This window comes from Argiope bruennichi, chromosome X2 (genome assembly GCF_947563725.1).
Source record: "Argiope bruennichi chromosome X2, qqArgBrue1.1, whole genome shotgun sequence".
Lineage (NCBI taxonomy): Eukaryota > Metazoa > Arthropoda > Arachnida > Araneae > Araneidae > Argiope > Argiope bruennichi.
Genome location: NC_079163.1, coordinates 19,373,474 through 19,517,652, shown reverse-complemented (window position 1 = coordinate 19,517,652; position 144,179 = coordinate 19,373,474). Strand labels below are relative to the sequence as shown.

Sequence of the window (144,179 nt, the reverse complement as noted above, 5' to 3'; positions counted from 1 at the left end):
TTTGTCTTTACAGTATGAAACAAAATGCGAAATCACTGAATAGCATTTCATCTATAAGTTGCTATAAATTTTTAACATCGAAAGAATTATTTATTTATTACTCATAATACAATGAGAAGGAAAATATATAAAACTGAAGCATACAGAATCATACTGAACAGTTTAATATTCTCACTATATAGAGATTGTCCACATCTTTAATGGTGATTTAATACATTATGGTAAATAAATGCATCTCTAAAAGTTTTTAAATACATAGTCAAAATCTATTAATGGATAGAAAATAATGAAAAATCATGTGAATAACTAAATTTTTAACTATGATGGCAATCACTAGATGCCTTATCATACATCTGAATCCTGATTCGATGTTCGGAGAAATATTTGTCAGGAGTTGAGATACCCAAATAAACTCAGAACAAATCTTTAAGTTGGATTTATTCGTTCATACTCGAGCATTTATCACTATTTCCTTTATCAAAGTCACAATCTCTTTTATTCAATTGATATATTTAAATATTTAAATGGAACTCAAAACGAACAAACCTGTCTTTTATACTGAAATAATACATCGAAATAAAAGATTTTTTTTTAAAAAAACAATATAATGAAAAATTAACGTGCAGGATAATTTGCAATTTGAATCAAAATTTCGAATAATTCGGACAATTCGAGGTCTAAATAATTAATTTTTATAAATCTTTGTAGATAAAAATAAAATGATGAGAGCTGATACTATTTCATATTTCGATTTCACAATTTTGATAATTAAAATGAATATGCATTCTTTAAATTGTAGTACCAAACAGTTAACTCATTTTACATAATTCGGAATATATAAATATTTAATTAGAGCTCAAAATGAATAAGTCTTTCTTCTATATTAAAATAATACATCGAACAAAAACAATATTCTTAAAAAAAATACTCAATATAAGGAAAATTAATTTCAATGTAAACAAAATTTCAGATAATTCGGAAAAATAGTTCTGAATAATCAATTTTTATATAAGTATGATTAAATAGATAAAAGTAAAATGATGAAAGATGATCATATTTCAGTTTCACAATTTTGATTACTGAAATGAATATATAGTCTCTAAATTGTAATGTGAAATATTTAGCTCCTTTTACATAATTCCAGATATCTAAATATTGAATTAGATCCCAAAATGAATAAACCTCCCTTTTATACGAAAATAATATGTCTAGCAAAAACAATATTCTTAAAAAAATACTCAATACAATGAAAAATTAATGCCCATACTAATTTGCATTTTATATAGAAATTTCAAATAATCAGTTCTAAATAATTAATTTTTATATAAGTTTAGCTAAACAGACAAAAATAGAATGATAAGAGCTTATACTATTTCATATTTCAGTTTCGTAATTTTGATTACTGAAATGAATATATATATTTTTTAAATGTTATGCGAAACAGCTCACTTTACATAATTCGAGACATTTAAATAATTAATTAGAACTCAAAATGAATAAATCTATCTTTTATATTGAAATAATACATCGAATAAAAAAATATTCTTTAAAAAATACTCAATACAATGAAAAATTAATGTGTGTACTAATTTGCATTTTATATAAAAATTTCAAATAATTCAGACAATCAGCTCTAAATAATTAATTTTTATACAAGTTTAACTGAACAGATAAAAATAGAATGATAAGAGCTTATACTATTTCATGTTTCAGTTTCGTAATTTTGATTACTGAAATTAGTATATATATTCTTTAAATTATAATGCGAAACAGATCACTTTACATAATTCGAGATATTTAAATATTTAATTAGAACTCAAAATGAATAAATCTCTCTTTTATACTGAAATAATACATCGAATAAAAAATATTCTTAAAAAATACTCAATACCATGAAAAATTAATGTGTGTACTAATTTGCATTTTGTATAAAAATTTCAAATAATTCAGACAATTAATTCCAATTAAATAATTAACTAAGTATAACTGAGTAGATAAAAATAGAGAGTTGATACTGTTCCATGTTTCAGTTTCACAATTTTGATTACTGAAATAAAAATATATTCTCTAAATTATAATGTCAAACAGTTAGCTCACTTTATATAATTGCCTCTATACAATTGGGATAATTACTCTCGAAATGTAAAAAAAAGTGCAAATAGTTTGCTTGAGAGTACTCAGGTAATTGTGAAAAAAGCAAAGCACGTGAATAAAGCGCTTACCAAGCAACATCAAATGCATAATTACGTGATTAAAAAGTGATTAAATAGAAAGTAATTCTTCAACTTACTCGTAACACTCGTTACAAGAAGATAACTTGAGAAGAATAATGATGAGAAAGAGTACTAAATGAAGAGACGATCCTCGTTTTCTCCTGAAAGCCTCCATTCTTTTCCTCTCTTTGGGATCTGCAAGCGGAGTTGGGAGCAACACATTCGGCTCCAGCCAATTGCCTCTAGATGTCAGCAGTGTAGCCCCCTTCACAGCCAATCGGAAACGGAGCATACCTTAACTTCCAAAAGGGCGCTGCTTTGCAAATAATTTGTTTGCATACAAATGAAGTAATAGCGAGCAGGAGTGTAGCACTTTTTTTATAACCCTTCTTTTTTGAAAAGAAAAGAAAACGGTATTCTTTAACAAATAAGTATTTGCATCTCTTCCTTTCTAATTTTTGTTTCTATAGATAGAAGATGACGAATCGTTTTGCAGATTGCTAAGAAGAGAAATATAAATAGAGGTCCCGTTGCTTCCTTGAAAACTAATTTCTAACTATAAAATGAAATACTGTTACTTACGTTTGCTGTGAAAACATTGTTTTCCCAGAAGTCTGAAGAGTCAATAACCCAAGGTGAATAGTTCAGAGTCGTTTTGGTTTCGAATGCGTGTACTGATTTATTCTGTAATTGAATTATGGAAATATTATATTTTGAAATTTTACTAGTCAGAAAATTTTCTTGATATTGTAATAAATTGCTCACAAAATTTAATAGCATTAAATTTCCAAATGTGTCTTCATTCAACCGAGTCTCATTATAGAACCAGTTTCATCAAATAGTTTTAATCCTTGTATATGTGTCATACATGGAAAAGCTTAATCTCTGCTCTTTTTCAGCTACCGAGAGTTCCAAAACCCTTTTTTCCCCTTCAACCATAGGTTTGGCGCAGTTTTAACAAAAATGATGCTTATTTATTCTGTAACTGAATTACGGAAACATTATATTTTAAAATTTTATAGGTATAAAAATTTTCTTAATAATAAATTTCTCATAAAATTTAATAGTATTAAATTTGCAGATGTATCTCCAATAAATCACGTCTCATTATAAAACCAGTTTCATTCAAATAGTTTTAATCTTTGTATATATGTCGTACATGGAAATGTTTAATCTCTGCTTTTTTTTCAGCTACCGAGAGTTCCAAAGTATTTTTCTCCCTTCAACCATAGCTTGGCACAGTATTAACAAAAATGGTGCTTGCGTCATTAAACCACAACCGCACTGTTAAACCATACAACGAAGTGTAAAGATTCATTCGTAATGATATGAATGCCATAAATAATTATTTTTATGAAATAATTTTTATGATTCATACATTTTGGGCTTACGAAAAGATGGATAGTTCATCTTATGAATTAAAATTTTCTTAAATGTTTGAATGATTTCTACAGAGTCAACATAATTTACTGGTTTTATCTAAAAAGGAATCTTAAATCTTAAATGCAATAACTTTGTTAAGTCTCTTATCCATATTTAATAATAAAATATTGAAAAAATAAACTTTAAAGAATAATAAGAAGCAAGTTCCTCTTCATCACAATCTTTTAACCAAGAGCACGTGGTTTTTTTTTTTTTTTCTGGCTTTTTTTTCCGAACAGCATTCGCTCTTATCATTTGCTACAAAATATATTTAAACTTATTTATGTTTTTGTTTTCTATTTATGATTATTATAGATAATTTAAAATAAATTACGGCATTGAATCAATTGCAATTTTAGACCTACAGAGTCACTTGGCGTATAGTCATGTGACAAATTTCAACGAATGATATCTAGCATCACACTGAATCATATAATTATTAAAGTACAAAAGAATTGAATGTTCGCTTAGTAAACCGGTGTTAAATTTAAGTATTTTGATAATATTGTAAAAACGCGTGAAGTTAGGAAAGTAAAAATCAAGTAATAGCATACACATTAATGTTCGAAATTCTTTTGCATATATATTTATAATGAATTTCATATGTTAATACCATTAAAATATGAACATATATTAAAACTATGCAATGTAAAGAAATTGCAAAAGCATTTTATACCATTTAATTTTTATGAGATTTCAGTATTCAAAATATAATCGTTTTTTTAATTCGCGGATCTAAAATGAACATATCAAATATTTTTACGCTTTATAATAACTTAATTCTAGCAACTGAGACAGATTACTTCAAAGATCTTTTTACACATTTTATTATAATAAATAATTTTTGATGAGACAGATTGATCTAATTCCAAGAATACAAATTGATAAATGCATACTGAAACTGAAAATTTTTGGAGGTTATATATAACATTTCTTGACAAAGATCATATAAATAAAAATTTGAATAACAATAATAATGACATTCTTATAACATAATATACTTGTTTGGTTCTCTCTCTTTTTTTTGAAAAATTATATTTAATTCAATAGAATGAATTTCAGAATAAAACTGTCCGTAGTATTAAAACATTAGTTCGGGTTGATGGGGAAAATCAAATTAATTCCAAACAAGTACACGAAATATTTTTTTCTGTTATCAAGTTAATGCACAGGTGAAGTACAAACAGAATAAATTTTTTTTCTGAAACGTTTTAATATGTTTGAAATCTTAAAGAATCTCATTTCTTAGCGTATACTGATTTAAAGAAAATAATTTTTCAATAATAATTATTTATTCTTTAGAGAATTAGATTTCAGTAAATATGAAAATTTATTCCATTGAATCATTCATTATAAATTCTTATTTGACAATAAAGCTATCTAATATAATTTATTTCGAGGTAAAATCTGTTCATATCAATTTGTTAAGACTCTGTGGCTTTATAAACGTTTCCCTTCAATTTCATTCATAATCTAGTTTTCAATAGATTATAACTTTCTATAATATTACACCTTTAAGCCACATCATTCATCATTAAGTTATTAATGAAACGTTCACGGTATTCCTTTTGAAATGCGGTATAAAGATTCAACGATTCTGATGAATTAAATAATTTATTCGATAAACTGAAAATAAATCTGAAAAGCAAATATTGGTTCGGATCTCTTTTATGCTATTATCTCTTGAGAGAAATAATGCATTCTCTTCATTCGTAACTCTTTAAAGGGTTAAACCATTTTTGTTAACCACTGTTTAAACCATTTGATCCGAATCTGCCGAAGATCAGATTTTATACCTTTTTGGAAAAATAAATCCTACTTTTACAAGGGTTATCGTAGAAAGAACAATTTACATGGGATTTAAAATTATAAGGATGCAAAAGTCGGGTAGAAAGGGTTAAACGAATATAATATAATACTTTCAGGTTAAAAATTTCTTTCGTCTTATGTAATCTTGTATCACCATACCTTAAAGCTATTTTAAGCCCAAATTTGCATAAAATTGAAAAATAAATTTCATCACAAGTAGACATCAAATTAAGAACATATTTTTATTATTTGGTTTTACTTATTTATTCATTGAAAAACCTCACATAATTTTAGGTAAGATTTATGCTAGGCAAAATTCCTAATTTCCCTTTGATTCATTTGTAACAATGCAGCACATTATTGATAGAATAATTCAAGGTCTTTTATTAAAATGCATTTAAATAAAACGAATGTATAAATTTAAAGAATATTTAGATAAATACGTAATACATTTGTGAGTACATCGTGCAGTATACGGCACTGACTACTAAAATAACCGTGCTATAAATGAAACATTTCATAAACCACAAACTAGCATGCTATTTAAGCCATAAAAATGATAAATTCTCTGTTATCTCGTATTTTATTTAGCATGAAAGATTTAGAGAAATCATAAAGTCACGAGATAAAACTGAATCTTAAAACTGAAAATCTGAACTATATCGTACAGAATCGAATCGTATATGTAGATGATGATATTGCTAATTGAAATTTGAATATGACCATGCAAATTCTAATTTTTTCCATCCCAAATGCCTTGTTTTTAAACGTTTATTGAACTTGACTTTTTGTGAAGAAAAAATTATATAATTGATTTTTTCATCCATTTCTTGATAAGTTAGAGTTTAGATGTTGTGTATACTTATGTATTTTCAGTAAAAATATTTTGACATTTTCTGGTTTAATTATTACATAATCGGTTAATTTAATTAAACTTTGCTTCTATGCAAGTGATGTTACTTAATATTTAGCGAAAGAAATATTACATGTAATAAATAATTTATTACATGTAATTAATTACAATAAAATATTAATTGTAATAAATAATTTATTTATAACAGTGAATAATATATTGCAGCTCAAAAGCAGAGATAAAATGACAGCATTTCTATTTTTAACACATTATTTAAAAAGTGTTTATAAAACTATTTTATAGAAAGTTATCTATTAGTTCTTTAAAGTTACCAAACCTCGATTCACATGATTTGTGGATAGAATTTCAGCAACACATTTTTACAAATCTAATATATGTGGAAGAATGGAAACTTCATAAACCGCAGTATTCCTGATTTACATTCGGTTACTTTTTTAACTCGAATCGTGGAATCATCGATTATATCTGAAATAAGTGATAACTTAGCCTATTATTAAAATTTTATAAGCATTTATAATTTATTTAAATTTTTAAAATTATTATTTATTATTTATTTATTTAAATTTTATTGAATTATAATTTATTATAATTTTTTAATTTAAATTTTATTACTTTCTAATTTATTATTATTTATCTATTTGAATTTTATAAACATTTTTTGTAATGAAAAATGCGATTCTGTTTTACTTTGTTCTTCATGTTGCTGCAAAGACTCAAGTTTTAGTGAAGGAGAATTTTGAAAAATAGGATAATAGCTGAGATATAATTTTCGTCATCTTTTATTAGCTTTCGGTAATTTTACAGAAAAAAAATTTAACTTAACAAATCAGTACACAGGTCATTGTATTGTAGCTTTAATAGTTCACAATACATATCTCGTCATTTTTTTTTGAGGAATAAAAAGATACATATAAATGGACACTATGTAGTCATATTTTGATTATTGTACGATATTTCACAGACGCTCCAACTACGTTGGATGAAACATGATTTGTCTGTAAATATTCCATTCTTCTAATAAAATATGCTAGCAAAAATAATTCAACGAACGCATTTTGTCTTGGAAAAAAGAATACTAAACTTAATTGGTTGGTGAAATATAATATCATCAGATACATACTTGATGTTGCTGACCTAAGCATACTATGTAGCTGAGTATTAAGGAGACAAAGTTGTGTTTCAGTATTTAATATAAAAAGGAGAAAGAATATCCTGGAAATATCCGGGAAACTAAGATAGTTATTTATTGTATGAAGTTAAACAAAGGATTCCTGCATGCATTACAGTTTCCATATAAGGAATTATCCATCCGTGAAAGAACAACAAGAATAACAAGAATCATTTATACGGCATTCAAAAGAAAAATGAGAGGTAGGCTAAATTTTCTGCTAGATAAGTTAAAATGTCTCCAAAAGAATAATCTCTTTCCCAAGACAAATATGATTATATGCTTCTTGGTTTTTCGTAGATTTTGTTACATTTTATTTAATTAGAATTATTTTATTTCTTCCATTTTTAGTGGTATAGCCAAAGGGAAAAGCCCAAATAACTTTCAAACATCAGGCGAAAACCTGCAATTTCATTTACGTACATTTTGACCTTCAAATGTCTGTCAAAATCCAAAAAGAATCAAAACATAAAAATAAACCTTGAAGGAAAAAAATGTGAGAAAAAAACCTTCAATCAAATGATTATTGTTAAACTGGAAACTATTTCCAAAGCATAATAAATAATTCTCTCTAATTGTATCTTTGTATCGAAACACAAATGGGAAAAAAAAATCTATTTGATAACTATCCGTTGATTTTTTTATCCATTAACTTCCTATCTCACCTGTCAAAAGTCATCTTAAAATACCGAAATCAGTTTTAATTGAATTAACTTCAACATTTCAATAATAATTTCAATGTCATTACACAGAACAGATAAAAAAAATCTTGACAAGCAGCATTATGAAACACTGATATTTGAATGTTTAGGATTTGTGATTTTCTTCATGGTCAAAATATAGTGGTTTTTAAGGAGCATGAGGTGTTAAGTAATATTAAAGGAGACTAAAACTAAAGACATTCATATGAATAATTTTTTAAAAATCTAATTTCAAGAAGTTTTTGAGAATCAATTGGTTTTGGCTTTAAATAATTCATTTAAGTATTGAACAAATATATATGTCTGTATTTGAAAGATTTGAAAATAAACACTATTTAAGAAACTTGAAAATTGTCCAGTTAATATGATACTTTCAGGCCAACTTTATCAGTTTAAGCTCCATTTGTGTGATTTGCGGGTTCTTTATTTACGTGTTATGACTCTCAACTGCCTGACAGTCAGGTCTCCAATGTCAAAAAAAATTGCGAGTTCCAGATCCAATTTTATCAAAATTCCAAAATTTGGATGAACCTGGTGCATCCTGAAGGTGGTGTGCCGAGAATTTTTGCTGATAAAATGCCACCTTAATTGTTGCCACTGTTACCAAATTACTGACCAAAATAATGAGATATAATCCGTAATAGCCTTCAGATAGCTCAAATACAAGCCGTCGTTTCAAAATTGGTAATAAAAACAAAAAACTCTAGATTTTTTCATATTTTATACATAAACTGATATAATCACATACAGGATGATTCAAAAGCAGGAACTATGAGGCAAGAACGCATTCCTATTGCAAACTTTCTAAATTACCTTTTTTTAACAGTAATATTTATCCAAAATATCCCTCTTTCCGGAATATCCATCATTATGATAGCTCAAACATAAATTCATGATAAGTAAAAATATATTCAAAGGATATTTCGATTACATGGTTAAAGTATTTATATAAATATTAATTATTAAATAAATGAGGATTACCATATTTAGTATTAATTACCATAATTACTAAAAAATTTAGGCGGAGCGTTTTCATTGGCCACTACTGTATAATTAAACAAGCTATTTCATTTATTCAACTACTGCTTCATAAGCACTGCAACCGTAGCTTCAAGTAACTTTTCAGACCAAAGATGTTTTTGCTAAATTTTTCAAATTTATTTATTTTACTTTTAAGTTAACTAAACATTTTACATAGCGGTTAGTTTCCTCTTATTTTAATTGTTTGGCTTTTATTATTGAATTTATTTCATTAACACTTTAATCTACGTTTGGTTTGGTTTGGTTTGGTTATATTAACGTCCCGTTTGAAGCAACACTAGGGCTATTTTGGGACGGACCTCGTAATTTTGAACCGCGGTCAGATGACGAGGACGACACCTGAGCTGGCACCCCCCTCTCCACACCACGCCACACCAGCGGGAGGACATTTGGTCATGACGGATTTAACGTGCAACAGACCCCCTTACACGACGGTTCTTTGGTGGAATCGGGTCACGAACCTGAAACCCTCCGGTTCCGAAGCCGAGACCTTACCACCAGGCCACCGCGGCCCCTTTAATCTACGAATTTCTTAATTAGATGAACATTTCTGAATGGAGCATTTATTGTTTCTTGAAGTTGTAGTTAGAACGTAAAAGACATCTCAGATACTTAACCTTGTTCATATGGTTTTTGTCTTTTAAATTAATTGCTGCTTTTACTAATTGCATATTTAAATATCAAAATTCGGTCAATCGATGCGTTGATCATGGTATAGTAAGAGTTAAAACTTTTTAAAGCTTTCTACCACGTTATATACCGTGGATAATTAACAGGTTTTGTTTGTTTGTTTTTCCCCTCAAAAGATCTTAAAGAATGCCTGAGATACTTAAGTGTTCCTAAAGATCTGCATCTTTTAAATTTTGGTATTTTGTTGAAACTTAAACTTAGCTATCATATATTTTGTTATTCAATACACCAGTGAGATCCATCTTTATAAATCAAAGGTTGTTAGTCACTTTTTTTTTTTTTGCTTCCAAGAATGTAAAGGATACCTGACATATTAAGCGTGTAATCTTAGTAACTTTTGGCTTTTAAAGGGAACACTTCTACTTAATCACAGAATTGGATATCAAAATTTCTGGAAATCAACACACGAGTCAGATACGGCCATGCGTGCTAAGGGGTTAAAACTGTTTTAAAATTTCTGCCACGTTGGCTGTTTCATTAGTTACTAAATTTACAACTATTTTTTTCCTTACTAAAGATTTGGCAGTCAACATATGCTACAAACGTGTAAGTGCTATATTTTCTTGAAACTAATTAACAAGCAAAGGTTTTAGTGTAACGTAATCTGGATGTTAAGGGATTCAATTAAAAAAAGTAACAGCAGTAACAGCAAAAGTAATTAGAAAGAGTAATGCGCTAGTAACAAATGAAACCACGTAGTCTGGAGAGAACCAGCATCTTCACAACAGAATAGAAGAATTAAACCGCGAAGTACTTATTAAGAAGAGTAACGAATGAATGAAATATCACTGCAAGGCTTATCAATTAAATTGTTTGCCCGACAAGAGTTGAGTGATAAAATGCTCTCGCATTTTGCATCCCATCTTTCAATTTCTCAAAAGAAAGTGTCACTCTCTTCCAGCCAAGTTGGATGCTTTCCAGTATTAAAATAAAATTCAGAAAGCTGTCAGAGGTATACGCGTCTGGACATTTTTACCTTTATATAAAGTAAACATCATAAGTTTGCATTCTTTATCCATAGGACGCCATTCTTTACCAATAGGACGCTTTTTCATCTTTATATAAAATAAACATCATAAGTTTGCATTCTTTATCCATAGGACGCCATTCTTTACCAATAGGACGCTTTTTCATCTTTATATAAAATAAACATCATAAGTTTCCATTCTTTATCCATAGGACGCCATTCTTTACCAATAGGACGCTTTTTCATCTTTATATAAAATAAACAACATGGTTTCCCATTCTTTGTCCACATAGCACAATAATCATCTTTTTCATCTTAATGTGAAATAAGCAACGTTCATAAGCATGCCTTCTTTATCCATAGAGCCAAATAGGCATTTTTTCATTTTATGTAAAACTAGCCGTCTTTGGAGACCAGCTGGTTCGCCAATCTTAATGTTCGTTTAAATTTTAATAATTAAATATTTTACGCAATTCCTACTTTAATAGATTCTTCATCCAAATATTTTAAAACTTCAAATTTTGATAGTCATATAATTCACTCATAACATTATAAAGGCCTTCAGTCATAACGTAATATATATCTCTCTAATTTTCTGTTAGCTCCCGTAGAATTTATGCTTTAAATTAAAGTAGAAATGATTAATCTGCAATTAATATAATAATATTTTTTACTGAAACAAAGCATTTTTTTATAATATGATTACTGATAACAGAGTCACTGAACGTTTAAACTTTATGGGCACTAAAGAATATCTTTCTTAATTTATGTAATATTTCAAGAATTTGTCAACAAAATTTTCTCAGATTCATCATGACCAGATCGATTCATTAACAATGTTTAATTTTAAATGCATCAAACACTAAGAAAATAAAACGAATCGTTTAAAATAATCGGTAAAAAATCGTAAAAAAAAAAACCTACTTAAAAAACGATGTGCTTAAAACTATAAGCATATACAAAAAATATATAACTAACATAAATACAATTTAATTACAAAAGCATGCAACTAACCTAAAAATAATTTAAATCAAGAATCATCCGTTGATAATATTGTCAACAGTCAGAACACAATGCGCATGCGTGAATTTTCAACGCCAGTTACGGTAACGCAAATGCGTGAATTTTTCTACGCCAGTTGGGGTAACGCTATGCAGATTAGACATTTTTAATTTCCTTTATTCTGTGTTATTTTACTTCAAAAGTACTTCAGAATGAATCTGAAAGATCAATTAATTAACAATGTTCAATTTTAAATGCATAAAACATTAAGAAAATAAACAGAATCGTTTGAAATAATCGGCCGAAAAATGTTAACCCTAGCCTCATTACTGTTGGGGGAAAAAACTGAACTCTTACTCATTTGGCGGTGGGGAAAATGAATATTATTTTGTCGGGAAAGTTAGCTTTTAATTAATAATTAAAATTCTAATTAAAAAATTCAAAAAAACGGACCCCAGGTGCACATTCCCGACCTCTAAGGTATACATGTACCAAATTTGGTAGCTGTAGGTCAAATGGCCTGGCCTGTAGAGCGCCAACACACACACACACACACACACACACACATTGAGGTTTATATAAGTATAGATAAACAATAGACTCATAAGCATGCATTCTTTATTCAGGGCACAACAACCATCTTTTTCATCTTAGTATAAAATAAACAGCAGACACATAAACATGCATTCTTTATCCATAGGACACTTTTTCATCTTAATATAAAATAAACAGCAGATTTATGGTTTCACATTCTTTATCCACAGAACACAATAGTCATCTTTTTCATCTTATATGAAATAAGCAACTTTCATAGACATGCATTCTTTATCCATAGAGCGAAACAGGCATCTTTTTCATTTTATGTAAATTAAAAAACAGATTCTTAAGCATGTATTCTTTATGCAGGGTACAATAACCATCTTTTTTATCTTAATATAAAATAAACAGCAGATTTATAAACATGCATTCTTTATCCATATGGCACAATAGTCATCTTATTAATTAATAAAAAATTATACAGGCACAAACGCTTTATAAAGATTATGTAAATATTAATAGATATGCTCAGGGTTACTTTCTATTATTCGTTATACACTTTTAATTAACTTGGCTTGTTTAATGTTTATACAAATGGAAATTTGTAATCAATTTTCCACTCGCTTCCTATTGTGCTATGAGTTTGAAATTGCACACTTATGCATTCTCGATGACAATACTTTTATTGTTATGTTTTCAGAACTTAATTTGTATTAATCACTAATTTAATGAAAATTTAATTTTATGTATATGATGTCATATAATGTAGACTTCGAAAAACAATGAATTTCAAGATTTAAAATGTAGAAAATAAAAACTATTTTTAATTAAATTTTTATGTCAGATTCTTGCTTGTTTATATGCTAACATTAAAAAGTATATATATCTATCCCTTGAAAGTTTGGTTTTATTTCTTTGGTATGCAATACATTTAGTGAGAAATTAAAGAATTAATTAATAAAAAATATTAACTAATTGCCTATACAAAATAAATATTTATTCCTAAATTCACTCTTTTCGATAAAAAGAAAGGCTATTTAGACACATTTTCATATGCAACATATGTAAAATATGCATATAAATACGTAAAACATAACTAATATTAAAATTACCTCGTACCAAGTAGGCTTTTGACAGTTACCTAGTGTAAACATCATACTTGGGAAAGTTAAAATAGTTCAAATGCCTCCGCATAGGAAAATAAGCAATTTTGTGTGTGTGTGTGTGTGTGTGTGCGCGCGCGCGTGCGTGCATGCTTGTGTGTGTGTGTGCGCGCGCGCGTGCGTGCATGCTTGTGTGTGTGTGTGTGTGTGTGTGTGTGTGTGTGTGTGTGTGTGTGTGTGTGTGTGTGTGTGCGTGCGTGCGTGCGTGCGTGTCTGTGTGTGTGTAATATTTTTAATGCAAAATAGTTTTTTTGATAAAATATTATTCTTCTTTTTAAATATTATCAAGTCCTTATCTCCTGCAATTGTTTTTCAGTTAAAATGAGAATATGACTTGCACCAAACAATTTTTAGCCATAGCTTCTCAACAAATTAAAGATTATACAAAAGCACTTTGTATAAAGGAAGATAGGGAAGCTATTTTTTTCTCTAAGTTATTTATAATTTTTAAATAATGTTGCAGCATTAAATTAAACATTATGAATGGCTGCTCGGAGTCAAATAAGTAAAGGATTTAAAATTTCAGTATTTTCATTCAATAAGAAATGGACCTTCCTGAGATAAAAACATATATTTAATTGCTGCAGTACATAATTTTACGTGCTGCAATAAAATATTTTTAATTAATTAAAATTAGAAAATATTATACGGCAAAAAAATCTTGTATCATTGAAAAGATAAGTTTTTAAATTTTAGGATGATGTAAAAATATTTGTATGCTATAGCATTTTCGGAAATCATTGCGAAAAAACGCCAACATTTCGTTTAATTTTTAATTAAACAATTTTTTTAAAAAAATCCTTCACTGTGCATATTTTTACCTTTCAAAGAACATATGTGAAAAGTTGATAGGACAAACTAGCTCGGTCAAATATAATTATACATTCTTTATTTGTAATATATATTATAAAGCAGAAAATATACTTTTACTCGAGATCTTGAGATCAAAAGAAAAATTTTACATCACATACAATTCAGTAAAGAAATTAAGTCACAATAAATAGCATGAAAGAGAAAATTCTGAAACATTTAATAGAAATATATATCATAAGTGTGATTAAAATTCCATTCGTATTAAAATATTTCTGTCATCACCTCACGCTTTTACGATTTTTATTCTGATGCCCAAATTTTTAATAAACAATAATTTTCTAATTGTTTTGTACAGTGCTAAAAGCATGTTTAGGAAAGCTCATTTTTTTTAGTTATTATTATTTTTGCCAATTAGTCAAAGTGGAATGAAAGATGTAACGCTAAATTTTAAAAGCAAAAATTCCAAAAGAAAATAAGGCTCTATTTAAACACCAGTGCCCCTTTAGCTCCCCCCTCCTCGTCCCGTGAAATACGAGGGGTGCAAATGAGCATCAACATCTGGCTCTCCTCCAAGAGACAAAGAACTCTCAAGTTGCTTTGTCTGATTTATTTATTTCGTAACAGTGTAAAAATAAAAAATAAAAATAAACGCCTTCTAGCTATACGGCAATGTCGCATGGACTTCACAAACGAATCAACAAAAATCACAAGGAATCAGTTTTTAAGATTTTGCCTAACTTGGAACTTGGGTTAATCACCTCGATAGTGATCCGCCAAAAGAAACAATTGGTGCTCATGCAAATACACAAGGCACGTGCGAGATTTTGAAACTTCATTTTAAAATTGGCGTTCTCTAAACCAGAACTGGCCATTTTTTTTACCGATTAATATTATTAGGATATACTACTACATTGTTTCCAAACTTATATTATGAGGAAAATGAGGGAAAGTGAGTTTAAGGGAAAATGAATAGAAATAGAATCTCTTTATTTAGCGTTTCTTTTGAAGAAACTTATCTGTACAACTATACATTTTTGTCACCATTCATAATGCGGAATGCAAACTTCCTTTTGCCACATTCTCCACAACCATCCTCGTTTTTCGTTGCACTTCTTCAGAACTTAAGGATCGTTGCCCATTAAACAAACTATGTAAGTATTGGATGATATTATTTTGATAGGTAATTCTACACCAAGAGAGGTCGATTTAGAATATTTCTCATTATAATGATGGCACCTAAGACTTGTCTTTCCAGAAATCTGGTAGCTTATGTTTCTCTAAATAATGTAAATGCTTGAGAACTTTACTATATTACTATATACTTTTTTAATGCCTGTTCGACTATGTTCAAGAAATTCCTTTCATAAAAGTCCCTTGCAATCTTAAACTCATTTTTTTTCCCTTCGATGAAAAGTTTTGAATGCCCTTAACCACGAGATATGCGCATGCGCTATACGTATTTGAATTGTATGAAGCCGGTTCTAACTAGTGGTACTAACCCGTGATATTCAGTACTTACTCAAAGAGAAATGGCGTCATTTATTTTTATATTTCGAAAATATTTTATAATTTTCGAAATTATTTGAGCGCATTAGTGTTATAGAATATTACCAAATGTCCTTCATGAAAGATTAGACCTATTTCGTTTCATTGCAACTAAATGTCGTTGCTTTAAGAAAATTACATAAAGGGAGATTAAGTTTTTATAAAATCTTTAATTTAAGAAATTTCAGTATTGTCACAGAATTCATCTAAAGAATAAATTTAGTTCGTCAAAATTACAAGAACATCCATCACGTGGATTGTCAAACTCTTTGAACAAATCTAATAATCATGAATTGCTTATGAGTTTGTTGTATTGCTTGAGAAAATCAGCTTTGTTGCATTGAAAGAAATAGAGCTATATATTTTGAAATAGCCCCTCTACCACTGACTAACTGAGACAATGTTTTAGGAAAAAAAGCAATGCCGCCATCTCTTTACCATTATCATTTACCTTCCATGAACTGGATTATTTGGATGATTTTAGTTCGAGATACCTTCTTGATGACTACTATGAATTACGCCATCTTGTGTCAATTATCGTAAACTAAAGTACAGTCAGCTTACAATAAATAGTGTGGTGTAAAGAATTTCCGATCTCTCCGAATTTGTAGCTTTAATATTATTGTGAATGAAAATATTTCAAGTGAGAATGGGATTAAATAGACTATGATCATTTCTTTCAGACTGTGTGATTTCTCTTTGGCGACCTATAAATTCCCGTAATATTTTAGGCAAATTTTGTAGGCTATCTTCAGAAATTCCCTTTTAATTACAATCGCCTATTCTTCTATTTTCTAATCGCCTATTCTTACAAACTTTTCTTTAAATAAAAGCCGTATATTCACAATTAAAAGTGTATTAACTCTAAAAGATGTTATTGCAGTTTTTGTTAACTCATCACTCATTTTCGAAATGTTCAGTATGTATTATATTTTAATCCGCCCAATTATCAATGTCCAGCTAATAATATGTATACTACTCTCGGCTTAACATGAATTATTTGGAATAATAGAACTTTGACCAATCATGAATAATTATGGCAATGGGAATGATCGTTTCCTTTTTCATTATTATGTTTTAGTAGGATATTATTGACATTAATGTCCCGTTTTGAAACTATAAGAGTTTTTGCTTAATTGCATTGTCTGTCATTCCAGAATTTGTCGCAAATCTTTTGACCATTAACATATTTGCGCATCACGTATGTCGCTCCTGTCATTTGTGGACTATGTATTCTTTTGGTAATTTTGAAGAGCATTAGTTTATTATTAAATGCTGTTCATTGTAAAATGCTGAATCATGTCTCCTAAATTCTTAGTGCATTAATACTTCCCTTATTTACCAGCACTACATTTTTTTTTTCTGGAAGAGTTACTTGTAACTTTGTAGCCTCAGCATGTAACAGCCTGACACCTATGAGTGACACCCATCTGCTTCAGTGAAATGACATGTATGTAATTTGCCTTGGCTTACTATGTTAAAGATTGAGGAATTATACCCGTGTAAACTTGTAATGCGACCATAAGGGCGGTCCCATATGCTTCTGTGACAGAAGGGAGAAAGGCTGTTTGGATGAAATCCAATTTGTTGATGAGATCGGCAGAGAGTTCCCTGTTCCCTGCTGGGTTACCATGTGATAGGGTACTTACTCTCTGTAACAGTTTCAGAATCAGTATTTGAGTGAACCCCTGTTCACTTTTTGAGATATTATCAAGGATTTTTTTTTTTCATTATAGGATCTTTCCAGAATTAGGGGAAAGAGATATATTAGTTATATGGAATGACTATATTCTTTATCGCAAAAACAAATATAGTAGAACGGTTGAAATTTTTTATGTAGTTTCTGTAATACTGTAGAAACTGGGTTAGCACTTATTATGCTTTCTTGGATGTCTTTTTTTCTACTGAGAATTTTATAACCTTTCTGATACTTCATTGCTTTCATTCAAAAAGAACTTGAATTTGATGTCATTGATTCAAAAAGAACCCTATTAGTAGAAAATGTCAAACAATATTATTACGATATCTTCCCTACATAGGCCGGCATTCAGAACATCGAACAATATCGTGGATATATCGTATAATATCTGGTGCTAATAGGGAAGAGTAAAGAAGTACTTTCAGTCTAATGATTTTCTGCTGTCAAATATAAATGTACTAAAGTCAAACAGAAATTAATGTTTAGAGCGAGAGAATAGATACCTTCTATAAACTAGTTTTCGATCTAAGTTTATTATACTGAAATATTAGTCAATTTTTTTCAGTCTTTATTTCTTTGTCAGTCAAAAAAGTCAATTCAATAAAAATAACTGCAATATAAATTCTATTTCATGCTGAACATGAAGGCATAGGATGTTAGTAACATTTATATTATCAAGAATACAAAGATTCGTCAATAACTGAAATAAAATCAAATGTCATATCTTTGAAACAGAATTAAATTTGTAATGATAATAATATTTAATTTTTTTCACCAATTCAATTTGATTCACAATCTCACTAAACCTTAAATCAGTTTATGTGTCGTATTTATAAATCGGAAATTTTACTCAGTTTCTATAGATTCATTCTCATCCAACCTATATAGATATATCAATCTCAAGCAACTTATATAATCTACAATCATATATATTCATATATCCGACCTACTAGAATTTTAGTACCCAATCGAACCTCAAACAAAGCAACATTCGCAAACATCTACCCAAAATCTGAGCTTTTTCATTCCATATCTTCATTTATTTTTCACAGAAGTTAAAGACATGGGAATAAACTGCAATTTTTTATATTAAAGTTTTGCTATGAAGGATTTTAATCAGAGAAGTTTAATAAATGATGGTTACAATATTATCATGCCGTGCATTCATTTTTACATGACAAATTTTTGAATAATATACAAGGTTATTTAGAACAACAGTACCGATTACAAATGGCTAAAAATTCTTTATAAATAATAATAAAAAGAAAAAATTTGAACAAAATACAGAAGAAAGATTAAATTGTTTCTTGTGCGTTTTATGATCGTCCAGTGTGACTCTTCTTCAGAGCCGGCCTTCTCTATAAAGGGGCCTGGATGCAAGAAGCCATTTGGGGCTCTAATTTTTTGTGAAGTAAAAAATAAAAAAATTGAAGCATGAATATATATATTATAAATTCATGTTTATTTAAAACGTGATTTTATTCATCTTACTCTTATGAAGTAACTTTGTAATACATCAGAAAAATTACTATTTTTTGCAATTTCTTTTTCGATGCTTAATATAGCAAGTGCATTTATATGTTCTGAACGCATACTTGACCGAAGATAATTCTTTATTAATTTTAATTTCCTGAAAGAACGCCCAGAACTTGCTATAGTAACTGGCAACCGAAGATAATTCTTTATTAATTTTAATTTCCTGAAAGAACGCCCAGAACTTGCTATAGTAACTGGCAATGTAAGGAAAAGTTTTAACGCAGTTAATACATTTAGAAATAACTCATTATAATTATTATTTAGCTTGTATCGCAATATGTCTTGTGCGTTATTTACATCACTGTCATTCAAAATCAAATCCAGTAGCAAAAAAATTTTCTGGATTAGGTTTTCATTTACATTTTTGTGATAATACTTTACAAAGTTTTTGGAGCATTTCTCTAATTCATGTTTTTCTAAAGCTTTTATATCAGTTATTAATTTGAAATCAGAAATAATATTTGGTATACTTTTAAATCTATCTTCTATTTGTACAATAACAGTATCAATTACAGTGTTAAAGAAATAACACCTAAATTCCTCAGTCGGGTTTTTTATAACTTCGTCTTCTGCTGATTCGGAATATAATCTTTTCCTTTTTCGAATTTGTTTTGCAGGAAAATGTTCTGAAATGTTCAAATTACGTGCTAGCACTTTTGCTTCGTCTAAAAATGTGTTACAATTTGGATCTCAGTTTTAATTTTATTGACTAAATTGAAAGCCGAGTCAAAAACAATTTTTTGGTTTGAAATATTTTATTGATAGTGTTAATTTTGGACTATATTGCAAACCATACTATTAAACATAAAATGAATGGCATTTCTTGTATTGCATTCAATAGACTTTTAGCTTCGGATAACGCTGCATTATCGTTACTTACATCAATAAATTCTTCTAGGCATTACAAGTTTGCTCAAACTGTGTATACACTGCTTTAATCGAATCTATATTTTGTTCTTTTAAAGAGTATCGCATAATGGTTTAAGTGTAATGCTTAAATGCTTTTATAGAATTTCCCATCTTTTTGTAGATGTAGAAAATAAGCAATATAAAAGTTGCAATATCCCCAAGAAATTTTTACAATATATACTGCTGGAAGCGACATCACAAATAAATAAATTAAAAGAGTGTGATAGGCAAGACACATAAATTTCATGCAGGTTTAAAGGAAGTATTCTAGACTGTACACCTTTATATTTCCCTTTCATGTTGCTATAGTTGTCGTATGCTTGCCCTCTACAATTCATAATATCTAAATCAAGCTCAGTTAATCTTTCTAACAGAGTTTTTGATAGTCCTTCTTCAGTCACATCAGTTACTTCAATAAACCCTATAAATGACTCATTTATAGTAAACCTTTTCTCTTCAAAATTTACATACCTAATAATTATTGGAGTTTGTTTCTTATGGGAAATAACAGGAGTACAATCCATTGGGATGCTATAGTACAAGGCTGCTTTTATATCGAATTTAATTTTGTAAAGGACTTCATTTCCTAAAGCAGAAATAATTTGTTCTTGTGACCTATGTGCTAAATGATGCACAATTCTATTTTTAGAATTTATTATTTTGTTTATGTGATTCATTAGCACAGGGTCATATTTACTGAATAATTCGATTAAACTTCAAAAATTTCCATTATTAGACGTACCTATTATTTCATGGGTTCCTCGAAGTGGAAGGTCATTCAAAGCTAAAAATAGAATCACATCTACAATTATTTGAAATAGTAATCTGAGTCATGCTGTTTCCTTACCAATATTAACTTGATTTGTTTTATTAATAGTCGAACATAAATTTAGTCGTTTTAGTAATTCTTTCTAAGCAATAAACGAATTAAAATGACAATTAGAACGCTCATGATCTTGGATTAGAGTTGACAGCTTTCTCCAGTTGTTATAGCCACCTATAAATCGTGTAGTTTTGTCATTTCCTCTTCTTTTGGAAAACAGTATACAACAAAAACAAAATACGGAGGCTTGCTTTTTTGAATAAATTAACCAGCTGCGAAGTTTTATTTGGCATTTTTTTTAAGTAGTACGTAGTGGAAAATGATCTACCTTCAGCATTTTTAGCAAAAACCCCTTTGTGTTGTACAGATCCGATTTTTAACACAAAACATTCTAAATTTATCCGTTATAATACTTGGTCATAAACCAAAATCATTTATATTCTCATGATCATATTTTTTATTGTCCGTTCCGTCATTATTTTCTGATTCTGTCATATTTGTATAAACATACGCTTCTTCAACAAATTTCACTGTTTCAACATTTTCATTGCAAGACTATGTACTTTCAGCGGAACTTTCTTATCCAGTTGAAGTTTGAATTATAACTTCTGAAGTGAAGGCAATTTCTTTGCCAGAATTACTTCGTAACCAAGAAAACAGATCGACTTGTGACTTTTCGAAGTTTAGTTTTTCTTCTTTTTTCTTTTCTGATAATTTTCTTCTTTGACACCCAAAGGGATATTTCCTTGGCATGGACATAGTTATATCTAGCAGTATTAAGCAGTTTAAAGAAAGAATTATCACATTACTATGTGCTATGCGCTATTATCTAGTAGGTGAGGTAAGTGACTGGGAATCTACTTACCTTATATAAATAATATTTTGCACACTTTCACTAGACTATAATATATATTGTAAACTTCGTATATTTCCAAATCCGTCGACAGCTCCATTTAAACTTCTTCCTTAATTCTTTTCATTCCGGTCGTGGCCGGTGAAGCAGTAATGCAATGTGCATTGCCAGGAGTTGATCGTTTAACTTATCTTCGCTTTACTTTTTGTTTGAACAACTGAATATAAACAAACATAAAAATATTACATTAGATATAGAAAAAAGTAAATAGCTGATGATTTACAAGTCCAGTTGAACACAACCTCAACCTCGACTTCTGGCCTCCGCTTGGGTACAGAAGTCGCGCAACTCTGTCTTAACATATCTGAAGGGGATTTCCTTATTCATAAATGACCCCCCCCCCTTTTTATAGGTATCACTGCGATCATTGCCAAATAACGGCGTTAGTCGACTTTCAGCCAGCCAAGTGGAAACAAACTTGTATACTTTCAGTACGTGTAAACACCAATATTGTTCAGAACTCTATTTTAATTCTTAATCACTCCGGGACCCCCCTCAGTCGTGGGTTCCCGGTGCATAGCAGCCACCGCACTTCCCAGATGGCCGGCCCTGCTCTTCTTTTTTACGGTGTGTATTTCTCTAACATGTGAAACTTTCTCTATGCACTGCTTCAGCTCGTTCATTGTTGCATGAAAAGGTGGAGTTAAGACATCCCGACGAAAAGAAGACAGAATAAATAATTTCTGCGTATCTAGATATTCATCTACAGCACTTGCATGTGACTATCGAGCGCATATTACTGGCTGCGAACATGTTTAAATGTGTCTGGCGTGAAATGAACTACCGCATGGTTATTACCTGTGTAACCAAGAATAGTCACATAGGGCATTTTGCATAATTAAAAAAATGCCCGTCTTTATTTATAAGGAAGTTATCGCCGTTTCTAATCAGAGCAACTGTTTGAATAATGCATTTAATTACTGATCCTTTACCCTCTTTAGAGATGAAGTACTAAAACTTTTGGGGTCTGATCAAACAGAAATCTAGACAGTTTAATCATATGACCCTGGTCTAACCTCATATGATTTAATAAATATAGAGAGGTCATATGATTAAACTGCCAATTGTAATCAAATGCCTTTGAAACAAGAAAAGTTCAGCAACCATTTTGAATAGGATTTATTAATTTTATTATCGTCTTACTTAATGTCGTCATGGTATTTTTCTAAATATATATTATTTTTGAATTTGAAATTTACCAGTAATTGATGTAAATGGAATAATTTTGCAACTTTATACAAAAGCTCTATTTTTTTAAAGTTCAGCAAGATATTAAAATATGCACATGAAAGGCAATAAATTTGTTCATTTAATTATTATTGAATACATTGCATAATAATTAATGAAACTTTAGATAAAATATACGAAGTTTTTAAAAAGAACAAAAATATTCCTCCTACAAATCAATCATCTTAATTTAACTGTTTATAATGTAAATTTTTCTTAAATGTATTTTTTCTTAGAATCTAAATAGAGTTTTGGGATTTAATTTGATATTTCCTTTATTTACCGCATGTCATGTATACTGACTGAAAAATGCTGATTTTCTTAGATGAAAAATATCTATAATATGAATAAATTAACTACATTAACTGTTGACTTAATTGGTTTTGAAAACCATTTCCTCTGAAACCTTTTCAACCATACATATTTTGTAAAGATTGCAGATACGAAAAAAGAAATTGAGCTAGGAAGGTTTCCTCACTCAACCTTCTCAATATCTCATTTGAAACTTTTTCAAATGAGGTATTTTCATTTTTCAAGTCTTTTTTGACTAACACATTGTAAAAATAAGACACTCTAAAAACAACCTTTTAACTAAAAGAAAAAGAAAAAAAATTCAGAAAAATGTGGGTGTACAAGTATATTCATGTCAGAACTAAAGAAGAATACACATTAATTTCAGAATAAATAAATGGAAAAAAATGCATCGTATGGTATCAGAAAGAAGTAAAAGGAAGAAAGATCTGTCAGCCGAAAAATAAAGTAATCAGGCCTCGAACAGTTGAATAAAAAAATTTCATTAATGCATATATTAAAATAAAAATAAAATATTTGTATGTGATGAACAAAGATTCAAAAAACTAGACTGGAATGAATTATACTAAGAAACTCTTAGAATTTGCATTATGATTAATTTTTTTTTTTTTTTAATACTCTCATTCTTTTTCTTCAATCTTTACTCTCTATTCATCGATTTAAGTCGATTATTTGGGAAAATAAGCCAAACAGGATATCTTCATGTGGCTCCATCTAAAGTTTCTTATGCCAACTAGAAGCTATATGAAACTCTTATTGTATCAATTTATGTTCCAATAGTTGATTTTACTGAAATTTTTAAATTCTTATCTATCAAAAAAAAAAATTAGATTTTCTCAAATAATTTATTTATTTTTAATTCATTCAAGTAATCAAAGACTTTATTTTATTTCAGCGCAAAGCTGAAAGAGTGACAAAACTGATTCATGAATCCATTTATGATAGGTTGTGAGCAACTTTACTTAATCTAGATGCTAGTTTAATTTGTGGTATTATATTAAACATTTCAACGGAGCATCAATGTTTATATAAACAACCTCAAAGAGATATCTTATACTATTTGTATTATATGAACCTTGTTATACTCAATGAAGCATTAAGTATGATTGAAATTGGAAGCTGTAAACTTCTGCTTAAATTTCTAGAAATCTGCTTGAAGAAGGTAAACTGCTTGAATTGCTGGCCTTATGAGCACAAAATGTCCAACTATATTGTGACGATATCTACACGATGCTGGCCGGTACTCAGAATGTCGGATAACATCGTGGAGATATCGTTCAATATCTTGTGTTAATAGGAGGCATAAAAAAAACTTGTACAAAATGCTGAAACTGAACATGGTAAGGTTGGTAGTAGTTGCTTCAATTTTATACCCTCGTTTGCACTCTTATGTTGTTCTCAAAGGGTGTTTAAAACTTAGTTTCTTTCATTAGAGAAACGTTTCATAAATTTCTTATTCATTTTCACAAATGTCTGTAGTGGGATGCATGAATATGAATTAGTATATTTTTAGACAATCGTAGAACATACAGAATAGCTAAACTTTTCACACAACGTAGCCGACTTTGGTCATTGAAATGCAATTGATAAGATATATCGATAAATATTTCTTTGACAAACAGCGATATCAGAATGTCGAGTTGATTTTTGCGTGCATCTATATTGTGTCAATAACCCTACATTCCATTTTCGACATGTTCGGGCTTCTCATTTAAAATTTCTGAAGAAATTTTTAAAAGAATTCTGATCGAAATATTGTTGCAAAAGTTATTTTGATGATGTTATCAACATCAGTTTTTCTGATTCTTCAGTATTTTGCAACGTCTTTTCATTAATAATTCTTCAATTACACCGATCATTACGCATAGATCAACGCAGTATGTCAACCTGAGCCCTTGTGTTATAAAATAATTTTCAAAGATATTGAAACTCGTGCTATTAATTACTTTTAAAAGGTTTTTTGACACTTTTTCATGTCAAACTATTGTTTTACACAACTTTATCATCATTTCTTAGGTCATAATGTACGGAGGACTAAGTTGCTAAATTTCTAAAGGGTGTCCCAAATTTAACGCAAAATTTGAATTTGCCACCTTTCGTGCAGTAAAATGTTGGCAACCCTATTAAAAAATCATTTGGTAGCTGATCGCTTAGGGTTAGAAAAAATAGAGCGTTACTCGATAGAGCAACGTGTTAACGCAAGATTCGAATTAAAGAAAAAACAGTTTTTTCTTTAAATTGTTACAATTTTATTGAATTGTAAAGTACATAGGATAGAGTTATGTATGAAAAAACACACAGGGCAATTAGTCTCCATGGCTTTGCTGGCACTTACGCACTTTTTTGTCGATATTTTATATGGCCATTTTGCATTAATGTGGCTGAATTTCGTTGATGCAGTTTTGAATTTCCACCTTCAATCCACGCGTGTTTGTCAATTTCTTGGCATGGACCTTTGACTTCAAATAACCTCATAAAAAGAAATCTAATAGTGTTAAATCAAACGATCTAAGAGGCCAATTCTCAAATTTTCGAACTGTGGCCGACAGACTTTCATTATTTTTGAAATATTGTTCAACAATGAAAACATGTTGTTCTATCATGTAACACTCCATTTTTACTAATTCTAAACTATCAGCTGACAAATGGTTATTTTAATAGGGTTGCCAAAATTTTGGAGCACATATGGTGGCAAATTCAAATCTTGCGTTAATTTTGGGACACTCTTTAATAAGTGATTTAATTTTCACTGTGTTAATTTGTTGAATTTTACAGCTTTCATCTTTTAATCGTATCATGGTCAAATGAAGCCCAAATTTCATAAACCTCCAATCTCAATCCTTTTTCTCTCCCCATCAGAAGTTAATTCTCTTTTGACCTTTTTTTCTACGGTCCTGATTTGAAAATACTTGATAGGGCAGATTGTGTGAACTTTTAATGGTCCCGTTCTGACCAAGAATGACTCCTCTTCTTAACGGAAAATTTTACTTTAATCCTTCAAACAACAAGATATAATTATGAATCAGTTGGAAGTTTCTTAATTTCTTCCACATTGAAACTAACCTTTCGTCTTGGTCGAAATTTAACTTCCCTCTAAGTGCACAAATTTGCCAACACATATAAAATAGAATATTGGAACTAGGAGCGACGATGAATTCTTGTCTAAAAATGAAAACAGAAACGATAGAAAAAGTTTCTCAATGGTTTGGTGCATCACCCAGCTTAAGAAGTTTTACGTTTTTAATATCTGTACACATATTTTTACTTCTGCATTTATTCTAAAATATTTGTCATCCAATATAAGCAGGTCTTAACATGTAGCAAATAAACTTTATTCTTGAGTTTGATTTGTATTTCGTAGCTTATTTATTGTTTACCAAATTTTAGTTTTGTATACATAAACATGTTGATATCGATGTATTCTATCAGAGATGAACTAACTTTATATTTATTCTTGAGTCTGATTTCTACTTCGTCGCTTATTTATTATTCATCAAATTTTAGTTTTGTATGGATAAACATGACGACATCGATGTATTCTATCAGCGGTGACCTACTTTCGTGACAGTGTTAATTTGATTTGTACTTCGTAGCCAATTTATTATTCATCAAATTTTAATTTTGTATGCATAAACATGCTGACATCGAAGTATTCTATCAGCAATGACCTAGTTTCGTATCAATGTAAGCAGGTCTCAACCTGTTGCAAATAAATGTTAAATTTATTCTTGAGTTCGAATTGTGCTTCGTAGCTCATTTATTGCACATCAAATTTTAATTTTCTATGCATAAACATCTTGACATAGAAGTGTTCTATCAGCAGTGACCTAGTTTCATGTCAGTGTTATCCATATTTTAAAGATTAAAAATTTTAGAAAAAAAAGCTATGGCTTATCTTCTCAATTTGTACATCATTGAACAAGCTTTATCGATTTAATACTCAGAGAATAAATTTCGTATGTGTTTCTGAAATTGTGAATGTTTTTATGTATTTTGTACATACCTAATTATTTAAATGACTTTTCTTTGAATCTTGCTTTGTATTTTTGTAACTTTATTTTTTATCATAAATTATTTTAGAACGTTTTGTCGCTCATAGTAAAAATTTGCTCTGTTGAAAATAAATCATGCTATTTATTCAAATTTGATTCAGGCTGGAAAATTTTGTCCTTGTTAAAATTTTAAATAATATTTTTGTAAATTTTGTTTTAAGAATATTGATTGAAGCTCTTCATTTTTAAACTTGGAATAGAGACATCGTTTCGTAGTTGGCTAAGTTCATTTCTGTTTTTAAAATTAAGCTTCACTTTTGAACAGTTTTATTAGTAGTTATTATAAAAATGCTGATTTCCTGATTTTCATTCCATAATATAATAAGTGGCATTAGTTATGTCGTAATTTGAGTCTTGAAGAACAGAGTAGCGAAGGCTACACGGTCTTGATCATCCGTCCTCCTCGTCACTATGCCATTCGGTGTTGGAAAATATATTCAAGGTTTTTAAAAAATTAAGCTTCTGATTTGAAATTTCTGACTCTTTAGATTGTTTGAAATGGACTCCAGATTATATATATTTAAAAAATTTTCGTCTTGATATTTGGCCGCTACTTGCATCTTTACTTTATAGGCAACAACTCTGAGAATTGCTAAATCTATTTTCTTCATACTTTGGTTACTTATTTAAACATATATTGCCAGACACGGTCTTCAGACTCTCGCTGAAATAAAACGAAGTTTCTCCATTTAGTTGATTTGTAATAAATATGGTGTCTATATTAGAACCAAATGCCCAACAACAATGTTACGATATCTTCACGCTATTGGCCGGTATTTAGAACATCGAACAGCACTATGAAGATATCGTACAATATTTTGCGCTAACAAGGGTATAATTCTACAGCCTGAGTAAAAACTTTAAGGCCAGTAAAAATTTTTGAGAAAATGTAAAAGGAAATAAAAGGGATTCAAATAATATTAATTATTAAAGTTCATTGATAAGAAATAAATGCAATAAACATAATTTGTAAATACATAATTATGAGAAACATGTGGTTATTTAAAAAGCTAGTATTTCTGCCAGAGTAAAAACTTTAAGGCCACCAGTCATTTTTTTAAAAATAAATATAATATAATCGTGTAATTACCATTGCAACTACTAGCTTATGACAACGCTGCAATTTTCATATTTTTCATACGTTTCTTCGAAGTATTGGGGATCTTTGTGAAGATGGCGAAGAGTAAGAAGTTAACTGATCGTGAAAGAGGACAGATCGAAGCTTTGTCTTCAACAGGAATGAGTAGTCGTGCTATTGCGATAAAGATAGGAAGATCAAAGACTGTAGTCAACATTTTTTTTTTAATTGAAAGACAATTATGGTAAAAAGAATACTGGGGGAAGACCTAAAGCTTTGTCCTCGCGTGATGAAAGAAGAGTTTGCCAACTTGCATCTACTGAAAAGTACTCAACCAGGAAACTGATTCTGACGACAGGTTTAAAAGTTTGTCAAAAAACGATTTATAACACAATTAGAAGGTCTGGAAGGTTCACTTATACAGCAAAATTGATTAAGCCTCAGTTACTGCAGAGACACAAAATAGAGCGTTTGAACTTTGACCAGAAAGTCATGACCTGGGACAACCAATGGATAGAAATTATTTTTTCTGATGGAAAAAAATTGAATTTGGATGGACTAGGTGGCTCAAATTTCTACTGGCATGATATAAGAAATGAAAAAGAAATATTCTCCAAGCGCCAATTAGGTGGAGTGTCTGTCATGACTTGGGGCTGTTTTGCTTACAATGGTGTGGGCTCAATTGCATTCGTTTCAGGTAGAATGAATTCACAAGGATACCAAAATGTCCTAACAAATCATCTTTTGCCAAATGCTGAATGTCTTGCTGGAGAAAATTGGAAATATTAGCAAGACAATGCATCGATCCATTCGAGTAACAGCACAAAAAATTGGTTCCAAGTCAACAATGTTGAAAGTGTGAAATGGCCAGCTAGATAATCTGACCTCAAGCCAATCGAGAACCTTTGGGGCGACTTAGCAAGAAGAGTTTATGCAAATGGGAGACATTTTACATCAACAACAGAGCTGAAATCTACTATCGAAGATGAATGGTATAAAACCGATACCACCCTTTGTCAAAAACTCGTTTCATCCATGAAAACAAGAATATTTGAAGTAATTCGAAGAAATGGCTCCTACACAACCTTCTAAGAATTTGTAATTTTTTTCTTATATGTTATTTTCTATGTTGACCTTAAAGTTTTTACTCAGGCTCAAATATTCATCTGTGTGTTCTTTAATATTTTCTAATAATAAAATATTTGCAAATTAATTTTTCTATTTTTTTTACTTTTATTTAAGCTCAGCAATTATCAATCAAATGGTATTTTAATTCCTCAGTTTATATGCTTCCATTTTCTCAAAATTTTTTACTGGCCTTAAAGTTTTTACTCAGGCTGTACTAGAGTAAAGAAAAAGGCAGCATGGGGAAATGGCTAAGTTCTGCCTACTTCATTGAAATTTTGATCCTTTAAGCTATTACGATATATTCAAAATATCAAATGAATATTTTGAACGCTCATTTGATGCAGAATGGTTAGGTCTGACTCTTGCACCATAAAACTCCAATTAAGCAAATAGTCTCAGCAATTGTAGGATGTAGATGAAAGAATTGTAGAAAATAGATTAAAGAATTGTAGGATATAGATGAAAGAAAAGCCAATTTTAATCATTTTTCATAAGATTGAGAATTTGACTTTAGATCTCTATGAATTTATTCTTTAAATACAAAATACTTCAAGCGATTCTCTTTGCATTTTGTATTATCAGTATAGTTAAATAGTTACATAGATTGCATTAATAAATACAAAAACGAATACCTTAAAGTAACGGTCACCTTTTGGCAAGGTCTCAACTTCGGAACCGGAATGTTTCAAGTTCCAGGCCCGATTCTACGGAAGAACAGTCGTGTAAGCGGGTATGGAGCACGTTAAATCCCTCGGGGCCCTGGTAACGATATGTTTGACGAGCGCCTAGCACCGAGGGTTGGGGCTTAATCTCCGGTAAATGGAAAACTTTTATAAGACTTGGCTTTCAGTAGTTGACGTGATCATCTTCGCAAAAAAAGTCCGATGAACTGGGTTACAGGAACAGACAGGATATGAGGAGTGAGGTGCATGACGAAACGTTAAATCCCTCGGGGCCAAACGCCCTCTCTCTGATGTAGTGCGGATGTTTAGCTCAGGTATCGTCTTCGCCATCTGACCATGGTTAAAAATTTCGAGGTCCGTCCCAAACTGGCCCTAGTGCTGCTTTAAAAAAACTAAAATATAACTAAATTAAATAAAGCAAACTTAAGGTAGTGAAGTAATAAATTTGTTTCGTTTTAATTAGCATTGGATTTAGTTATTCGCTAATGATAAAAAACTTTTAATAAAAAGAAAATTAATAATAAATATAATATAGAATGGTGTTGAGACTTTTAAAATTGCTAGGCATTTTGTCCTATTCTCGAAGATGCGGCATACTACTCAAATATTCCCTTGCCTTATTTTGAAAAATTGTAATAAAATAAAAATTACTTCAAATATTTTTCTAACTTCAAGCTCGTATTACATGATACAGCCAACTTAGCAATTTGGTTCTCATATCAAAGTCCCTCAACTTCCTTTAGCATTGCATTGGACAGCTATATGAAAGAACTAGAAAAAATTTTCTGCGGGAATTTTTTAAAAATTGGACACGTTTTGAATTTCAGGCTCAAATTCTATCGGACATTTTAGGTATGTTACAACATGTTCAATATTTGATCGGTATATATGCTAATGAAGCTTAACTTAGTAAAGAAATAAAGCAATATTTAATATGCTACTGTATAGACTGGATGGTAAATGCTGGCTTAAAGTGAAACTTTTCTTATCGCAAACCATAAAAAAAGATGCATTTAGGATAAATACATGCAATTGAAATGCAAAAAAGGAATCAAGCATTCGCCTTATTATTGTAAAATAAACCAGAATTTCAACAAAATATAGGATAGGATATTCTAGTTTAGAAGAAAATAAGAATCAGTCTTTTAAAGTAAAAATTCTTGAAATGATTAGCTAATTTTTTTCATCTTCATAATACTTACTATGATATCAGAATAATTCTGCTTTGTAAAAAATTGAGTAAATTTGCCTTCCCCTCTACAAACTTGAAGATATTATCTGTTTTCACTTGCGGACACAATATTGAACAACAGGCAAAATTTAAATTCATTAAGAAAATTCTTTATTCACGAAAGTTGAACTAAATTGAAAATTGGAAACTTAATTTTTTTTTTCCATTTTTCTTTTATCCGAATGGAATAATCTCTTATCCTTTAAAAAGTTCCTTGTTAATAGTTCCTTATACTGCGAATTTTATTTGATTATAACATTTGCACTGAATTTGCTGTCGTCATCTGTCCACCAAAACTTATAATTTTTGTGTCTTATTTGTCCTTTTATTCCTTGTTAGAAAAATTTAAAATATTGGTCATCCAGTGAAAACAAGTCTAATCGTGTTAAAATGTTATATTTATTCTTTAAATTGACTTTTGCTGCCTTGATTTCCTTTCATAATAGACATTAATATTGTCCGAAATTGTTGATGCCGGAAAGTACCATCGCCAGTGCTTAACTTGTGTCTATCTATGCCTTGCATACTTCAACGATTTAAAAAAAAAAAATTTAATGTGAATTTATGTCTTTTTACTTTCTTGTATACATAATATAGAGAAAGTATAGTAATCGTCAAAAAATTCGAATTCGAATTCGAGATTTTGACGAATCTCCATGTTTTAGACCTGCCGGAATTCGAAAAATATATTTTTGGAAAAAATGTCCGTTTGCCTGTCTGTGGCAAAGATAACTCAAAAATATTTTCAGCTAGATAGTTGAAGTTTGGTATACGGTATTTACTCTAAATTTGCAGATTTTTGCAGCCAAAAGAAAGCCTCTATTTTGCCTCGAGTGGTATGTTCTGTTAAATGACGGCTTGCTTGAATATTATAAACATGATTCCAGTCAGCAAGTATAACGCCTTTTTTTCTCTTACATTTGCATTACTAATTTGATCTAAAGAATCCCAATTTTAATTATGTTGATAAAATGCAACATTTTATTCAATGTTACCATTTTTTAAATCGTAATTAAATAATTAATGATAATGAATAATTAATTTTTCATTATTAATTACATGGTTAATTATTAATTTCATTAATAATTATTTGTAATGAATTAATAAGGAAAAATCAAGATTTGGAAGTCCTTATCATAAAGTGAGGATTCACATCAATTTTATATGTTATATCGAAATTTTGAATTATTTATTCGTAAGTTTTTAAAAATTTATCTTTGGAAATTTATATTCATATGCCATTTTGTAAATTCCCTTGGAAGGTTTCATTTGTAATGTACTATGATTAATTGAATTAAAACCATGCTTCTATTTTAACGCTACTAAAAAAATGGTTTCAAAATCAAGATGTAAAAAATTTCTTGTCGATAAATAAAACATAACCTTATACTCCTTTAATTTTTAGTCTAATATAAGGTAATTGATGTTCGCCCTTTTCTCAAAATTTTTATTTGATTACAAATTTAAAGCATTAATGATGAACAACAATAAATAATCATGTGATAATTTCAATAAATTAGAAAGCCATCATCTCCTGAAAATACTACATGCTAGAAGAAATGAATTACTTAAAAGTGGCGTAGCATGGCAAATATGGCTCTGTGCTCCTAAAGCCCAACACAGTGAACCAATGATTTCAACTCCCGTCATTCGAGCTTCGAAATACGAGCTCTCCTCAAATTTTTTTGAGAAATATTTAAAAGTTAATATGGACCTAGACAGCATAGAATTGGCAAAAACCTATCAGGGAGAATCCTTTTCCTTATTAGCTCAATGCATTTCGGATTTAATCGATATGCTTTTAGAAATTAAGAATTTTCGCTAAAATGAGAAATATCTACCAAATTATTCGGCTAATTCAGACAAAAGAACTTCAAGAGACAGGTTCGCCTTATTTGAAACTCTGTTACATAACTTTAATAGCTCATATTGCGAACATGACTTTGCCGATAATTATCAGCACTCTTTATTTTTCTTTTATTATTTTTAATTGTTTGGAAAGAATATTTATACTTGTATACTATTCCTTTTTTTATTTTTTAAAGTTTTATTGAACTTCTACATTATATAAAACAACTTTTTATTCTGTTCTAATCATGAATCGTTGACATTTTGATTTAAAACATGTATTGAAAATTTGCAAATTAACTTAGTTTTTATAGAATTATGGAATAGAATTATTATGCTTCAAAGTGCTGTCATTTTTTTTTTTTTTCATTTGAGAATAAATTTGCGATCCCCCCCCCCCTCCGAGTTAAGAAACTATTTTAAGTGGAAATAATTTCAGAAACACTTATTTTGAAGCAATGGTAATGATAATCATTGGGAATTGTAATGAAATTAGTCAGTAGATGGCGCTACAGTCACCATTTTCCTTGCAAGCACACTGATTTCGGTTGGTTGAATAAGGATTTTGAATGAGAGTGAAGTATATAAATGGAATTAAGATTCTATATAAGCGCCATCCACTATTGACTTAACTATTGTAAAAGATTTTCTTTACCCATATAAAATAGCATCCCTAAATGAATTAAGCTCAGACCATAATCCAATTAAACTAGATTTCTTCTTATATAAGCTTCTATATAAGCGTCTTTAACTCAACTGCTAGTGCCATCTGTTATAGCATCGACGTTAAGAAAGATTTCTGTCTTGTTGAGCGTAATTTGTGGAAAAATGTGTTTTATATATTTATCTTATAAGTATTCTTGTGTTGTGATGTATCCGTCTGCTGTGAACCCAAAAATAAAAGGGTTTGAATTTACCTAGATGAGAGTATATTCATCCAAATGCTTAAAATGCATTTCACTCACGCATGGGACGTTACATATACTTTTTATGAAATAATAAATAATATATATCAAAATACAAGTAAGTACCAATTAATTTTTTGCTTGATATATATAATTTTTTAACAAGATATTTAAATCATTATTCATATTTTTTATTTGTATAACTCTTAAACGTGTAATTTTTTAAAGATGGCAAGGTATTATCTGAAGAGTTATTTTTTATTTTTAATATTTGGAATTAGATTATAGTTAAATTTTATGTAACTAATACTCTAATCATAGGTTTGAATTTATTTAAATGCATAACATTCACAAAAAAATCACAATCAAAAGCGAAAGACACCTTAATCCATTTTTCCTTATTGCCTTAGAAATAAGATAACACACAGGTGGCCTTTATGTAATATTTTTATTCAAATTATAGAAGATCATTATTCAAACATCATTTAATTATAAATTTACCGTTATTATATATTTAAATTAATGTTAAATATTTTTTTATAAATTTTTACATGGCAGTTTTTACAGATTTTTTATTTTTAACACTCAAGATTTTTCAAGTTTTAAGCTCTAAGGAAAACATACATATAAATGTATTGAGGTAATATTTCATACTTTTATATTAATCAAAAACGTTATCAAGAAATTTATCAAAATGATCTTGCATTTCCACCTCTACTTAACTCCCTTCTGTTATTAATATATCTGTTCCTCTCTTTGTCCATGACGTTCTAAATGTTGCTGTTCTAATGTAGGCAACTAGTAGTCGCAGGTCCATATCATAAACTAAACATTAGAAAGTAAATTTTCTATCTATTAGGAAGTAATTTTATTTTTTGAGATTCATCAAAACAGACATAATTTATCTCACTTTGTATGCTTTCATTTTCTTTTCATTTGAAAATTATTTTTATATTAGTAATTCAAAATGTCATTAAATTTTCAACTTGCAAGAAGCCTTGGATTGTTTGTGAATTTTATATTAGTGATTTAGATGGCGTAGACAATTATTTAAAAATTAACTTTAATATTCCAATGCACTTTGATTCTTTCAAGAGGGAATTCAAATTTTTAAAATGCATGTGATGAAATATGTTTTTAAGATGCTGCGGGAATAATTTTTAGTTTGAAATAGTAATGAAGAGCAAGATGTAAAGCCCAAAATGGAGAAAAAGTTTTAACCCAAGTTTCATTGTGTTTCTCATGCAACAGTTCAAATAATTTAATTACAACATTTCAGATATGCTCAATTTAGAAAAAATAAAAAGTGCTTTAATCATAGAAAGAAAAGTAAAAGATGGTTGAAAACAAGTATGTACCCATGTCATCTTGCAGTAAATATAGAGTTGACTTGTTTAAAAGAAATGCAGCTGTTCATGTTATTTCATTTTGAGTCATTCATTTGAGAGGGAAAGTCAATCAGCTGTGTAGTGATGATAATTTGACGTACTAGATTTTTCTAAGTGCATTAGAATTTCCTGTTTAAGACTCTTTTTCAGTGAAACAATTTTGCAAGAAATTGGGCGACTTAAACAATTTCGTGAATTTTTTCTGAAGCTTAAAAATAAACATGTTGTTTAAAAAAAAAAAAAACCTTCAGCTATTCGTAAAATTCTAATAATCTTCCCCCCCCCCATTCCAGCTAAATATAACCAAATAGCAGTAGCTTATGCCACTGTCTTAATTCCCAATTAAAGTAATAAAACTTTGATAAGTATATAAACATGCACATATTTTGAAAAACTAGTTTTTTTTTTGTTTTTTTTTTTTTGTAGCCTGGTGCAGTTTTGGCCAATTAAAAATATTTTAGTTTTATAGGAAAAAGCATAAAGCATTTCACAAATGAAATATGACAAAATTGGAGATTAGAATCTGTGAATTTGTTTAAATAAATAATTTAAAATATTTCTATTATGTCTTGATATTTTTCTTTGATCATTTATATGCATGCTTTTTTTGTGTGTGTGGAGGACAATATATAAACTACAGCTAACATTTATTATTCAGACTTTAAGCTTAATTTTTTTTTGGGGGGGGAGGGGTTATTCCTCATGTTTAAATATTTGAGGTAACATTTATGTGAATACCAATAATAGAAAACTACTGATAATAATATATTTTACAGTAATCTTATAAAGTTACATTTTATTTTTATTATATCTATTATTGTCTTACTTAAATTTGACATAAATATAAATAAATATAATTCATTTTATATAACAGATATTGATTATTTGTCATATTGATGCAAAAAAAAAAGTGTCAGCAATTAATTTTTTTTTCTTCTAATCTTTGAATGATTTGATGCCAAACGAATCTTTGAAGTAATTAAAACTAATGTTGGAATAATTCCCCATTAATAAGATTTGTATTTTTAAAAAAGTGTCCATTTTTTTCATAGCATATGATGTAACCTGAACTGATTTTTTTTTATTGTAATTCACCTGTAATTTTTTTTCAAGTTCAGTTACAGTTATCTGTTTTTTAATAGGCCTTTTAAGTGTTGATCATTAATTTGCCCTGAAAAAATTCAATGTTCTTTTTTCATCTAAAAAAAAAGTCCTGTGTTCATTTACTTTTTCCTCATTTAGCTAAAAAAAAATTATGTGTTTTACTTCTTTCACATAGTGTAGATTGCTCAAGTTCTTGTAGTGATGCATTTTATTTTTATTATATTGTTACCTTACTTTGTTTAGACAAAAATATCATGAAGTATAATTCATTTTATATAATGCAGAGAGAAAACAGGTCAACAGTTATTCTTCGTCATTGAGAATGTCAAGAAAGAAAAATAAATATTAAAAAAAAAAAAATGCCCCCCAAAAGTGTGAGTAATTTTTATATTTTTAATCACTATTATTAGTATATGAAATGTTTTATAAACTATTCAGTTTATATTATTATAATCTATCAAATTAATCAAATCATTCAGTTAACTTTTTATTTTTATTTTGTCAAAATCGAAACAGAGAATTTATAATATTCTTTAATGTTTTATTATATGTTAAAAAAAGATTTGGCATTTAATTGTTGTTTCAACAATATTGAGCATTTTCTTTTGAATAAATGAAATTTCCAATATAATAATATGGAATATAGATAAAAGTTTATGGTGAATATTAACATGTTATAAAATATGTGTTAAAGAAGTTTTGGTGTATATATTATTTTTCATCAATGAAAAATTAACAAATAAGGAAAAAGAAAACACTATGAAAAAATATATATATGTGCTATACAAAAAGTATAAGTATTATTGCATATATATGTTAAAAGAGAAAATAGGAAAATATCTTACAAAAGTAGAGCAATTAAAGTTTTATTAAATAATCAATTGTTAGAATAATAATCAATGGTTAATGCATTATAAAACAAAGTAAATAATAAATATTTCTCAGTTGGAATAAATAAGCTGGTACTGCAAACATAAGTTTGTTCAAATTTTAAATACGTTTCTAAAAGCATATTACAATATTAAATATAAAATTTTTTTGATAGAATTCTGTCTATTTAAATGTCAATTTCTTATGATTTATACACTTTCTTCTGATATTTCATTAGCTTTAAAGCTGTTTAGTATATAAGTTTCTAATTAGCATTGAATTAAAAATAAATTAGTTTAGAAGGGTTATATGAATGGCCTTTAAAAACAGTAAATTTTGTCCAAAACCTTTTAATATCATTTTTTTCCTTTTTTCCAGCGAGTTAAAGGATGTGGGTGTCAGTCTGTACGATCTTCAGATGTTACATGAGTTCATGTATGAATTCAATAAATATTTCTTTATTTAAATGTAGAACATGAAATTTTATTTTTATATGTATTTTATTTATTCCTTTTATTATTAAAAATATTCAATTATATAGAAAATTAAAAATTATGAAACAATTACGTTTAAAAGTTAATACATCCTCAAATAATTAAGGTAAGATTTCAAGTGAGTATATCACATAGTGTTTGAGAAAAAAGTCAATGTAATTTCAAATTCTTCATAACAGTTTCAAAAATCAAACAGTATACACTATTACACGTGATGAAATAAATTCCTTTATGATATTTTGAGGAAGGTTATTCAAGAATATATGTGCATTTGACATCTTAAAATATAATAGTCTATCATAATTATATAAGTACCTAATTGTTTTAAACCTTTATAGATTCTTCCTTTCTTTATTATTGTAATATAAATAAGTTTCTATTATATAATTCAAAAATAAAAAATTCTATACAAATTAAAGATTACATAAAGGTGTAATAACAAATTTCATATTGCAACTAAGTGAATTAGCAATAAACAAGTTTGTATGAGACAAAACTGTATGAAGGAACATAAACCAATTTTTCTGAACCCAAATGTGGTTGACTGTTATACTCAATGAAATGATAAGTCTTCTTTGATCTTTGTAAATGTTTCCTTGATTAAAGGTTCAATGCTTACATTTTTATCTGTCAAATAGGGATGGTAAATCATTTAAGATTTCTATTTTTAATTTTAAAATACTCTACTAAAATTTTCATAATCCCTCTGTCCCATATTAATAGTATAAATAGAAAAGGCAGATTCTTCGTATGTATCATTAAACTAGATTAAATTAAACAATAAGTTTAAAAAGTTACTTTTGGTTTTCATTGTTCAGGTGGTTTCTGTATTTTTCAATAGTCTTGTTACTGCATTTTTAACTGGCAGGTATGATCCCTTGGATGTCAAACTTTGTTCTTGTATCTCTAAGAAAGAGTTTGATAGTGCTTGAAATTTGCTTTATCGATTTTTCTTTTCCAAAATTCAAAATAATGTAGACTTGGGAACTTTGATGGCACAAGCTATTGATCTAATGGTACCTCTTCTGCTGAGAGGAATATGTCTAAGAATCGATATTAACATAAGATTCACCTTCACAATTATTTTCGGAAACACATTTCCAAATTCTTGATATGGTCATTCTATTACCCATAAATTGTTTTGGTAGCTAATATAATTACTCCTTTCTGTGACTTATTTTTCTTTTGATGCATCATGAAGACCTGGACAATCGCAGTTGGATCTTATTTTGAAAACTTTTTTTTTCCAATTTATTTATACGATAGGTTTATATTCAACTGAAATAAAACAATTGATTTCAATCAGTAGATGAAATTAGGATAGTGATAATTAACAATAATTAGTTAACCTAAAATTTGAAAGATGCATCAAAATAAATGACAGATATCATAAGACATTTTTATTGAAGGCTTTGCAATTTTTCTCTGCAGTATAACCTACAGCTGCATTTGCCAATAGTTCCCATTTAAATGTTCGTTTGCTATTATATTATTCGACAGATTGTGGAGGGTGTAAAATGTTTTGAATTATATATCAAATACCTTATTTTTAAGGAAAATTTATTTTAAACCAGCCCCAATAGAATTTACTTCCAACAAATAAAACTGATTTTATTTTGAAAGGTGTTTTTTTGAAACAATAATGGGATCAGGTTATTAATTTTTTTTAAATATTAAAATTCCAAATGATAAAAATTATTATTAATTTTGTTACAGACTCCAGTGTATGGTCAACCATGACTACCCAACTGCTAGACATCATGGAGTTGCTGAAACTTACCATCGAATTTTTCAGAGATATTACTTCACTGGAATGTGACAGTACATTCAGGACTGTTAAAAATTGTAAAGAGTGCAACAGGTAAAAACCGTCAAATCAGAAACCATCTGGCTTGTTGAAGACTCCAGTGTATGGTCAACGTTTTGAGACTCTTGCTAGAGACTTGTTTGGTCCCTTAATGGAAACTTCTGACGGTAAAAAGTGGGTTCTAATTATTGAAGATTACACAACAAAATGGGTTGAGTTCTTTGCGTTACCCAATGCTGCAGCAAAAGAATGTGTTGTCATTCTTCTTGAAGAAGTCTTCTTGTGATATGGCCTACCGAGGCGCATCATCAGTGATAACGGCACACAATTTGTCAGTGCATTTATGCAGCAGGTGTGCTATCTTCTAGACATAAATCAAGTGTTCTAGACATAAATCAAGTGGAACGGTACAATAGATATCTAAAACTTTGTAGCTGGTTGTGTGTATTTAAGCCAAGGAAAGATGCCTTCTTGTCTCTTTTCTTATTTATTTTGCACACACACATATAACAACACATGGACGATGACTTCACATATATCAGGTAACACATAATACTATATACAATTAAAGTAGAAATTGCCGCTAACAAAGAGCGAACGAATACTTCTTTTTGCCGCTAACAAAAGAGCGAGCGATGCCTACTTGCACCAATTTCACACCAACTCTCAGGGAGAAGTATTTACAAAAACAGCTTAAGTGCGCCTCCCCCACATTCCAAACATACATATGGGTTAGCGCATACTGCGCCATCTATGTTCAGTATTAATCTTTACTGTATGAATAAATATACAAAGAATAAAAGATACTAATAAAAAAATTAAATAGAAACAAAATATTATATATAATAAATTCACATAAACAAACTTTGACTTGTAATCTTAATTGGAGAGGATCACACAAAATGGTCCGAGAAGCTTCTAGCTATTTGCTTTGTAATGAATACCCATAAAAGTGAAACCAGACTGCAGCTTTTCTTCATTCGCCGAGAACTTCGGACGACTGATGACCTCATTCATGACATTAGGAGTATCATACAGAATGATAACTTTGTTACAAAGGTTATTCCATATCTAAAAAGATTCGCTGCCCTGACGAAACAAATTTAGAAGCGTATAGAATCTAAACAAGACTATCGTAATCAATAAGCCTTCAAAAGTTCTATGCCTTGCTACAAATTCAGCGTAGGTGGCAGGGTTTGGGTCAACAAACATCTTTTGACTTCTACCCGCAACATACAGAGATGATCCCTATGCCATGCAGAGATGATCCCTATATTATTCTCAGCCAACGATCTCCTACTACATTTGAGGTTGCCAATCCTGATGTTCTTTTTGGGGTTTATCACACCTCTGCATTACTTCCTCATCAAGATCCATCATTTATGCCTCTTTCTCCTCTTTGTAAAAGTAGCAGGCCAAAAAAGATCCTTTTGGCCCCCTCGCCGAGGTGGCGTCAGGGTCAGAGGGGGAGACTATAACAGCCTCCTTGACTTTTACTTTAACTGAATCGCTAACACGACCTGGTGTGAAAGAGCCTAGCGAAAAAAGACCCTGCCTGGCCCCTCTCCATGGCGGCGTCAGGGCCAGAGGGGGAGACTGCAACAGTACACCTTGACTTTAATTGAACTGCAAAACCCCACCTGGTGTGGCGTTGACGTCAAGAAAGAATTCTCTCCTCTAGTTGTTGTACGTGGTTTGTGTGGAAATGTCTATTATGTATTCATTATATTTTAATTTTATGTGTATCTCATTTATTCCTTTTATTATTAAAAATATTAAATTTCATAGTTAACCCTTTCTAAGGCCATGGGAAGTATCCTTCCCACCAAATTTATCAATCTTTGTATGAAATTATGTAGGTTGGCATAAGTTCTGACAAATTTTTTTAGAAAGACAGAAACTTAGATGCTTCAGTTCTTTATCTCACACAAAATGATGTGTCTCGGTTTGACACTTAATTATTAATTTACCAAATTAATTAATTAATCAAATTAAATTTATCTAATAAGCTAAATGAATCCCTTTTCTTATTCTAATTTCAAGCCCAAAAATATTTTAACATATTATGTTAAAATATGGCCCTTTAAAGGGTTAATTAACTATTATCAAACAATTCTGATGAATAGTTAATGCTTCCTAAAATAATTAAGGTAAGATTTCAAGTGAATATATCAGGTTTGAGGAGAAAGTTAATGTAATTTGAAATGCCTCCTAACAGTTTCAAAAATCAAACAACAATGTGACAAATTGAATTCATTTATGATATGTTGAGGAAGGTAATCTGAATGTATGTGCGTTTGACATCTTAAATATAATACAATTTATTATAATTATTTTAACATCTGCATTTCAAGTATATTTATGAAATTCTAGCAACTAATAATATTGTCTCTTTTCTAGGCGGCATTGGTCGATGCTTCATGGTCTGGGGACAATCTTGAAAGCTTCTTACTGTCTCCAGAAAAGTATTCTGGAACTTTCCCTGTTAGTATAAAAGCAGAAGATTTGTCAGTCACTCAGTTCAGAGTTGAATTCATAAATTGGTTTAGCTCTACATGTGTGTGTCATTGCGTCCACACTAAAATATCTCCGTGACAACATCTTTAAGCACCTGGCACAAGATTAGAAAGGTCTTTTATTGTATAAATGATACTTTAATCTATGTAATAAAATTTTAATTATTGACTTGAGTCTTTTTTTTAATTGCATAAAAAGTTGCTTTCTTAAATTAGCAACTACATTTAAAGTATATTTAAAAATAAGTACTTAATTTTTTAAACGTCTATGTATTCTTCCTTTCTTTATTATTGTAACATAAATTTCTATTAGATAATTCAAAATTATAAAAAATTCTATACAAATTAAAGATTACATAAAGATGCATTAACACATTTCATATTGCAACTTAGTGAATTAGCAATAAACTGGTTTGTATGAAACAAAACTGTATGAAGAAACATAAACAAATTTTTCTGAACACAAATGTGGTTAACTGCTATACTCAGTGAAATGATAAATGAAGTAAATGTAAACTTTGCTGATGTTTCCTTGTTTAAAAGTTCAATGCTTATGGTTTTTTCTGCCATATAGGGATGGTAAATCATTTAAAGATTTGTTTCTTTTTATAATTAAAATACTATTATAAATATTTCCTCTGTCCCATAATAATATTAGAAAAAGAAAATGTACGTAGCAACATTTATCAGAAAACTAGATTAAGCTAAACACAAATTTAAGATATTTTTGATTGTGAGCATTGAGATGGTTCATGTATTTTTCAATTATCTTGTTACTGCATTTTAACTTGCAGTTAAGATCTCTTGGATGCGAAACATTGTTCCTGTTCTTTTCTGTAAGAAATGGTTTGATAGTACTTGAAAACTGTTTTATGGATTTTTCTTTTCCAAAATTCAAAATAATGTAGACTTGGGAACTTTGATGGCACAAACTATTGATCTAATGGTGCCTCTTCTGCTGAGAGGAATATATCTTAAGTTCTCTGGAATCTTTGCATTTTGACCCACTTTTTTTTCTAAGAATCTTTATTATCATAAAATTCACCTTCATAATTATTTTTGGAAACACACTTCCATATATTTGATATGGTCATTCTATTACACTGAAATTGTTTTGCAGCTAATGTAATTGCACTTTTCTGGGACTTATTTTTCTTTTGATGCATCGGGAAGAACTGGATAATCACAACTCGATTTTTGGTTGAAAACTTTTTCATTTTATTTACACAATAGGTTGATATTCAACTAAGTAAAACAATTAGTTTCGATCAGTAGATGAAATTAGAAAAACAGTGATAATTCACAATAGTTAGCCTAAAAACTGAAAGATGTGTCAAAACAAATGACAGATGTCATAAAACATTTTTATTGAAGGCTTTGCAATATAACGTACAGCTGCATTTGACAATAGTTTCCATTTAAATATTCATTTGCTACCAAGTTATTGTAAATTTTATATGATAACTATGTATTTGCAAAGGAAATTTGTTTTAGACCAACACAAATAGAAATTACTTTTAGCAGAAGATACTAACTTTAGTTTGAAAGAGTTTTTTTTTTTTTTTAAACTATAATTGATTCAAGTTATTAAATTTTTTCAAAGTATTAAAATTCTATTATATACGTATTTATTTAATAACCGCTATTCATTAACTTTTAAACAAATGATAACTTCAAATGTATATTTAATTTCTCAGGCTAAATTATTGATTCCCCTATTTGAAAAAATTTCAGCAATTATGCATGCATAAAGCACTTCCATTTTATGTCATTTAATATTTTTTTGAATGAGTTCAGATGGATTGATTGATTTCCAAAGATAGTTTTAATAAATCGATAAAAAAATCTTTTTTCTCATATGATATTGTTTAAAATTTAAATAGCTCATCTTGTCATCATCCATGATCCATTTAGAAATTCCTTTTGCAAATTTATTTGCACAAATAAAGAAACGCTCGATATATTCTCCAGCCTTTTCAAGATATTTGCAACATTCGTACAGTTGAAAAAATTGTCAATTTATGCTCGCCCAAATTTTTAAATCTAGTAAATGAATATTTTTTTCGGATTCCTGCATAAGTAGCATACAGGAATCCGAATTTGAGTCGAAGCGAAATTATTTCATGGCTTGCATATATATATTATCCAACATGAATTTTATTAAATCGTTTACTTTCTTTCAAATCTTTTTGTAAGTGGTTTTTCATTTTGAGTTTCAAACGCGTATCGTTTTGGGAAAGAATGAGTAAACTCTTGAACCTTATTAATTTCAACGTGAGTTAGTTCAGATATCAAATGATTCGTCACAGTTATTGACAAGCCATTTGTGAATCATCAAATTGTCAGTATCTGCATAATACACATAGTTCCCTTTTCATAGCATAAAACGATCTGAACTTGCAACTGATAGTGAGACAGGGTAACAATCGCTGAGTAATTACGAGTTTAGCCAGATATGAAACATGGGAACCCATGACTCCAACAACGAGTTAAGATTTTAAAACTAAATTACGATTTGAAATGCTAGGCATTTTTTTTGTTTTGTTTTGTTTGCTTATATTCTCGTTGATTGTACTTGTATAAATCTAATAATGTTAAACCAATTCAAATAAAAAGATCTTTGTTGATTCACGGCAGTTGGAAATTGTCCTTGTCTGTATCTAAGCCCGGATAGTGATACGTTTCTCTACATTCTTGGTATTTTCTGGAAATTTTGTCAATTTTAAAATCTTGTTCGAAATAGAATTGCAGTCAAGGCTTGTGCCGAAGGTGAATTTGTATGCGCTTCATTGTTAATATAGTAACAATTTCCATCACGGGATCTGTCATTTAAAAAATAATTGATTTTTATAAGATAACCTCGAGAAGTTCCATCCGTTTTAAACCATACCTTTAAATAACGAGAATTTTTGTAATAAAAACATCTATGTCAGTAAAGTTGACACGCTGTATTAAAAATTGCAATGCAATTTCTGATAAAAAGTATTCAAATGAGTCCAGAATTAATCAAGCAATCATCGATATAAAAGTGCCAAATTCTTCAGTTATATGATCGTAAAGGTATATGATATGCTAAAACAAATCGAAACATTCCTTGAAATTAGTAATAATAATGGCATTACTTGTTCGATACACACCACGCATTAGAGAGGTAGATTTTAGAGGAATTTTAAATTTTCCCAATTTCACTTTGGCTATGCCAGCCTATTTAAATGCAGGTAAATTATAATTCAAAAATAGTGATACGTATCAATGACGGTTTTATTTTTATAGGTTGTTGCTAAATATTTTCCAGTAATTTTTGAAGTATAATGTTGTAACCTATAACCATGCCTAACCACAATAGCCGAGAAAAAATGCTTGGTATATCAAGATTATTAAGGCTATATCCTGGCAACACATGAACATCTTCAATAAGCTCATGAAATCTTATCAATATTTTCATTTTTAATTTGTATAATGGATGGCATTGTGATCAGTTGTGATAAATGTGGTGTTTCACAGAGTGTACATATAATACGAGCTACTTGACTATTTCACAATACTAATATTGACAATGGTATCTTTTGGTTAAACTCGTCAGAAATGTTTTTGATTCTTTTTTAATTCATTCTTCATCAACTGGGAAGATATTAGCTTTAATTTGTTTTTGAAAGTATTAACAATTCCAATCAATTCTACTATTGCTTGATTTTTTCCCTTGCAATTTTAAGTTCAATTCTTTAAGATGGCTTGGCATATCAACAAGAAAAGTGTGGCGGATTGTTATGAGCGAGGATAGAACATGGGACCTTGTGGTTCACAGCCGAATAACATGACCACAATGCAAAAGCAATTGCTCGTGTAGCGTAGCTGTTAACTGGCTTATAAGCTTTCACCACAGACTCTCCCTTCAGTGAGTCGGAGGTGAGACGAACGAAATGGCTGTTGAGCGGTGATGTTTTAGCTGTTGATTCTAATGTGCCTGTACGCATTTGAGTAGCGCCAAGCGTTATGGCGAGCGTGTGTGGATGAGTGGTTGCTGTTGCTGAGTCAAGTGAGTCTGACGACTTTGGGTTGCTGCGGCCTTTTTGTGTTGCTGCGTCAGGTGAGTCTGACGACTTTGGTTTGTTGCGGGTAGATGGTGCCACAACAGCTGTACGAAGGTTGAAGGAACATTGTCCGAGGTCACCAATGTGGCGGATTGTTATGAGCGAGGATAGAACCTGGGACCTTGTGGTCGCAGCCAAGTAACATGACCATAGTACAAAAGCAATTGCTCATGTAGCTTAGCTGTTAACTGGCTTATAAGCTTTCACCACCAAAGCAAAATCCATCAATCAAACGCTATCGCCAAGCTCAACGAACGCTTCATCTTTTTATTCCACAAAATCTTTTACATCTTGTAGAAGGTCCCTGAATTTTTGTAAAAATATACGACAACAAAAAACATCTGTATGATGTTATAATTCCCCGTAATTCGTTTTCTTTTAGTTGGTCCCGAAACCTTGTTCTCTGAAGACTTCTTCCTCGAATTGAGTTCACAATTTTCATACAGATTCCCATAACATGACGCATATTTAAAATTTTACAACAGAGGGCCTGTTGGTGAATAATGCAATGATAAGAAACGAAATGCGGTAAAGGGCCGTCTCTGATACACATAGCCAAAAATTCATTGACGGGGCCACATCAATTGCTATCTATACAACTTTATAAAGTGGATTTTGTTTTCCTTCTCATCTATGTATTTTTTGAAGGCGCAGTAAACATCTTCACCGCATGTTTTCTTCTTTAGAAATAATATTGTTACTAATTCTTCTTTTACATTCATATCCTTAAAAACCATTCTTATAAAAATGTAAAGTTGAGAAACATCAACCATGTCCGTAGATTCGTCAAATTGCAAAGGAAATGCAATTGCAGTTTGTAATAACTTCGGTCAGCTAATCAGCCAGATCAGAATTCATCATTTCTATCCGGCGCGTGTCAGTTCTACGCGAAACTTGTACGTCTTTAATTGCGGAAACAATTTAAATTTTATTCTTGAATGAATCAAATAATGAATAGCTGATTTTCAGAAACGCTTTCTTTTTTTTTTTTTTTAAATAATTTCTCCGTCTGCGAAAAGTTTTCTTATGTTTTGCTAACACATGACTGACACGAAACGATGCAACTGTTGCAGTTTTAGATATAGTATTGGATTTAGCAAAATATGATTGTTGTCCGATTAATTACGATGAACTTCTTTTAAATATTGTTTGCACAATTCATTTTTTAAAGGAAAATCTGTATCAATACTTCCATGCATGCTTTTGAAATGCCTTTCAATGCTTCCTTTTTTGGAAGTGCCACTCTTATATGCTATATATAGCACACACATTTTGCATTCACCATTGTAAAAAAAAAAAAAAAACTGTTTTTCACATTGTTATTAAAAGTGTCTGTTTTTCTTTTCTTAACACTTGTACCCCTCTTTTAAAATATAACAGATTACTATCTTTACTGCAAAAACACAAGTAACAGAGAATTCTCAAACTGAATGTTTGAATAACCATGAGCTACTGTTAGACAGTGGACGTATTCGATACAACGAACAGCAAATATGCGTGAACCGACGAACCGTAAACTTAAGCGTCATCATGCGCTTCCATTGAAGGCACATGTGTCGTCTACACTTTCATCGAATCATCTGACATAATCGCATCGATTGCGAAAAGCCGATTCTCCAGTTTATATGACGTCGGTGTTCCATAAATATGTTTCTTTTATTAGGTCTTAGTAAAGGTGGTCACTCCAAAATGTCTTGGTGGTCCACCGGTCGATTGTGATCGGTTTAATGTCCACCCCTGTTTCATAGCAAACTTGTCATTCGGGGAAAAAATCTTTTCATTTTTAATCTTGTTCCAGCTACTGAAAACAGTGTGTGTTCAGGCTGTGCTTATCATGACTTTGATAAAGAATCTTGATAATATATAATTTGGCTATTTTCTTAAAGTTATGGCGGATAAAAATCGTTAATGAGCTCCACGTTTGTTTCCCCAAGGAATGCTATATACTGTATTTTCAATTTCCAGGATCATATTGACAATTTTCCACTGGTACACCTCTGTATGCGTCATGCATAATAAAACATAGGCGAAATTTATTTACCAAAATTTAAAAAAAAAAAAAAAAAAAAAAAAAAAAACATTGTTATCCAGTTTGAGTACGGCCTTACTAGTAATTCAAAATAATATAATGGATATATACAGATTACATCAAATTTTATTGAATATGATTCAAGCTAATCTTCGATATCTCCCCCCCCCCCCCAATTTCCCTCAATACCATTTGACGATTGTAGAATACAGGAAAATTTTTGTAATTCAGTTCTATTGTAATAAGTTGAGGCAGGTGAGTCAAATTGCATAAAAACCCATAATCATTCAGATTCTTTAAAAAATTGAGCTTTATATATGCATGAGCATTCTTTTGTTTTATATGAGCAATGAGCAATTCTTTAAAATTTAACCAAATTGATGGTAATATCATTAAATTCCCGGTACATGTTATTTTCGAACATGTTGTTTTAGAAAAATAACATATACTGAAATATACATGTCCGGCATATGTTATTTTTTTTTAGAAAATGATTTTGCATAAACATAATTAATCGCTTGATTAATTTTTAAATCATATTGTTTCAACGCTTGGTATCATAATAAGAAGGCATTACTTCCTTTCGTTTTTTTTGGAGTGTTTCAACAAATGACAATTTTTAATTCTATTTTAACATGTTTCTAAAAGATGTTCTTACATTTCTTCGTTAAGTACTTCTATATCATTATCGAGGCAATCATAATAATCTGGGGAAAAGAAATAAAATAATTTGAATCCATTTCTTACTTTTTTTAATGTTTATCTTCCATTTCAAATCGAATAAATAGCTCATTTTCGTCACAAGACGTGTTACACATTTGTTTTAAAAATCGTCGCATTGCTAGTCGAATATCTTGCAAAGGTGTAGCACAGCACTGAACCATTTACAAATCGACAATTTGTCTAAAATAATTAAAGATATCTGCCATGATTAAAAATTCTTCTTTATACTCCAATAAATAATCTGGTCCCTTTTTATAATTTATAGGGCCTTCTTCTAAACTGATGTTGTGTAAAAAATGCTGGTAAATAAGAAAAGACTCCCTGCACAATTCTTCCTTGACAGAGTTGTTTGCTTCTAATTGGTATAATGTTTTTCTACTTGATCGGAAGTGGTTGGGGGTGAATTTTGGATGCATCGTAAAAAAAAACAAAGCTTCAAAGGAAATTGCAACGACGCGATCTTTAAAGGTTTCAATTACAGGGCTACAAATAGAGAATTGTTTGATGTAAATATTTTTAGGATTGGAATTCCACCTTGACTTTGAAAAATTTTCTAAAACATACAATTGAGTTGCCAACCGATTTTTTAAACATATTTTCATTAATTTTTTCCGGTAATTCTTCTACGATAACTATTTGGCAATTAATAAATTGATGAAGTCAATTCAGACTAAATTTGCAATCCATTATTTCCAGCTTGAAAATTAATGGAACGTACGGTATTACTTATATTCCAAAAACTTTGGGAAGCATTTAAAAATTATTTTTGCCTTTTCGTGTATTTTTTAATGCAAAAAAGAAGATCTCTCATAATTAGTTGTAACCAATAAACTCGAGAGTACATCTAATAAATAACATCATAATATCGTTTTCTATTAGAGGTGAATTTGAAAATATGTTCGTAAAATTGCAAAATACTCTCAGTTAATAGATACATTTGCCCTCTATGTTCGGAAAAGATTTCTCTTAAAGCATTGTATAAATCATAAGTCAACAATCAATTCTTTCAAGTATTGCAAAAAAAAAAAAAAAAAAAAATTTGTAAACAATTGATACCCATGAATTAAATTTGCATTCGTTCTCAATTCAGAAATGTTTTTGAAAAGAGAATGTTTTCCTTATTCGCAAAAAAATATAATATAATAAAATAATGTAATAAAATAATATAATATAAAACTGAGTTGAAATTCCATTTAATCGCTCATTAAATCAAAAATTCCTTCTTCAATACATAGATGCCATTTATGATAATCCACTCTAGATATTTTGATTGACATTTGTTTCATTCATGATTGATGCAAGCACTAAATTAATGGTTATTTTTAATATCATACTTGTCGTTGAAGTTTAAAACATCAAGATAGCAGCCCATATCTTACTGATCAATCTGTTCATTGGCCATTTTTTGCCAGCATTCGTTCACAAAATTCCACATGTATCGTTATGGTTTTTTTTATGTATTTAGCATATTAATCATCACAATGGGAAATTGACATTCTCGAATCCATTTTTTAGAATTAATAATATATTCTTCTGTGGTAATGTACAAGAGTACATTTTTCAAGTTTTGAATAAGTAAATTAATTTTATCTTTCATACATTAAGGATTCTGTATTTAAACTGAAAATAACAATAGAAGATGGTATTAATGATGAAATCTGTTGAAGTAATCTATCAATTAATCTCCAGTTTGTTCCAACCTATTTAACAGGTTGTAATTAGGCATAGCAATACAAAATTGATGAATCGATTTTCGAGTTGAAGTTCCTAGAAATTGCGTCATTGGATAAAAATTATATAGTTTTTAAAGGGTCGGGATCCCCGCAAAGGGCTAAATTATCTTGTTTTAGCGACACGTTAATGTTTTGAAGAATGTCATTTTCAATTTCTACTATTAATTTCAAACTAACGTTTCGAAGCATAAATTGTAGTTTATAAATCAGAAATAAGTACGGTCGAATAAGTTAAATTGTACAAGGGGTGTTCAGATGAAAAGGTACGAAACGACACTGTGGGTATAAAGGAAGACTTTATTCAAAGTATACACCATAGGTCTGAGCACAACGATCCCACTGATTAACGAGCCGAAGGATTCCTTCGGCTCGTTAATCTCAGAATTAATGTGGCCGTGACGAGAACCAGTCTTTCACAGCGTCCTTGAGTTTCTCCGTCCGAGTGGAAGCGCTTCCCTTTCAGATGTTTTTTCAGGGGAACAAACGCATGAAAATCGCAGGGCGACATGCCCGGGCTATAGGACGGATGGTCGAGCTGCTCCCACTTGAACTTGGCCAGTTCCGCGTGTATGAGCCTGGAGACGTGTGGAAGTGCGTTATCATGGAGAAGAACCACACCCTCCTTGAGTAGCCCCGGTCTTTTGTTCTTGATGGACCTGCGTAGTGTTCGGAGTGTCTTACAGTGCACATCGGAGTTAATGGTCTTTCTGTGCTTGAGGAATTCAACAAGTAACGGACCTTGGATGGCGAACTCAAGAACGCTGTGAAGGACTGGGTCTGGGAACAAGGGATCCTTCGGCTCGTTAATCAATGGAATCGTTGTGCTCAGGCCTATGGTGTATACTTTGAATAAAGTCTTCATTTATACCCACAGTGTCGATTCGTACCTTTTTATCTGAAAACCCCTTGTATGTTTATAGCCAAAAAAATCCCATGTTAAATCACAATTCATTATCCCTGTGAATAAATTGCATTTGTACTGACGATAGATCACACAAATGCAATTACTAAAACTACCAATAATGATTTCATTTGTTCACAGTTCTTTATCAGTATTTATTGTTTTCCAATTTATATAAGTAGGATATGTAGCTTCTATGGGCATCATAAATTTGCATGCTTTTGGAATCATATCTTGAAAACTATCAATAACAATAGTTTTCCACAAAAAAAGGGGGGGGGAATTCATATTACCTTTTTGCTTCTTAAAAATGTTCTTTTCCTCCTTTTGGAAGTTTTTGAATCGTGAATATTAACAAATAACTGTAAATTCTTCATTAAATAGTCATAATGAGGTTTTCCACAACTGGTTAAAAACGTTTTCTTTAAAGTATAAACCCAAATAAACTGGATTAGAGAAGCAGAGACTTTGAACAAAGAAATTGATATCTTAAAGGATAAATTAAATAAATATCATATTATTATGCATGATTTATAATCTCAAAATGGATTGTTCAAGAATAAAAATCGGCATAAAATATCCATATCTAACAATAATCAATATATCATTGATGATTTAATCAATATATCACTGATGAATTTTATAAATATCCATAAGAGATGCTGCCGGTGTTTGATGAAATTTGAATGAGTCAAGTTATAAATCATATGGAAAAGGCATTGAAAAACATTTCTATGCTTATTATAATACTTTTAAAATAAATCCGCCTCAAGAACTTAATTATACAGATTCCTTTAGTAGCATTATTAACCCCCAAGTGCAAGCGGGTAACAATGTGATTTAGAGTGCATTAAAAGACTAGCAATTTATTGTTCCGCAAATAACCAGTTAGTTTATTTGTAAACTCGCCACAAAATGATAATTTACTGTAATTATGCAGTTGATTGATTAAGTCATGAAATTGATTAGGAATTTAAAAGTACTTCAGTTGATCGTATATTGGATTAATGTAATTTGATAAACAGCATAATACAAATGTAGATAAAATAAATAAACATTTTGGTAAAACATTTAAGAACATAAGTAAAAAAGTCAACAAAACACTTTTACTAATATAGTTGAAATCTTTTAAGTAAGATTAAGAATGATATATTAAAAAATATTAAGGCATTAGTAACTAATATACTGGAAACTGAAGATATTAAAAACGAAAATAAAAATTTTCAGAAAGTGATTGGAACCCTTAAATCAAAAATAGATATTTCTAAAACAATTATGATTCAAGTTGGAACAAAATTGAAATTAAAATTTGGCGATAATTTATGGTAAAATATTCATAAAGAAATTGAATCAGCAATTTTTTTTACCATGAAACAGTTAAAACAGATATGAATAATTTAAAATCAGCATTCTGTGTGTTGTGGCTTATGGCACTTTAAAGCTCGCTGACAGTTATCTATCACCGATTTAAGCTCGAATGAGCGGCGAACAAGCCGAATGATTGTTTTTTCAATAGAGCCAACTAGGCCCAAGAGTACGATTTAGCTATTCACACGTCACAACCCTTTTTACGAGACGGACTTCATTCAATCATCCACAGGTCGTAATTTAGATCTGAATCAAAGAAAGACCACCTCTGAACCAGTCCCCCAGTAGTGTTACTGTCGACTTGAAGGACTTTGTGACCAGGACAGATTTATAGGTGCGCCAGCCACCACACACATGGAGAGTCTTCGACTGGCGGGTTTCGAACTCGTAACCCAAGGGATGCGAATCCAACACCCTACCAACTAGGCTATCCCGGGACATATAAAAGAGTTCTTAAGTTAGAGCTACTGCCTTCACATGTTCAAAAAATTAAATGCGCTTCAAATATAAAAGTCGTTTCAAATAAATGTGTACTCAAATTGTTAAATTTTATAGTTGTATCTCAGCATGTATAAGTTGAATTTTAATTCGAACGAATAAGCAAAACCTTTCCATCTATATTTTTAAATTACATATTAGGATATTTATGAAAATCACCGAGCCGTATGTAAAGGCAAAAATTATTCATTACACTGATGATCTTTTTATTATTTTTGGTCCAGACTTTGGCAGCTATATTCATGGAATAAGATAAACAATTTTAAAACGTTACCTGAAGATCAGAGAATTATGTGCACCGCATTTTTCCTCTTATGATGGTAGCAGATTTATCTGAGTTTGTCAGGAAAGTCACACACTTTCGGAGTGTGTGTGTGGGAGAGAGAGAAACATTTCATAGTAACTTTAAGGTGATTATTATTTAATCAGCTCCCTACGAGACAAAAAAAATATCTAAAAAACAATGCAGATATTATATATAAAAACATTTCCAGTTTCTGAAATGTTATCTAGAGTTTGTGTTCAAAGTATAATATAATTTACAAAATATAATTGTTGAATACGAAGAACCCACAGCGAAAAAAAATTATGTTGATAACACTATAAAAGCTCATGATTATTATATCTTTTATAGGTAAAAATATCATCTTTTATATGAATGTATAAAGATGAAACTGTCATTTAGCTGTATATCAAAAAACAAAATTAATATGTCGTGGTTTTACTCATTTTTCAGATACACAATCTTTTGTGTTTTTACTGCTATTTTAGGCATCATTTTCGGATTTTCTAAAACTGTATTGTATTGCAAACGATTTCATTTAATTGTCTTATAACAATTAATGCCAAGGATAAATTGTTGACGCGATAATTCAAAAACGCAAATGCATAAAATTGGTACGTGATCCTCTTATTAAAATTGTAGTTATGTGTCAAATTTTACTTTCAAGCGATTAAAAATAAGGTGTACAAAATTTATTTCGTTTTACTTCATCGTACTATGAAGTACAAAGCGCTCATGTGCAGGAGGTGGACAATAAAAATATAAAAACTTTACAGTCTCGCTCAAGGCCCATAATTTTCATGTGGTGGAGGTAGTTAACATCTTAATTAGGGATATGCGAGAAAACGTGGAAACCATTCCCGTTGTTTTCTTATATTTTTTACCATCTCGTATTTGAAGTCTAGAGAGAAGGCATTTTAATCTCAAGAAACCTCTGGAACGGGAACTCTCTCTCCTTAACGGGTCCCCACGTTTCAGACCTCTCTGTGTGCCCCCCCACCACCACCAAAATGAATTATATCAGTCTGTGAACACAACTAGTGAAAAACGCACTGAGCAAGAGCACTGAAATTTGGTATGTTATCTTAACACTCTATTTGGAGATTTCTATCAAAATGTGGATAAAATCCATGAACTGAAATTTCTCTGCAAGCTCACATGCATTTGAACACGATAACTCAAATATATAAAGAGCTAATTGGATATAATTTACTATATAGATTTATCTTGAGATATCACTAGATGTGTAACCATAAACAGCTACTTGACCAGCCCGCAGGCGCACGGATAAATCTGAAAGACTGGACGGGAAGCCAGCATAAGCGACATGAAAGGTTGAGTCCTACGGGCCATCACCGGCCACGATACAACCCTTCTCGTAGGAGGCACGTCCCTCCATCGGTAGGGGTAGTTGCCCAACACCATTTATGTACCCAACAGGTCGCGAGAACCAACTATAATACTAGATTTCTCTCCCGCAAGTGCTCCCTGGGGAGTTCAATTCATGGTCTTATTGACAGATAATCCTTAGATGTGTGTTAAAGTTTGGACCAAACCTGTCAAAGGGATGACAAAATACTGGTCTGTATATTCGTGTGTGTGCGAACGCGATAACCTTAAATCCCAACCGTATGGATGAAATTTGGTATATGATCTTATGGCTACAGATGGATATTTGTCACAAATTTTGGTACCAATCAGTGGAATAGAAGGTGTCTGAAATGCATACTCAGTATTCTTCACTTCACTGCGAAACACAAAACGTATGCCGGAGTGAAAGTTGCGAGGCGTGGGATACATGTTCTTGCGGATTGCTGTTCTTTGGAGGGTTTGCCGCCTTTCCCCACTCCACCTCACCCTCCACTATACGTTGAAGGAATGTAGCGAAGGATGGAAGGGAAACCGAAAGGAAAGTGCTAGATTTTCTAAGTGTACAAGAAAGACGAGGGGAAAACATTCCCGCTTATTTTTTTAAAACTTTTTTTTTTTTTTTTTTTTTGCATTAGAACTATTGAAGCTATTCGAGAGCCATATGGGATGACTCTATTATTTCTATTTTTCCTGAACCACTTTCACCTGGAAAAGCATAGAAATTCTCATAACAAACAAAAACCGAATTTTTACTTTATACTTTTATTTATAATTTAATAGTACATTCAGTAACATCCGATTCTGTTGATATCAATTCATGAATACAATCGAATGACAGATTTCCCCAAAAGATCAAGGTAATGAACTTCTTGAATAAAGATGGTACCTTTACAGCATCTTCTATTTTTGAAGGGCCTCTTAATGAATCCTTTTACTTAAATGAGTGCAAAAAAAAAAAATGATAACATTCGCTAACCTCATAGAGATAAGTTTACATATTTTTAGCTAACTTAATTTTTTCCGTGTTAGTTAATTTCATGTTTTTAATGGAGGAAGTTTTGTAATCGATATATCGTTCGATATTCGATATGTAATCGATATTTTTAACCTTTCTGATGTGCTAGATTTCTCAAATTTTGCACAATTGTATTTTTTCAATGACAATAATTTTTTTTAATATTCTCAGAATTTAGATACCAATAAATTGATTAATTTTAATTGAATTCTGAAACCATATGAAAACTATACCAGCGCCATAGGAAATTTGAAAAAATAAATTAAAAAATATTCCTGATAATCTTAACAATAACTTATCAAACATATCAAAGATTAATACTTCAAATATAAATACTAAGAAATAGAAAATAATGTGAATAAAATTTTAAAAAAATCTTAGCTTGTTAAAACCTAAGAACTATTTTTTATCAATAATTTAGAACAATAATCGCTGAAAAATGGAACATCGACAGCTATATGATCAAAGAATTAAGCCATAATAAATATTATAAAAAAAGAAAATTTGTAAACATTTACTTTGAATTAAAATATATAATGAATATATTTTAATTCGAATCTGGTTTACAAGATTCCCAATAATATAATGAATATATTTATGAATATTTTCAATTTATGTATATTTTTTTTAATATTTATATTCTAAAAAGTATATGTATGTTCAAAATTTAATTTTTACTTATGGTCAAACTATTTTACTGGTAACAATTTTGTTGTTTGAGTTACCAGTTTATTTCAATAAAAATGATAAGTTAAAATTAATCCTAGAAGCTCTAATCTAATTAATAAATATTGCACGGGAAGATTAAAGGATGCATTAGAAATATTTTTATTCCAGGCAATGATAAGAAATACTATAAATTGATAATTAAAGTAAACGTAATACCAAGTCAGAATGCTGGATTAGAATTGGATGATACTGCTTCCACTTCGTGCTTCGTATCAGGTTGATAGGTAATCAGACCTAAAAAGAACCAAGCTGATATGATTTTCATAAGTAACAATAGTGATATCTAATGTATTTTATCTATATCAGTTTTGTGTAACTGATATTTTTGCCTTTCTGGTATAAAGTATCAAGTTGATACAGTATCATCTTATACAGTATCACTGAACATCATACAGTATCATCGGATACAGTATCACCGAACATCATACAGTATCATCTGATACAGTTTCGCCGAACATCATAAAGTATCATCTGATACAGTTTCGCCGAATATCATACAGTATCATCTGATACAGTTTCGCCGAACATCATACGGTATCATCTGATATAGTATCACGGAACATCATACAGTATCATCTGTTACAGTATCACCGAACATCATACAGTATCATCTGATACAGTTTCGCCGAACATCATAAAGTATCATCTGATACAGTTTTGCCGAACATCATACAGTATCATCTGATATCGTATCACGGAACATCATACAGTATCACCGAACCCAAGTTAGATTTTATCAATACGGTTTTATTATACACTCTTATTTGTCTTGTCTTCCTTCAAGTTTTTTGAAGGTAAAATCTTGTAATTGATTTTTCCACTGACTTTCTGATATGATTGAATACAGAAATTTTGAACACTTGTTGATAGTTATTGTTGTTGTTATTAACAACAATAATTATTGTTTATAACAATATATTATTTTAAAATTTTCAGAACTTAATTATTAATGAATGAACTTATTTAATTAAAATTTGATTCAATACGATGGTGCCACCTAGAAGTGCATTTGAGAAAAAGGTAAGTTCAATAATCTATAATATTTATAACTAGCTGGTACCCGGCGCGTTTCTGCCGCAGAAAAAATAATTTAGGAAATATCCTTTGAAATTTGAAATAGCTATCTTGTTTAATTAGGAATGATAGAAAGAATGATATTTATTTTCTGGTCAACAATGTATACATTGATTAAAATTGAGGGATATATAAAGGAGAAGTATAAATAATATTTATTCTGCCTTTTTGACATTATTATCCAAATATACTTTTGAGTAGACAATATTTTTGCTTTTCCATCTTCAGGAAAAATAAATAAATTTCCTGGCTGTCTGACACATGAGCATCTAACATACAACTGACCATGTGAAAAACATGGATTTTCTAGGTTCAAAGCGATAAGTAGGCAGAGTTATATTGCAATTGTATGAACAGTACGGCAGCGCATAAAACAGATAAAAAACAGTTTTATATTAGATATAATAATTGTACCATGCCTATAATCTTTGCGCAAGTTCAGGCAATAAATTGACAAAGTTTTATCGCAATCGGATGAACGGAACGGTAGCACATAAAATACGAGCAAACAAAATTTCATTTTATATATTACATATAATATAATAATTGCGCTATGCCTATAACCTTCGCACAACTGCAAGCAATAAATTGGCGAAGTTTTATCGCAATCGGATGAATGGTACAAAAGCGCATAAAATACAAACAAACAGAAATTCAATTTTATATATTAGATAAAGAATTGCAAATTGAACTCCAAAAGACAGAATATCGTTTAAAAAAAATCTACCTTATAGTATACTATTAAAAATATGTTTTTAAAAACTGTCATTGTTAAATTTATTTCTAGCTATATACCTTTTGTCAAATATTAAAAACTGTAGAAGCGTAAATGACAGTGTACAAGAATATGATGCGTTTGACAAGAAAAGCTCAAACACATATTTCCAACGATGAAATGATATTCAAAAAAATTTTCAAACTAAATTCAAGGCCTTTTCTCGATAAAACCCAGCCATCTTTCCTATTTATCTCTTTTACATAAGCAGAAATTTTCTCCTAACACCCCCTACCACCTAACCTTTTGGAAGAAGAGAGTGTTTCAATCCAAGCAGGAATTAGCTGGAGAGCTGTTGTTGAGCTTTTGACATTATTTCCTTTGTAAATCTTCCAATTGAGCAAGGAATCCTCCGCCAAACGAGCGATAAATTTATTTTTTTAGTGACGACACCCGTGATGCCCTTGGAAGGTGAAGGCATGGGGTAAAAGACAGACGGAAGAGACTGTGAGAGGCAGGATTCAGAGATGGGCGGAAAGAAGAAAACTAAGTGGAGAAAACTACCTCTCGGTAAATAGTCACGTTTTGTTCTTTTTATTAGTTCTTTCACTTCCATGCTTGGCTCTTGTCCGCATGGCCAATCCCTTATGGGAGGGATTAGATTAGAATAGTTACTGAATTATAATTACTATTTATCAATTTTTGTAATTTATTGCACATTTTTTTGTAAATTAGTTCTTTGAAAAACATCAGTCTAAAAAATTGAAATTTTCTTTTCTTGTACATTTACTAAAAAAGAAAACGTATTTTTTAAGTAAATGAAATTACTTATTTGTTCAAGTTTCTTTTATGTTGGTTATAAAAAGTTTGTTTACCGTTTCTGAAAAAGTAATTTGAGATTTTGAAGTTTAGAGAAGAAGAATCTTTTTTTTTTTTTTTTTTTTTTTTCCCCTTTAGAAAACCACAGTTACAAAATAATGTTTACTCCTCTCCGGTTTTTGTTTTCATTAAGTATAAGTGGTCTTTTTTATGATTTTATAATTTTTTATGTTATTTAAATTTTAAATAAGTTCATTATTTAAGTATTAAAAAGGAGGACTAGAAAACGGCACTTAACAAAATAATATTTATTCTTTTCCGGTTTTTATTTTCATTCATAATAAGTCCTTTTTTATGTTTTTGTAATTCCTTATAAGTTTTTTTAAAATTTTAAATCAATTCATTATTTACGTATTAACTTAAATGGAAGACTTGTTTTTATGTCAATGACATTATTAATTGGAGCAAGTTTCCTTTTAAATTGAATTATTGAAAATTAGTTTATTGTCTGAGAAAGTAATTTGATATTCCGGAATTTAGCGAAACTGAAAATGATTTTTTTTCTCTTAGGAAACAACAATTAGTTATAATTAAATAATTTTTTACGGTATAAACAGATCTAGACCAAGGAAGGAATTTTAATAATGCCTATTGAAATAGAATTCCTAATTAGTACATTTTTTTTAAGTTTATGTAATTATTTATAAATCACCATCTTAAAATGGAAATGTTTCATTTTTAACTATTAATTAGGAACGAAAATGTGCTCTTTTTATGTGAATGAAAATGTGAATATAAATGAATTATGTGAATATAAATGAAATCACTTATACGTGAAAGTTTTCGATATGTAAATTTAATTTTTCGTTTGAAGAAATAATCTATGATTTCAGAATCCAGGAAGACAGAATTTTTTTCCCACTTTGGAAATAGGAATGGTTGAGTCAAAATTGTAATCATTCAGTTTTGTTTCTTATTTTCATCAAAGTTTTTTTCAAGAATATATAAGAGAATTTAGAAAAAAATTTTCGTTCAAAATATGGGGTAAACGCCGGTAATGCATAAATTCTGTTTCAGCGCGCGGAAAGTGGGTCAATCTTATAGTTCTATTCAAACAATAAAATCAGAGTATTAAATTTCATAATCTGCAACATTTTTTATCGTATTTTCTGTCTAATCGTAATTTATATGTTTAAGACATGTTCATTATTACAAACTTTTCAGGAAAGATTTTATTCTATTTTGATTTTTAAGAAGTCAGAGCATGAAATAAGAAAGATGGTTCTATTGTTAAATATGGATTTCTATTGTTAAAAATGGAAATTTCGTTTTATTAAAATATCTTTTTATTGATTTAATTTATATAAATTTGAGCTCTATAACAAAATTTGAATATTTGTGTATTTTATATGCATTGCAGAAGTATACGATGCTTTCAAATATAGTTTATTATAATAAAAGTTTTATTTATTTTGGCGATATTTTCTGATTAATAAATTAGTTTCTTGTGAAATTATTGACGAATTTTGTCAAGAAATTTAATATTAAAAAATAAAATTATTGTTTTTAGAAAGACGTGTAGAATAAGTATTTTTGTTTGTTATTGATAATTGGTCTTAGATTATTTGTACTGTTTGAACAAAATATTTATTTTGTTTTATTTAGAAATAAAAATGTGATTATTTTTCATTAATAATATTTAGTAAATCGTATCAAAGATGAATTTTTTAGCTGATGTTTTGTAACTCGTTGGTATCGAAAAAAAATCTAATTAAATACTGTTTTCTTTACTGATTTTCTAATAAAATAAATAAATGTTATTATATCTTAAAATTATTATATTTTATTAATAAACTGTGACTGCTCAAATTATATTTGTAATTATTCTTGAACATACAAGATTATTTTTTCAAATTATGTCTCGGACAAGATTTTTCATAATTATATTTAACTCTTGTCTATTATGCCACATAAATGTTTGTAATACAAGGAGTTTGACCTTTTACATTGACGGAGCTAAGGGAAGTCATTCAACTAGTCAGGGATTATTACACTTTTCCTATTTGCAACACATTTTCAATTAGTTTATTTTTTTGATCATATTTTCGTAATAAAATTTTTCTAATCGAGTATTCCAAATAAATTTAAAAAATAAATGGTGCATATTTTTATATATAAGGAGAAAATTAATTGAAGATTTGCTTTAGAAAATTTTAATAAAATGGCGAAATGGCGGTTTGCCATATCAGATTTGCTTTAAAAGAAATTGATGGAATCACAATATTTTAATCTTATCGCCAACTAAAAAATTTCCATAAAAACTATTTGAAGTTGTTGTCCATTTTTAAGAAAACTTTATTGACGCGAAAAAAATGAATAACCTTTTTTTAAGTAACCACATAAATTTTCCAAAGCCTGTTGTATGAAATTTTGAAAATAAAATTTCACTTTTGAATACCAGATGATACATTTTGTATAATATGAATTCAACACTCAAATAATTAAAATCAATACCGATGGATGTATTTGAAATTTTAATTCAACGTCTAATTATACTATAAAAACTTTTACTTTAAATAAGAATTTTTAAAACTTGAAATATTTGAAAATCCTTGAATAAATAATATTAAATTTTTGAGCAGCTGTATAAACTCTGTTTTAATACTTTGATATGTGTATTTGAAATTTTAACTCGGGATTTTTTAAGTTGTAAATATATTTGCACTAAGTATGAATTTAAAAAATATTTGAAAATCCTTGAATAAATAATATTAAATTTTTGAGCAGCTGTATAAACTCTGTTTTAATACTTTGATATATGTATTTGAAATTTTAACTCGGGATTTTTTAAGTTGTAAATATATTTGCACTAAGTATGAATTTTAAAAATATTTGAAAATCCTTGAATAAATAATATTAAATTTTTGAGCAGCTGTATAAACTCTGTTTTAATACTTTGATATATGTATTTGAAATTTTAACTCGGGATTTTTTAAGTTGTAAATATATTTGCACTAAGTATGAATTTTAAAAATATTTGAAAATCCTTGAATAAATAATATTAAATTTTTGAGCAGCTGTATAAACTCTGTTTTAATACTTTGATATATGTATTTGAAATTTTAACTCGGGATTTTTTAAGTTGTAAATATATTTGCACTAAGTATGAATTTTAAAAATATTTGAAAATCCTTGAATAAATAATATTAAATTTTTGAGCAGCTGAATGAACTCTGTTTTAATATATTGATAGATGTATTTGAAATTTTAATTCAGCAATTTTTAAACAATAAATATATTTGCTCTAAATATGAATTTTTAAAATATTTGAAAATCCTTAAATAAATAATATTAAATTCTTGAGCAGCTGAATAAACTCTGTATTAATATATTGATAGGCGTATTTGAAATTTTAATTCAGCATTTTATTAAACTTAAAAAACTTTTACTTTCAATATGAATTTTTAAAAACTTGAAATATTTGAAAATCCTTGAATATATAATATTAAATTTTTGAGCAGCTGATGAACTCTGTTTTAATACATTGATTTTGTATTTGAAATTTTAATTCAGCAGTTTTTAAGCAATAAAATTATTTGCACTAAGAAAGAATTTTTTAAATATTTGAAAATCTTTGAATAAATAATAATGCAGTTTTGTGCAGCTGAATAAATTCTGTAATAATATATTGATAAGCGTATTCCAAATTTTAATTCAGCATTTTATTATAAATCCTTGATATTTACTTTAAATATATATTTTTAGAAACTTAAAATGTTTGAAAATCCTTGAATAAATAATATTAAATTCTTGCGCAGCTGAATATTCATATAATGGCAGACGTATTTGAAATTTTAATTAAGCATTTTATTAAACTATAAAAATATTTACTTTAAATATAAATTTTTAAAAACTTAAAATATTTGAAAATCTTTGAATAAATAAACTTAAATTATAGAACAGCTGGATAAACTGTGTATACTTGCATATTAATTAATCACATAAGCGTTTCAAAATCTGACAAAAATTTTTACGACTTCATCAAAATAAATACAAGAAAATCCGTTTTGAACAACCATGAATTCAATGTTTGTTAATTAAAATAAAAATTGATGAAACATTGACGAACTTTTAAATCCAGCATCTTTTACGGAACTTTTTATTTTAAATCCAATTCTTTGCTTTAAAAAAAGCGAATATATTTGAAAATTCTTTTTTTAAAAAATGTACAGCCATTGTGTAGTTGAATAAAGTCTTTATAAATAGACTTGAGTATGAAAGGAGATATTGAATGGAACAAAATGACTGCCCATCTCTTTTATCAGATTTATTGAAAGCAGCCATCTAAATTAATAAAAGTATGCTTTCGTCATCACTTTCAGACGTCCATAGACTCTCACTGCACGGCTCTGCTGGTCTATTTTTAGAGTCAAATACAATAGGGTAGAACTATAGAGAAAAAAGAAAGAAAAAAAAAGATGGCTCTCAAGATGTCTGATTTGTTTCATAAATTCATAGCGTTTTGCCACCTGGACGGGAAATCTGCCTGTGAAAATTCTGAAGAATCGAGCCCGCGGATTGTTCTATTTTTGTGCCAAGAGTAAGCGTCCTTTTTAAACGTGCACGTGAGGGAGTTCTCCACGGGCGAGAAGTATTTTGGTCAAACATAAGAGGAATAAAAAGGAAAGAAAAATAGGTTCAGAATGTTCTTATTTTAGAGAAATTTCATGTGTTTCCTCTTCACAAAAGAAAAGAAAGAAAACCCAGAAACTTACTGTGCATTATTAGTTTGTAACAAATTACACCTGGAGTTAAAATTTTCCCGCTGAAATTTTGAATGGTAATAAACAATTCGCATGGCATTTTAGAGTTTTTATTTCCAAATAACAGTTATCAGGGGGATTAAATAATGACGAATGTAATGGAAAATAAGAATATTAAAAATAAATAAATTCAAATGATTTTAGAACTGCCCTGCTTTCTCATGTTTTTATTTATTCACATTCTAAGCAGTAATTTAAAATGTAACTGCTCTTTACCTTTCCGACTCAAATTACCATTTATTAGTAAAAAAAAAGACCTGCAGAACCTAGAAGTTCTTTATAAGTATTTATTTTGTTCTTAATTAATCAATTAAACTTGTTTATTAATTATTCATTTGAATCCAGATCGTATTACCATATGGACCGCATCAAACTCTCTCTATCTCAAATTAAATTGAAAATCCTATGAAAAGAACTTTACTTAAGTGATACCAAATGGTATAACAGGCATGGAAAAGATTAGAGTGATGAGTAAATCTAAGGTATTATGCGGAAAATAATTACATTTTTATGTACACCATACTTAATTTAGAGCATGGTTTTTAAAACTTGTCGCTCTTGTGATGTGTTTTCGTTTAGAAAAACTATCTTTACACCAAGTTTAAAAATAAAGGAATGAAATATGAAATGGGACAACTGAAAAAAAATTCAGGAGGTAACATTTAATTATCGCTTTTAATGAAATCTTTCTCTTCGAGATAATTTTCTTTATTACCATAACGTAATGAAGAATAGGAATATGTTACCTCTCCTCGTAAAGCTATCTTAATGTTTTTTTTTTTTTGCGCTCCCTTCATGAAGATCAAGATTCATATTATAAAATAACTTGATTTATATACAAAATGAATCTCATTGAGTAATCAGACTTAGAAAATGCATTAAATTTCATTCCTGAAAGATAGCTTATTTGAATTTTTAAAAAATGTTAAAAAATAAGTCACATTTATCGATAAAAATTTTACAAATCGAGTATTAAATAAATATCTTATCTTCATAGAATATAATTTTACTTATGAAGTTCCTTAAATAAATAAAAAGTTTAAAATTATGAGAATGATTTTAAAAAAAAATTCTTTGTGCGTAGAAAAGATTTAAATCGCAGAATAACCGGTGCTGTATGAGACAAATTCGAATAACGCGACGAAAAAAACTGATACAACTATTCGTTTCAAGATATTGAGAATAGCACTTTTCAATGACTGTACTTTGCTAAAGGGTGATAAGCAGAAATATAAGTTAATTAAGCCTCCTAATTCTGCGATAATCTGAGATCATCCATTTGCTAAATGTGAGCATCTCCTCCATTCATCTCTTCTCTTCTCCCCCCCCCAAATAAACGCCTTTTGACGCATGCGCAAACTCGAGGAGGCTTTCCGAATCCGAAAATGAACAGTATTTCTCATACAGTGGGATAAACAATCCCATATCACAATGGTTACGAGATATCCCATATTTACAAAACTACCACCGTAAATCAGCTTTCAATCCCTTATTACTACCATTTCCTTTTATGTTCCGTTTTCTATCTACATTCTGTACATGACAATACCTAAATCCTGAGTGATGCTGGTATTCTGTTCATGCGCAAAATCGAGGAGGCTTTCCGAATCCGAAAATGAACAGTATTTCTCATACAATGGGATAAACAATCCCATATCACAAGGGTTACGAGATATCCCATATTTACAAAACTACCACCGTAAATCAGCTTTCAATCCCTTATTACTACCATTTCCTTTTATGTTCCGTTTTCTATCTACATTCTGTACATGACAATACCTAAATCCTGAGTGATGCTGGTATTCTGTTCATGCGCAAAATCGAGGAGGCTTTCCGAATCCGAAAATGAACAGTATTTCTCATACAGTGGGATAAACAATCCCATATCACAAGGGTTACGAGATATCCCATATTTACAAAACTACCACCGTAAATCAGCTTTCAATCCCTTATTACTACCATTTCCTTTTATGTTCCGTTTTCTATCTACATTCTGTACATGACAATACCTAAATCCTGAGTGATGCTGGTATTCTGTTCATGCGCAAAATCGAGGAGGCTTTCCGAATCCGAAAATGAACAGTATTTCTCATACAGTGGGATAAACAATCCCATATCACAAGGGTTACGAGATATCCCATATTTACAAAACTACCACCGTAAATCAGCTTTCAATCCCTTATTACTACCATTTCCTTTTATGTTCCGTTTTCTATCTACATTCTGTACATGACAATACCTAAATCCTGAGTGATGCTGGTATTCTGTTCATGCGCAAACTCGAGGAGGCTTTCCGAATCCGAAAATGAACAGTATTTCTCATACAGTGGGATAAACAATCCCATATCACAAGGGTTACGAGATATCCCATATTTACAAAACTACCACCGTAAATCAGCTTTCAATCCCTTATTACTACCATTTCCTTTTATGTTCCGTTTTCTATCTACATTCTGTACATGACAATACCTAAATCCTGAGTGATGCTGGTATTCTGTTCAACCGTAGATATATCCAAAAGATTATTTAGAGAAAAATATACCAACCAAATTTGCGGAATAATTATGAAATCAAACATGAAAAAAAATGGCTGTATTTTTATTTGCAGATACTAAGTAAATAGATCAAAAGTCTTGTCTACTAAAATTATGCGAATGCGTATTTGCTCAGAATGCAAATGCACCAACTCAGAATGCAAATGTAGTGAAAATATTTACTTTTATACCAATTCAATATTCGGATGATAAAACAGCTGGTAAGTAAAGAGACTGAAGCAATTTTGATTTGTTATTATAATTTTAAAATAATTTGCGCTCAATTTTATAATTAAGTGAAGGAAAGAAATGTTATGATTAAGTAAGTAAAATTAACTTTAAAATGTGACAAGGCTAAAAAAGATTATACTTGCATCTTTTATATTATTTTATGTGTTCATTTTATTGGACTGTTAACATTTTATTGAATTTTTCTTTTAAGAAAAAAGTATGACATCGCCTACCTACTGTTTTCATGCCTTATTTAAGTAGCACATTAACGTCTTGTTTCAATGCTTGGTAATTATGGCAACCCTACATATCATGCATAAGATAAATTCATCACTTTCATTGCTCTTTTTCTTGTTTAGAGTTTTTTTTTATATATTAACGTCCCGTTTTAAAGCAACACTAGGGCTATTTTGGGACGGATCTCGCAATTTTCAGCCGCAATCGGATAATGAGGACGACACCTATGCTGGTACCATCCTCTTTTTGCATCACACCAGTGGGAGGACGTTTGGTCCCGACGTCCACTTACACGACTTTTCTTCAATGGAATCGGGTCTTGACCCTGAATCCCTCTGGTTTTGAAGCCGAGATCTTACCTGCACGCTACCGCGCTCCCACTCCTGTTTTCTTTCTTTCTTTCTTTTTTTTTTTCTTTTTTTTAAAGAAAAGCATTTGCCTGTTATCTCGGCATAAATAGTGAATCTCATAGTTTGTAGAAAATAGCAACTTTTTATAAAGTAGAGAACTAGCATTAGTAGACTTGTTTGAACTTGCACAAATTCGTCCGATAACGCATGTTCTATCCAATACACACGTCCTACAGGATGTCCTATCATCCGAAATGTATCACCCGTATTGTGGAATAGTCCACAGTATTGCCATTTTAGATACCTCTGGATGATAAGAAAATAAATTGTTACAAATAATTTTTAATTATCTTTGAATAATGATTCAAAATTACCGAGCCATTTTCTTCATTGTTCTTCATTGCTCATTTGTCGGTAGAAACCGATGCGAGTTTAGTCATTTAAATGTTTAATTACAATGAAAGCGCAGAGCTGGAATTTTAATTATTATAAGTCTTCATATAAGTCTTCTTTATTATAAGTTTGTTTCGTTTCTTTCTAATCAGCCATTGTGAGGCATTTTTAATATTTGTCAAATATTAAAAGTTTCAAATATTTTGAGAAATTGAATTTTCACTATTGTAACATTCAATTCATGACTATCAACGAAGTGAAATCTCAAACGTTGTAATGAAAATAGCAATATAAGAAGCATATAATTTGAAAGTTAAGATAGAAATTAGAAAGTAGTTAAATACGTAAGACTAAAAATATTGTCGCAAAAGGAAGATCTGTACATAATCAGCGTGGCTCAGAAGTAAATTACGCGCTTGAAACGTGCAAGGTTAAGGGTTATTATTAATACCAAGTAGCATTAATTTAAAGGTTGAACTTTAATTTGAATTTCTTATTATTCATTTTTTAATATTCTAGAAGCTTCTAGAACTTTCTATAAACTTCTTTATAATTCTAGATTATTCTGTAAAGGTATAAATTTTGAGTTCCACAAGCAGTGGAATGAGTTCTTTGCCTGCATATTACGAGATGCTTAAAGCTAATAAACTTGATATTGTTTTACTTTGTGACTTGTTATTCTTTGCATTTTCGTGACAAGTTTGGTGGAGGTGCCGGGTAAAAAAACCATTTAACCGTGGATTCCGGTGAAAGTACTCGTTTAAGAAGAATACCTCCTGAATTTGGACTTTATTTTCTAGAACTAAGAAAAGGATCGAGAATTCCCGAAGGAGTGACACAAACGCAACCAACAGTAGCTCCGCCCGTATACCAACAACTAAGGAGCCCATCAATATTTCGGGGAGAATCTGGTGAAGATCCTACCAAATGGCTCAAAGAATACGATAGAGTGGCTAAATTTAATAAATGGGACGACATGACGTGTTTAACAAATGTTTACTTCTTTTTAGACGGCACAGCAAGGCATTGGTTTAACCATGAGGGCACCTTGAATTCTTGGGAAGCATTTAAAACTGGACTGACTCAACGTTTTGGTGATCAGCAAAAATATAAGAAGAAAGTCGAGGAACAATTAAAATATCGAGCTCAATGCGTGGGTGAGAGTACGCATTCCTACATCCAAAGCATCTTAGGACTTTGCCAAGAAGTAAACCCCCTGATGCCGGAGAATGAAAAACTATCACACCTGATGAAAGGAGTGGCTGAAGATATCTATCAGGTACTATTAGCAATAGAGATCGACACGACTTCCGATTTTATAAAATGGTGCAACTACATCGAGGACATGAAGCAAAAGAGGGTCGGAAGACGAAAATTCGAAAGACTTCCCAACGTGGTACCAATGGCCTCTATGGTCGAAGAATCGGACCTAGTATCTCTAATACGCAGGATTGTGCAGGAAGAAGTCCAACGGATAATTAGACCAACAGAGGAAGCTCCGGATGTACATCCACAGTCATTGGAAGAAATAGTACAAGAAGTTGAACAAGTTTTGGCGCCTGTTTCTGCAAGACCAACGGAACGCCGCCAATGCACCAGTCAAAGCCGAACTTATGCTGCTATAGCGCAGAGTTCTCTGTCCATTCCATCGCCGCAACCTAGAAAAACAGACTTATGGAGAACGGCAGACAACAGACCAATTTGCTTCCGTTGTAGACGTCCAGGACATGTTGTACGTTATTGCAGGGGAAGAAGAGCCCGACGACAAAATCTCACAGAATTCAATGACTATGGAACCCGCCCACAGAATCCCACAGAATTGCACCCAGTCCATCTCGAAGTCGATCTTCAACACGTTGCCCTATCGCCGATTCAGTCAATTTCCCAGCTGTAGAAAAGAGGAAATCTAAGCCAGGCGACCTTCCTGGGAGGTCAGGTCGCATATGATGAAAATCCTTCATCTGCCGCCAAGATGTCTGGAAACCACCTCGACGTACTGATAGATAACAAGCCGATACGTGCTCTTTTGGATTCTGGAGCATCTTTCTCAGTGATTTCAAATAAATATCGCCAACATTTAAAGAAACATGTTCTCTGATGACAAAAATGTCGTTCTTAAAGTCGCCAATGGAAGTTTTGTACGGCCAATGGAAAAATGCATCCTGCGAATTGCCATAAACAACTTAGAATTGCCGTTCGAATTTGCAGTTTTGCAGCATTGCAGCCATGACGTTGTACTTGGATGAGACTTTCTAGAAGCTTCTCAAGCCGCCATAGACTGAGCTGTTTTTTGAAGACGTCTGTCAAGAAAGCTCAGTGCCGGACCCTTGGAAGTTGTATGCCATAAAAGACTGCACTCTCCACGGTCTTTAACTAGAATATCAGAATCAGGAGCGCATATTGGTAAGGACTCCGATATACTTGTAGACGGTAATAGAAATTTACTATTCGCAAAGTATATCGCCATAACTACTACAATCATCTCTTACCATAATACTAGCGGAGAAATGTGGGTCGCCAATACGCATCTTGAAAAACCGATTATTACTAAAGGAATGTGCATCGATCATGCTGAGCATCTAGATAAAAATAATTTATGCGCAAAAACGGATGAACAAGATAGTCCCAATCCTCCGAAAAAGACATCGGAACCTATTATCGACTACTCGTTTATGGTAGCAACTGGTTTAAGCGGTAAACAAAAAGACGAACTTGTGAAACTTCTGAAATAGTTTTCTGGAGTATTTACCAAAATGGACAAATCTAAAACTACACAAAAGAAAGTCAAACACCGAATTCACGATGATTTCATCACGTCCCTATTAGTCAAAGTGTTTGCCGAGTATCACCAACTGAAAGCGCATAATTAATGAAGAAGTGGAGAAAATGCTTGAGAAAGTCCATGGTCATCTCCGGTGGTTCTTTTGAAGAAAAGGGACACACATATCGCGTTTTTGCGTAGATGTCGCCGATTGAACAAGATCACTAAAAAAGATGTTTATCCTCTACCTCAGATTGGCGATACACTTGACTGTCTAAAAGGAGCAAAGTTCTTTTCTTCCATGGATTTATGCTCTGGTTACTGGCATATCGAAGAAGATCGAGAAAAGACTGCTTTTGTTACTCCAGAAAGTTTATAAGAATTTAAAGTCAGGCCATTTGGACTGTGCAATGCGCCTGCGACATTTGAGAGAATGATGGATAATCTTCTACGCCATCTAAAGCGGACGATATGCCTTTGTTATTTAGACGATATCATTGTGTTTTCAGAGACATTTGAAGAGCACCTTACTCGTTTAACGATTGTTTTGAAGAGCATTCAAGAAGCAGGTCTTATACTCAATCAAAAGAAGTGTCTTTTCGATGCTCGAAAAGTTAGAGTACTAGGCCATCTTGCATGCAAAGAAGGAGTCCGACCGGATCCCGAAAAAGAGAGAACCGTAAGCAATTTGATGTGCATGATATAAAAAGCTTTCTGGGTCATTGTTCATACTTCCGAAGATTTATTAGATGATTTTGCTATCGAGCTGAACCATTGAAACTTCTTTTAAAAAGTAGTACGAAATTTAAGTGGGGTTCTCAAGAAATGGAAGCTTTTAACGATCTGAAGAGAGAAATTACTTCTGATTCAGTATTAAGAATGTGCGATGAAAATGCTCCTACGGAAATTCATACGGTTGTTAGCTGCTACGGTGTGTTGAGCGGTTTTGGTTCAGATATAAGATGATGTCGAAAAAGTCAACGTATACGCTTTCAGAACCTTGACGAAAGCAGAAAAAAATTATTCTACCACAAAAAGGGAATGTCTTGCTGTGGTATGGGCTATCAACAAATTTGGACCGTGAGTGTCAACGAAGAAAATATACTCCTCAATGACCTCCAGGAAGCTTGGTTTCCATCCCCCAGATCCCCCCTTTCATAGCATTGGAATCGATCTTTTTGGATGATTTCCAAAAACTACCAGTGTTAAAAAATGGATCGTCGACTGTACAGATTATCTGACGCTTTATGCAGTAACAAAGTCGGTGCCAACAGCTGAAGCCCCTGAAGTGGCTAAGATTTTGCTTGAAGAAGTTTTATTGAGACATGGAGCTCCTCGAATAATTATTACTGATCGTGGAACGGTCTTCCAGTCAAAACTAGTTTCATCCCTCGTCGAACTGTGTAACCTCAGCCATCGCAAGATGGCAGAATATCACCCACAGGCAAATGGAATGAAGGAACGCTTTAATAAAACTTTAGCCGATATGTTATCCATGTATGTTGATACAGAACATAAAAATTGGAATGAAATCTTACTATTTGTAACGTTTGTGTATAATACTTCCAAGCAAGAAACCACTGGTTTCACACCTTTCTATTTACTGCATGGACGAGAAGCGGAGACAACGCTAGACACAATGTTACCATTCTGTCCTGATGACGTGGATGATAGTTATATTTCAAGGGTGATTTATAGAGCCGAAGAATGAAGACAATTGGCCAGATTGCGGACTCTGGAATCTCAAAACAAAGATCGCCGCCGTTATGACTCTAAACATCGAATAGTATTCTATGCCCCTGGAGATCTCGTGTGGATTTATACCCCTGTCCGAAAAGTCGGTCTCTCCGAAAAACTTTTGAGGAAGTATTTGATCCATATCAAGTGCTTAGCCGATTATCAGATGTGACCTACAAAGTTCAAGACTTTGATCCTTCCTCTCGATGAAGAAATAGTGCCTGTCTTGCGCATGAAGACCTATTATGATCCAGACGAGCAAATCCTAAATGAGGATGAACCAAAACAAGAAGAAGCTATTGGTGAGAAAGAAAACATACATACTGGACCCATGATTCGTGCAAGAATGAAAGCTTAAAACATTTTGATTTTTTTCCTCAGCTGGTCGCTCTTTGAGGGGAGTAATGTCCCAAAAGAAAGTCCGCACATAGTCAGGTGGCTCAGAGGTAAAGTACGCGCTTGAAAATTGCAAGGTCAAGGTTATTATTAATGCCAAGTAGCATTAATTTAAAGGTTGAACTTTAATTTGAATATATCTTATTATTCATTTGTTAATGTTCTAGAAGCTTCTAGAACTTTCTATAAACTTCTTTATAATTCTTGATTACTCTGCAAAGATATAAATTCTGAGTTCCACAAGCAGTGGAATGAGTTCTTCGCCTGCATGTTACGAGTTCCTTAAAACTAATAAATTTAATATCTTGTTACTTTGTGACTTGTTATTCTTTGCATCTTCGTCACAATATCTTATTTAAAAATATTACATTTTTAATTTTATATTATATTATCTAAAGCATTAAATTATTTGAGATGAATAAATAAATTTCCTTGTGATGAAACTTGATGTTTATTTCTGTTCCTACGTAGATTTCATATTTCAGGACTCATTTAGAAAAGGATTTCAACATTTGCATTTTACATTAGTAGAGTAGATCAGTACAGAAGAGTAAATCAGTAGAAATTTATATTATCTAAAGCATTAAATTATTTGAGATGAATAAATGAATTTTCTTGTGATGAAACTTGATGTTTATTTCTGTTCCTTCGTAGATTTCATATTTCAGGACTCATTTAGAAAAGGATTTCAACATTTGCTTTTTACATCAGTAGAGTAGATCAGTACAGAAGAGTAAATCAGTAGAAATTTATATTATCTAAAGCATTAAATTATTTGAGATGAATAAATGAATTTTCTTGTGATGAAACTTGACGTTTCTTTCTGTTCCATCTTGTATTTCATATTTCAGCACTTCTTTAGAAAAACATTTCAACATTTGTATTTTACATTAGTAGAGACAGAGTAGACCAGTAGAAATTTATATTATATTATCTAAAACACAAAATTATTTGAGATGAATAAAGGAATTCCCTTGAGATGAAACTTGATGTATATTTTTGTTCTGTTGTAGATTTCTTATTACAGCACTTATTTAGAAAAGGATTTCAACATTTGTATTTTAAATCAGTAGAGTAGAGAATTTATATTATATTATCTAAAGCACAATATTATTTGAGATGAATAAATGAATTTTCTTGTGATGATTCTTGTTGTTTGTTTTTGTTCGATCGTAGATTTCATATTTAAACAGTCATTTAGAAAAGATTTTTAACATTTGTATTTTATATCAGTAAGAGTAGATCAGTCAAGTAGAGTAAATCAGTAGAAATTTATACCATATTACTTAAAACACAAAATTATTTGAAATAAATAAAAGTATTTCCTTGTGATGAAACTTGATGTTTGTTTTTGTTCCTTCGTAGATTTCATATTTCAGCACTCATTTAGAAAAGGATTTCAACATTTGCATTTTACATCAATAGAGATTTTTGAAATCTTTTTTATGAATTATAATTTTTTATTTATGTTTTAGATTTAAAGAATTGCAAAACTTTCCCCTCCTCCCCCAATAAAGGCCGTTCCCCTGCAGCTTAAAAGAAAATCTAATTTTCTTAGCCTTTCTAGTTATTTCATTTTATCTTTACGAAACACTTTCATCAAATATTATGACAGCTTCTGAAATCATTAACACTCATTTTCTTAATGCACGCTGATAATGATTTTTTTCTTTTATTCTTTCTTCTCCTATACAGAAGGAAAGCGATAAAATAAATGGAATTAGGTAAGGGAAGAAAATAATATAGGCAGGGGGGCTGAGCTATCATTGTATGCAATCCTTTTGTGTGAGTAAGCACCTGCTGTTTCAATATATATTATGCAAGGAATGCATCGTTGTTAACCTTCTAAAATCTTTTCAGTTTAGCTTTGGCTCTTGTATCAACGAATGTGTGCGTACTGTAGTCTTTCTATTTTGTCTGTTAAAAAAATGACGCATATTTTATAAACCTATATTTCATGTGTTAAATTGATAACAATTTAATAACCGAAAAGATAAATTATGAATTCAAGATTGAAACTGTATAAAGAGCATTTTTTCAAAAAAGGTTTAGTAATATACAGACGTTATAGACAGTATAAATAATAATGTAAATTACAGTATTTTAATATCAAATATAAGAATAAAGTTTTATAATAATTCTTTCATATATAAGTGTAACTTAATATTGTTATGATGAGTTATGTAATGAGAGATGGATTTAAACAACTCATATATAATATGAGTTATTTAAATCCATGAGCATCTTAATTGAAGTTTTATAATTATACCTTTTCATTCTGATAAAAATTTGATGAACTTTTTTTTTGTATCAAGATAAAAAATGAAACTTACTGATTTTAATTTTAGACTTCTGAGATATCTCAGTGAGTTACTCTGAACGGTAATATTTATCTAATCGTACTTCTTTTAGAGTAAATCTTCATTTCTTCAAAGCTTGAAGTGACCTTGAAATATGTGAAATGTTACTTACATGCAATCTGGTTAAATTTTCAACAAATAAAATATAATTATTTATATTCACTTTCTCATAAATAAAGTGCACAAAGAAAATTGACTTAGAAAAAAATGACATAGATTTTAATTAATATTCCTTTAGACGTAAATGAGTCAAAAACACAAACATTTCAAAGACTATATTTTTATTTGTGAACAGGATGATTCAAAAGCGGAACAAGCTAAGCAAATGAAATTTCATATGAAGCCATTATACTAAAATTTTAGTTAAAATCGGTGACAAAAAATCAGTCAGTCTATTCGTTTGTGGGTATGTATATACAATAACTCAAAAGCAAAATGAGCTAGATGCATGAAATGTAGTGTTCAGTTTTATAACGAGAAATAGATCTACAGTAAAGATGGTATTATTTATTTGCTCTTTACACCAAAAGTATAGATATGTGTCAAATTTTGGATATGATGACGCAAAAACACGACAAGTTAGATAAAATTAACTTTTGTTATGTCTTGACATCAAAACTGTAAATCTCTACTGAATTTCGACCCAATTTGTGTGTGTATGTGTGTGTGTGTGTGTGTGTGTGTGTGTGTGTGTGTGTGTGTGTGTGTGTGTGTGTGTGTGTGTGTGTGTGTGTGTGTGTGTGTGTGTGTGTGAAGAGGCATTGTACCTAATGTGTATTCGACTTTCTTTGCCCTACAAAGAAGATAAATGCATCATGACGTGTAAATATACGAAAAAGTCGAGAGAAGAACATTCCCACTGGTTGAAAATAAAACTCATGACTCGTAAATATAAAAATTCCTCTTAATCAAACAATGCCATATATAATATAATATAATTTATTTTGATAGTAATTTTAGTATGGCATTGTTCGACTTCTTTTTCTTCTTTACAGCCGACCATCCCGGCACTGCTATGTGTAGTGGTCGCGGGGTGGTCGGCTGTACACAAGAAGAAGAAGTCGAACAATGCGATGCTAAAATTACTATCAAAATTGATTATATTATCTTTTATAATCTGTTGAAGAAGAAAGAGAAATGAGCAAACCTTTTAATTGCACTGAATAATCGTAAAATATTTGTTAAGCAAAGCAGTGTGCACAAATTAGGAAAAAAAGGCACAAATTAGGAAAATACTCGCTTGCTTTCAAAACTTTTTAAGTTATGACAGCATGTGAATATAAATTGAATATTTTTATACCAGTTATATACTTTAAAAGAATATATCCATGCTAAATTTGGTCGCGCTAGGCCTAACGGTCTGTTATGTAGAGCACGCATCAGCACACACATACGTTATTATTCGAAGAGATACCGAATATTTGAGTACTGTTTTCAAAAGCCGCAGTGCTATCTATATCTTTCACTCTAAAGATAAGGACAGTATTTGTAGTCAAAAATAAAAGAAAAGGCTCTCTTAAGTCTATATTTTATTCAAATAATTTTTGGAGATTATCATGGCTGTTACATTTCCCATTCGTATTGAAGAACACCCGGAGTCGAGAGTTCATTGGAAGACGAAGATTACTCAGGATACTTGGTAAAAGTAACCATCATCCTGGGGCCATAGGTAATAGGTTACTTCAATTGAAAATGCGATAAAAATGGTTAAATGGAGATTTTTTATGAAATGAATATTTTTTACCATAAATTGCTGTTAATGTTCACAGCCAGCAAAATATTTTAATAGCTGGTTAAATAAAAAATAAACCAGCGAAATGGTTTCCTCGGAACTTTCTCACATATTTTCTATTAATGGCCTGATTCAATTTTCCACAGAATGAAATTGTGGATCTCAGGTAAAGCCGCAAATTTTTTGCATGGTATTGGTGAACGATAATTTAAAAATATATATTTTTGGTGTGAACTAGCACTTTTACTGAATCAATAGCAAATATGCATTTTTGACGCCATTTTGTTTACCCATTTATACCAAAATTTGACATAAAACTACCGTTGTAGTCACAAGATAACATACCGAATTTCATTGATTTAAGTCTTTTTTTATGAGCTATTGCATTTATATGCATGTGAAAATACAGACCGACAGACGGTCATTCGTTTGACAAATTTACTTCAAAACTTGATAAGTATCTATATTTTAGAAGTTAAAACCTTTGCCAAATTTCCTCTACCTAACTCTTTGTATTTAGTAGTTATCGAGTTCATTTATACTTTAAATTCTGCTATTAGATTTCGTTTGTAAATTTGGTAGTAATTCCACATACCAAATTTCAGTCATCTAGCTCACAGCGTTTTTGAGTTATCGTTTTCACAGATAGACAGGCGAAGAACATTATGCCAAAAATGTCGGACTCGAGGAGGTTGAAAAGTTCAAATTCAAAATTCAACTCGAATCAAATTCAATTCAAAATTCAACTCATATCCTTTGACACTTACAATACTTCCGTCTATAATTCGTATCCGAGAACTAAAAATGCAAGTAAACAATAAGATAAGAATAGAGTCATTAAAATGATAGAATGTAACTTCTATTTTTGACATCATATCATTTATAGCTTTTTTACATTAAAAAGCATTAACTATGCTAGATTAAGTGTTCCCGCGAATTTTTCAAATTTATATTATTTTTTTTTTAATTTCTCTGATCGTTTGATAAAAATTCAACCGCTCTTCATTTTTTGAAAATGGTGGATAGTACTTTGAGATATTGCTCCATCTACTTACATAACACGAATCTCATCAGTAGAGATCTTAACACTTCGATTAAATACAAAAAATACAAAAAAGCGAACAATATCAAAAATGCACAATTTTGTCGACAATATGCCATTCCATACCATTATGCCATACAAAAATGACAATATGCTTTTCCTTGCCAATATGCTATACAAAAACGATAATATGCCATTCCATACCATTATGCCATACAGAAATGACAATATGCCATTTCCATTTTAGTGATTCGAAAATATACAAAAACGCAAAGTCTAAATAATTCAAAATATTCTTTCTTTAAGGCTTTTAAATTTTTTTCAACCAGTACAAAACATATTGGCAATACGTTTCATTTCTGCGTGCATTTTTTTTTAAATTTAAATAACATTTGAACCTTTATTCTAATGCATGGTGGGTTTATAATGCCTTGAGTGTGATTTGTTTAGCTTTGCATTATTTTTTAAAAATTAGTTTCAACTGCCACAAAGATAATCGGTGAGCAAAAAAATTATTTAACATTAGCCGCCTTTTATGACCAGTTGATTCGCCGGGATTAATGATTTCTAAATATTTCAATCCAGTGGATTTTGAAATAATTTGCTCTTGATCTTAATGGCTTTCTCGGCAAAATATTTTTAAACGTCAAATTTTGATTGATACACAACTCGCCCTATTTTAGGAACCCTACACCGTTCTATTCATTGTGGTATGCATTTCCGAATTTTTTTAAATATATTTATACATCCAATTCTATCAGAGAAATAAGTAGCAATCAGTGTTTAAAAATGGGAACATTTTAAAAATTCCTTCACAATTGTTTGATTCTGAAGTTAAATCCTTAATGTAAGCCTATCAAAATTTCAAAAATTTTATTAAAAACCTAATGCTGAAACCACTTTAACATGGAAAAATTAACTGAATCTCGTTATTATGATTGTCAACAATGGAAAAAAACCAGGATGGATGATTAGCATCAGCAATAAAACAAATTTGAGTTTCATTTCAACAATGAATTTTGTTATTGTAAAATATTCAAAAAAGAATTTTAAGAATATAAAAAATTATATGGCAAAAGCATTGATATCACTGAAAAGTTTTTTTTATTTCAAATATGATGTAAAAATAATTTCTTGTGCTCTAATGCTCTCGGAAATTATGGTGAAAGAACATCAAAATTTTCTATAGTTTTTAATTAATCAAGGTTTTTATTAAAATTTCGAAAAAATTGCTCCGAGGTGCTCATTTTTATCTTATAAAGTATATAGGTGATAATTTTCGGAGCTTTAGGTCAAACGATCTGTCCTATATATCGTTAACACACTAACACATGCACATTCCTCTTAATTATTAGTGGAGATTGTCAAATGCACATTTGTATAAGAGTATTAATAAGAATAATCAAAAGTATTGTAAAATATGGCAAAAAATATTTTCTGAAATTTGTTAGAATTTGAGGAAAGCTTAATTGGAAACAAATTACCATTGATGGGTATATTTTTTTTAAGTGATGTAAATATAGTTTGGGGGGAAATGTTACATTTTGATTCTATTCAATTAAAATTCTAACTAAATTTTTTGAAAATCCATTTTTAGTGAGTTCCTAATAGTTTCAAAAGTAACTCTCTGCGAAATGAGGTTGCTATAAGCCGAAAGGTGCTCTATAGAGTATTCAGAATGATTTTTGCAACATATATCGTAATTTATAAATAGTATTTAGCTGTAAACATTATCATGTTTAAGAAAACAGACATGAATTATTACACAACGCAACATTTTTGAGAAAAAGTTACAGGGTAGTTTTCAAATAAGTGTTTTATAAGAATTGCAAAAAATTTATTATTGCTATAGAAGAAAATTTATTGCAACAATCGAGCAATCGAGTTGATAGTTATCACTAAATTATAGTATAATCGTAGTAGGTTGCTTCTCGCGTTTTCACATCTCTTTACAGGCAGTATACTTTCAAATTCACGAGTCTCAAATTTCATTCTGATTTCTTTGAAATTACTGTCAATAAGTATTCTATTGTCCGGCCAATTTTTCTAGACAATTTAAGGTCATCTTTCACTTGACATAAGATAACAAAAGCGGTTGAAGTGAATATTTGATTAGTGTATGATTAAGGAAATGACTGGAGATCAAATGCAATTTGCAAAGATAGCATATGCTTTTTTGTGTGTGTCATTATGACAGCTCAAATGGAAGATTTCATTTTCCGGTTCATCTCTTAAGAATTTTTTTTTATTTGCAGCTGAATTCACTAAGGAATGTCCAGGGCCTCCTGCTGTCACCAAAAATGAAGGCAAGGAAGGTAAGGTCTATTAAATTTGATACTTTTCACTATATTTAATTTTCTTACGAAGTTTCTAACCTCTTATTTGTATCAATCAGTTTTAAAAAATTTTTCAGTTAATTAATTTCAGAGAAATAAATTTGAGATAAATCAATTAATTTAGAATTGATTGAGCTATTTCAAAATAGGAAGTTTATCTTAAAGATATCAAACTGTACATTGTGATCGGAAAAGTCTTTTTAAGTACTTTAAATTCAAACATCTCGTGTAGTCAGAAAAGCAAAGTTACCTATAGTAAAGTGACTATGATGGTTTCATTGTGGTAGGTTGCAGCGTCCCTAGCGGCGATATGAAGAATTTACAAAAATAACTCATAAAAGATAGAAAATCGGCCAAAATGTCCAATTAGAAAATATACGCTATACCATAATAAATGCACCAAAAAAATCATGAAGTTATCTGTAAAATTAGTGGAGATATTTGCGATTAAATTATGAGCTTTTCGTGACTTGAAAAACGGTTAATCTAAAATTGAAAAATGTATTCTCCGTAATTATCATGCAGTTTTTCCGAGTTAAGCAACGGTGAAGTGAAATTTAAGAAACGAAGAAAGTAAATAAATAATAATAATAATAATCTGAAACACTCTCTCGGGGGGGGGGATCTGAGGCTACATTTGTCAATTTTTGGGCAAATTCTTTTTCACATCACAGAAAATTCATAATTTGGTCGCAAATATCTCCTCCAATATTACAGATAATTCTATGAAACTGTGTCCTGTGTTTTTCTTATGGTATAGTGTACATTTTTTCTAACTTAACTTTTTGGCCAATCTCCTTTATTTTTTTTAGTTATTTTATATGACTTCCTTATTTCGCCGGTAGAGACGCTGTAACCTGTCTCAATAAATTCATCATAGTCATTTTACTATATGTACACATTACTTCCCTGGCTATACAAGACGCAGTTTGAAATTTAAAGGACTTAAAGGGGCTTTATCATTCACTTTATATATTTATCTTCCGGCTTTTCCACTCTGAAACTCAAGTCCAAAAATTATCCAATTCACTTTTCTATTTAAAAAAAAAATTAAATTCTTATAATTCGATTTGTTCTAATTCAGAATCACATTTGGAGGGGGGGGGGTCTTTCAACAACTCTCTAAAAGTATGACAAAAAAAAAAAAGAGTTCCTTACTGAATAAATTAATTTGATAGGAAAGGAATAACGATAATGTAACTTCATCATTGCTCTTTTTATTTACTTATTAACTGTTTGGTAAATTTTATCATTCGACTTCTTCGAACTTTTCAAAGCGTCATTAAAATTATATAAAATTAGTGCTTTTATACACTGATTTTAAATTTTAAAAACATGACATATTTGCCGTTTTGCAGCATTGTGGTGCTGTTTTGAGTTATAATACTTTATGTTCAGGATTCAAGGATTTCAACTTTTAATCTCAATCCCTCCAGTTATCTGTAGTTCAGGCCTTGAATATTATTTCTGGTATCATCCTAAATATCAAGCAATATTTCAAAAATATGAAGATTAAAATGGAATTTTTAAATATGTTTTTCGAACTCGGAAAGGTTTCAAATGTGGAGATTCGTCCAAATCTCAAGTTCGAATTTTTTGACTATTACAATACTATATCTATACTTGCTAACGAGAAATTAAAAAACTGACGTTGAAACTGATCTTTCACTAAGAAACTGACGCAAGCTTTTATTAGATTTTGCCATAACTTTGTTCAAGGCTATGTGAGCTCGTACTGCCTTCATTATTATTTTTTCTTTTCATATAATTCTAGAGATAACAAAAGAAGATGAAGAAACACCTCCTCCAGTTCCCTCCTATGAAGAACTTGCTGTAAATACGAACCAATATTTTGAATACGGAGAGTATACAGACGGTAAGTAAAGAACATGAAACCATTTTCCCCCTATTTTCATTAAAAAAATTATTATTATTTAAATATACGTGTCTTCTTTGCTTTGGCCATATTTAGATTTCTGTTGCATGCCTATCTCCCATGACACAGTCATGACCGTAAAAATTACAAACTATGGATTTTCTGAATTCATGCTATTAATATGGAAACTATTTCCTAGACGAGTTATTTTATTTCATTTTTTTTTTTTTTTGAATCACCAAAAATTTATATAGGGATTTCAGTGCATTACATGCAATTTTTATCGTAACTAGAATTTTCCTGCTTCAAAATGAAACATTACATTCGTTTCCTGAATTTACATTAAAAATGATAAAACCAAAAACCATGAAGTGCATTTCTTTTGTTTACTAGGTGTTGTAAAATAAAAGAAGTGCAATACATTGTAGTCAGAAAAGTGACGAATTGTTGTTATTGAAATATTTTTCTGTGATACATTTTACTGAGTAATAAATTCTTTGACTTAGATATTTACAAATTTTATGAATAATTGTTGAAAAATAAAAAAAAATTAAAGTCTATTCTATAAAAGATTTCTATAAACAAGTTTAAAAAAAGTTTATCCGAATTTAATGGAAACTTCTTGCGCTTAATAAAAAAGAAAGAAAGAAAGTAACAGTTATGTAAGCTGTTCTAAATGTTTTGCTAGAGATTTGGATCGAAACCAAAAATTGTATTCCAGACTAAAATATTCGTTTGTAAAACGTTTGAAAATGAATTTTTTTCGTTTCGTTATTTTATAGAAGAAAGGCATGCCGTATTATACATGCAAATTTAATGTTGTGCGTTTCTTGAATGTCCCACTTCAAATAATTTGGGAATTAATTATGAAAAACCATTCTGTTTTAGCATGTCGAATTTGTGAAAATTTGTGTTATGTCAAATGCTTGAGAAATAAAAGTTCCCCGCCCAACACTTTCTTCAAGATTTACTTTTTTTATAACAGATATTTATAGAATGAAGAGTGTTTCTATTTATTATTTTGACATTTAAAATAACTTCGATTGAAAATTTGTTTGCTCCATTCAAGTCGTTTTTAAATTTTAAAAAGTATAAAAATACGCATTAAGAAATCCCTGAAATAATCGAGTGTTAAATATTTGTTCGTTGATTTTTATCTCTAAGAATCCTGTCCTAAGATTAGTCGATTCGTACAGTTGAATAACAGTACGTTATATAGACATGACTTTTAAGACCAGATACTTAGCCAACTCTTAAATTTAACCATTATATAATCGACATACTTTATAGGGTCATAACCAATTATCTAACAGATAAATTTGGTCGACAGTATATTACGCCGATATGTTTCTTCGAATCCGTGAGGAAATATATATATTTAGGAATATTTTAAGGCTTTTATGATTAAATATTTTATATAAAATATTTTATATAAAATATTTAGCACTACTAGTATGTGATAATAATAATTAACAATAAGGTAATCCTTGTTTATGGTAAAGATGAAAGCGTGCGCATGCGTGCGTGTACGTGCGTGAGCTCGCATTTGTGTGTGTGTGTGTTTGTTGGCGCTATACATATTAGACAGTTGACCTAGAGTTACCAAACTTGGTATATACACTTTGGAGGGTGGAAATGTACACATTTATTAAATTAACTAACCAGAGTGATATTTTTTTAAATTATAATTAAAAATTAAACAAAATTTTGACTTTTTTCCGAAATAACTTCTGAAAATATAACAGTACAAAAAAAATTTTTCATCATTTACATCATCATTTTACATCATAGAGGGGTTTATAGTTCTTCTGGAAATATATACATTTCCTTTGGCTGTTACTTGTCGAGATAGTACATTGAAAAGTCTGCAATACATGCATAAAAAGGTAGTTTTCAATAGGAAGGGGTCTTTAACAGTAAACAGAACCACGAACTGGAGCAAAGCTGATTTTTTTCAATATCTATCAAATGCTGTTATATACTCTCAGGATCAAGTAATTATTATTGTGATTGTTAAGAATGGAGAATGGTTATCATGGAGTTTAGATTTACCAAACTGCTGCTGCTGTTGTTGTTGTGGCTTATCCTCCAGCTGTCTGGCGAAGTCATATAAGGTCCATTAGAACGTTGACCTGGATAAAGTCGAGGACCAGAAGGGGAGAGAAGTATATGTCCTCTCTGGAAAGTCCCAAACAGTCCAGGATGTGCTCGGCAGAGGCTTGCTGAGCTTGGCATTTAGAGCAGACTGAAAAGGTCTTTCTGCCCTCTAGAAACGGGAGTTTTAGTGTGACCGCTTGACAATCTGGATATTATCGTTCGAGAGGCTCTATCACAGCAAACGAAGAGCCCTGCTCTTTGCCCACATACCAGTGATAGCTAGGAGGGATCTTCCACTCCCTTGAAAGTTCAGCATTAACTGCGGATTGATGTTCTAAAAACGAGAGGGCTGAAACTGGAAGAAAGGCCAACCTTATAAAATATTTTAACAAACTCTCTAGTAATGGTCAGCACAATAAAACCTCTCTTTACCTAAATAACTGGTATTCAAACCAAAGACTTAAGAAAAAGAGTCCCTTCAGTCATCCCAAACTTATTGCGATATTGAGCTTCACTCCTTAAAATCTTGTCTGAATCCCAAAGGTGTTCCTGCCTTTCCGGGGTGGAGAGTCTTGCACGCACCAATGACCCGGAGGACTATGCCGGCGGTAGCTTGCTACAGGTAGGGTCTCCCTTGCCGAACAGGCCAAAGGGTAGGTGTCAGACGAAAAAGAACACCACCAAAACAGACATCTACCTTTTTGCTGCTCAAATCCTTGGATCAACAGAGGCTGCATCTCACTTCCTTCTCATGATTTCGTTGACCAAACTGCTGTAAAATGTAATTGTATTTCAATAAAGAGGTTCAATTAATTAAAAAATTACCGTAAATTATTTTAATAATTGTATGGGGATTCCGCAACAATATTTAGTCCCTTATAGACGGAATATAATTAAATGAATAAATTAATAATGATAAGTACGGGATATAATAAAGGATAATTATAAAGATAATACGAAATATAATTAAATTAATAAAGTAATGCACAGTAAGGGCAAATTTTAGTATTTTTATTCAAAGCGAAATCGACATATGTGCATGAAAAAAAAATTTATTTACGGGAAAGATTTCACCCCGACTCTAAAGAATAATTATGAGAGCGGATTTTAACAAATTTTATTCAATTAAAATCATATTGTTTAGCAATACTTGGTTAAAATAAATATAAATTACTATTACTTAGCAAAAATATAACCAATGTGACACTGTTCATCGAAGAATATAATGATTAATAAAATATACATGTTGCACATATCTGACGTTTTTAGATGGAATTATAGTTCCAAAGTATCCAAGCTGACTTTGATTTAGCTATATGCGTGGACGTTGAATAAAAAAACTTCTTCAAGTTTAATGTTTCTTTAAATACACTTTTATTTAACTTGAATCGTTTCATATTTATAAAGATCAAAATTTGCAATCAATTTTTGACCTATTAATTTATGCGTAAAGTTTCAAAACTTTGCGCATTTGTGTGATTTCGATGACAATGCACTATTTAATGTTTTAAGAATGTGATTAAAGATTAATCTATTAATTTAATAAAAGATTTGAATCAATAGAGTGGTGCCAAGAACTGAATTTATAAAAAATTAATATCAAAATTTCACAATTTTTAAAATAACTATTTAAAATAAAGAGCTAAGAAGTTATACGAGGTTAAAATAAAAAAGCTGTACTTTTTAGAAAGTTAATAAAAGCATCAAATCTTCTTATTTTAAACAGAACTCTGCTATTGTCTTCATGTGTCAAATTTCCCCTTGAGGAAACGGGTTGATTGGATTTTTTGAAAAAAGCGGAACATGTGCGACTAAGAACTGTGGCCATTCTTTTCAGAAGAAAGACACCGGATGGATATAAACATGTATTTATTTTATTGTAAACAGCAGAGATAAAAAAAATGATGATCAGATCCTTGACTGATTATCAGATATCAATGAATATTTCCTTAATTTATTTCAAGGTAATATCAGAAAATGAATCATCAGGCAAACGAGGATCACTAAACTTTCCTCTAAAGTCTATATTGATAAATTAAGATGAACAAAAAAGAAAGAAAGAAAGAAATAGTTGAAATTTTCGAAAAGGAAATGTTTCTATAAATCTGTCATTATACTTACATCTTTTTACGTAATTTTAATGTTATCTTTTTTATTTACTCTTATTGTATTACATTGGATTTTTCTGCAAGAATTTAATACCAAGAGTCTGTAAAAAACGTTCAAATTACAAAAATACGCACAAAAAATTTTATAGTTTAAAAATATAGTGTACAATTTGATGTATCTAGAGCCAATTTTGACGCATAAAAATTATGACAAAATATATAAATGGTATAATAGTTTATAAATTTTGGAGCGAATTTAAAAATTTGGACAACTTATTAAGCAGAAAAAAGATATAAGAGGAAAGAATCGAGCAGCTGAAGAACCCAAAGTAAAAATAAAATGTAATTCAAATTTAAGTATTGTCGAATTTTTTGCGTTAATATTTTTTTTAACGTTTTCAAGCCTAGTTGTACATAAATAAGTTTTTATCTTTTTTATCATGCTGTTTATTACATGGTATTTTTTAATGGCGATTCGGTACGTAAGTCTTCTTAAATTCGTCTCTGCAGGTCGGGCCAACGAAAAAAAAATACAATAATGTTGATAGGGGATTCTTATAGCAGATTACTTTGGAGGATAAAATTTTCAAATTTCAAAATTGTTTTTCAAATTTCTTTGCTCCGCTTCTTTCTTTACTTAAATTACTTTGCACCTATAGAGTATATTGTAAATTAATGTGTTACGATATTTAATATAGCCTTATCGTAAATGTATGCTGAAATCGTTGTCTGCGTTGAACCTAACCTAAAGTAATCTCAAACCTAATAGTGTTGAAGAGAGATAGAAGTTCAAATAACAGTTGGTTTCGGACAATCTTTATATGTGAAAGTAAATACTTTCGAATCCTCCTAATTTTCAAAAATGTATTGAAACTTTTTAATCGACATCTCAATCTTTGATGAATAAGAAATTAACTTGTTTAGTTAGAAATCTGTTTTTTGTTTCCGTGCAGCATGATTTCTTATAGAATTAATTATCAATAAATATTGCAGTATTGTACAGTTCGTACAATAAAAATGATTTAATTGCTATTAATAAGTATCTGATTTCATTTACTGATATTAAACACTTATAATTTCAGTTTCAAATATGTTGTATCCTACTCCTTATATCGTTTACAATCCTGTGGAAATGCCTGTTTATCCAAGCTACATGATGCCTCCTGATGCATGTTGTTATTATTACATGCCTCCTCCTGAAATGCCTCAAGTAGAAGAATATGTATCTATGCCGTATCAGGAATACATCCCTCCTGTGAAAGGTAAGGAATTTTTATTCCGAAGATTTTCTCAAAACCATCTTTTTCAGAACTTTTTCCTTAGCCAGGCGGTAGTCTGTGGGAGGTTTATACGGAAAAAAAATGTATTTTTATTATATATCGAAGATAACAGATGTTAGCTCCAATATAATTTTTTCGCTTTTGTATTTATATATAATTTGGATCACTTTCATGGAAAAAAATAATTGTTTGTGTCGATATGAGGGTTACGAAATTTAACTTCGAAATATGTAAAATGTGGATGTTTTACTTTTTCTGTCATAAAAAATGAAATTGTGGTGGTGGAGGTAAAGGAAGACTACACAATGAATATGGAGTTTTTAAATCGATGTATATATCACTATTTATTTATTTCATGCCAAATTTGTCATACTGTAACAACAGTTTTCTTTCAAAAAATTTGCGTTAGTTGAGTGTTTCTGTTAATCCATAGAGATAAATAATGACATACTGAATAAGTGGGGAGCAAGCCACTAATGGAGAACGTTATTTAGCGCAATGATACTGTCAGCACTTTTAGATATATATTGAAGAACGGCAAGCGAAAATATATATCCTGGTTAACTGTACAATACGGTAGGACGAAAACGACCTTAATTTTTTTTCGATTTTAGTTTGGTAATAGTGGGGGAAAACTGCCTTTTAGGTTCATAAAGAATAATTGAAAATTTGGTTGCAATATTGCAACATCTTGAGATGCCGCAAAGAGCTTGCAATTTGAAAAAAATTGGAAAAAAAAATGACAAATTTTAAAATGGGCCTTAAATTTATTTATTCAATTTCAATTTGGTAATAGGTAGGAAAAGGTGCCTTTTAAGTTCAAAAAAATTTTTTTTTAATTTGGTTGCAATTTTATAACATCTTAAGGTGCGGCAAAAAACTTAAAGTTTGTAAAAAATTGAAGAAATATAAACTTTGATAAAAAGAATTTTATGAATTTTTCGTGGATATGATGTTATAAAAGATGGTTTTAAATACATATATAAGTACTACAACTCGAAAAATTCTTAATTACAAAATATAATAATAAAAAAATATATTGAATGTTAAATTTTGTTTCTTACTTTTATATCCTTAATGATTACAAATGCTACAGTTCCAAATCTTTTCTTCTACTTCATTGCCACGTTAAATTGTTTTTTGTATTAAATTTTGGCAAATTTACACGTGAATCAATTTTTGCTCTTATGTATCCTTCTCTTGCGACTGAACCTGAACCACAGGCATTTTGGACAGATTCGATCAACAGTTTTACAGCTATTTCCACAGCTTGCTTGTGACAAGGAAGCTGGAGAAAGTCGATAACCGAGTCTACTATATTATTTGGTTCAACTTCAGATGCCTTCAGTATTAAGTCTTTGAGACAGTCACTGGAAACATGTTTTAACAAGGGGGGGGGGCTCAGTTACGTCATTTTCAGACCATGATATCATGTCCATGTAATCCTTTGCATCGAAGTTTATCTTTGGAACTTTGAACTTCCTAACTATGTCTCTACTTTCTGTTCTTTCTTTTAAAACAAGTTGTAAACCAAGTTCTCTTTGAATTTTAAGTTCATCACTTAGCATGGATAAAAGGATATTTTCTGGAGCAGCAAAGTAGCCATTTCTTTGAATAATCGGGTCTATAGCGTTCTTGAGATCGTCAGAGAGATAGCTTGAATATGAGATAAGATTAAACAGATGTTTGGAACCATACGTAAATGATGGTTTTAACTTAATATTAAACCACACAGGCACATACACTTTCACAATGTACTCAGCCAGAGTCTTAAGATTTTCAGTTGCCACATAAAATCGCAGCAAGCGATTGGTTAATGTCAACCACCTGGAGTGAGCAAGTTTTTCAGGGTTTCTTAATGATAAATCTAGTGAGAAATTTCCACTTGATACAGCGATACACATATCCAATAAATATTTTTGATCTGTACTTAAATCATTTTTGTCTTCCAGAAGAGGAAGGTTATTTTCAATTGGCAAGAAGGTAACCACAGGAAGACTAGCACAGTTTTCTAGCTGCTGACCTATTTCGCCATTAAACTTATTGGGTCCTTTCGTTTTACCATCTAAATGACAAAAAAGATGTCAAAATGGTAGCTCATTAAAAGTAACAAACAGATTAACCATTGTAAAGGTGTTTCTATTTCCTTTTCTATTAAAGAAATCACACCATTATTATACCCAGTGTTTACAACGGTTCCATCACACCCAAAAGCAGCAAAGTTCAAAAGTTGTTTGTTGTGTTCTCTATCTTTAAGAAATTCCAGTATACTGCCTGCTATGTCTTTTGCGGTGCCAGATTTAGGTGTTACATGGCCTAAAAACTTTGAATTCGTCCCTCTATTAGTAAAACGTACACTTCTGAAATAATTTTTTTATACAACTTACTACCTCTCTTTTCTTGAACAATTGTTATGTCTTTTCTCCCATCAAAAATCAATCCTCTATTTTCGGCTATCTGAGTATAACGATTGTCTTTAATGAGAACCCTTTGATTTGTTGATCTTGCTCTCCTAATTTTCATCATGTCTATTACATAGGTTTTGTCTTCTTCTGTGATTACACCCAAGTCCTGTAAAGCAGCACTAGCTATAGCTGCAGCAGCTCTATCTGATATTCCGATACGGTCAGCAATGGAAGCTACAGATGGCAATTGTAAACTAATGGCTCGAAAAACAATCAAATTATAGAGTTCATGATCAGAAAGATCACCGGACTATTAATTAAGACAATATATAAACTTCAAGTTTAATTGTCATAACTTTTTTCTGAAAATCGATCATTATAACGCTTTCTGAAATCGTAAAACAGTATTTTTATTTTATTTTTTTCGGTTTGCGAATTTCGAAAGAAAAGTACTTATAAGCAATTTTTATGACTCTGTTTCTTCCGATAAGCTCGAATTTTCAAAAAATAATTAAGATATCGACCTGAATTTTTTACCAGAAAATTAAATCAACTTTCCAAATTTATACGTTTTTAAAATGTACCTCTGAATTAATTAAACTATCATAACATTCAACGTCTTGTTATATAAGCCATTTTAACTCCTATAACCGCTTTATTTAAGTCTTACATCCCAGATTAGTAATTGTAACGAAATTCTATTTAAAATTTTTGAAAGGCTAAGTAAATTTTCACCATTTTCTGATTATTATTTAACTTTTCATAGATTATTTTTTAAAGTATTTAGTTTGTCTTGAAAATAATAAATTTTCTAAAACAATGCCATTTTACTGTAAACAACTTTTCAGGCACAATCCAAATTTATTTTGGAAAACTACAAAAACGTAATTATTTCATTTAATCCCTAAAACTAATTCAACTGATTTGTTTTCAAAATCAGTGAGACAATGCAAGTGAGTTTTGAGCTGATTATCGATTTTTATGCTCACTCTTTGTCATTTACTCATAAAAACTGACATCGCCTACGTGTGTTGATATTTTTTTATGCTTTCTTTACATATTCCGTGTGAACAATGCCAGGAATTTTACGTTCTTATTCAAATATTGTTCTTTCATTGTTAAAAGCTTGAGATCCTTTTACTAAGATTGCTTTCTCTTTTCTTCTTTTAGTCAAATTTTCTTCTTTTTTTAAATGCCTTCTTTGTTCTTTATGTACATGAATTGCAAATTTGGAGAACGCATTAAACAAATTAAGAAGAAAAAAAAAAAAAAAGATGGATCATTCATTTGAAAAATTGTATTGGTCCTTAAACCAGATCACAGTCGCTCGCGCTGTATGTTTGTCAAGTACTGAGTGATCCCCCTTTGAGTTTTCAATTCTACGCTTCATTGAAAAATGACTTGTTTCTCTATGTTTGACTTCCTCTTAAAGTTTTCAAATGCTTTTGAAACACTCTGAATAAGATATAGATAATATCAAACTGCAAATATTCGATTCCGTCAATAAAACTTTCCCGGATCAGAGAATAAGAAATTATGCAGGATATTATCGCCTAGTTGAACGGAAATATAAACAGAAGGACGCACAAAACAATGGTGGATTGACGGTCAGTCATATGTCAAAGAGTTTTGTCATCTGAAAGTGAACTGCTTATTGAACCGATAGTAATTCGATATATTAGAATTAAAGTGAACAGGCCTCTCGGTGTTTGTCTTTTTATCTCGTCTCTTTGTCACTGACAACGTTTCGGATTTGAATTAAATGCCCTGGAATATCTCAGCTTTTTTTCTTTAGTAAATAAATAGTTCATATTGAGGAAAACACTAGAAGTATTTTCACCTACACTTTTCAAATACTTTCATAACAGCGTTTTGTGTTTAGCTTCGAATATGCATTTCCTATCTTTGTTACAGATACACAGTTTTCGTTCGAAACCACAAACTAAATCTGATCTATCTAGCATTGTGTGTTTTTGTATGATGCAAAGATGTAAATGTGGTTTATGAATGATTTTTTAGAGAAAGCGCTAAGTGGATGCAGTTATATTTTTCATCAAATACACATTGTAACAAATCACTAATAGTCATTACACTGTTTTAAAATAAATAAAAAAATGTGCTATTATAACTTATCAGGAAATTTATTTAGCTGCACTTTGCTATGATAATTTTATTAAAATATTTAGAGGAATTTTTGCAGTCCAAAAGGCAATGTTTTTTTGGTTCTGCATAGTCAATAATACTATTATTTCAAGCTAAAGGGACAGACTAGAAAGCAGATATAATCACTAGTATATCTCATAGATCTCAAGCCAAAAAACCAAGAAAATGATATTAAAGATATCAATAGTTTGTCCTATCAATTGTCGTATTACATGTGAGGGAAGGAAAGAAGAATAAATTGATACAGTGCATGAAATAGTATTCTTGTATTCATACATTGTATACAGATATGAATAATAAAATAAAAATAAAAAATACTTTTGGTTCCATTGTGCTTGAAAAATATTGGTGTTAAAGGTTGGAAAATCACTTTCAAAATCAATTGGATTGATCCATAATTAATTCCATTGTTTATGAATTTCGTTGAATTTTATGAATTTTCTAGGGAATTTTTGTTGAATAAAAAAATATTACTCTCTTAAAGCAGCAGAAGATATTTCATTAGATAACAGAATAAACTGCATTATCAAAGCAGCAATTTTGCGATTCAAATAACTTATTTTTCATTTTATTTTATTAATCATTTCGATCCATACATTGTATACAGATGGGAATTTTAAAACAAAGAAATGCTTTTTAATTATGCTTAAAAAATATTGGAAGTCCCGTTTGGAAAACCAGTTTTCCTAATTGGATCGATTACACAATTTGAATGCGAGGAAATGCAACTGAATTTTATATCAGAAAACCTGTTTTCCTAATTGGATCGATTACACAATTTGAATGCGAGGAAATGCAACTGAATTTTATATCAGAAAACCTGTTTTCCTAATTGGATCGATTACACAATTTGAATGCGAGGAAATGCAACTGAATTTTATATCAGAAAACCTGTTTTCCTAATTGGATCGATTACACAATTTGAATGCGAGGAAATGCAACTGAATTTTATATCAGAAAACCTGTTTTCCTAATTGGATCGATTACACAATTTGAATGCGAAGAAATGCAACTGAATATTACATCAGAAAACCTGTTTTCCTAATTGGATCGATTACACAATTTGAATGCGAGGAAATGCAACTGAATTTTATATCAGAAAACCTGTTTTCCTAATTGGATCGATTACACAATTTAAATGCGAGGAAATGCAACTGAATTTTATATCAATAAACCTGTTTTCCTAATTGGATCGATTACACAATTTGAATGCGAGCAATCAATCCAATTGTTTATGAATTTCGCTGAATTTTATAAATTTTCTGGAAGATTCTTGTTGATTAAAAAAATTGCTTTTCCAAAACAGCATAAGATATTTCATTAGATAACAGAATACTACTCTATCACAGCCCCAATTTTGATATTCAAATATTTTTCGTTTTATTTTATTAATCTTACTGTTAAAAAAAATTAATTTATTATTTTCTATCTAAATATAGACTGACATTTCACTAAATTCACAAATTATTTGTTTACCGTGTGGAATTCAATCCTTTGATGTAATTCTTTTTTAAATCTTTTGATACAATTATTTTAACGTTGTTTCTATTCCACGATCGTTAATATTCTAACCATACGACTGGCGCAGTTTAGCCAAGGTTGGCTCTTGCGCCAGTAAAACTCACAACAAACCAACCAACCACAAATTATTTGTTATTAAATTTCACAACGAGTCAGCTGCAGGTGAGATTCAAACCTGTTAGAATGACGCACAAATGTCTTATTCTTTTAATCAAGAATGACTGGAGCACATGTTCTTTTGTCAGAAAGATTCAGAATGTGAGAAAAGAAATCTTAGTTGTAATCTATATTTAGAAATGTTGCTCCACGCGAAGGAGACATGAATACAACAAGGGAAAATAGGCGTTACTTACATAAAGAATAAACAAAATAGAATGAGTTACCATTCGAAATTTAAAAGTTCGATAATGATTCTTTTTGAAATAAAGCTAGCGAAACAAGCGTTCCCAAAATAATAGATATACAAAAAGCAATTCTGTTCAATTTAGGAGGAATTATTTTTAACTGAAAACTGGATTGTGTAATGTAAAAGTTCTAAGCTAAATTTGGACATATAACAGTTGGAAAAAGAATTTTTTAAATCATTTATCTATAACCTGGCTTTTTGTTTTAAATTCTTAGAACGTTTTCTAAGTATTGCTTTCTATCATATAGCAACTTTGCCGATCTATTTCTTTATTCTATTAGAGACCCATTTCCACAGTTTATGAGAGACCTTCAGCAAATCTATGCATTGCTTTATTTGGCCGTAGTTATTCTCTTATTGTCTCTCATTTTCTATAACTTTTTTTTCGACAGGATTTGATTGGAAAAAAGCGCAATGCTTTGTCATGCTTGTACTTAATTGCATTTGCATAATAATATTTTCCAAAGAGTATCAAATATATGCTCAAGTTCTCAATACAACGACAGTGGTTTACAGATGAATTGCTTATTATTTACAGCCGTTACAGCTTGAAAAGATAATCATCGCAGCTTGAAAAGATAATCGGTGAAGAGTTTATGAATATGAGAATTGCAAGCATGCCAAGCAAATAAATATTAATTCAATGAACAGTATTGTAGTATTCTGGTTAAATAAAATGAAAACTACCATCAAACTTAAAGTTTAATTCAAAATATAAATACAAGAAAACTCTTCATATTTAATCATTACATTACTAGCTAGTTTAGTTAGACTAGCGTCCCATTTTAATACACATAAAGTCTATTTCGGGATGAAGCTCTTAAATTTCAACCATAGTTAGATAACAAGGGGGCGACACTTGAATCGACACTCCCTCTTCAAACTTCTGCACCACACCAACTGGACGACATTTGTCCTTCTACAAAATTAATAAACAACAGATAAATACGGAACGGCTATGTAGAAGAGTCTGGTCCCGAACCTGCGATCCTCTGGCTCTGGAGTCGACGCCATGCTAAGGAGGCAACTGCATCCACAATGTATCCGATCTTTCCTTATTTTTATTTTTCCCTGGATAGAAAAAAAATTTTAATTTTAAAAAAATTGATATTTTATCAACATTGCATATGATTAATAACAATGAATGGAAGTAAAATGAAGTAAACATAAAAAAATATCTGAGTCAGCAACATGGTAGTTTAGTGTCCAAAGGATATCAAAGAAGAAAGAGAAATTTGGGTGTGAATGTTCAGAATGACTTTATCCAAAGCTCTCCTATAAATCCTAAGAGAAAAATCTTATATATAAGTAAATACAACTTGATGGGAAATATTTCTTTCTTTTAAATCACGGCTTCCAGTATGTTGTTTCTTCCTCTGTTTCTTCTTTTCTTTCAATTCTAGGGTCGTGGTGGCTTAATGGTAAAAGCGTAGTTTCGATGCCAGAGCGCTTCAAGTTCGAGATCTGATTCCACCGAAAAGTCACCTTGTAAGCGGGGGTGGAGCACGTTAAACCCGATGGAGCCAATGATCCGTTAGTATAGTGAAGAAATTTGGAAAGGAGGGTGACAGTTCAGGTGCCCTCCTCTTCATCTGATCGCGGTTCGAAATTACTAGTTCGCCACAAAATAACCCTAGTGTTGCTTCTGAACGGACGTTAATATAACTAAGCTAAATTGTTCTTTAACTCATAATGACATCGTGCGACAGTTTTATTAAAAACTATTTCAATGCTCAAATGGTCCAAAATAAATACCTTTTAAATGAATGTTACAACATAGATGCACATTGTTCTGTAGAATGTTTGTGCATTTTCTCAAAAACTGATGACTTTGGCTGGGGATAGGTGGATCTGAAAAATACTCGTTGTGAAACTGATGAAGACCGATGTCAGTTAACACTGTAAAAGTCGAAAAATATTTCTAAGTGCTATTTAGTATGATTCATTGTTTGAAATACACAAAAACAAATAAGGTTTACAAAGATTCAAATAGATCTGACATAGAAGGTAAATTATTAATTGTCTCATTACCTTCCATTTTTTTAAGCTTTTGATATTTTAAGAAATATGTTTTTTATTGTTATCAAAAGATTTGGTATTTTGTCATTTTTAAGAAGTTGAGTTATAAACGATAAAAGTTTTTTACATGTAACATCTTACACGTCATACTATTTCATTTGCAGTCATATTGGTTTGACTTCTTCTTGTGTAGAATCATCGATTATGTGATGTAATATTAACCCCTTCGCTTACAATGACGAATCTGACTTACGCATCGAATTACCGAATTTTTAATCGGCAATGAAGTGTAAGTATAAAATAATTTAAAATGCAAAAATCAATGGAAAACACTTCACTATCTGAAATGCCGTATTATTATACAAATTAAAATAATAATAAATATCCCAAATAGGATGTGTCATCTAAGTAGAAAGTTCAATAAATTCATAGGCTAAGAGATTAACGAAGCATTGCATGAAATTGGTACTATAGTTATTTAAAAGTAATCTAGGTTTGAAGGACTTTTTAATCTATTGCCTCAAATCGAAACTAATCAATGAACAATTTTAAATTAATAACTTTTCAGTGAAGTGAATTAATGAGTAAAAGTCATTAAATGGCATCGGCTTCCACAACACCAATGAGAAGATATGATTTGGCTTGATAATACATCAACCTTACGGGGAGACTTTTATTGGAAACGAGATTCGAATGTGAAATTGAATTTGGATGCATGAGAGTAGATAAAATATAAATGAGACATTTTAATAAGTAACATTTTTTCGAAATGTTACTTATTAAAATAATAGCGATCTCATTATCTCCTTTAATATATACACACCTTTACTAGTCTATTGGGAGTTTTTATATTCCTGGATGATATCGCATATATAGAAACCAATTGTGCAGAATTTCTTTTACTTCGTCACCTGAATCTCAAAATCTCTCTGAATCTCAAAATTAAAAAAAAATAGTGAGAACTTTTCCAGCAGATAACCGAGCTTTTGCTTCTAGTGGAACATTCATTTTTAGCATGTCATTTTTTGTGCGCCATTTAGTACTGGACTATTCTATCTCAGAAGTGTAATAATGCACACAACTTTTTTATCATATATTTAAATTCGATTAAAAAATGCAACATATTAGGCTTCATGGTGATTCACACGCCTTTGATAAATATCCGTTTTTAAGACTTTTGATTTGAATTCAAAATTCAAAACATCCATCTTACAGTTATTCCAGTATTCCAGTAGTGAATTGCACGCCTTGATGAGAAACGCCCATTTTTTTCACAAATTTCCTGAACTGTTATTCGACGATTATCAAGAATAAGTTCATGAATTTATCAAATAATCATTCCAATTACACTCATTCTCGGACGACAATTACGTGTCAAATTTTCAACTTCTTTGGGCAATTTTTAAATACCTTGTGACATTTGTATACATGGAACTTTGATAGGATATCATTACCGAAATGGACGTTAAATCTATGACAAATTTGAATAGGCTTGTGATTTTTATTCTTTAAAAATTACATGATTATTCACTGTGAATCTGCATTATTCACTGATCGTACTTCTGAATAAATAACTGAGCGTGTGAAAAATAAATAAGTAGCAAACGATTTGTTTGACTTGTTTTTTTTTTTTTTTTTTTGGCACAATAGAAGTAACAGACGATTATTTACGCTTTAAACAACTTATCATTATTACCATAACAAAATATATTAAAATCGTCGACTGCTGTTAAAAAATGCTCTAAATTTCGTTCTTTACAAATTTCATGATTATTTGTTGTGCAATTGCATTAAGTACTTTTATTCACTGATCGTACTTGCGAATAAAGAAATGAGCATATGAAGAACGAATAAGTAGCAAACGATTATTTAAGCTTTAAACTATTTACCATGATTACCATAACAAAATATAATAAAATCGTCTACTGCTGTTAAAGAAAGTCTCATTTATAATTGATTTTCCATCGTAAATGCTACAGAAGTTATACCTTTCAAAAAGATTTTATAAAAATTTGTATCTTTGTTTCAAATTCAAGAGGATATACAAAATTTACATTTAGTATATGTCTTTCTTTCTTTCTTTGTTCGTTAAAATGATGTAATTTTTACGAGTTTGTTTCAACAAATACTTTTACTTTTTTTCAGATTACTAACAATTTTCTAATTATTGTCTGTTTCCTCTCTTTTTCTACTCTTATACCAATTCTAACAAAATTTTATGCTTTGTTGATATTATGATGATCGGTTGATTAACATAATAAGCTCACAGACCAATATTAATATATGAATTTTTCGTTAATTAATCACCGAATCACCACAGATTTTAAAGTGAATTCGAATCATCCGATTCAGAATCATAAAATATTACGGTGGATGCTCTAACGTCATTTGGGTTAACATATTTAGCCAAGCGCATTAATTAAGAACTCGTGATAAAAGAGAAATGAGGCATTTTCTGTTCGTCAAAGCGACCCGGAACACCTGAAGTTGAAATCTGTCTAAACTTCCTATGTATGGGAGATAGTTGACTGATTCGATGAAATATTCGTTGCTCAAGCATATAAATCTTTCGCAAAACTGATGATAATTTGATTTATTCGCAATTCAAACTGTTCGCTTCTTGTACATGATACTTGAATTTATGCATGTATGAAGAGGGTATTTATGCAAATGTAAGTGTAGTATCTATCGAACTCATGAATTTTGTTCTTATTCGATTTCCTCTCATTCGAACAGTTTGTTTTTGTTGAATCGTATTTTTTTCCAAGCTCTTATTTGTCATGACTTAGTGTCCGATTTTATTCTCAAAGTTTTCACAGACAGAATTTGGCTTACATGATGTCAGTGAAGTGGTTAAAATCTATAATCCATAAAAAATAATTTACTTAATTTTTTGTGCCAGATTTTTGCTGTTTGCTGAAACATTTGAGCGTAGTGACCGTTTCCAATAAAGATAATCAAACTTCTACGGATGAAGAAATATACCAAGAAAATATCTTTAATATTTTAATTTTTTCACATATTTTTTTTTAAAGTTTATTTTGCGAATTTGTTCCCAATTTTATATTTAAAAAAGTATGAATTAAAAGTATATTGGTTGGCTAAATTAATTAGAAGAATCATATGAGTTAATAACTAATTAGGTTGTTAGGTTAAAACTAAAGATTTCATTTAAAAGAATTGTATTTTTTGGAAAGGCTCCAAAATAATTTTTCTCGTATGGTCTCATATTATAAAACTCCATCACCGGATGGAGTTTTACATTATGAGATGATTTTGACAAGATAAAGGTCAAGACGAGATAATTTTTTAAAGATAAAGGTCAAGACAAGATAATTTTTTAAAGATAAAGGTCAAGCCGAGATAATTGTTTTAAGATAAAGGTCAGCAAAATCATATTAATTCCTCAGCGGCTTGCTCTCCGTATCGAACTTTTCTCCTTTTAGAAAATGCATTTGCCTGTCTGATATCAAAGATCAATAAAAAAAAAAAAAACTCTTGACAATTCCACAATATTATTCAAAAAGATAGTTAACATTATGAAAAACAATAAAATTTAGTATTGATCAAGATTGAAAAATTATTGAACGAAACTAGGAAAATATAATAGTAATTTAAATTTTGAAGTCACTAAAGAAACTTTAGACGGAAATTAATATTAATTTGAAATTATTGCACTCCTTTATTGAAGGGAAAAAAGTGACTACATATATCATTGAATTTTACAATTCAAAGGATACTTTTATAAATATTTACAGAGCATCCTCTCTCATCGTGATCCAGTAATTAATTTTTAAACTATTAGAGCTAGGCATCAAATAAAAGAAGCTCTAAATGACGTAAAGATTTTTTTTAAAAATCAATCAATGTACGACTGAAAAATGTAAATTTTTATATAATTCTCTGTCTATTATTGAATTTTACAATTCAAAGGATACTTTTATAAATATTTACAGAGTATCCTCTCTCATCGTGATCCAGTAATTAATTTTTAAACTATTAGAGCTAGGCATCAAATAAAAGAAGCTCTAAATGACGTAAAGATTTTTTTTAAAAATCAATCAATGTACGGCTGAAAAATGTAAATTTTTATATAATTCTCTGTCTATTATTGAATTTTACAATTCAAAGGATACTTTTATAAATATTTACAGAGTATCCTCTCTCATCGTGATCCAGTAATTAATTTTTAAACTATTAGAGCTAGGCATCAAATAAAAGAAGCTCTAAATGACGTAAAGATTTTTTTTAAAAATCAATCAATGTACGGCTGAAAAATGTAAATTTTTATATAATTCTCTGTCTATTATTGAATTTTACAATTCAAAGGATACTTTTATAAATATTTACAGAGTATCCTCTCTCATCGTGATCCAGTAATTAATTTTTAAACTATTAGAGCTAGGCATCAAATAAAAGAAGCTCTAAATGACGTAAAGAATTTTTTTTTAAAAAATCAATCAATGTACGGCTGAAAAATGTAAATTTTTATATAATTCTCTGTCTATTATTGAATTTTACAATTCAAAGGATACTTTTATAAATATTTACAGAGTATCCTCTCTCATCGTGATCCAGTAATTAATTTTTAAACTATTAGAGGTAGGCATCAAATAAAAGAAGCTCTAAATGACGTAAAGATTTTTTTTAATCAATCAATGTACGGCTGAAAAATGTAAATTTTTATATAATTCTCTGTCTATTATTGAATTTTACAATTCAAAGGATACTTTTATAAATATTTACAGAGTATCCTCTCTCATCGTGATCCAGTAATTAATTTTTAAACTATTAGAGGTAGGCATCAAATAAAAGAAGCTCTAAATGACGTAAAGATTTTTTTTAATCAATCAATGTACGGCTGAAAAATGTAAATTTTTATATAATTCTCTGTCTATTATTCATATTTAATAGAATATTTTTACACAATAACATTTTAAACAAAAAAAAAGTCAAACTTATATCCAACTAAAATTGACCAAATTATGAAGCTTTGAATTTCACTGTTTTAGGTCGATAAACGGCCGCCTCAAGAAAAAGCCACTTGTTGACTGGTGGATCTTAATCTAAGTGGCAGCTAAAGCAGTTTCAAATGTCTTAAAATAATGATATTTAAAGCTTCATAACTCGGTCAGTTTTAGTCAAGGAAGTGCCGAACTAATTTTGCTTAAATTGTTAAAATGTCAATTATCTATTACCAATAGGATTGGGAGAAAGTATAAAAGGCGTAATTTTTTCAGAAGTGCACTTATTGATTCAAACAGCATGAAGTATAATTATGTTATTTAGAGCATTGTATCAACAGTTAATATATCCCCATTTCTAATATTTTAGAAATATGGCCTGGGTAAGAATGGGTACTTTAAATAGAAATTAACGAGCAGAGTGATCGCAACTAAAGTATAAATATTCACGTGAAGTATCTATATTTCGTAACTATTGTTCGTCAATGCCATACAAGGCATTTGCGATCTTGCCCAATTACTCCATGCTTCATGTCCATGATTTTATGCCGGAGGGAAGGGGAAAGAGGAGTAATGCCTTTATTGAAGAGAATACAAGAACCGTTGATTATACTTTGGAATATTTTGACCAAGTTTATATTATTGCACTTAAAGACTTTTGGTTCTTCCCTTTATAATGTGGCGTCCACATATTTCACATTATGTAACATATTTTTAGATTGTTTTCTAATGATATGCAGGTAGTTAACGTTTAGATAACTTGGTTCAATGTGCTGACATAACTTCATGAGAAGTTTAGAATCAAAAGTATGAAAACGATCAGTCAATCAATGTTGTTGCTATCGAAGTAACTTATCTGCCGTTAATTTCAGCGGTGACTGTTACAAACGTCGTACATACTGAAAATATCAAATATCACAGCTGGGTTATTGCACTGTTGTGAAAACAGCTATCGTTAAACAGAAACATAAATAAGTTGTTTGCTTTTTTTAATTATGAAGCTAAAATTTAAAAAATTCTTTAGAAAATTAGTGTTTATTGACACAACTGAAAATTAGTTGTAATTTTGCTAGGATTACAGACTGCTATGAAATGAAAAGCAGAAAAAGCTTGCGAAAAATAATATCTTCCTCATTTTCTTTATTAATGTTATCGTAAGTACTTTTTTGGAAATAGAACAAAATTTTTACTATTTCACAGAGGTGATTGTAAACAAATTAATTTGTCTTAGTCATAATCTTGTTGGAGTTTTTAAAAGAGGATTTTGTTTCATGATTCTTGGAATAAGACGTTAAAATTCAAAATTCCCAACACTTTAAATATTGTAGCCTTTTATCGAGCCCATTTTAGCATGAAAATTGCTTGAATGACAGTAATGTGGACTTTTGAAAGCACGATAATGGAAAAAAAAGAAGATGCTGTTCTACAACTAGGTATCTAGGCAATCTAACTGAGAGGATCACCCCAGATAATAATACGATTACTGTGATCAGCACAGAACCGCCATTATGAGAAGCCCATGGACCTCTTCATCTCTTTTTCTAGAGGTACATTCCGTCATCGGTGATGGTCTTGTTAATCAGCCAACATCACCATTACGTATACTTGGGAAATTTCTCATTCACATAATATGCAGGGAATCCACAGCGGGCATTAAAAAAGTGTTGATCACAAGTGAAGTTCGTGCTTTAAAACATTGATAATACATGCTTCTGTACTATTTTTCGATGTTAACACATTGATAATACATGCTTCTGTACTATTTTTCGATGTTAACACATTGATAATACATGCTTCTGTACTATTTTTCGATGTTAACACATTGATAATACATGCTTCTGTACTATTTTTCGATGTTAACACATTGATAATACATGCTTCTGTACTATTTTTCGATGTTAACAAGTCAAAATAATTTCCCAAATTATTCATTCCGATACATTTCATTAACATTTTTCAAATAAATATGTTCAACTGGATTTCTTTGTTTTATATTAGCTTATATGTGCACTTATGAGTGCAAAATTACTTTTTTTAATATAAAAAAGTAATTTTGTAAAAAAAAGTATTTCCAAAAAGGAGTCGCAAATAGAAAAAGTTTAGAAGTTGAGATCTAAAGTTATTATTTTCAATGATAAAATGTTTTTACAGAATGTATTGTTTAAAAGTTTTGCTTTGCTTCCTTTTACTTATGGCAGGGACGTGCATTTTTCTTTTTTGAGAAACAGGAAAATGAAAATCAAGGCCAATATATTTTTTTTATAAAATTAAATAAGGTAAAAAAAAAAGATAGTATAAAAATACTTTAATATTAATGCGATGAATAAAGTTGTGAATTCATTTCTAAAACTTCCTTATTATCTGGTTTGAACAGGGATATTTTGATTATACTATCATATTAAGTTATTATACTATTATTTTAAATCTATGGCGTCCCTGCAATAGGACCTCTAAGTGAATCATTCTGTTTTGAAGGATGTAGTTTGCCTATGAATGAACTTCAGGATTACAAAAATAGTTTTTTTATGATCTTGTGAATACGAATACTTATTTTTCATGGATTTTATTATTCATTGTTCCTTAAAAAGTTAATACAGATTACACAAACTTTTTTACATGACATTTAAAGTCGAACAAATATCTTATTTTACATTAGTTGAAATATGTTGAGAATACCATTCATTTTCACTGTCGACAGTATTTTTTTATTTTTGCTATTCTTTTTTCTATATTTCATTATTTTTTGGTATTTTTTAGAATATTTTGTATTGAATTAGTCTCTAATTTCTACTGTGGGTAGAATCCATTCTTTAAAGATAATGCCCCTATCAATTTAAACAATTTCTATGAATTCAAAAAAGGAAAAAGAAAGAAAAAAAAAAAGAAAGAAAAAAAAGAAAGAAAGGAAAAAGAAAGAAAGAACAGAACAAAAAAAGAAAGAAGGAAAAAAAAAGAAGGGGGGGGGGGGAGAAAGAAAGAAAAAGAAGAAAGAGAGAGAAAAAAGAAAAAGAAAAAGCTTCGGTTTGAATTATTAAATACTTTATCTTTATTTGTGACTTTTTAAAATAAAGCAGGAATTGGCTAACATTTTTTAGGAACTGGTGTGAGGGAAAAACGAATGGCTGGTCCATATAGTTTACTATAAATTCACTCAAGACTAAAATATATTTCAAAAATTCTTAATATTTATACAGTGAATGAGATAGTAACTGTATTTTTAAAAGTTATATCTATACTTATAATAAAGATGAATGTGTGTGTTTTGGCTCTCTACAAGCTAGATCGTTTGACTTAGAGCCATCAAATTTTGCCCATGTACACATTGGAGGTCAGGAATGTACACCACGGAACGATTTTTTTAATTTTTAATCAGAATCTTAATTAATCAAAAATTAAGCGAAATTTCGGCGTTTTTCCACTATAACTTCCGAAAATATCATCGCGCAAAAATGGTTTTTACATGAAGTTAAAGTTCACAAAATTATCTTTTTAATTATACTAATATTATAACCAATAAACTAAGTTTCTATTTTTAATGAATTTAAAAAAAAATATTTTAATCATATTTTTGAACAATTTAACAATTTATTTCGCACAAAATAAAATTAAAATTTAACCAGCAGGAGCAAGTTACGCGTGCATGGGTAAAAAAAAAAAGAGCTTTTCATTGGGCTGAACCATTGTTGCATTAAAATATAATTACAAATAAAACGGTCTCATTAACAGAAGTAAACTCTCTTATGAAAAAAAAAAAACTTTAAATACATTTTAACATGAGAAAAAAAGAAAAATAAATAATCGAATGAGAGAATAATGAATTATTTCGGTACAAAAAATGTACACAGTCTCCCTATCCATAACAAATGAAAAAAAAAAAACATCGTTACAAAACACAAGAACCAATTTCGTCAAACTTGAGAGCAGTCAGCTGAGTTTATTTTGTTTGCTTCGAGTTATCCCACACTTATTTAAAAAAAAAAAAAAAGTCTAAAGAGGGCTAGAACCAAAACATTTCATCCTTTGCGGAACTCAATCCGCCAGACGAGGAGAATCTCCCCCAGTTGCAGCACACTGTTGAAAAGTTCCTGCAGCAGCCAGCCGTCCTTAAAGTACGTCGAATGACGAGTGCGTCATGGTTTATTCTTTCCCGGCTTCCTCCTTCCAGAGGTGACTCGAAAGTTGAGCCAACTCCATCCCAATTAGCGGGAGGATTTCTTCAGTTTGTTATTGTGAGGAGTGCCGCCTAGTCTCCTCCCCTTACTCTCAAAGGGTAAGTAAGAGAATATATCATTGGCCACGATGTTCAAATTTATTGTTTGGGACTAATATATCATCAACATCTTTTGACGGGTTCAGCCGTCCGGACGCCTGTGTAATCTGAAGTCCCTTTTCTGCCCCTAAGTAATATAATGAGACCTTTTTGAGTGCTGTGGTGGTGACAATTTTCTGCGTCCTATTCGGGTTGCGTCTACCGTGGCGTCAAATAGGGCTTTTTTTGGTTTTGTATGAGACGAAAAAACACTCACCGGACAGTTTTGTGTGCGAAAGGTGTTATTTCGGTATTGGATTGGCATTGGCCTTCTTTTCTTGAGGGCCGTTCTATTTTAGGTGATTCTTTGGATTAGTGAAATATCAAACAAGTGTTTCTGGTGGGTAAGAATGCGAATATTTGATGACTTTTAATTTTTGTTGAGTTTGTGGGAATGTTAGAATATTTATGTCGCGATGTGAAATTTATTATTCTATAATATAGTTTTTTATAGTATATTTGATTTTGGGTTGTAACATAATCAGCATGAATTTTTTTAGAGTAATGTTTATGTGAAATGGCTTAGTATTTTAGTAATGAAAAAAAGTTGTTTTATGTTACAAAACTTATTTGAATGTCTTATCGCCTCCCCGCCCCCTACCTAATTATTCACTTTTATATTGGATTGGCATTGGCCTTCTTTTCTTGAGGGCCGTTCTATTTTAGGTGATTCTTTGGATTAGTGAAATATCAAACAAGTGTTTCTGGTGGGTAAGAATGCGAATATTTGATGACTTTTAATTTTTGTTGAGTTTGTGGGAATGTTAGAATATTTATGTCGCGATGTGAAATTTATTATATATATGTCGCGATGTGAAATTTATTTTTATTTTGAAATTAAATTTTCAATTTAATTCTATAGTAAAACAGTCGTAGACATAAACAACTTTTTACTATTTTTGATTGGATAATGATTATCCCTTATTGTTGCATTGTCATAATAAGTACTTTTTTATTTTGAAATTTAATTATAAATTCAAAAATAAATTTATAAAAACATATTTTTTCTGTTGAAAATGTGAAAGATTTTCGTACTTCATTTTCTCTATTTTGGAAGATAATAAACACATCTTATACATTTATTTTGAAATACAACTTTGAATAGCAATACGCTATTATGATTAGTATACGGATTTTATTATTTATTACCTTTTTGAATAATTGTTTTCCGTCTCGTTTCTTAGAAGATAGTAAACTAGAAACTGGATTTAAAATACCAGTATTTTCAAAAATAAATAAATAAACATTTTGTGAACATTTGAACTTTCATAAATATATATAAAAAAAGAAATTACTAAATATTAATCCATCTGAAAAATCGCATCATCACCTATATCAACGTATATATTTTTATTTTAAAATTTAACTTTGGATGTTAATGTTTTGTTTGATTAGTTTTACGAATTTTATTATTTATTAACTTCTGCAACGACATTTTTTTTGTTTTGTTTCTTATAAAATAATAAACTAGAAATTGAATTTAGAATGCCAGTATTTTCTAAAAGTGAGCATTTTATGAATTTTCATTAATATATAAAAAGCAATTAACAAATATTAATTCATCTTAAGCATAGCATCATCGTCTATACCAACATAAATATTTATGTTTTAAAATATAGCTTTGGATGTGTTGTTATGATTAGAGATTTGGATGTGTTGTTATGATTAGTTTATAGATTTTATTATTTATTAACTTCTAGAACGACATTTTTTTTTCTCTCTTCTTAGAAATTAGTAAACTAAAAGCTGAATTTAGAATGCCAGTATTTTCAAAAAGTGAGCATTTTATGAACTTTTATTAATATATAAAAAGCAATTACCAAATTTTAATCTATTTGAAATTCCTTCAGTTTTTAAACAATCAGATTAGTTTTTCTGACCTTGAAAAGACTGAGAGTATAAAATGAAATATCTGAATACTTTATTTAAACTGTAATTACGTAAAACAATAGCAGGAAGTATTAATTGTAAGTAAGCTTTGTAAAGCCCTTTGTGTGCCTGAATTACTATTGATAATTGATGATAAATAAGAACTACTTTGTGTTCAGCATTATTTAAAAATAAAAAAGGTGTTTCGAAAAAGAGATTTTTTTTAATGCTTTTAATTTGCTGATAAAAGCATTCAGACACTTCAATAATGCTTCATACCTTGCTGCTTCTTGCTGCATTTGAAATATTTCTAAAGTAACCAACCTCTGTTCATACTGCGCAATTTTTAAATAACATTCCTGAACGTTTTGCTTTGATTAAGTCTGACGAAAGACTGTCTAGAAAATATCTCTTACAATGAACTAATTATGAAGTTCCTTGACAGTCTTTTAAGTGTCTGATGAATCACAGATATTCGATAGAAAAGAAAAATTCTTAACTCAGTATCAACTTTCAGAAAAAAAAGCGGAAGAAATTTTAGATTATTTATTGATATCTATTATTTATAGATATCTTAAAATTATTTATAGATCAAGCTAATTTCTTGTGATTATTTTATAAATGTATTTTAGGGTATTTTTAGAACAGTGTATATGTATGCTCTACATTTGCTTTAAAAAAAGAAATTTTCGAGCTTTTTCTTCTCGATAATAATAATTCAAATTAATAATATTATCTCATATGTTATGTGACTTAAATAGTTTACGAATAATTGCTTTTGATTCACTAAATGAATTAAAGATAATAAAATATGAAAGGGGAAATCTTATATGGCGATAATTGTCATACAAATATAATTAAAAAGTAATCACGTTTTACTGGTTGATGATGTAAACCTGTTGACACTTTCTACTGTATCACATTAAATTATATTAATGGCAGGTTTAAAGAAAGAGAAATATGTTTAAAGCTTTCTTCCTTTCTAATTAACTCGATCAGATCTTTTATTTTATTTTTCATTCTTTATTCGAAAGAGTGAGTGATAAAATATTATTTACTAGTTTTAGTTGTGTTTATAAAGATCATAAATAAATGGCTCGGGTTGACACTGATTTGCTGTTTTGTTACTTCTGCGTAAAGAATCGTAAAATTCTATAATTAACTTCTGAGAAGGTAAAGATTGTTGCACAGTTTTTTAAGCACATTGCGCAGGAATTAAATCTAATAATCTAGAGATTCATTGCACAAAGTCAAATTTCTTATCTGTACATTATTTATGAATTTTCAACTTAAATACTCATACAAAACTGTATTTATAATTCTTATGTTGCAACAATATTCAAGAAATTCAGAAAATTGTCGACGCAATCCACTTTATTTTTTGAATCCGTGTTTCTTGTAAGAAAATAGAGTTAGATTTAGCTTTTCTTAAATTTAGAAGAATTGCTATTACTCGCTTGAGTTTGACAAAGAAATTCTAAGTAGAGGTTGATTTACCTTTACTTAAAATTAAGGTTCACGTTTCTTGAAAAGCAGCCAAACACTGTTAGCTTTGATTTACAAGGATGGATATCTTCCTGTTTGTTTAGTTTTATAGAATAAGGTTACACGTATTGACGCTCTGTTAAACAATCAAATGGCCAGAGTTTTAATAGTAGAAGTTGACCAACAACTTCGTGACTGGACTGTCTTTGAATTTATAGATTTTAGATAAGTTCTTGTTTGGTCTTTATTCCATCAAAAAAACTTGCATCCATTAATTGATAATATGTCAAATTTTTTTGTTGGTATGATTAAAAGCTTGGCGAGTAAGGTACCTATGCAATACTCTTCACCTTTAAGTGATTTTAACTAAACATTAAGAAATCCGTTTCAAATAATTCTTGAATTATGTTTTAATTAGAATGTAAATCTGATAAATTATTGAATTAATTTGCCAACTATCTCTTATGTTAAACTGATACTTGAGTTCAAACTAGATTTGAACTTAATAAAGTTCAGATTTTTAGCCCTAAATATATAAATGAATGTTTTGATGTTGAAATAAACTTCACTTGAAGTATTTCATATGTTATAATTATGGAATAATTCATTTTAAATAACACATTACCTGAAAAATTACGTTCCGCTTGTATATCCAAATGTTTACTGTTTGACTTACAAATTTACTTAAATTTCCAATTAAATGACACATCCTATTTAGGACATTTATTATTATTTTAATTCCTATAATAATATAAGGATATTTGAGATATTGAAGCATTTTTAAGCAATTTTTTCATTTTAAATTATTTAATATTTCCACTAAATTGCAGATTTAAAACTAAAAATTCAATAATCCGATGCGCGAGTCAGACTCATCATTGAATGCGGAGTGATTAAAGAAACTTTTCCCATATCAAGATATTAATGCTGTAGTTCAAACACAAAACTTGAAAACTTCATTGCAGTAAGTGATAAAACTCGGGTCTTTTTGTTTGTATAAAAGGATGATGAAGCTTGTTCAAAAGTATACGCCATTTTTTCTCGTCTTGAACCAAAACAAATACGTCACAGATGAATGTTTTGCTTGCTGAATCGTCTACCCAGAACTAGTGACGTTATCAAGTGGTTTAGTTTAAAAATATCTCTTAAGAGATCAATTCTACTTTTACGCAGAACTTTTTTCCCTTCTATTTCTTTGTTACTAACCGCAGTCCAGGTTTCATGTAATTCTGAAATATTCTTTCTTGCCTTTTCTTTTAGAAATAATTTATTTTTAGGGAATATGAATTAAGTTTCTAGTTCACTAAAAATTAAACTTGTAAGTCATGAATATGACAATGAATTTCTCGGGTATTTGGGATTTAAATAGAATAAATACTCGCTTCTTGTGTTGAATGTTCTACTACAGGCACGTACGGGCAGTGGCAGATTTTGGAATAGATAGATTAGGCAAATGTTGAATACCACTGGCTTAATTCTTAAATGCATGATTATTTGTTTTGAATTTAAAAAAAATCGTTTATTATAGGAAAATAGTCATAGGTTACGTAAAAAATAATTTAAAAAACCCAGGTAATAATATAGTATATTTATTTTCAAAAAAGTTGTTATGTAGACTTTTGGCAAAATACAGTATTTCCCAAAAATCTAGCTTGTATCAAATATAATTTTCAAATACAACATCAAACATTGATAGCTTACCTGACAACAGATGAGAAGTAATTTTTTAATAATTAGATAGATCATCCCTTTATAGAGTACTCGACAATAGAGACTATCTCTTCAGGGAACACACCCACCACATTCAAATGTAAAAAAAACTATATAACTTTCCCGTTAAAAGTATTGTCAACTTTTTTCTTTCACACGTGATTTATTGTCTATGGTTATCAAAGTGCGTTCGAAAAAGGACACTCTCAGGTTTTGGAATAAAACAGATGAATGTTTTGCTTGCTGAATCGTCTACCTAGAACTAGTTAAGGGGAACGGGACGTAGACAAAGAGCAACTATATGCATTTAAGGATTAAGAGGGGGTGGGGAGGTCACAGGCATATCAATTAAAAATGTTATTAGCCTAGTTGCAAAATAAATAAATTTGTAAAAAAATAATGTGAATTTAATTAATGTTTGGATAACATTAATTAAATTTAATTAAGTATTTTTTGTTAAGATTCCTGTCTGTTTCATTACTTACCACTTTATTATTAAAGCATATTAACAAAAAATATGATTAAATATAATTGTTTAAACATGTAGGCCGCATATTTATGAGGCACTACAAATAAATAAAAGCATATATATTTTCTGAAAGTATTTAATGTTTTTAAAAAATCTAAACTAAATAGTTAACATGCTGCTTAACACTCTAGTTACGTATCCCATGATTTCCGCGAGTTGACAATCAGTCCATTTTCTATTGCATTGCATTCATTTTTCGCAGTTCAGAATGTTTATTTTTATGATTACAGATTTTTATTATATAATATTATTATCGTTTAACATATATTATCAGTTCACTTTGTTTGAAAAATATTTGAACTTATTTGCAAATATCGCATATAAATAGTGTTTTAAAAAATTAGGCTGACCGAGGATTAAGTTAGAAATATCTTAAAATGTGAGACTAAATTAATCGGTTTATTAGCAAAGATGCGTCAAAATATACACAACCAATGGTTTTAAAATTCTAAATCTACGGGAAAGATCAATAAAGAATCAAATTTATAATTCAGTTAAATATTGAATAGAGATAAATAATTTATATAGTTATAACTATGCCGCTTCCTATTACAGAGATTACGTTAATTTAGAACCAACCCATTCTGAAACGGATCTTTCCATCTGTGTCAGTCATGCCTTAGTTCCTGCCATCTGTATTCAATCAACTTATGTCAAATTACTTGATGGATGCGTTTAATGTATTGTTCCTTAAAATCTACAATGAATCATGGTATAATTCTCAACGCGTTTATCAAATTATGAAATATTGTAGGAAATCCTTGAAAGCTTATATAAATTCAATAAATGTTTGATAATTTCTTTTCAATCTTAATTTGAAAAGAAGAAGCACTCCTAATTTTTCAAAATTCCTGAAATAAAATTTAATTAAGGTATTTTTAATTTGGAAAACTAATAACCAAATAGATCTACACACCCCAAATTCAAACACTTCAGGAAATGGGGATATTCCATGCCATCAACTACTCTTAATACTATCCCTTTTCGTAAAATGTATCCCAGGTTATATTATAAAACCCAGTGGAAGTAGTCCCCCCGAAACTTTCTCGTATATTTTCCATTGAAAGTCTTATGCCCTTTCCTCTTCACAAAATTTTTGACCTTGAATAAAATTGCGAATATCTTGCATGACATTGGTGAATGCTATGCAAATAAGATTTGGTAAGAAATATAGATCCTTGGCATGAATCTCCCATTCTTACTGAATCTATGAAGAGATTGTGTATTTTGGAGACTTTCTGACGGTTGATTAAAGCAAAAAGATGATATGACACTAAAGTTGTAATCACAAGACAACATACTGAATTTCATTGATTTAAGTCCTTCCGTTTATAAGTTATTGCATTTATATGCATGTGAAAGTACAGACCGACATACGGTCAACTCTATGGCAAATTTGGTTCAAATTTTGATATCTATATTTTGGATGCTGAACCCGCATACCAAATTTTATCTATCTAGCTCTTTGCATTTTGTAGTTATCGAATTTACTTGTACTCAAACAGTGAGCAGGCAGACTTCCTGAAAACGAATTTCGTTCTAAATTTGAAAATATATTAGAAACTTTGTCGCAATTCCATGTACCAAATTTCACCCATTCATCTTAAAGCGTTTTTGAATTATTCTGTTCACAGACAGACAGACTGACATAATACCAGAAATGTGTTTTTCGGACTCAGGTAGGTCTGAAATATATTGATTCTTCAAATTACCGAGTTCGAATTTTTTTGACGATAACAATACTTCATCCATACTTCGTAAACGCCAAAGTAAAAATTATAGCTAAAGGAGTATGTTATCAACTTTTACATAGTATTTTTGCCATAATTTAATATTATGAAATCCGTTTTCATTGAAAGCAGGAACGTTTAAAATTGAGCTTCTGAAGTTGTGAGCCACGATAAAATAAAATTAAAAAATTCAGGTCATTCAGACAACAACCATTCTTTAAAATTTGATTAATAATATCTTAAAATTAATTTATTTTTTAATTTCTCCTTAGGTAGTATTTTATTCTTTTATTTAATTACCCATTTTCTGATGAGCTGTGAGTTGGGGGAATTTTTTTTATTTCCTCTCCACAAGAAAGTCGCGGTAAAAAAGATTTGGACCCGTTTATTCAAATGTGCCCTGTATTTCCAACCATAATTTTTCCTCAATACTAAAAATGTGAGATTGGTATTACATGCATTACAAATTGTCGTCTTTGCTTGATGAGTTTTGGGATAGAAATAAAACCATCGGTTTGAGTGTGGGCGCGTATCCAAATCTAGCTCAAGGCCTCGCGGAAATTGTGAATTAAATTTCAAGAGGGAAATTGCTCTCTAGAAGTTCCTAGCAGAGGCGATACTACGACGTTGCTATGAAGTAGAATTAATCACATTCTGATACAAGAACATAGTTCATAATGGGTAATAAGAAAATTAATTTAATAAATAATTTTTTAACTCAATTCTATTGGTGTACGAAAGAGTAGAAATCATTTTATTTAAATTATTTTGTATTTCTAAAGTCTTTAATTCATAATTCATATTGTGGAATATTCAAACCAACTTTGAGAAAAGTCACTACTAGGTGGCACCATCTGGATGGATTCAAAATTTAATTTAATTAATCGATTCATGTTCTGGAAATCTGAAAGCATATTGTTATCAAGAACATGTAAATGTTCAACATTTTAAATCTTTAGCACTTTGGAAAGTAACCAGAAAGGTGATTTTCCAAATTTCCAATTTAAAAACATAGAACAGACAAGTTAAATAGAAGTACATAATCGGTTTTAATCCGAATTAAGGCTATCAATTCAAAATACAGTTCTTCAACCAATGATTCTGATTATCGTAAAGAGAAACGAAAAAAAAAATGTTAAAATAAATAAAAATGTAAATGTGAAAAGTTTCCAATTATTTTTCAGTTTCCAAATTCAAGTAAAATCTATGCTATGATAATTTGAAACTGCCATAACTAAATTTGCTGGAACCGTCCCAGAATAATAAAAATTCGACACTTTTTTTTAAATCTTTTTTATCTGAAAACCAATTCGAAATATCATCATCTCTGGAAATTCATCTGAAAAAGGAAATTTTGTCCTTTTATACAAAATGATTAAATTCACATTCGTTAAATTAAATTCACAAAAACAATAGATTATTCAATACCGGTACATTATAAAAAATATATATATAAGAATAAAATAATTTCTAGATGTTATTTTATTTTTATTACACAGTATCGCAAATTTTTACAATTTCAACAATTCTCCTTCAGGAATGAAATTTGAATGCAAATTTGAAGGTCGCGGTGGTTTGGAGGTAAGGTCTCGGCTCCACGACCGGAGGGTTTCAGATCTGAAACCGATTCCGTCAAAAAACCGACATGTATGTGGGTCTGGTGTACGTTAATCGCTTTGGTGCCAAGTACCCTCTCGCTACGACCGGAGGGTTTCAGATCTGAAACCGATTCCGTCAAAAAACCGACATGTATGTGGGTCTGGTGTACGTTAATCGCTTTGGTGCCAAGTACCCTCTCGCTACGACCGGAGGGTTTCAGATCTGAAACCGATTCCGTCAAAAAACCGACATGTATGTGGGTCTGGTGTACGTTAATCGCTTTGGTGCCAAGTACCCTCTCGCTACGACCGGAGGGTTTCAGATCTGAAACCGATTCCGTCAAAAAACCGACATGTATGTGGGTCTGGTGTACGTTAATCGCTTTGGTGCCAAGTACCCTCTCGCTAGTCGGACGCGAAGGTTGGAGCAAATGTTGCCATCTGAGGTGTCGCTCTTGTCACCCGATCCCGGTCCAAAATTACGAGTTTTGTACCAAAATAGCCATAATGTTGCTTTTAAAAAAGGGTGTTAATAAACGTAAACTAAATCAAGTTGTGTTCTCTCTGTGAGGTGCGTGAATGAGCCCCCCCCCCTGTAAAAAGGGGTTGTGCAAGCGAGTGTGTGTGTGCTATCTTCATTTGAGCTAGAAGTCAGACTTCTGCCCTCGGGTGCTCAGGGTTCTTTACCCTGAAGCTACTGCGCAAAAATTTGGCTTAAATAGTCACACGACAAAAAAAAAAAAAAAAAAATCAAGTTAGGTAGGTTAGCGCCTTATTTTTTAAAGGTATGCTAAGATTTATTTGGGATGAGTTTTGATCTGAAAACGAAGACGACTTTTTCGTCGTACCCTCACCCTCCCGCTCCATCCTAATTTGAAACTTTGAAACTTGACCCCCGATGGATAATGCCATTCGGCCTGTGTTGCATGGTGGAATTGAATTGTTTGCAAACGACTAAACACTAGGTCACCTCTGCCTTAATTCCATCAAATAATTATAATAACTGAGTGAAACTTAATTAGCTTTCATGAAGCTCGTAAACAGATATAGGATATTAATCTACCATTAAAATACGTATGCAAAAATTATATTTTTATTTTCTGGAGATGAAATACAGAAGGAAAATGAATTTTAATCGTCAAAGGCCACGAGACTTTGATGATTGAAAATTGACCTCGAGATTTTGATGACTCTTCACGTTTTAGATCTCCCTTCATTCCCGGAGCACTTTTCTGGAATCATGTCTGTCGCTCTCTCTGCCTGTGGCCATAGCCATTCAAAATCACGATGAGCTAATAAGATAAAATTTAGTATATAATCTATACACTAAATTTTTTTACTTCTATCCAAATTTAGATGAAATCCATCTGCAGGAACCATGTCTGTCTGGGTGCGTGTGAGCATTATAACTCAAAAACGTAAATAGCTAGATAGATAAAATTTGTTATTCCGTTTCACCATCAGAATTTTAGATTTTAATGAAGTTTTGGAACAAATCCATCAACTAGTTGACCATCTGTCTGTATTTGTGTGAAGATGGTAGCTTAAAAATCTAACGACGTAAATAACTGAAATTTGGTATGTGGTCTTGTAACCAAAATCGTAGATACGTCTCGAATCGTGATGTCATACGGAAAATAAGAGAACAAAAATTCATACTTGGTTTTCTTTATTGCATTACGGCGCGTCATATTGCGTCTGTATACCCTAAAGTTGATAAGGTGGGTGGCAAGAGAAACATTCCCCCTTACGAACTTTGCCGTGACCTTCATGGCTTTGGCATATTCCTCCCTATCCTTTGTGATATGTAGATTCTTATAAGGAGACCTTACTTAGACATTAAACGGTGCTGTATTATGCTAATTGTATGAAAAAGTCTAGAACGGATCACCTCGTTGATTTAAAACTTTGTTTTATTTTAATCATGTTCTATAATTAGCAATGTTCCATTGAAAGTTGAGTGTTTCTTGAGAAAACTTTTTGTAAAGCGAAAGAAAATAGTTGTCCACAGAATTTATTCAATAATCGACTTTACTATGATCAGTTAATTGGGGAGCTTTAAAGAAAATTTCTTTCTCCGTGACGTCTATGCCATTACCTTAGTTCAATAAGTAATGGGCCTTTTATTTTTAACAAACCTTATCAAATGATCTATCTTTTTAAGTTGATAAATAATTGATCAGTTGAGAAATAGATCTATTCTATTCCATCTCTTTATCTCTTAGAAAAAAAAATTATATTTTTCTAAGCAATAATTTCAACCAGTGTTGTTATTTTAATCCTTTGCATTTGATCCGATGCATAATGATCCATTCAACTCAAAGACGTGTTTATTGCTCTGAAAAATAAATATATATACTTGTTTTAAGTTAAATTTCGCCGAAAAATTTATCTGCATTTTCTTACAACCCTGTAGGTATCTTTAAAAAAAATCAAAATTAAAAAATAAGTAAATAAACGTCAAAATGATACACCGTCTTGAATGATACCTGAAAGGAGACATCCGAGTGCAAAGGGTTAATACATTTACACCTTGGGTCAAGGCTTCTTAAATTTTTAATACTTGTTTCCTAAAATTTTCGAGACCTTGTTTTTGTCAATACTTTTCGTCCTGAAAATGTCTTCAGGACTTTTATCCTGATTTAGTGTCTTAAAGTCAAATGATTCTCAAACAAATTTTTTAGTGCGCACATTTCAGCTGTAATGAAATACACTTCACAATTAACATAATCGACAAAAGTAGTATTTGATATGAACTATTTTCAATTATTTTACTCTAGTATGACTAGTATGATCTCACCAGGGACTATCTCAAAAATGGAGATAAGAAACATTCGGTGGGCCCTCGCTTCAGTTGATTGATAAAGTAGTGTTGTGTGGTTGGGTACCTCCATGCCGATGGCAGGACATATCTCTTACAGGAGAAGTTGTACCGTGCCTGGTGAGGACCATTATGACTGAACTATAATACCCATAGAGTACTAGCGTGACATTTCTGATCATTTATTTCACCCCGAATGTTATAGCAGGGCGGGGTAGCTCTTTTGGGTATTGCAATGTGATTTATATGACCCGCTCCCTAGAAAGCTCTATTATAAAGGGGAAATGGATGATTTCATTTCATTTGATTTCAAAGGCAGAAAGATTGATGGAATTATCAATAACCTGCGATGCTATAAAGATTTTTTAAAAACAATGATGCATATGGGAAGGAATCAATACCAAGCCAAAACAAAGTGCTTGCGAAAATGACGCGTTAATGAACTATGTTTTAAAGAGATTTCATTACAATTCTGTTCCAAACTTTAAAACAATTTACCATTTGGCATTTATTCACTTTTTATACATTTTTATTTAACTTGACTTATTTCTTATTTGTAGATATAGAATTTTTGTTATTGATTAAATTTTATGTGCTGGAGTTCTGAAAGTAAATACAATGATGTGTTCCCGGTGACGAAACAATATGTTTATAGTTTCGGGATTTAGTTATCATTTTATTGATTAATATAATTACACATTGATTCTATACAAGTGACTGCATCTGGGAGTAAGTTTAAAAAGAAAATCGATTTCAAAATTAAATATTATTTATAACATTAATTTTTAATTAAAGTCTAAAAATTAGAAGCTAATCGAATTAAAAGGAAAATCGTTGTAATGTAATAAAAGAAATGAGCATTTTAAGAATGTTTTTATCAAATTTATTTTATTTAAAACTCTTATTCTAATATTTTCTTTGAAAATTATTTTATAACGGCCAATCCAAACTCAGTCGAGGACACTGAATACCGAGTTCGATTGTAATAGGGAAAACCTACTGAGTCAAGGACAATTAAAAAAATGTTTATGAAATTTCTGAAGACTTTAATAATAAAAAGAGCATAATTGAAAGAAAGGAAGAAGGAAAATTCAACTCCGTTTTGTTCGTAGACGGAAATGGATCATGCAGCAGTGGGTTGTTTTTATGACATTTACTTGATTGACGAGCTCCTTGTAGACGAGTCTAACTCTTTCATTCTAAAAAGAAAAATTATTGAAAGAGTTCATTACTATAACCAAGGTTACAAGAAAGGTTTCGGTAATCAAAAGATGCTGCAATATTCTTTTATTTATATATTATTTGTTTTTCTCTTCTTTTTAAAGAGTTTAGATGTTTTGTAAATAAGAATTCCAGCTTGACAGACAGACCATCTTGAAGGATAGACCATCGGTTTTAAATTTTTTGAGGTCGTAGCACTTATTTGGCTTACAAGGTTTTTAGAAACCCAAAATGTAATACAAATATATTCAATAAAAATAGTTTTTTAAAACTTGTTTCTATTAATGTAAATATTTCCATATCAATTATTTTAAACTTTTCAGTTTTATTTTACAATTTATTATTATAAATATGAAATTTTTAAATCAGATTTTTTTTTTCAATTTCATTACCAACAAAATTATAGATAGAGAATCAAAAAATTTTTTTAATTAATTGAATTTCTGGTAGTCAAATTATTAAAATAGTGCATTTTTTTCGAATATATGTTACGGTTAATATGATTAATCGGTTCTTATTAATAATACCATCTAACATCTATTAATAGATTTAGCATATTGACCAATTAGTGCTATATAAAATTGCCCAGCGCAGTCTGTGATACTGGATGAAGTTTAAAAATATTCCTGCCAATACGATATCCAAAATTTTGTTTTGGCATCTAGCGACTCAGGCAGGTTTTGCTCCTCTTCTTGGCTCTTCTAATCTATCTTCATTACTTCTTCTTACTACTTATGCGTATCTAATTTAGAATTCCGAAGTCAGATTCAAACTCGCTCTTTTATTGCTTCAAAATGGAACTTTAATCTAATGTTTTAATATCAATAGATAATAGCACATAATTAAATGTTCCGCTTTAGATTTATTGATTCTAATAATTTTTTGAGATCGTACATTAATTATTTGAAACACTCGTTCAAAACATTGAAAACACTCGTTTTTTGGTGGGTATAAAAGTGACCGATAAATGAGAAATATATTTCAGAATTTGGAACTTTTTCAACTTTCGACTTTCAAATGACTTCCTGTAACTAGGTGAAAAGAAGGAGGACATAAAACATGAAAACAGCATAAATTACTGAAACCGAGAAATATAGTTAACCTAATATAGCTTCAATCATAGAAAGTTTTTCCTAAAACGGTTTACAAATCAGTTTGCAAACTGTTATACCACATTAGAAAAATGATAAGAGTAATAAGTATGTTTTGAAGTTCAAACTTTCATTTATCGTGGAGATTTCATGTTTTTTTTTGTTTTTTTGTTTTTTTTTTGTCTTAATCATGCACTATAATTATATATTTTTCTTTATATACATTTTTAAATAATTTGTATAAACTATATTAGCATGAAAAATATAGAAATGTTCTTAAAATTATTTTTTGTTTTATTAAATGTTCTTATTTATTATTATTTTTTTGGATTAATCTTAAAAATTTTTTAACAAATTTGATGTTAAATGGAGTTTGTTACTTATTAGATAAAATAAAAATACATTGATTCAATAACTTCTACACATTGTTAAGCGTTGCAGCCTCCCCTCCAACCCCTGGATTTTTAAAATTCTAGAATTGCTCTTAAAAAAAAGAGGGCAACGTTTATCTTTGTCTGCTGTCTTATTTCCATAATGACATAACTGCAGCATCACGGAAATAAGACAACAGACAAAGAGACAAATTTTGCAATCTTTAAAAAAATGCAACCCCAAGAAAAGCCACGTGTTGATTCAAAATGAGATGATAATCAAATTAAAATAGAAATGAAAGCAGAAACAATAGAAAGAATAAAAACGAACAATGAAACAAGCGGAATTTTCTCTTCAAAAAATAAATAAACAAAAGGAAATAAAAAAAATCATAAAATTTCCTGATTATAAATATTTTGAAAGGGCGTACACATGAGATTGGTAAGATTGATGAATATAGGGGGTGTGCCAACAATGGCGTTACACTATAAAAGAACTCCTTAATACTTACTTTAAATAAAAATTAAAATTTTGCTAGCAAAAGAGGAATTTCGCAAAATAAAAAAAGACACCAGGCAACATATACAAGGTACAAAAGGGGTATAAAGATGGACAAAAAAAACCCCAATAAAAAATTAAAAGGAAAAAAATGATAGAATGAGGGAGAAATCAAGAGAAAAAGAAGGCGTAAAGTTAAAAGAAGGAAAGGAGCAAAAATTATAATATTAACAATAGAAAAAATGAAATAAATAAATAAAAAAGAAAGATAATAAAAAAAAAGAAAAGAAATAGAATTCATTCCTGTACACATAATTGTACAATTTTGTGTAGTTCATATTATTTAATTGTTTTAAAATGTGTGAACCAAAATATAAAGTATTAGAATTTGTAATGCATTTTTATCAAACACTTTTATTTTATATGCTTCATGCTTGTAATGATGAAACTTCGCAATAGGTTTTTCACATTTTTCTTTATGTATTACAGTTTTGAAATTCTGTTCATTTGTTCTTTCTCGGTGTCAATACACCTTTTTAATATTATCAGAAAATTAATATCAGTTAATAAAGTGATTAAATTAAATTTGGCTCCATAAAAATGGCTCCATCTTTTATCGGAAAAAATTATTCCAAAATTCTATAGTATTTAAAATGATGGATTATGAATTGAACTCTCAAAAGCAGAAAATAATTAAAGCAACAAAAATCTATTTTTTAAAATACTAATAAAAGTGCATTTTTAAAAATGTTCTCATTTAAATTTTTATTATATAAATGAATTTATTTTTAGATACTGTCTACTTATTACTACCAGCTCCTGCTGTCAGACCAACTTATGGATCCTCAAACGTAGCGTATGATTTGAGAAACCGGCGGAGGAGAAGGCGATATGTAAGTTTTTATAATGTTTCCAATGAAGAAAGCCAATGTAATAATCTCACATTCCAATTTTTTTAAATGCATTTATCGAATTTATATCGTAAATATATTTCTAAAAAAAAGGCTCAACAATGTTGGATTACAGTAATTTTGGAAACTGTTATAATTTACAATATATTTTATAGGTATGTCAGTTTGTAAAAGACATTACGCTAAAAGATGGGTACGGATTTCAATAATTCGATCTTATATCGCTTTCAGTGCTGGCGTGGAAAAGCAGTTGCTATGACAAAAGAGAAAGAAAAAATGAATAAATTAAGTCATATCTTTTAAAATCTATTTATCAAAATAGTCTATCCAGATAAAATAATGTCAGCAAGTTTTTGTAACAATATCAATAAATCGTTAATTATCAATTATATGATTAATTTAAAATAATTAAGGATTTTACTTCTGATAGAAGCTACTTCAAAATATGAAAAGGTATTTTATGTCTTGCTGTGGAACATGTTTCAAAATTAATCCCCTATCTTTCATTTAAAATTGAGTTTGTACTTAATATTCAGGGTAAAATAGACGATCTCTTTCACTGTTTCATTTATGACCTTGAAAATATGAAAGGTCATAAATGTATGAAAATATCTAATGTCAAAATATTTAAGTCATAAATTTCATTTATGACCTAAATTGTAAGCAATTCCGAAAAATTACATTAAAAAAAAATGTACAATTTTGAAATGCTGCTATCGCTTCTTAAACTAAATTTTATGAGGCAATATGTGCCACATGTCCGGATTCTTCAAAGTTATTTTCTAATTATTTTGCTGTTTGCTAATGAGGTTTTTGAGGGTTTTTTTTTTTTTTTTTTTTTTTTTTTCCCCTTTAAATCGCTCTTCTGCCCTATTCAAAAGTTATGTCTTAAGAATCAAACATTTTCTTTTTACGTACTAACAAATTTCAAATCGACTTTCTGCTTTCGATTTAAAGAATAACATAAGCCAAGAAAATTTCATCTTCGTTTTAAATAAATCAACGAGGAAATGTTTCCTCATTCTTTTCGACTGATGCATTTGGAGATTGATGCCAAAGCTCTTTCTGTGCTAAAAAACAACTATGCAGAGTAATCGGTAAAGTCTTTATTTTAAATAGAAAACGGCTTTTTGTATAGCCATGGAAGTAATGTGTACTTATAGTAAAGTGACTATGCTGAATTTATGGAGACAGGTTATACCACCCCTACAAGTGAAATAAGAAAGTGACGAAAAACAATAAAAAAATAAAGAAATTTGGCCAAAAAGTCCGATTAGAAAAATATAAAATGTACCATAATAAAAACACAGGAAAACACTTTATCATCAAATTATGAACTTTCTTTCACTTGAAAAAGGGTGCGCCTAAAATTGAAAAATGTATCTCCGTTATTATATCCCTCCCTAGAATATTTCTCAGATTTGTATTATTGTTATTTTTGTTTACTTTCTTACAAATGAAGGAAGGTGGTGTTCCACATACAGATCAGTCCGTTAGCAGTGATAATATAACTTCATACAAAATGCTGGGTATACATGTTGAATCAGAAGATTTTCCTTTTCTAAATTTATTAGCTGAAAATGAATGGACTTTGTAAATATCAATGTGACTGCTGGAATTTTATACACTTGAAGAGGATTGATTAATCCATAATATTATTTGTCATGATTTGACTCCATGTAAGGTTTTGGAAGCAATCATTCTCCATTTTATATCAAAAATATATCTTTATTCCACAACTAACAACATCGCGCGCCTTGTCTTCGGCAACTACTCTCGATGTATTCCTCCGCGCTCTCTGCGAGGCGGGAATACTGAGTCATGATGCGCCTCAAGGCCATTTTATGATTAACGGTTATGAAACACGTGTCATACTTTTGCGCTCTCACACCAAGAGAATTAGAACGATCGCTACACACTCATATGCACAGATATACACTTATAATAAACATTCCTCTTTTGTAGTTTGCTGACTTCAGGATTTTTTTCTTATTATATTCTTCTGTTTCTAAAACTTGATTTATCCTAAAAGTCAAAGCACAAAGAAAGCTAATTTGGACAATCAATGTGCTGGATCATTGGGATTTTAACTTTCATCTTTATTTGAATACAATATTACATCTTTATGAATTTAAAAACACTAATATAAATCATAAAAATATGCAATTCAACAATCATTATATTTGATTATACGTAATTTTTATATAATTCATATATAAAAATATGCAATTCAAAAATTATGAAATTAAATTATTCATAATTTTATATAATTTAAAAACAAAAGCATGAAATAAAAAAAATTATATATTAATATAATAAACTATAACTTATGTAAGGTCTTGCTATACATATACTACTAAGACATGCATATAAAATGAAAAATTAAAAAGGACACACCCCACCCTCCCCTTTAAAAAATAAAAAAATGCACATCACGCGTGAAAATAACACGCCCCAAACCCTTCCCCTTTAAAATAATGTTACAAAGTGTGTTTTTCAGATTTATTATTATTATTGTTGTTGTTTACTTTCTTCGTTGCTTAAATTTCACTTCGCGTTTTTTAACTTGGAAAAACTGCATGAAAATACCGTAGAATACATTTAAAAAAAATTCAGAAGAACCTTTTTCAATTTACGTAAAGTTGGTACTTTTAATCTCAAATTACAGATTGTCTACAAATCAGAGCCAGTTTTTAAGACGTACAGAAACATGAAGATTTTTTCTGTGTTTATTATGGCATAACGTACATTTTTCCAGTTGGAATTTCTGACCGATCTCTGTTATTTTTTGTATTATTTTTTTTAATTTATTAACTTTAATATCTTAAATTTTTAAAAAACATATTATTTTAACTTTCTTATTTCGTACCGTGGAGCGATTGTAACCTGTCTCAATACATGCAGCATAGCCACTTTACTATAGGTATAAGTCAATTATATGAAATGAAATGATATTTTGAATTTAAAAGGACAAAGGAAAAAAGACAACCCTTTCGGGACGAAAGGCCTCTATCCTAGACGTACGCACGGGGTGTAGCATACGTGAAAGTAATCATCCCACAGGACGGGAGTTTTGTGTCACTAAGCCTGATTAAAAAAAAAAAAATCACAAAAAATAAAGTTTAAGTCCTAACGTCGTCATTTTTTCTACCTTTTTTTGATAATTGGTTTATTCATAATACAAGCACATTCTTTCTCTGACAAATAGCATTTTCTTACCGTAATAAAAAGAGAAACGCGAGATATATTCTAAAGCTATGCAAAATGCAAAGAACTGACGGTAAATTCCAAAAAGACTAGTTACAGTTGGATAGTAACAACAAAGAAAGAGAAGAAAAGAATTAGAAATGCGAATGATTCTATCAAGTGGAAAATTACACAACCCAGCTCTGTTTATTTACATTACTCTTACCCCCTTCTCCGCAACAGCTGATGAGTAAAATATATGTCAGTCAGAATATGAGCAAACTCAAGATCAGGATTCTGAAACTATATTTATATCAAAAGTAATGGACACAGGGAGCCATCTAGTGGCGCTTAAAAATTGTTCCAGTTTGAAATGCACATACGCATCATCGCCCCATGAGTTCGATTACCAGAAATGCTCGGGTGGTATGCCCGGCTGTGAGAGACGTTCGTAAATGATGCATATATGACATACCCGTCGCGAGAGGGTTAACTAATCACTCTGTATAATTAATCTGCCTTTATAATCGACAGATTTTAGTGTCAAATTCCATTTTAATTCTCTGATTTTTTTCTAATTCAAGAACTGATGAACTATTTTCGTCGTCCTTTTTAGGCTTTGACTTACTGGTTCAATTGCTACGTGTCCTAGATTTTTAAAAAATAGTTCCACTCCGAGATATTGGTACAGGTAAATAACCTACCGGAAGTACTATCTTTGAATCAAAACAAAAGGGATGAGACTGATTATGTAATCAGTCATTGGGTCGATTGTGTAATCATTCAGGATCTGTTTTAAATAAACTCTGGCACACTCTTTTTTAAGTTTTGGCAACCACGTCTGCCTGCTGTTTGCCAAGTCAAAAGTTTCACACTCAGCATATCATTAGATGCGTGACAGTTTAAAAGGTTTAATATACTCTGGAATTTGCTCAATTATTTCACATTTGTTTGAAAAAGACAAAGATTGCTTTCAATGCAGCTGTCAATTTAGTTTAAATCTGAAATGGAGAATCCGTTGTTGTAAAATGTGTTTTTATGGTGAATATCGACCTTTTTTATTTTCATCTACATTTTTTTTATTTGCATTCATTGGTAATAAAAAGGGATTATGTTTAATGATCGATCATAATGGTTTCATTTACGTAACTGTCGAAAATACATTTTCAGGGGTTATTTTATGTTCGAAGGTGTGGATCATATGATCTATTCCTGATGTTCTGTTCAGAAATGAAATCCTTCAAAGCTTCTCCAACGACAGACCGTTGTTCGATCGCTTTAAAAAGTTTTTCAGAATTCCTACAATTATAATATTAGAAAGAATCATAGTTTGCTAATGATCATACGACTTGAAGATCATTATGATGGAATTGAATAATCACTTTTGAAACTTATTCATAAAAGGCCATTGTTGAGTATTATTGGCCACATAATTCAAGTGAAGAGCTAGTTAGTATGGATTTGCATCTATATAAGTGCAATTGGTTCTACATTATTGTGTCTATCCAGCATCCAGTCTTATACTTAAGATCTAAGACTCCTGTTACTTTGGTGCAAACAATCAATATGTAAATTTGATATCAATTTAATTGTCTTTGATGACTGGTCGTTCAAATTAGTTGGAATCATATATGAACTATACAATAATCAATTGCAAATCCATCTCTTTCTTCTTATATTGTGCCTTTCTATTTACATATGATATAGCATTCGTTCTAGTTATATATAGTTAGTATATAGTCTTATAATTTTTTTTTCAAAATTAACAATTAAAAACATTCATCAGTTGTTGCATATCGACAATTATTCCTTAACGGTTACTTATATGTTGTTCATACTTGTATTGTTTTTCAAAAGTTGTTGCAAGCTGGGTTTCAGATTATCAAATTCTTGGTTCATTTCTGTGTTTTTGAAGGGATTTCTTCACCACATTCGTCCCTATCGGTATCATCAATGTTTATAGCTTGCCTTGTTCTTGATTTTTCACAATCTTAAGAAGAATCTGAAATTTCCAATAGAGCCGCAGCATTACCGGAACTCAATTTAGATAGTCTCATACCAGTTAAGATTTTCAATTTTGTCTTTAATACTCAAATCATTTCTTTATTATATCCATTTTGCTTTCATAATTCAATAGCGAAGAACAGTGGTTTATGGATGTCCAAAAGATTTATGCCAGACCTGGCAGCGTAGCTGTTCGTTTAAACCAATTCAGACCATTTTAGTCCAGGTAAAAGAATATGAAACCCCTTACTGTAGAAAAAGGGCCCCCTAGATTTTTCCTTCTAAGTGGAGCAAGAATTCCATGGACGTCAATCGTTAAAGCTGGTTGAAAATGAATCAAAAGTGAATTCTCTCTTTCAAAGGCCGCGGTGGCCTGGTGGTAAGGTCTCGGCGTCAAATGGAGGTCCTCTCACTGGTACGGTGTCTAAAATCATCACAGCATACACATAGCGCGGCAAAGCAAAATAGTGAGCGGAAAGAGAAGCTCAGTGAAAGAGACCGACGGGTATTGAAGCGAATTGTAATGTCTAAAAAGCGAACAACTGCAGCAAAAGTGACCGCAGAACTCAATACCCATCCGGATTCTCTAGTCTCAGTGATTACAGCTAGAAGGCAACTTCATAAACAGAACATTTATGGCAGAGCAGCAATTTCCAAGTCACTTGTTACATATATTAATTGTAAACGTCGTCTACAGTGGTATAACACTCACAAAACCTGGCCAACTGATAAGTGGAAGAAAGTAATATGGTCCGACGAATAGTGTTTCACACTTTTCCTTACAACAGGTCGGGTGCACGTTTAGAGGACACCTGCCCAAGCGTATAATCGTTATTGTCTATTTACAACCGTCAAACATGGAGGTGGATCTGTCATGATATGGGCAAACATGTCGTGGTTTTCTGCTGGACCAATCGTAATCCTGAAAGCAAGGATCACTTGGTAGAAGTATAGAGAAATTTTAGCTGACCAGGTCCATCCTATAATGCAAACTTTGTTTCTTGCAAGAGATAGAATTTTCTAGGATGATAATGCACCTATCCATGCAGCGAGACTTGTCCAGTCATGGTTTGATGAACACGTGGATGAAGTTAAACATCTGCCTTGGCCCGTGCAGTCACCCGACCTCAATATAATTGAACCATTATGGTCTATTTTTGAGCATTCAATACGGAATCGATATCTTCCATGGGTATCTCTTCCAGAACTTTTACAATATCTCCAGGAAGAATGGTACAATATTCCTCTAAACACTATTCAACACTTGTTTGACAGCTGTATTACATGCCAAAGGCGGTCCTACACCATACTAATAAAGGATTCTTTATAAATCTAAGGTGTTTCCATTATTTTGATAACCACTTGTATATATATTTCCTTACTTTCTTCCCTATCCTCGACTTACAATGTTAATTTAGATTTTATAAGATACTAGATGAAATTTTTTCATGAAAAATAAATTAAAAACAAGTAATAATAGAAAAATATAGAAAATAGTTTTTTTTTTACTGTCTTGCAAGTCATCCATTTTTGTGAAGTTCATTTTTTAATAACATGCAATGTATAAAATTTTGTGCTTGATGTATCTGAAGCATTTTAAAAGATATTTATAAATAATTTTTATAAATGATGTGCTAAGAAAGATGACTATAGCAATTTTTGGAGGTAACATTCAGACATTTTTTTATATATAAAGTTAAACAACAAGCACGATCATACAACCTGAAAGGTTCAGCTCGATGATAAAATATTGTGTAAATTGCAGCAAATTTACTGTATATTTTATTTCCCTTCCTTTCCATAGAGTAATTACTGTCTGCTAATAGCTCTATTTCATGAGATCCGGAAATAAAACGAAAAACTAATTAAAACTTATTTGGTTTGAAGAGAGAGAAAGTAAAGAAAGGAGGAGGGAAGTCGTCTGTTAAGACTTTAGAATAACTAAAATAACAAATCAGTGTTTTATGGAATTATGTGTAATGATTTAATGAAACTTAAACAAAATCCATAACTGTTGACGTATGTTGAGAAAAATTAAACAAAATGGTGATTTTTAACTCAGTAGAAACACCTTTATTTATAAAATTTGATTCCCTATTTCTGCTAATTTACAATAAAATCTCACGTAAATGTTTTGAATGAAACCCTTTTAATTTCAGTTTCCCATATCGCTTAAAGACTACGGATGCAACAGTTTGAAATATTGCTTCATTCCAAATAATATGCAGTTTCTTTTATCTAATTATATTAAATTTAAGACAAAATATATAAGGCTATTATCTTTTCCATATTTGTTCTGTAATTATTTCTTTAGGAGACAAAATACTAAAAGATGACTGTTTAGAAGTGAAGTGTAGTATTTGGTAAACAGAAATAATTTATTTTAACAAATAGATAGAATTAATTTAATTGTAGATTTAATAATTCGTCGTTGTTTCTTATGGCACTTGCCACGGACAAGCTCGCTGTTACGAAGACAACGATTTTAAGCCGGTGGGGGAGCGTCTCTGGTTTTTATAGTAGCTCCAACTAGGACCAAGAGTACGACTTTGCTACTCACACATCGCTCATTCGCTTGCACAAGCCCTTTTTACAGGAGGGCACATTCCCACATCTCACAAATAGAGCAACAACCATGCCGAAACCGAGACTCGAACCCGGGACGCCCACCCCTATGCCAGGAGGCCGGCATTTAATAATTTATTTATAATAAGTAACAATTCTATGATGTTAAAATTTTATTATATATGAGGAATTCTCAGTTAACGAAAACTCAAGGGTTTTAATTAATTAGGGATTTTACAAGTTGTATCTTTAAAATTACTTTCAAGATCCTCCATGGTCATTGTAGAGGGGAAAACAAACACAGATATCTGGTAACCGCAAGAAAGCAGCAGCAACTACAACAACAACAAAAAAAGGACGCATTCTTGTTTTAATATAATGTAATATTGAATTTAATTTACTGATTAAGCATTTTAATGAGCCTAGAGATTCAGTTCAAATCAGGCGAACACTTGGTTAAACAGTGGCGTCTAGTCGAATATAGCCAAATGGATGCTAAAAACCTAACATTCAATGCGTAGTAGAACCTTTCAATATAACTTAAATTTTGCTTATTCTAATTACTATAGAGTAATTTAATTTTTAATCAAGAAATTATTGATAAGATTTTTGATTTGATATAGATAAGTTTTAATTAAGAAACTGTAACAAGCCAACTACTAATTATTAATTAATTTCAATCAAAAATTTTATTTTAAAATGATTCTTTTCGATTATTTTTCTTACTCTTAGTTATAAAGGCATTCTCAAATATAGCTGAACAGTTTAAAAGTCATGGAACTAGAAAGTTAAAATAAAAATTTATGAATGGATGTTGCTTTCATATTTAGACGATAAAACTTAATTGTACAACATCTATTGAATAATCCTCATTTATCAAACATTATCCTTCATTTTGTATTCATTTTTTTTTTTTTTTTTCAGTTTTCGGAAAACTTTTAAAATCACGCTTTTTCCATCTCTGGAAATCTGCATTGTTTCATTAGAACAGTGATTTTGAATGTATTTTTTTGTTGTTTCTGATTATTGTTTTTTTGTTGTTGATGTTTTTGTTTTATTTTTGATTATTATTTTTATTTTTTTAAATCTGTCATTTACTTTTTTCAGGAGGGATATGCAGAATATGCTGTTATACCTGAGAAGACCAATTATTCCGCTAATAGAGAAGAGAGAGACCGACTAAAGAACACAGGATCATATGCGAATCCTTCAAGAAATGATAACCAGTCATATCGCACCAAAACAATGACTTCATTCTCAGAAACAAATTCCTTCAGTCGAGATGGACACAGACGTGTGCCAGAGTCCAATGAAAAGAAGTTCATTACCCCAGGAGAATTAATACAAACAGGAAAAAGCGTGGGTTTGTCGCAAGTGGAACGAAATGAAGGCATCCAAGAAATGCAAAATCTAAAACCTAGAAAAACCCAAGAAATGTGTGGTGTCCATACAGCTAGGACTTCTGAAAAAAAGAACTTTCAGAATAATTCTGATACAAGTTTTCAAGAAAAACAGAGTAAGCCTACAAATTCTGAATGGTTTTCTCAGGAGTCTTTACCAAGTACCAAAGAATCAGTGGAATATCAGAAACAAGTACAAGAAATCACAGGAAACCAAGGGGTCACTGATAATCAGAAATGTCAGGACACAGTAAATCATCTTCTGGTTTCAAAAGAAATGGAAATAAAGCAAGAGAAGAATACTAATAATATAAATGATACGGGTTTAGAATCACTGCAAACTGATTTAAAAATCAGTAAACACTCTGAGAATTCTTTGTATGAAAGCGCCAAAAAAACAGAAGAAAGAAATCTATTGGGTTCAATTCAAAACAGCGATTCGGAAACAATGACTGCTTCGGATAATTTCGTGAAAATAAGTGATAAAATGCTCCATCAAAGCAAAAGTGAAACAGAGAAACATAGTTTACATAATCCAAATGAAGCAGAATCTTCTTCACCACTTCCTGACATATTAAGTACTTTACATAAGACATTGCCCTCCAACCCAAAGACAACAAATAATGATATCTCGAATAAAAATGATAAACATTCTGAATCACCAATCTTCGATAAAACGCCACCTCCAAGCGAGAAATTTTCCAAGTCTAAGGTTATCCTATCTCAGTCACCATACATTTCTCATTCTCTAAACTCAGATACATCTAGTCACGATTCAGAAGCTGAATTAAAACGCCTAACTAATCTGCAATCTTTACGAGCCAACCAATCAATATACAAACTAGCGTACGATGAAAGTATTACTGACCAATCAGAAGCTGACTCTCGGTCACCTAGTCCTGTAGATCCAGAAACTCAAGTGCCAAGAAGTATAATCAGTGAGGAAATTCTCATTCATGAAGCTGATAGTTGTAGCGATGCTGGATCTGAAGATGTTGAACTTATACCTCATCGCTATGAAAGTGAAACATTTCTGAATGAAAGTAAACATATGTATATTAACAAACTTTCCTTAGCAGTCGAACTTTTGCGTACCCAGGAAAGTCTTCCTTATGATGAGCAGTTCAAGAGAGTATCAGGGGAAAGCAATCTTAACCTAAAAGAAACGAACCCAGGTGCTATAGGAGAAGTGAATTTGGGTTTCGTAGAAGATTCATCATCTTCATTTGAAAGTTTTGAAGGTCATACTGACAATCGTATACCCGAAGCGTCGCATAATGTTATCAGTTCCCAGTCTCAGACAAGCAAGAATTCTAGAAATAGTGCAGCTGTTAGCAGCTTTTCGTTTGAAGATGCATGTAATGAGTCGTGTGAAGAAGCTAAGGAAGTAGTGGTAGAGGCAGCTAACACTCGGGTAGGTGTTTTCATAAAAATTTTATTCTCATTGTTTCCTTTAACCTGTTAATCGGACATGACGAACGAAACGAGTATATTACGCGGTTAACAGGTTTATATGAAACGTAATAAACTGGAAAATTGTGTTTGGTAAGTAATGAATATGCATCTTTATAATAAAAGGGCTATGGAGAATATCTCCCTTTCGTGAATGATTTATTAATGAAATTATCTTTTTAGTAAAGGGACAATCCATCGAGTCTAAGCTCATTGGAGTTACTAAACACAAATTTGTATTACTTAATATAACAATTAAAAGAGTGTCCCTGAAAACTGTCCCACCAATTCCACATTTTTGATAAGAAATCCAAATAAAACGCGATTGCCCTATTGCATGTGTATGTATTTGTTATGAAAATATGTAGACACTTATATTTTCTGAAAGAAAATAATTTTAGGAAAACGCCAAAAATGTTCTCTATATTCTTTCAGGATGGTTCCATAAATTTTAACTTGATTTCCTTTATTTTGTAGACTTCTAAATGAACAATAAATATCTCAGAATTCTATGCTAAAGGGACATTTAAGAATGCTTCTATAACAACTTTTAATATTACAGAATGTCCCATAAGGTATGCAGCGTCTAATACAGATTCAGATAGAACACGTCAAGATGAGTATTTTGATGTATAACATGTGGGGTCCCCGAATATATAGCCTCATAGTCTAATTACATGACGACCGTTAGTTACGAATCAGATAGTTTGTACTCCAAATTACGATGCATACGACGATTGCACAACATGGTAGCTTCCTTAGGTGACTATGGAAATGTGTGGTAACCAATGAGAGGAAAAACGCGTCTGCAAGTAAATATGCAAATTCCTATGTGGTTCTGTTCCCTTACAAAATTCAAATCAATCACCATTGACCGATTTGATGGTTTAAGCAGATTTGATTTTGCAGACACGATAATTAATAAGGTTGAATGTGGTGAAATTAATTTAAATCGGATCTGGTTCAACGACGGAGTGCATTTCCACCTTCCAGGATATCTTAACAAATAGATCTGGAGATTCTGGGCTACTGAAAATTTTCATCATGCAACAGTTCGGCCACTGCACCCACTTAGACTTACTGTTTGATGTGCGTTATCTGCCGAACGCATCATTGGGACAATTTTTTTTATTGAATATGTCACCAGTGAAGCTTATTTTGACTTGTTGAATGATGGTGTCATCCTGTTCTTGCATGGCATAAATAAGATAAACGATTGTTGGTTTATGTAAGATGGTGCTAGACCTCACCACACTCAGAGAAACTTCCATCTCTTAGCGGAATATTTTCACGGTAGACTGGTCGGGTTGAATTCCGTTATGAGAACAGGTAATGGTGTAGAGTAGCCACCTTACTCTTCGGATCTTAACCCGTGCGACCTTTTTCTTATGGGGACGTCTGAAAGACATAATGTATCCCACATAGCCCTCAACATTCGACGACTTGAGAGCAGCAATAAAAATCGATGTCAAAGAAATTGGAACATATATTTTGCAGAAAGCAATTGCGAACTTCGATTCCAGATTTCACTATGTCATTTACTCGAACTGCCGACATTTCGAAAATCTATTGAATTGAAATTTCTCAATAAACATTGATTTCAACCTCTCTATTTTCTCATTTCTTGAGGTTTCCATGGCACAAGCTTCACACCTTAAATAGACTGTGACGATATATTCGAGGACCCCACATGTTGCATATCAAAATACTCATTATGGTGTGTTCTATCCGAATCTGTAAATATTAGACTCTCAGTACCTCATGGGACACCTTGTATTTATTTAATTTCTTTTCTTTCGAATTTTTTTCTTTTTTTAAAAAAAATAATTAATTGCTCCTGAAATCTTTTTGTAATGAATATTATCAGAGTAATTGCTAAATGCCTCTTCAGTTTGTAACATATATATATACGGAGTGATCCAGAAGTCTAGAACAATGTTAAAAACCTATAATTTGTAAATGAATAAAAATATAATAATGCTATATGTGTGTGTTTGTGTGTGCGTGCTTGCGTGTGTGTGTGCGCGCGTGTGTGTGTGTGCGTGCGTGTGTGTGCCACGAAACCAAAATTCATTGCCACTTTAGTTTATGTTAAGTGTTCTCAGACTTTTACAATTTTTTTCCACGCTAACAAGAATAAAAATACATATATATAAGAATCAGCATAAAAAATTTCTAATTAAAAATCAATGCATCTCATATGTAATATTATATATGAGTATGAGTTTAGTATAAAGAATAGAATATTTTAAATTTATGTTATTCAATTATATTCGCTAACGAAAACGCCAAAATTATAATAAAATATAAATATGACATAAATAGTGAGTAATAATATAAAATGGCAAATATTTATTTATTATTGATAAGGATTGATATGATGAATGTAATCAATTTCAACATGTTGGACTTTGTATGAGCTTAAGGCAAAAGGCAAAAATATATGTATCGATTAAAAAAGATTAAAAATACTAAAAAGAGTGCCATTTTAAATTGATCTGAGTTTTGAGTTGATAATATAAACGGTCAGTTGCTTATCATTTCATGGAGAGATACTTTACATTATATATGAAAATGAGTGGAATTACGGCTTTCTAATATTCAATACGTAATTCCTCATCCAGGAATACAATATTAGAAAAGGAACTATGCTTATTATTTTTTTCGTAGTAAGACCATCATCTGAGGTAGTATGATACAACGTAGTCAATATAAATTTTACTAAAGCTGTGAAGAGGTCTGGATTAACTCAATAAATGACGATACTTTGAATATTTGTATTGTATTTGTATTCCATCTATGATCTTTGTCTTATCCCAAGTAAAATATACATACGACAACTGCAGAACCATTTGGTGATTCAAACTGTAAGCTAGGGAATCAATGAATTTTGGTTTCATGACAAAAAATAAATAAATAAAATTCATGACAAAAAATAAATAAATAAAATTCATGACAAAAAATAAATTCTATTTGCATACGGAATCATCTATTATATTTTTTGCGAATTTAATTTGAATTTAATTTTCATTTTCAACTCATTTTTAAAAAAACTGCTTTGATCATTTGCATCACCGAGTATTTACTCACTTTCATCATAAAAAGTTCTATTTTACTATTTCTTGTTCATATAAAATAAAATGAATGAAATGAGTTTCGAAAAACGCTTTTATTAATGACTTATAAAGTAGAATATTTTATTTTAGTTATTTTCTACATTTCAATATTTAATTTTAAATTCATTATTATAAATGTTACAGAATACTGAAATCATTATCGTCTCGAATTCACTCTTAAATGACGTCCTTAGTATGGAATTGAAATTTAACTAAATTTATCTGTTAATTTAATAATTGAATTATGAAAAAATAAAGTATTATCATCGAGAATGCACATTTGTTCAAAATTTCCGAACCGAGAAATAAGCGAAAAATGGATTACAAAATCTTTGCAAACATGAAACAAGTCAAGTTAAATAAAAGTGTTTAATGCTCCTTATTAACATCACTCGAAAAATACAGAGACGTAAGGTAGGTGAGTATGTTGAAAATCCTTTTTTGAGAAAATATGACATTTTTTTAAAATTTAATATTCTTAATTTTCCAACAGTTTTCCTTATAAAACCGTTTTTTTTTTAATTTTTTTTTTCTAAATCTATTTTTTGGGGGGAGATAATACTGATTTTATATTTGAATTTATGCAAGTTTTAATCCTATTTTCTGAAATTTTAACCTTTGTTTTATTTTTACGAATACTTTTATTACGAATATTTTTACGAAAAAAACCTTATAAATTAAATCCAATACATTTTTGTTCAAATTTGGTGCTATAATTTCTTAATATGTTCTGTAGTTTCTGAACTGGAGAATATGTAATGTATTCATTTACAGATATATATTCTACAGTTGTTTTGATGCCCCACAACGCGAAAAAAATTAAAAATTTCATATTATTTATCAATCGAATTCCAATATTTAAAGGATGGTTAGAAATATAGCTCATTTTTTATTTCAGAAATTAGGCAATATATTATTTAAAAAGTTTGCAAAATTTTAAGCAAATCATTTGATAAACCTCTAAACTGAGAGATGTTTGTTTTACGTCTCTTTTTAGCCAAGAAACAGCTTTTTTCCCCAATTTATTTGAAACTTTTTTCATTTAATTGACATATTTTTGTTTCGTAGATGTTTTTTCAATCTTTTTATTTTAATACAAAATAACTGTTATAGCGCGTTTTTCAAATAAGCATCCCGAATATAATCAGAAACCTTAAGGGGACAATGGACTGTAATATTGAGTCAGGGTTATGCAATTTTTTATGCATATGTATTTAAATATAAATACGTCAAATTCTTAAAAAAACATTTTAAAACGAAATATATTATTCTTAAAAAGTTAAAAGACATGTAATTTTTAAAAATTTCAAAACATTCCAGGCGTATTAATTTTTTTTTTCTATTTTTCTTATTATCCAATGTAAATGTATTTAGAACAAAATTACGTATGATTTTGTAATTCCAATTAAATGTTAATGTCTTAGAAATAATTTTATGCACACTTACCGAATTTTTATAGGAACTTTATGTTTTTTATGAACTAAAATTGACTTTTAACGAACTAAAAAAAAAGAAAAAAAATCGAAACGTAAAAGGCATCCCCATTTTTTTTAATGTTTGACAAAAATCTTTATTGTCGATTTCATTTAATAATTAATTGAAAAATTAAGACATCTGGAACATTTCAAATATATTTAAAGCTAATTACAACATCGTTTTGAGAAAAATCTTTAGGATATACTTTTTCCCCTCTTAACCCTTCAAATATTTATTTTATTGAACAATACGTTTTATAACACTATTTTAGTTGAATATAAACATATATTTTGGTGAAGAAACGATAAAAATAAAATTGTACGTTTTCATCCATTTTTGCTTATTTCAAAGTCCACTGTCCCCTTAATATAAAAAAAAAAGTCTTTTAAAAATCAACATTTTTTTCCATTTCATTCTTTCATCATACTCTATTATATGAATACAATGTGTTTGAAAGGAAAAAAAAAAAAAAAAAAAAAAAAAAAACCAGAAATATTGACATTCACACAAAGAATTTTCAGATTTGGCTAACATTCAAATGAAACAAAAAATATGGGTTCAATATTTCAGTTATATCGCTTAATGGCAAAATGTTTAAGTTTAGTACACCAATTTTTTACTAAGAAATGGTGAGAACCAATATTTTCAATTTTTAGCAAAGGTAAGAGATTTTTTTAAGCAAATGCGTGTTAAAACCATTCCAATCCTTTATCAATATTTAAAAATTTAAGAATTATTTATTCGACACTGTACTTTTGAAGAATAGAAGTGAAGTAAGTACTACTATTGAATGCTTGGTGGTGGTATTTGGTACTAATCATATGCTTCATATTTCAAATGTAAAACATTTTTCTTTCTATATCTCATTTCCGATCTAGCTGTGCTTATTAAAAATTCTAAAAAAATCACCTGACTAATAGGTTAATTTAGTTCTTATGCAGTTTTTTAGAATGTTCTTAAATAAGATTTCCCTAATGAATCTTATGCTATGTAAAGATGTTTATATATTTTGCATAAATATAATTAGTTGCAATGTTAGTAGAATAGAATGCGTTAGAGTAGAAAATATCTATTTTTTAAAAGTACTACAAAATTTAATCTATTTTTAGATATGTACTATGTGTTCTGTATCCTGACTGCATGCCGTGTAGTTCCGTCCTCGAAAATGGTGAGGAATTTCCACTAAATATGAATTAAATATCACCTTTATATTTTTTTTAATTTCATATACCCTCATATAAACTATAACAGGCAAGATAAAAGTTGTAAATATCAAAGAAATGCTAAAGAAAATGCTACAATAATAAATAATTTCATTCTTGATTGAATTTATTATAAAATATTAATGGTCTGTAATATTTTATCCTTGTGTTAATTTACGGATAGTCAATATATAGCTTTTTAAGTTTTTTTTTCAGTTAGTTTAAAGTTTTGAACTAATATTTCCAAAATAAAAAAAGTTAAATTATAGTTAAAAACTATTAAAATAATGAGATAAGATCTATGTCTCCTCACTTTTTGTGTACCCACAAGGGTGACGAGAACAACCACCATATCGGAAGCTTATCATCCTCTATTCTGAAGTACCCCTTGTGGGACAAAGGGTATAAGGGGGGGGGGAATCTCAGATTTATTTTAAATATCGTCCAAAACTGTGTCAATGAAAAAAAAAATCAATTTGATTGAAACTTCAGATCTCTCAAATAATTCAAATGTTGATATGTTTTAAGAGAAACTTTATATCGCATATTTTTTTTATAAAGAAAATTTTTGCAAAGCTGCTCTATGGCACAGTGGGGGTAAGTAGCACCCAAAACGCAATATGATTTTCTAGTCATCACTCGTGACTTAATAAGGACAATCCTCGTCAGGGGCATGGCATTATTTTTCGTTTTCTCACATTATTTGCACAAACACGCTAAAGATTTATTTTCTTGGCATTCTGCTTCTAAGACTGTTGTTCAGAATTATATTCCCTTGCCCCTTGTCGATAAGGTAATACGTTGCTTTAAAAGTTCATAGTAATTGTTTTGCAATTAAAAAATAAAGAAAGGAAAGGAAAAGCTAGCACAAATCTATGGCCGAGGCCGATTTAGCATGAAATCACTTTTTGGGACCTCTATTACCCTATGAGTCTTCTTAAAGCGAAAAGGAAATATTTATAATTGTATTTTAGAAAGCAAAAAATGTAGTTGATCACCTAAAATGTTGGAAAAATGCTGTAAGCTCATCTTTACAAGCTAATAAATTGTATAGTACAACATCGTACCCCGTATAATCAAAATAATATCCATATAATACATTCAAGACGAAAGGGATAAATTTAGTATACTCTATTCTGCAGACAATAATAATAATATAGTATAATAAGTTTAACTGCATATTCTTCAGACCAGATGATTTACCCTACTAATAATGTCCAGTCCCTCTGCATTTAGCACATACGCCATAGCTTAGAGCATTACTTGTTGACACATGTACTCAAATAGCAACACTCGCATTAAATTTTGCAACATTGGTTTCTGTTTTGATAATTTTAAATGATATGGATATCTATTTCAAAAGTAATCCAAAACACGGCTTTTCTTTGATTTCAGATGACTTTGTATTAGCACTCATGTAATCTTGTCCTGAGGACTTCGAATATGTCTTACTGTATTTTGCGTTGGCTGTTGCTATATTGTCTTCAAGCTTAGGCTGTCGTTATGGAGACCAATGAAGGAGTTGTTGAAGCACTTACTTGTTTGAAAAATCAATCGATTGAATACCGGAGTAACTGACTGGTTGCAATATGCCCATAATCCATTTGTACGGTTGCTGATTATGAGTTTATATTTGAACTTCTACAGCCAGATGACATCAGATGTCTATGGCTGACATTATTCATACTGGTGTTCATACTATTTTGATCAATTCTTGCACATTTTTTTTCACGACCAGTAAATCGCTGTAACAATTATAAAAACACTATTATAAGAAATATACATTAGCCTAATTTTCTGCTCCAAAGAATTTACCTTGCTCATTTTCTGGATTTTTCAAGATATTCCATTGTATTATTCTCTAAGTTTCCTTTGAAATTATAAGTTTTATTTAGTTTCACTCACTCTGAAATTCTTAATATCTACAAATGAATGTTGCTTACATTTTTAAAGAAAATTTTTCATATTCACTAACAAGTTTTTTTAGCCAAGTTTGTAAACCGAAAAATGAAAGGGGAAAATTCGGAATGAGAAATTCTGTATAAAGAATTTATAGCAGAATCGAATACAAGTAATTTTAATTGTTTCCCTGTTATTCCTCAAGTTTAAAAGATCAGTTTTTAGACGTCATCATATAATAATGATTTACTTGCTGTGAATCATTTTATTTTTATTCTTTATAGTAATTATAATGGCTGAAAATGATAAAATATTTTTTTATAACAATAATAAAAAAAATCATTTTTTTTGTTTTGGCTCAATTTTATTTTATGAATAACTATAAAAAGTTCTCAGTTCTCTTACCTAGCATTGCTTTTGCTATCTGGCTTGGGTTTATTTTCTCTTGCATGGCTTTATTCCCATTTTGCGAAATTTGAAATAAAAAATCATGATGATATGACCAATTCTTATACATATTTTAATTTTTTGTATGGAAATTGTTAATGGAGATTTTTTTTTTTGTTACAGGACAATACAGAGGGAGTGAGAGCTGGTTATCGCAGGTTCCAAGTACAGTTTCGTCATTATTTTACTCCAAGAGCTGCGTTAGTAAACCCCTGTCTTTGTTGTGTCATTATGTGAAATAGAAACAATTCTTTGTTATCATACTGAGTGGAAAATATATTGTTTTTAATTATTGTATGCATATCATGTACGCAAAAATCTGTTTTGACTTGTTTTAAATAATAAAAGATTAAGTTGAAAAAAATGATACAAAATGAAATAAATTTTCCACTTTAACCCATTAGCTGCCGCGATCCACATTCGTGGATTTTGGAATTTAACATTCGCCATTCGACGCGAAAAATAAATTTGGTACGTCTGACTGTTTAGTTTCATTCTACATATATACACATTTTATATATATTGTATGTAATAGAAAGTGTGCATTCTGTGTAGGCGAATAACTTGAAATTCGTCTGTAAATTGAACGGAACAGAATTGTCACATTTGTAGCATTATATTTTCGGTTTGGTTTTTATATAATAACAAAATACCGCTCATAAAGATGTAATTTAAAAGCTAAAGAGCGATCTGTTACTTAGTCTTTTGTTTCTTATTGAAATGATTTTATTGATCATTTTATAACGATTTCCTTCTTCAAAAATATCAAATATTTTCAAAACAAAATTTAATATGTATATAATTATATTGTTAGACAACTTTTTATGTATATATAATTTATTCGAACAAAAATTTAAAAAAATGGCAGTTAATGGGTTAATATAAATATTCATTTGTTTTGAACATCATTCATTTTAATCATTCATGTTTTTTTAAATTTAATTTTCCATTGCCGCTGTGATGTAATTTGATTGAAAATTTCTTCCTTTCTAATTACTTCAACCATTTTTATTTTCCAATGCAAGCAATTTAAGTTCAAATAATATATCATCATTGTTATTAGAAAAAGTCAGACATTTTTAATGGAAGGAACTAATTAATAAGGTTCTTCTGAAAAAGTAGAAAGGGTCGCCGTGGCTTAGAGGTAAGGTCCCGGCTTTGGAACAAGCGTCCTCCGCTGGTGTGGTGCGGAAGTTTGAAGAGGGGGTACCAACTTAAGTGTCGTCCTCGTCATCTGACCGCGGTTCAAAATTACAAGGTCCGTCACAAAATAGCCTTAGTGTTTCTTTAAAAAAAGGGACGTTAATATAATTGAACTGAACTGAACTGTGAAAAAAGAATGAGGATTATTTAATATTAGTATATTTAGTGAAGTTTTGTAAAGATGAACATAACTATTTTTTTCTATACAATATACATTCCGTGTTTTAAAATATTACATGAGAAAAAATTAATTATGAGCTGTTGTATTCGGGAAGTAATATTCTACTAGCAAAGTAAAGAAATATTGTACATATTATAAACAATATAAGACTTCGTTGTACCTCAAATGTTTGTATGCTACAACAAATGAATACTCCTTCCTTCATTATGGTTATTTGCTAACATTCTTTCTTAAAAGCAGTAGATATTTTTAACTAAAGATTGTAGATACATTTAGTGTGCACTGGTCAGTAAAAATTTTCAATGTCAGTCGAAAACATTTACGATAATCAAATATTCTAGATTAATCATCACAAGGTAAAACTCTTAAAGAGTTAAATTTCCATTTTTCAAATTTTCTCAAATAGCGATAACTTCTGTTTCTAAAAAATTAATTTGAATGAATACTGTTTTGAAAACTGGAAATAATAAAATAATCATAGGTCATTCGTGTGTCGTTCGTTTCAAGTGCATAAAAAAATAAATAAATAAATAAAAATAAACAAAAAAACATGAATTAGCTACCAAGAACATTTTATTGTCATCAAATTAAATATTCCGCTTTGATTTATAAGAAATGGATTTAGGATGGAAATAAAATGTATTAAAATTACAGTTAAAAATAAATTTATTTAAAAAGGTTTTTTTTTTTTTTTTTTTTGTAAATTTTTGGTGATGGACGCTCATTTTAGCGGGCAAATTATGTATTAAATGATACCATAAATATAAAAATGGCATATATAACCATGTAACGGATGCACCCATTCTGAGAAATAGAAAAAAGAAACTTTAATTCCGAAATTGGTGTATGATTCTACAATAATATTTGCCGGCGTCCTGGCATAGGGGTAGCGCGTCTTCCCCGTGATCTGGGCGTCCCGGGTTCGAGTCCCGGTTTGGGCATGGTTGTTCATCTGTTGTTCTATCTGTGAGATGTGTGAATGTGCCCTCCTGTAAAAAGGGGTTGTGCAAGGTGATGAGTGAGTGGCAAAGTCGTACTCTTAGCCCTAGTTGGCGCTGCTATAAAAAATAAGAGACGTTCCCCTCAGGCTTAAATCGCTGTCTTCGTAACAGCGGGCTTGTCAGTGGCAAGTGCCATAAGAAACAAACAATGATATTTTTCCAGTTAAGATGGTTATTCAATATGTGTTTTTTCCCATTGGAAAAAAATGCTTATTCTCAATTGATGTGGCAATGATTTTGATATAAAATCTCTTAAACACGAATTGGATTAATTCAAGAAATTATAATTTTGATGTTCACACCTATAGACACACTTTAATTTATAGCGTATACAAGTCACACAGAAGCACAGATTTAGTGAATTTCTAGTACTTTTCTTTAGTAATTTCAGTAGCTGAATTGATAAAATATGGCTAACATGTACCTATAGTTTGTTAAGTAGTGTCGATATGATGTCATCAGATAGCAAAATACAATAAAATTTTAGGTTCTTTTGTTTCCTGCCTCTATTTCTTTTAATCAAAACCTGGAATAAAAATATTACTTTAGAAATAAAGCGTTAAAAATTATGATCGATATGGTTCTTAAATACATGACAATGTCAGATTATATCGTTTTGATTTTTGGTAAGAGATGAAATATAATATGCAACTAAAGTTTGTTAGAGTGAATTAATATTCTAGCATTTTTAGTTAGCATTTTCCCTAAGGAAAAAGTACAGGATGATCATAAAATAACATGAATGCTTGGAGATCGATTATAAAAAATATATCCAGTTTAATGTAACTAATTAAATGTTGTTCTACATAATTCCGATACCATTCTATCAACTTAGATACTAAATTGTGAAAAAAAAATTATTTATTGCCATTTGCGATGTGGTGTTGTACACACAGTCTACTGAAAAAATTATAGAAACCACAATTTCCACAACAAATATTATTTCGACATCATTGATACATGTGGTTTAATGAATTTACACCACTTTAATTTAGAATTATGAAATTTGCATGGGTATTTGCACTTTGTGCGAATATTCAGAATGCCTAATTTAATGGCATTATGCAAATTTTTGCAATTTTCCCAGCTGTGCTTGATAAGCTCAACAGTTGCTATTGCTTGGTAAAGTTGTATGGACGTCTATAAATACTGTATTATGTGGCAGAACATGAAATTCAAATAATGCCTTTTTTGAAGTAGCCGAGAAGGCAACTAATTGAACCACATGAATCAACGCTACCAAAATAAAATTATTTCTAAAAACTGTTATTTCTGTCGTTTTTAAAACTAAATGGCTAGGGCATCTGCGTGTATA

The 144,179-nt window shown here is 30.2% G+C and overlaps 2 protein-coding genes across 3 annotated transcripts in view; one reads left to right on the top strand and one right to left on the bottom strand.

The window, feature by feature from the left end:
• The window catches only part of LOC129959651 (glycine receptor subunit alpha-1-like), a 140,803-nt gene extending 138,298 nt beyond the window's left edge, over window positions 1-2,505 (bottom strand). The window contains exon 1 of the mRNA XM_056072539.1: window positions 2,291-2,505. Within this exon, the coding sequence (XP_055928514.1) occupies window positions 2,291-2,505 (215 nt within the window). The remainder of the gene's footprint in view (window positions 1-2,290) is intronic.
• A 56,927-nt stretch (window positions 2,506-59,432) lies between these two features.
• LOC129960064 (uncharacterized) lies at window positions 59,433-143,362 on the top strand. Of its 2 annotated transcripts, XM_056073123.1 has the most exons (8): window positions 59,433-59,568; window positions 80,669-80,728; window positions 82,524-82,625; window positions 87,913-88,092; window positions 121,614-121,714; window positions 130,595-132,301; window positions 138,041-138,099; window positions 140,603-143,362. In XM_056073123.1, the coding sequence occupies exons 1-7, from the start codon at window positions 59,526-59,528 to the stop codon at window positions 138,065-138,067; spliced, it is 2,220 nt and encodes a 739-aa protein (XP_055929098.1). In that variant the 5' UTR covers window positions 59,433-59,525; the 3' UTR covers window positions 138,068-138,099; window positions 140,603-143,362. The 2 variants fall into 2 exon arrangements, with proteins under 2 accessions (XP_055929098.1, XP_055929097.1); XM_056073122.1 differs by lacking the exon at window positions 138,041-138,099.
• Window positions 143,363-144,179: the final 817 nt, after the last annotated feature.

What these genes read in the sequence shown, in the direction of transcription:
- LOC129960064 (XM_056073122.1), top strand. Translation starts at nt 59,526, where the DNA reads ATGGGCGGAAAGAAGAAAACTAAGTGGAGAAAACTACCTCTCG. An exon ending in GTGGAGAAAACTACCTCTCG is followed by an intron (nt 59,569 to 80,668) that starts GTAAATAGTCAC and finishes TTTTATTTGCAG; the next exon opens with CTGAATTCACTAAGGAATGT. An exon ending in CAAAAATGAAGGCAAGGAAG is followed by an intron (nt 80,729 to 82,523) that starts GTAAGGTCTATT and finishes ATATAATTCTAG; the next exon opens with AGATAACAAAAGAAGATGAA.